General features: G+C 35.7%; 1 protein-coding gene across 1 annotated transcript; it reads left to right on the plus strand.

Moving 5' to 3' along the window:
* Positions 1-18,146: 18,146 nt before the first annotated feature.
* Positions 18,147-113,881, plus strand: LOC149283205 (MAM domain-containing glycosylphosphatidylinositol anchor protein 2-like; the record flags this gene model as incomplete). Its single annotated transcript, XM_089497847.1, has 16 exons — positions 18,147-18,293; positions 26,634-26,808; positions 41,624-41,820; positions 46,861-46,993; positions 53,124-53,393; positions 64,983-65,312; positions 73,284-73,577; positions 86,721-86,990; positions 92,546-92,694; positions 100,376-100,553; positions 101,274-101,294; positions 105,296-105,451; positions 107,027-107,185; positions 110,754-110,884; positions 113,292-113,397; positions 113,793-113,881. Coding segments are annotated over 16 exons (2,805 nt in total), but the record flags the coding sequence as incomplete, so codon positions are not given.
* Positions 113,882-144,179: the final 30,298 nt, after the last annotated feature.

The raw sequence follows: 144,179 nt of genomic DNA on the forward strand, positions 1-144,179 counted from the left end.
TTTGTGGTGGCACCATTTAAAAAATAATATTTTATAGGGTAAAAAAGACTGCTTTCATCTCAAGGAGCCATTCTGTATCCCTCGGAGATAAAATATCGATTTGCTCTTTGTTCTAAGCTGCTGTTTTACACTGCTTGGAGCTCGTCATAGATTTGATGATCATCAACTCTCACTCCCCCTGCTGAGAATGTTGAGAAGGTATCGAGTTAGCTCTCACGATCACCAAACCCATCTCGTATTAATGGATGTTACAATGAAATGGTAGCCTGGGAAGCCATCAACAGCCAGTTTGACATGGTACCAGCAGATAAAGTTATATCATGGCCCTCAGAAATGTCTTTGGTTATTCGACGAAACACCAAACAAGAGTCAACCGCCGTCGTTCCTACATGACTTGTTTAAGCATGATTTAAATTTCAGATATTAACCTGACGTATTACACTTATACGTAGGGAGGGCTGGCAACTTTCCTATCAAGGCACAAATTAAACCCAATAATTTACTAACCCACAGAGAAGGTCAATGCAGTCCAATCCAACACCCCAATGGATCTAGTAATGATGTAAAAGTTACATGTCCATGTCACCTAGCTAGATGGAAAATTTCAAGTAAAAAAAACACACAAAATAAAAAAAATCTTCTGGTAGCGGCACACAATTTTCAGATTAACACAGCTCTTTAGCAATCATCCACTGTTGGCTTGGCCAGCCTTCTTCTTGCCTTCAGGTCATCTTTACTAATATGTATTCTATATATTCAACTACAAGACATTACACTGCACCTTACACATAAAATAACACAACACTAAATACCCAAACGAACCAACAAATGTAAAAAAATTATATTCCGAGCTGTCTTCTGTGTTTTAATTTGTTTAGTTGAGTGTCCCTCCTCATTTTCCGACCTTCGTATGAATCCACAAATTCAGCAAAATCCAAATCTAATCGATACCATGTTATCAGTCTTAAAAGATGGAAGCAAAGACTGTTGATGATGGATTTATAAATATTGTATGAATACCGTCGAGTAGATCATCATAAATTGTCAACAGTTTGCGAGGTGAATAGCTAAATCATACACGAAGAATGTGAACGGTTCGTCTTGCAAGCAGTTTTAATTAGATTCTGAATACACCTGCGCAAATCAGGACCCAGGAGGCTCCAGGTTTAGTTTATCCATTGGGAATGCGGGTTTGGGGAAAATAATCATAAAACATAAAACATTGCATCTATGATGTAAAGAAAAAATCCGATCAGGAAACAAATCACATGCAGTCGGTAAAAGGTAAGCAGAATTTGGGCGACCATCTGCTTTTATAATTACTTCTCTGCAACTGTAAGGTTTTTCAATGGAAGGATTTTTTTTTTGATGAAACAGCATGTTTACAAACTCAACAAAAGGTAGAATCTCGGGCCGGTAAACTATTATTCTACTTTTGTTCGTTGGGCAGCCATTTTTCTTATTAAAGGTGAATGTAAGGAAAAAATTTCTACAACAGGGACAATTAGCTTAATGTTGAATAGTAAAAGACGCGACCTCCGATTTGAATATATTCAACTTTAGTGAATGAATTCTAGTGACCAAGGAACAAGCCAGCTCAATTTTCACTTTAAATTTATGTTGGGGACTATTTTGGGTGGACAAAGCATTTTACTGCATGCAAATAAATATTGGAGTTAAAAAATGAGACTCCTCCCCCAGTGGACCGTTACTGAAAGCAGGAAGCATATCTGTGTACACTTCTTGCACATGCTCAGTAGCACCCCTATTCTAGTCAACAGGAGCTTACCTCCCCTATATACCAGATAGAGTAACAGCAGCCAATCACATTTGTGAAAGCAAGACAATTATGTTTTGTTAGCATACAAGCAATTGGCTGCTGCTTCCATTACTGTAATTTGGAGTGCTACCAACCATGCGCAAGTGGTTTACATACCCATGCTTTCAGGTTTGAGTAGAGACAGATGGGGAAGAATTAAGTCCCACTTTTATTAACTCTATTAATAAGGAATGCAATCATCCACAGAATTTTCTTTTTTATATATAATTTTTATGACGATTTAACAATGACTGGATGAAAAGATGTCGCTTTTAATATATTCCATATAAGACATTGTTATGACATAATGGTGGGCTCCCTACCAATGATGATCTGGAATACCCTTTAAGTGTTTGGGATTTAAGTATAAATATATATATATTTTTTTTTATTATTATTTTTTTGTTTCCCCCCCCCCCATCTGTATTATGAATGTAGGACATCACTAATAGTTAATGACACTTTTCAGGACTGGACTGTTCCTTTAAATGTTCCCTTTTTCTTCAGCCATGGGTCTTAGTATTAGTTCCACTGGGTCAAGTGCCAGTTCAATGAGCTGGTCCAGATTAGGAAATGCTTGGGCTCCCAATGTCTAGGATATAAAGTTTTTTTGGGGGGTGGGGGATGGGCATTGCTACCCCCCCAATTACCAGACCTATAATAAAGCATAGAGAGGCTCACGCTAAAAGATCCACTAAAATACAATTTGTGCCTGTATCCTGTTATCTTGATATTTATAGTGTCAGCTTTTTTTACACAAATCAATAAGTGCAGACAGGTAAGATTTATAGCAGATTAATCATCATATATTTTTTCACTGTCAAACTCTCCACTTAGTAACAATATCTAGCTTTAGTGAAACATATGATTTTGACGTGAGCTATGGAACAATCTGTAATAAAGTTAATTGATCTGCAGTTACTTAATTGAAAACATTAATGTAATAGATAAACTACTAAACACATAAACCAATTAAGAAAAATGTCCTTAATGGACAAAATTTAATTTTGATTTCTACCTAAAGCCATTTAAATTCTTTTAGAAGTGAAAAGATTCAAAAAAAAATAATTAACCTTGAACCAAAGCTAATAAAGGGGCAAATATTAAGTTAGACAGTAACACAGTAATTTGGTAAGTCCATCAAGTTAATAATTTAAATGTAATAATATAAATATCAATATGAAATATGATATAAAATAAATTTGAAATGTAAATGATTTGTAAATATAGATCTATTGATTAACAAAAAAGAGATCCTGTAGAAATTATTATATCTATTTGTTTAATTGATTTTCTACTTCTTTTTAACTCTGCATTGTAAAAGAAAGACAGATTCTATCCAGCCATTTATTGAATCCCTGTAAAGGTGAAACTTATTATGTTTTTTTACAAATACAGGGGAGGGCAGATACTTTCACGTTTTTACGATGTGTTTTGTCCGTGCATTGATCCTAGAATTACACAAATTTAAAATACTTAAACAAGTAAAAAAAAAAATTGATTGTTTTCCAGGAAGGGGAGGAGTCTATGGCCATGCCCAATCCCCGCCAACTTTCCCTCCCACAAAAGGTGGCACATGAATAGCCCTGCCCCTTCACCAAGCCACTCCTCCCGAAGAAGGAGAGGTCCAGGTAACCTACACAGGGAAGTTCCCTGGAATGGTTATAGGACTGCCACATTTTTCTCGATATTGTCATTGAAATAAATAGAATAGAGATATTTTATATAAAAAATCTATTTTAAGCATCAGCTTTGGAAAGGTATATGCAGCGTAGGTGTCTAGAAAGGTCACGCTAAAATCCATAGTATCACAATGTTATCCAGATATGTATAGGTCCATAAATCCACATTATTACAATAATTACAATTCCCTCTTTATTGTCACAACGTTCAATTTCATAGAAAAGGGAATTATTTTATGTATTGCTGTTGTTTTAAGGATAGACCTTCATAATGCTTATTTGATTTTGAATTAAACGCAAAGGGCTTCTATCTGAAATAAAATTGGGGGGGGGGGAATCTACTTTATTACATCGTATTTTATGTTTTAAAACTCATCCAAAGTGAAACACTTAATTTCCACCATTGTAAAACTGAGGCTTTTATTAGCGTTGACTTAATAAAATTATGAGATTCCAGGAAAACATTTAAGAAGACTGCACTGCATTTTTTGGCTCGGAACTCTGCTCGATTGTCTTAGTAGGATTTTGGAAGATAACAAGTCTCCAAACACAATAAATGAACATATTAAGTCATTAATCCAGACATTGCCCTGTCTAGATTACCAGCGTGGAGGACATGTCTAGATTACCACGTTTTCAGGGACAGTACAGGAGAGAAATGCAACCTTTTAGCGTATTTCACCACGTTTGGCACCTCTGGCCTACGGTTAGAGGTTGGAGAAAGCTTTCGCCCATTATCACAAAATGGTGGACAGTAGCAATTTCCTCCCCACAGAACCTAAAAAAGTTATTCCGCGGCCAGTGACATCATGTTCACGTTATATGATGCATGTGACATTTGAGGACTTAAATAGAACAATCACATGAAATAAGCCAAGTGGGTGTTTAATAAGTTTCCACCAGCTTTCGTAGACATCAACATTCCAACAGTCGATAAACCTAAGCCTAGTCGTTCCTTACATGGATAACCCTTCACTTATTTCTAGGGAGATCATTCCATAGTAATTGTAATACTTTGAATATAAAGCCCGGTTCAATGAGTGATCCTACATAACCCGCTTACCCACTGCATTCATTGTCCTGTTCATGCAATCAAGAGATCTCTTTGAAACCTAGTCAATATTCTGTATTATTATGAGTTTATCTTGAAAGTTCCGGCACGTTCCGCGGTACTTTACAATGGGCAGGTGGGGACATTAGTACGGAGACAGGAAGAAAAGCTATGGGCGGCTTTGATCCAATGAATTAAGTGAATGTGCAATAATATGACATGTTCCAGCCAAATGGCCACCATCGTAATACGAATCCATGTTATTTATATGTAATCGAAAAATACCTCTCGCCGATGAACAAAGCTCCCTTTGCTTTAACTCTTTAAGAGCCAGAAGGCTACTGCTTAAGTAGTTAAAAAAAAAAAAAAAAAACACTTTGGAATTAAAAGTGTTTTATGGTCTCAGAGGCATTTTGGCCATGCGGGCCATTGCAAGAAATCATTTGCAGATGTATATTTGCTATGCAGATCGTTCTAAGCCCTGGAACGGCATTGATATTTTGTAACTGGCAGGGACCCAAGCTTTTTTTTTCAACACGCAAAGCATTCTCATCAAAGATTCCAGGAATGCGAAACGCATATAATTCAACTGTAAATCATCACTTTTTACCAATATTGAGATTCACATTTCTTTCTGTGAATTTTGCAATTTGCCGCACTAACATTAATCTGTGATGGGGGGGGGGGCAGCTGCAAAGTGCATGCGGGTTTGATGATTAAGCCAGAAATGAGAAGGCTTTCTTATTTGCTTCTGATCAATTTCCCTTTGATAAAATTGTTCTATAGCCGCTTTCCGTGCTTCCTACAAGCAATAAAATTCTACCCAGATCTCTCTGCTTGCACAGTCAGAAATAACAGTATTTTCGCCGCTTATACTGGCAGGAGACACTCCCCACATGATTACTGAGGGTTGGGGCGAAGATAGAACATTTTTTTTTAGGTTGCGGCAAAAGCCAAAAAAAACCTCTGAATATTTTTATACAATTTAATGCAATTTTCAGCATTTCATATTTTAAGATTGTATAGTTATAATACTTGCCGATATCATGCACATTAAACTGGAATTATAAAAGAATAATTTTTTTGCACATAATTACGGTATAAGAATAAAATGTGTGATGTTTTCAGCCATGTTTTTTTTTTATGTCCACAGTTGGATACGGAATGGCCATTTGCCACACAGTGCAATTGCCCCATTGGATCAATGGCACCACACACTCACCCGAGTTGGTGCTGCAGTGAGTGGCCAGCATGATACCTTTAGCATAAAAACACAGTGTGCGGCAGAGCAAATCCAGCTGTCGGTCACACTAATGTTATTGGGCGACCGCTGGCCTTAAAGCGCCAAGACCACCTTGTCATTGCCGGTCCGGCCCTGGATGCTGCGATATGTATGTAAAATCCTCACGATTATGTTAATCAGTGCCAGCAAACTACATGAAAACTCGAGTTTTAAATGACAAGCTAGAAAGTTTGAATTGGGAGGCAGATAGGAGCTATTTGGCCCATCTAGTTGTGCCAAAACTAGAACTGACAGCCTAAGACCCCAGCTTACAATCTAGAGGATGTATTAATATGCTTTGTGTGACATATTTTATAATGCATGCGTGGGATATTATCTCAATAAAACTACATTCGAAAATCATAAATTCATGATATAATAGCCATCTAACCGCCATATAAATACCTTAATCAGTATCTTCTGCTGGGTTCTCCTATGTTTGCATGGTCAGTTTCCGTTATGAATTTGTTGGCTAATCCTATTGTGCTACCACCATATCATTGCATTAACCCTAGAACCAGTTGCATTAACCCTAAAAAAAAAAGACCAAGTTTGGTTAATTCTTCTGGAACCCGACTCTAGAGTAATGCACAACCATATTCCACCTGAAATGGGTACAAATCATATTTTCTCTTGTTCAAAAATCCTAGTGTTTCCATATTTTAGAAGCGATAGGAAAACCAGTTACTATATGGGTCAAATGATAATTGAACCATACACGGGCATCGATGAATTGCTGACTCCCGTCCACTGAATATAAAGTCCTCCATGAATGTACAGTCATTATTATGACTATTTGTTAGCTCAATATTGATTACGCATGTTCTTTAATATCCCAGGAGAGAGAAGATGTGACCTGGAAGGGTCATATTTTTAGCATATCCCTGATTTTAATGCCTCATTCAATACCACAGTCCATTAACTATGACCTTGTTTGGGAACAGTTGTTTGGAGATATCCGTCTTGGGTTTAAAATGAACCAACTGGCCAAATTTACAAAATGTTTCTAATCGACGATGAATCGACTGATTCACTTTGTAAATTTGTATTAGCAAGAAGTATGCTGCCCTGGGTTGGCTACCAAAAGGTCCATCGAATTGATGTTAAGAATGAGAGAATCGATTTGATTCTAGAATGCTCCGGTTAACCAGTGTGCACTAACTAGGCCAGTGAACATTCAGTACATGTTAACGTGATGGCTCGGGAGGCTCGTTGCCTTCTGTTTAAGCGAATGGGTTACAGATGGTGATACCGTACATTTCCTAAGAAATTAGAAAAAAATAAACTTTTGAAGGTTTTATAAAAAAAAAAATCTTTTATGTTTTGTTTGTGGGAACGAGAGTCTTCTTTCACGTTGAGTTTTCCTTTATGTAAAGGCACATAAGGTGTTAAATTTCCATTCTATATGCCCAGAACATTCTATAAAGATATCTGCCAGGTTTTGTTTTATTGTATTATTATTATGAAATATATCAAAATGAATAACACTTATAATTCTTACTTGTCGCTCGTAGAATAATCCTGTTTGCCATTGTACTTCCCAGGATGCACATGTTGAAATAGAAATCTTCACTCATTAAATGACTTGTCTGTTCAATGAATGATATGCCCCATAAAATGTCAAGGTTGGACCTAATACTTCTCTTGGTGTATTGCATTGTTTTGTAACTGGGTATATAAACACTTATGTAAAGGTCTGATTACAAATGTAACCCTTACTTCTGTAAAATGAATACTGTTTTGTAGGAAATAATGACTTTGCTGAAAGAATGGTGGATACTTGGAATAGCTTTCCAGTGTTAGAGGTTAATTTGAGGAAGGAATTTAAAAGCACGTGGTTTACGTGTAAAGCTGGGCTCCTAAATATAAGATAAAACCAAGGATTGGGTAAAAAAAGGAACAGCACATGGACCAAGTGGCCCTTACTTTGCAACAAATTCTCCAGCATTTACCAGACTTGTAAAGTGTAAAGCATAGTCATAGTTTTTAAAAAATATTTCTCGTATTCTATATAATTGACAGATATTATAATGTTACATAATTGATGCTCAGAGTGTTAAGTTGTATGTATCATTATAGGATATATGACTGTTCACTGAATTAACAAACCCCCGACTCTGAAGGTGTCAGACTTATGCTCATATCCCAGAGCTACATTGAGCTAAAAAAAAATCCTCCTAAAACTATCAGCCTAGTGCAGTTCATTAAGTAGACGTGACTGCACAATCATTCCATCTCAGCTGGTTCTAATGACCCCGAAGCATTTGGTAACTTTCATTATAAATAATCACAGCATTGAAAATAGTTCCATCATACTTTTTTTGTGTGTATATACTTTAAAAATGAAACATTTCATCAACATTGTGGCAAAGCCACCTTCATAAACAGGGCCGTAGGAAGGGAAGGCAAGAGAGGCATAGCTGCGAGGGGGCGCACAGCGTTCTAGGGGCCCAGTGGTGAATCACATTGATTCACCACGAAGACCCTAAAATAAACAGTAGTGTATCTATAGGGGAGGGGCGAGCAGAGATGGGGTGTAAGGGCTGTGTATATGTGTGTGTTTGTAAGCTGGTGTGTGTATGTGCAGTGTGTGTGTGTGTGTGTTTGTATGGGCTGTGTTTGTGTATAGGCTGTGTTTGTGTACGGGCAGTGTAGGCATTTGTGTGTTTGTAAGCTGGTGTATGTGTATATGTATGTGTAAAGGCAGGGGAGTGTGAGGGGAGTGTATGTGTATATATGTTTGTATAGACAAGCTTGTGTAGGTGTGAAAATGGTCAGGTGTGTGTAAAGGGAGTGTTTAAGGGCAGTCGTGTGTAAGGGCAGTGTATGTGTATATATGTGTGTGTGGTTTTTTAAGCTGGTGTGTGTTTGGGCAGTGTATGTGTATGGGCAGTGTGTGTGTAAGGGCAGTGTTGGTATTTGTATGTTTGTAAGCTGGTGTGTTTATATGTGTGTGTAAAGGTAGGGTTGTGTAAGGGCAGTGTATGTGTATATGCGAGTTAATGGGGAGGTGTGTGTAAAGGCAGTGTGTAAGGGCAGCCGTGTGTAAGGGCAGTGTGTGTTTATGTATTTAGTTTGGATGTGGGAAAAAAGGCAAATTATTATCTGTGAGGAATCGTTTTGATGGTTGGGGGAAAGTTTATTCTTGTTATGCCTTTCTAAGCTGCTTGCATTTCTTTATTTTTAATGATCAAAAACGTATAGCTTCTGTAGATTACAGAGTTAATTAGGAAGTAATTAAAAAGAAGTGCAAAATTGCACCAAGACAATTAATGGTTCTTTCTGTAACGAAAACTAGCATTTTGTAAGGATTGGAGGACTAAAGTAATTCAAATGAACTAAAAAAGTAACTACACACTACATCAACTTTATAAAACTTTGTAAACCAAAAGATTCACAGGTCATCTTTTTAGATCGATATTAATATTTCATACTGTTTTAGCTCTTGTTTGGGAAAATATGGATTTTAGAAACTTAAAACAAGTAATGTAACAGAAATTCCAAAACAGATATTTACATTAGATTTTTATATAATACTTTTATTTTATACATACAGTGTATCCCAGATGCATGAATCTATAAAAGATACAACATTGTCCATAGTGTTAATATTTTTTTAAAAACATTTTTTAAGCGTAACCATGGACAACCATTCTTTTTTAATATAAATAATACAATAACATTTTTAATATAAATAAATTAAGCATTAAGATCTAGAAATTGTATAATTTGATAAGAACCATTTGGCCTATCTAGTCTACCCATAAAATGTATTTTTTATTAATATAAATACAATTTTCCCTAATGGTGTCATTGATTAAAAAAACAAAAACATTTTCTTTATTTATTTCTAGTTATTACATAGTGAGGCATCTCTTAGAGATGTTTGCTTGCTGTTGTTCATTTTAATGGGTATTCTCAATCATACCAGGGACAGGGTTTATAGTTAGATTTTATATTATGACTTCCACAGTATATTTTATCATATATGAAGACGGGTTCATGGAGAACGAGAAGCGTTTCTGCACTTCTCTTTCTCCGCAAATCTATTTGCAAATTAAATGGGCCAATTGGACAATATAGATTTATTGCAAAATATATGCCTTTATAGCATTAAAAAATAAATATATATATATATATATATCTATATATCTATAGATATATATATATATATATATATATATATAGATATAGATATATATATATATATATCTATATATATATATATATATATATATATATATTTAACCTTATAGGCATGCCTGGGAACATGTAACCAATTAAAATGAGTGATCATTGTGGTGTACATCAAGGGGTATAATAAAAGTTAAATATTTACTATGTTTTGGATAATTTTACAATATTCTGGGCATATTCACTAGTGTGCCTGTGCCCTCTCGTTGCACTTCTGCAAAAGGGTGGAGCCACAGGGACAACCTCTCCCCTTCCACCAATCAAGAGAGAGGGTTTCCCCCGGAGGCTCCGGCCTTTTTCAGAAGTGCTCCGGGAGCCCTAGTTCACGGAGAAGCGGACAAATCGGAATACACAAGTCTACTAATAGATAAGAGAACTGCGTTTTAAGAATAATAGAGATGGCATTGCTTCTGAAAATCTTTACACAAGGATAAAGCATAAAGTTTAAATATATCTATTGAAGTTAATGAGAACAGTGTATACCCTTTAGCAAAAAAAATAAAATAGGCAAAAGGACGTCTACTACCACTAGGTATTCAAATCATTAAAATATTCTGCATGAAAGTCAAGTAATATATTTTCGACCTGCGGGGCTTGAGAAGTAAAAAGACATTAAACCAAGGAATAAAAACAGCAAATGATACAAAGTGATTTGCCAAATAATCTAAGAATAGCAAATGACACATTTTAGGGATACTATAAACATTCTTTCAAGGGGAAAAGAACAATGGAATAAAAAAGCTGAATTCCTGCCTGAAATGCCAAGTTTTTCGAAATAACTGATAAACAAAATTAGCTTTGTAACATTTAATTTACGCGTAGCTTAAACCGATATTGTGATAATGATGAGAAAAAGACTTTATTAGGCATTTAGCATGGTTTGAAGCCATGCCTAGGAACCGTCGTCTACTTTTGTCTGTGTGACTTTTTACGCATAATGACTGGATATTGTTTGTTTTCTCACCTTGTTGGTGATTTGTTCGGCATTCGATGAATTCATTAAAGAGATGGAACAGAAAACTGAAATTCAGCTATTTTTTTATAGTAACATCTGTTTTGTTTTAGGTGATGATTTTGATCACTGAATATTATGTTTGGGAAACTTTTAATTGCATATTAATGGTAATGTTTTAGAAAGTCATTGCTCAGCAAAAGTGTCACTATGTAACACTAACACAATATTACGCACGTAGGTTCCACATACACAGTTACTAGAACCTTAGGTCCTGCCCTAGGCCTGGCCCAGTGCATCCCAGCCACCGGTCCATGACTGCCCTCCTCACCGAGGAGAGCCAGGATATGACATCATTTCCTGTTGCTCCTTAAAATCACTCTTTTTAAAGCAGTGTAAATTGGACAATTGGAGAGATCAGATCACTTGTAACGAGCCTACTGAGAAACAGCAAACCGGGGAGGCCTTATTGCCCAAGAGGGAGATCTGTGCCCAGTATTTTTGTGGCAGAGGAAAGCCAACCCTATGCCACAATATGCCCCTGATTACTAGCTTACAAATCCTATGTAATGTTACATAGTAACATAGTTACGTACGCTAAAAAAAGACATGCGTCCATCTCCACATCTCCACATCTGCTAATTGCTGTTGCTGTTGATCCAAAAGAAGGCAAAAAAAAATCCAGTTTGTTGCTCTTTCCAATTTTGGAACTAGGAAAAAAAACATAGAATTTGACCCCTTTGGCTCATCTTGCCCACTTGTTCTTTTCTTGCCGTAAAGACTCAGAACTTAGTCAGTCTCGTGTTAGATTCTGGAGCCGTATGTCTGTCCTATACTTATATTTCATCTAAGCCTCTGACCATCTAGTGTTAAATTATGGCCTCTTGTTCTTATAGTGGTCCTTCTCTCCTCTCCTGTACTTTGTTAAATCCTTAAGTATTTAAATGTTTTTATCCCATCCCCCTCTTTCTCTCTCTCCCTCTCTCTTCTGTTCTCTCCTCTCATGCTGTCCTGCATTGAGTTATCAAATGAGAGTTATGATGTCATGATTCACAGCATTCTTCTTCTTAACTGCCGTGTGCATATACTGTATAATGGTTCAAAGTATCCAGATTGTTTTCAAGATAAGTTCTTGTTAAAATCAGATATTCAGCAACGTTCGCTCTCATGTCCATCAAAATACCGCCAGGATTCCCTCCTCACATATCTGACTTCTCGAGATTATTGTCTGAATCTTTAAACTGACTTAAGCTTCTTGCAGCTTACAAAGATACTGTGATTGATGGTAAAACATTAAAATCTCTGGAGCGACAATATCATATGTTTGTGTTTCCTTGCATTGTGTTAAGTTGACTCCTATAAACTCCAGGGTCTTACTGGCAACACTTTTTTATCCTGGTCAAAATAGCAATCAGTAGCCCTAACACGGCTTTTGTATATGTAATTGTTTGATACAACTAAAGTACTAGTATTAGTATTGTTAACCTTTTAACCCTCCACAATTGTATTGCCCTTTAAAATTATAGCATATTCTAAAACACCATAAAATGTTTTTTTAAGATCATTACAGATGTCAGGTCTCTTTTAAATGTAATTATATTTGCAAATGTCATATGCTTTTTATCATTTTTATCTTTGTTGAAAAAGCTCTTGTTAATTAACCGTCTTAATTGCTGTCAACACTTAGAAGCAGGGATAGTTTTCAGCAGAAGTAAACCATGAATGGGATGTGGTTGAATATGGAGGAACATATACTGTACAAATTATTATTATTATTATTATTAATAACAGAGAGAAACATGTACAGAATATTATTATTATTATTATTATTATTAATAACAGAGAGGAACATATACAGATTATTATTATTATTATTATTATTTTTATTTTATTTTTTTAACAGAGAGGAACATATACAGATTATTATTATTATTATTATTATTATTTTTAACAGAGAGGAACATATACAGATTATTATTATTATTATTATTGTTGTTATTATTATTATTATTATTGTTGTTGTTATTATTTATTATTTTTTTATATATATTAGCATGTTTTACTTATATAGCACAATGTACATACGGTTTATATATTTAACCAGTCTGACAAAACTAGAATTCACGGACTTAGTGAATACATTAGGCAAGGAGTTGCAATCTTATATATCACATACATGCGTAGGTAGAACAGACTTGTATATTAAAACAAAAACAATACTTTTATAATGCTCTACTAATCGACTGTATGCTATTAAATATTTACAAGTATGAAAGAAAGGATGTATTATAATTTTTCTTTTAACTTGTAGTTGCCTAAAAAAATATTTGTAGCCTCTTCCTGTGCTCTCCATTTGAGAAATTATTCCAGAACTATTCTGTAACTGTATTGAATTAATGTTGTAATGAACAACAGGGGGTTATGTTTAACAGTTTTTCATGTGTTTCTTAAAAATAAGAAGGCAAATATATATATTTTGCTTTTTTACATACATTAGGCAGTTACTTTGTGTCATGTCAAGTGAGGATAAAATGATATATTGTTAAAAACAATTTAAAGGGAATAATGCATATTACTATATTGAGTTTTATACTTTGTTAAAAAACATTCTTTGGTAGATTATAAAAGTACTAACTTAACCTTAAGGAGAAGCTGCAGCAGAACACCTTCTTCGTCGTGTGTTGTTTCACTCTACTGATTGGGTGCTTCCATCAGCCAATCGGTGGCAGGAAACAATTTAAATACCTCTCCCCTCGTGTACAATGTCCGCCAAGCCAGAGCTGGAGCTGACCGTCAGTAAATATGTTATGTGTCAGGAAAATAGCTGGAGGTGTGAGTAAATGGGGCAAATAAATATGGGGCGATTCTGCAGAATCCTCCATGCAATTGCAAAGGGGGCATCACATAAAGGGACCTCTCGGCTTTGAAATGCATTAATCTAGGTTCTTCACACTCATTGATCACCTGTTTGATGGCGATGGAATTGTATGCAATGCGGCGAAACCACTACTGTATCCAGAGCTGCGATAACTGTGATTGTAAAATCACAGGGGTGAAAAAAAACATTGTAGTAAATGTGGGAGATGGATTAAGTGTCTTGCTGCACACTGTATTTGTAAGATACCTGTACATGCGCAATTGTGATTTCCTAGTACCTGAACAAGATATATACATTGATTGCACCCTGTGTTTTAGATATAGATTTGTGTTGTCCTGCTGCACAGCTGTAGACCGGTATCTCTTTACATGAGAAGTGTTAACAATGGGCAGACAGTACTGATCATAGAGCCGAGCGGAACTCATAAAGAATATTAGGTTCCTTGGGTCAAAGGTGCTTTCTGGAAATCCAAAATCTAGCAATTCTAAGAGACGAAAACATATATTAGAAATAGTGTAAAAAAAACCTATTAATCTGGTGGGAGTGTATAGAGAATATCTGCAGAGAGTATGGCCCTCTCTACAATATAGGCAAATTAGGGGTCTTCCAAGTGCATGGCTATGAAGCTCTTCCTTGTGTTAGCAAGTAAATCTATGGAGGTCATAGTTTGCCAAGGACATCTAGAATCCCAGGGCATCTAAGAATCCTAGGGCATCTAGAACCCTAGAGCTAGACCTTGCTTGGCTACTGAGAATAGAATGGAAATATGTAGAGCTCCAGCCATCCATAGGTCTGTATGCTGTTTACTATAAGTATACTATAAATCATTTATACCATAAATATATTATAAGTATTCTTGGATTATCCCAGCACCGGCAACTCTAGATCACAGCTTTCTGTAAAAAATAATAAACTTAGGCACATCGATGAGGACATTTTAGCACTTCTTGAACTGAATTATGAAGACACCAGAAAGCCAAGGAGTAGGTGGGCCATTCGTCAAGTATCTACTGATCACTTGCTAGTTTATTTGTTTTAATCAGATTCCAAAGCGTCACATTAAATAAAAATTAGATTTACTGCCAATTTTCCAACATAGCCTTGAAAAATAATTAAAATTTGAGAAATTTGTACACATTTTTATTTCAAATTCTAAATAGTTCCTTGTGTTTTGTTTTTTTGGTTACTAAGGCTTATTCAGTATTTCCCAAAAGGTAGCTGAGCTTCCATGTTCAAAAACATTATTATTTTTTTTTTTTTTAAGAGAACTGAAAATAAACATTTCTGATTCTTAGGCGAAACACATATTTTCATGTGACACGCAAACTGCAGATGATCAATGATTTCCACCGGGGTTTATACACACAATTCTTCCTATACTAAAGAATGATTATACCTCTTGAGGCAAACATATTGTTTTATAGGGAAAAAATATAGAGACTATGAATCCAATGAGTCTCTAGAGAGCATTATGGTGTCTAGATTAATAACAACCCTAACCCCATCTTTGCGCTGTTTTTTTATGAAGTGTGCGTGGCTTTATGCATATATATCTCGGGTTTAATGGAATTTCCACAACTCCCTTGGTGAATATTATATGATGAATTTTCCACGGACTCTCGTGCTACGAGCAACAGCTCCGTGCGGTAAACAAATTGCTACTCCTGCTTTTGATAAAGTAATCTAACCTGCCGGCAGAAAATGGTTTATAAAACCGAGCTACTAACATGATATTGAGATGAGAAAATACAAAAAAGGTTAGATTAGAGTCAACACCTTTCATTTAGAAAAGAAAAAAAAAAAATTGTTTTGGTAAATTTCCCGGCTTATTTCTTTTGTTTGATACTTTATTAGGCTAGAATTATAACAAGAGCAATACAATTATATTAGAATTTAGTTCCATATGCTTAATTCCTTTTCATACAAGTCGGGGCCTCTGATTAGACCTTGTGGAAATGTTGAAACATTGTTACTCCATACAATGATGTATTAAATGTTGTATGTGTCATGATGTCATAACATGAATGATCGTGTGATGTAAAGGGCATGACTTTTGTAACACAAAAGAGTGGAAACAAACCCCGATTGCTTGTGCTGATCAAGATTAGATCAGACTCTAGAACACTGTTGGCTGTAATAATGCTGTGTGCTAGACGTCCTCTAATGGCTTGTTGGATCAGAGCCTAGAACGTTTCTGGGTTGCAGACTAGTGGTTGGAATAATACTTTGGCCTAGACATGTCCATGAACTTATGTGTGTCAGAATAATAGTAAATTTAGTGATGTGTGCCACCGGAACCTGGGCCATTGATGTGTTCCAGAACAGTACTTGGACCAACGTTGTGGCCTGCCAAAAAGTCCATGAAGAATTTTATTACCCAGAATTTCAATGATCGTTTCTTCCTCCCTGCTCGAATATAATGGATATATTCATTTATTTTCATCTGCATTTTAGAAAAACACCCTTGAAAAAAATGAAATAACAAAGATAAAATAACGCGCCATATTGTTTTATTCCTCCATTCTAAAAAAAAATAGTTCTATGGAATATATACATTAGATAAAAACGAGAATACTTACATACATATTGCGTATTGTGTTTATACTACTAATAAGATACATTTATAGGTTGGTGATGAAGAACAGGAACATTCTGTCAGCGAGAAATTGTAACTATAAAGTCATTTTACGGCTGAGTTTGTTTTGCAATATAACACTGCGGGTACTAGTAATATATAGACGCGGTACTATAATGAAAGACTAGTGACATGACATCAATAGAACACATTTACTGCTGTATAAACCTGTGTACATTTTATTTGTATGATTACAGTTGTTTATAGTATCTGAAAACATAGAAGAACATTTTATGGTGGTAGAAAAAAAAAACAACCATTTAGTTACAAGATGGAGACTGAGCAGACAAATTAGAAGTGATAAGAGTTTATTTTGAGTGTTTCGGGGCAGGAAAGGGTTGTAAAACTCTTAAAATGTAACCTCATCCATCTCGTTCTGGGAACAGTGGCTTTTATCTTCATCATACCCACGCTTCAACCACAGATTCTTTAAAATTAGGTTTTTTTTGGGTGGATGGGTTAATTTGTGCATAAATCCATCTGGTGTATACATTGTTTTCTGTATAATTATTATTGTACATGTTCTAAGGTCTGTTGAACCAGTTGACTCCATATTCTTCCAGTTTTATTAGAAGCCAATCTCCTTTCCATTACCAATAGAATGTCCATTCTTCGGAGGACAAGCTTTTACAAGTTAGCCAAGCCCTCTAACTCTCTAGGTTCCCCATTCTGCATGTTGTGATCACATGTTCTAAGGTCTGTTGAACAAGTTGACTCCATGTTCTTCCACTCTTGAGTTTGATTAGAAGCCAATCTCCTTTCCATTAACAATAGAATGTCCATTCTTCAGAGGACAAGCTTTTACAAGTTAGCCAAGCCCTCTAACTCTCTAGGTTCCCCATTCTGGATGTTGTGATCACATGTTCTAAGGTCTATTGAACCAGTTGACTCCATGTTCTTCCATTCTAGAGTTTTGATTATAAGACAAGTTAGCCATCCCTGTATCCAATAAATATTCAAGAATCAGTTCACGTCAAAGGGGAGCGGAGATACTTCTCAACCTGTGTCTTTCATTTTTTTCTTTTAGTATTGTATTTTAGAACTGTTCTTTTATGTTAAGCAAGAACTGAAAACGTCTACCTTTGCTTGACAACTGAATCGAAGGAGATTATGTTTCATGTTTACTGTTTTAACTACTCGTCTTGTATGGAACATGGAATATAAACACATCTGTTGTTTGCAGTGCCTTTATGGTACATTAGCTAGATTGTTTACACGTATATGATTCTAATCTACTTTCCTCAGTGTAAATATGGTTGTAGCCACAATATTTGCACTAAATCTTTCACCTCATTCAGCATTTTTCAGGGAATGCTTCATTTCTACGTGACACAAAAGCAAGCACTTAGCCTCAATATTTCCCCCACCTAACCTGCTAATATTAACACATTTGCTCTATGCCTAAACCTTTCCTAGAAATAATTATTTAATCATGTAAAATGTAGTCTAATTCTTTCTTTTCGAGAAAAACGTAATTTTCATGTGACACAAAAGAAGTCATAAAAGTCTTTCTATGCTTGACCCGGAACTGCTCTTTATAATACCTGCTTGGTGTATCTTATATACACATTTAATCAAACATCATCCCTTTCTTTTTTTTCCTATAATATTTTATAATCATTTTTTTTTTATAATTTTTCATTATGCTTGATTTTGGCAGCTCCACCCACCGTGCGGATAATTCACTCGGGTCTGGCTTGCAATATCGAAGAAGAACGGTATTCAGAAAGGGTGTACACGATACGGGAAGGAGAGACGCTGGAATTGACTTGCTTGGTGACCGGACATCCAAGACCACAGGTGAGTTCATTTACCCTGTTGACAAAACTACCTTAACAGGTGTATTCACTAACCTGAGAGTTTCCAGGAGAACACACACACGCCTCCCAATGTTTTACGAAGGGCAAACCCAACTGAGTCTTCTTCTACAGTGAGGTCTGAACTGGTCCTGCTGAATCCATAAAGAATTATGTATAATGACTTCTGTGATTACAAATAGGTAAGGAAAGGTCAGCACACCAATACCATATGGTAAATATATCAATAAATATACTCAAATAACATGTCCGCCCAGCATGAGACATATGATGAACACAGATCTTTAAATCCCTTGACAAAAGGAGTTTTCGCCGAAGCATTGGGAAAGGACCTCATGCCTATACTATTGTATTTATCAGATGTCTCGTGTTGGGCTGACATGTTATTTATTAATATATGATTGATATATTTATAATATATTTAACAATCTTTCTTTACTTTTTGCACCGTTTATATTCATTGGTGGGTGAGGAAAAGGGTAAATGCGTATGTGAGAATCCTGCCGTATCCCCTCCCCATGCGTTTTCAAGGGGGGCACTTGGTAAATATAAAGGGACCTTTCAGCTATCCTATGCATTAAACTGTATTTAAAGTTTCAATGTTAAACACCTAGTTGACTGGATACATTTAATTCCATGTTGACTCAAGGATTTATAATTGTTATATTTAATTTTGTGTACCTTTTTTTTTTTCTAAATACCCTAAGCACACATTTGTTATCCGTTAGCTACCTACCTAAACAGATCAATGTTAAATTGAGGCTTTTATTGTATTAGTATTTATAGCACCGGGATTACTTAGAATAATAGCAATCTCGCCATACATAAAATAAAAAGTCAACAATAAACCACACATATATATATATTTTTTTTTTTTTGGCCGAATTCTATATTTTCCAAGAAAAAAAAACAAAGATTGATTTCAAAGTATCTGTTTACACACAATAAAAATTCTAATTGCCTGGCAGTTAATGAGGTTGTTTTTCAGGAGGTGCTATGTATTCACAACACTAGATGCTTTTAAAGAATCCTGAATGTTAATCACATTTGTGACTCTATAGTGGAAGGATGTGTGTCACCATTACTGACCGCAATTATGCCATATAGCCAGAGTCTGTATAAAAGTGATTTACGTCAATGGGGACAGCCCTGGAGTTTCTAGCTCGACAAGTAAATTGCGTCCCATGTCCCTTTCTGCAAACACTTGCCTACTAACATAGGAGATGACCATATGACACTGGCTTATATAGCTTTGCTTGCCTGCTTGCAAGCAAACATTATTGATACATTTGTATCGAGTTGAATCCTCTTCCGTTATGGAAAGGCGGTAATAGTACATGGGAGGCTCTAGACAGTTGCATCATTTTCTTTTATGAAGCTCCTCCCACAAGGTTTGGGGTAAAAAGCTTAAAAAAAAAAACAACAGTAGCAAAAGCCAACCCGGGCGTTTGGCAGATAAGTGGAACAGCTTCCAAGAAGAAGTGGTAGAGGGTAATACAGTGAGGGTATTAAACACGCATGGGATAGGAATACGGCTCCTGAATCTAAGACGAGATGGGCTGAATGGGTCTTATCTACCGTCAAATTCCTTGTTATATTGATTAAAATACAAAAATCACAAGCTATAGGCACTTTAGGGAATTAATTGAATGATGCTAAAAGCCGTGCGGGGGTGGAGGCCCCCCCTCTTAAAAAGGGTTATTTTGTTAATAATGTTGTTATGATTTTTTTTTTCTTTTTTTAAATTTAGTCAACAAAGTAACTTTTCCTCTCTCCGCAACGAGCCTTTTGACTTCTATCCAATTAAGTTACGCGGTTCACTGCTTGCTTCCCGGGAGCAATCAACTTTGATAGTGATAAGGCAATCAGCTTTCTGCCAATGGCAAAGGGCTCGACCCGAGTGACAGCTCTGATTTGGTGAATCGTCCTAGGGGAAAAGAAAGGTGTCGTACATACCGCTACGAGGCCAGTGAGTTATCCTGATACGAATCCTTTAGGTTCCCCTAACAGCAATCCTCCAGATACACGGTCGGTCCACCTCTGCCTGTTCAAATTAAATTTAGCTGACTGCACATACAAAAAGACTTTTTAAATGGATGTGCTTTTTTATTTCTAAAGATTTTAGTGTTTATTCTTCTGCTACATTGTCTACTCCTTTTCTTCGCAAAAAGATTGATTTGTTCAGTGGGTTTACCCGAAAAGTCTTCTATTGCTACGTATTTCATTTTCTTTGAATTTGCGTAATTCTTTTTTAATTTAAATCTGCTAGAGCAGAATGAGATTGACGTGTACAGTTACTACATTTCCATCAAACCACGAAAGCAAAAGAAAACACCTTTTATGCATCATGAGCCTGGTGGGAAATTTTACCTTTAATCTTTTTTTTAAAGTAGAAATAATTAATAATTTGATTAATTGATAGATTATTTTGCGGCGTTCTAGCCAGTTAATTTTTTTATTGGAAATATAATTCCTCTAAAAAAATAAATTGTGTTATTAAACACATTATTGCTTAATAAACATGTTGCTTTCAATTCTTGTACCTGTTATAATCTTTATTAACCCCTTAAGGACAATGGGCGGTCCCTAAACCCATTGAAAACAATGCATTTTGAGCCCGTACATGTACGGCTTTGTCATTAAAGGGTTAAAAAAAAGAAATACACACATCGGGCTTAACATGGTGACCCTTCTACAATCCAGACCTGAAGATTGCACAACAAAATCATTTCCAAAAAACATTTACGAGCCCCTTAAATGCATATAAACATTTGAGGAGCGTATGTCACAAGATCACACTACAAATGTAATATGATTAGATCAAAGGGAAACTTCTAAATAATGTTAGTGCAGGTCATTGCCACAGCAGAAGCTCATTGCAGCTAATGTGGTACAGCCAGTAGTTGTAGCTGATGTTTGTTTACTCCTCTGTTTAACATATTTGTTTTGCTTTTGCAGCTATGTGTACAGTCTGGTTTTGTTATGGTCTAGAATGCCATTGTCACTATTTATTAGCGGTCATAGTCTAGAACCCACGCTCAATATTTGACACTTAATCAAGGTCTGCGTGCTATACTCAACGCCAGTGCTGGCTAACATGAGAGTTCCAAAAGGGTCCAACCAGACCCTCTACGCACAGGTCCAGAAAGTGTTCCCATTGGTTTAAATTGGAGTTCCGTCCTGCCACTCATTAGCTGCTTCTAGCAGCCAAAAGTGGAGTGAAAACTTTACCACAGAAGGGGGTACCCTGCAGCCCTGGAGCTGTAGCTTCTCCCGAAGGTAAGTCCCCTACATGATAAAGTACTTAAAAGAGTTCTTGAATATACAGTCTTCTTTGGTGTGGCTGTCGGGCACATTAGACTGTCCCTTTAAAAACAGCTCTTTTGTGCAGTTTACGAATCTTCGCTTCTAGCAACTCAATCTTTGTAAAGATTGCAATCTGGCGTGTCTGTTCTGGAGCAAAATCCTGTGATACTTTGAGCTTGTGATAACATGTGTAACCACACGCAGACTAAGCTGGTCACGACGAGAGCTGAAATACACCATAGCAACACTAAGATTGCTCAGTGGGCATAACTGTGAAATAGATTAACTTTAACCAGTATGCTGTTTATAAACGTTCCCATCCAACGACCAATTTTTCCTCTAATCCATCGCTCCCATAATAGTATATGCGGCACAGCGTGCCAATACATTTTTTTTTTTGTGAATTTCTTTGTTTAGGAAGATTTTTTTTTATACCTTAGCTGTATCGTCTCTAAATATGTAATTTGCTCTGAAACTTTTTTTTAATCATATGAATTGATGTCACTATTTTTTTTTTTTATGATTTGCAAGATAAACCGAAAAGGCACAATATATAGAGTTATTATTATTATAATATGATGTTAGAGTAATAACTCCAGTTTTGGTAAGTTGTGACATAGATTCCTGCACCATGCATCCGAAGTGTCCGTGTTTAGGGGCAGTCAATCTGCCCCCTTTTGTCCCCGGGGCTCGCTCTTTTCTAGGAGCTCATAAACGTCAGAATATGGGTTTATAAGTAAAAATGCGCATATAAAATCTGTCAGTAGGTCAAACGGGCACATGTGTGATCATTTTACATGTTTCAGAGCACCAGATACCCCTGCGAGATGCCATCTTTACTGGGCATCAGAATATATAACTATACCTGGGAACTTGTGGGCTCTGGCTACACAGAGCTTACCCTTGCGGGACGCGTGAGGTCTGCCCACTGACTTCAGTGGGCTTTCCTTGTCGACATCAGTGGGTGTTCCCGCTGACATCATAGGAAGCACCCCCATTTTGATGAGGAGTGGGGTGTGTAAAGACCCCATGACCTGGAGGAAGCAGCACTTCTCCCGGATTTCTCCGGGTCAAACCCAGAGAATTCCCAGTATGGATATAACATTATATCCTAATGTTACTCTTTTTAATAAACCTTGACATGGGTGGAAGTAAGCAATGGAGGTTTGGCCAACTCAGCGTGGTCCTCCATAGTGTTAATAGTCAGGTTGGGTCTCCCTTTTGACCGGTCCATTGGATAATTGACTCCCTGTTATGCAGCAGAGTTGTTCCCAACCCCCTAGACCTGCCCCCCCAAGACCTACGCTGAGGCATTCTATTTAATAATCTTCAAGGCTAAAAACTGAGAAGTTTGCTGAGTTCTTTAAATATGTTTTCATTTGATCAGTGTACAAATAGCTTGCTCTTCTTGATATACCATTGAGTAAACTGTTCTTGTTCCTTCATGACACTCATGGATACCAGCATTCACTTTGTCTGATGTCTCTCTTTTCTCACCCCTTTATTAATTTTGCCATATTATTACTTTACTTGGATTTTTAGGCATATATGGCATTCTTACGGAATATATCACTTATGCGATTTTATCGAGCATATCTGAGCTTTCCCCTTGGCTATCTCTGTATATGTTTCTTAGCCCACCATGACATCTCAGCGTCTTAGCAGTGAAACCTGAGACTAAGCCGAATGCCTTAAGGGGACGTCCGTGGCATGTTGGAAATTTCCAGTGAAGGTTACTCGGGTGAAAAACCCTGACATAGCTTGCGGAAAAATCATTTGAAGAGATAGAGGCAAATTTTATTAGGTGACACTCTTTTTTTATCCCCAAAAGCACATGGAATTCTCATTTGAGTAACTTTAATTGCATGGGACATTATTTAAAAAAAAATATATATATATAATTATATATATAATTTAGAAATATATTTTCTAGTCATCATATTTGCTAAAGAATGGAATGCAATTTATTGATAAGCAATGGATTAATAATTACCATATTTGCTTGATTATAAGACGACCCCCAGATATTCCTTTTAACCCCCTATATGCCACTCTGCCTCCCTGATATTCCTTTTAACCCCCTATTTGCCACTCTGTCTCCAGAAACCCCCCATATATATGCCACTCTAACCCTCCCCCGACATACCAGTGCTTCCCTAGACTTCTCCCCGTGCTTCAGATTCCTTGGTGTCTAGTGGGGCAGCCGGTGGAGGTCTGTGCAATGCGGCAGACAACCTCCACGGCTGCTGCCAGTACTTCCACTGGGGCTTCTATGAATGAGCACCGGAAGGTCATGTGATGCCGGTGCTCCGTCATAGAAGCCCCGGCGGACGTGCTCGCATCGCACAGACCTCCACAGGCTGCCGGAGAGGAGGATCCGGGTCCCCTGGTCTATTTGAGGTCTGATTAGAAGACGACCTCGAGCATTTGCTCTGAGAAAAAAACCTTGTCGTATAATCGAGCAAATATGGTAATTAATAATAATTATTATTAATAATGATATAAGTATTATTAGTCTTGTGATTTATTTGTCATCTGTAGGATAATTATGAACAGTGTGATCTTCTAAATAAAATATGACATTTAGTACATTTAAATGTTTAATTTTTGTGTGCCACATTCAAATGGGAATATCGTGGATAAATGGAGTGTTTTGTTTAGGGAAGGCCCCCCCTTTTTTTTTTATTAACCTCTGTTTTAATAAAACCCGAGAATTTGGGTCCTTGTCCAGTTTGAAACAGCTGTTCCATTATTAACCGTGTTCTTGTTATGAAAATTGAGAATGATTTAGGGTGACATTATTCAGCTCACTGAAACATTTTACAAATGTTCACTGAGCAACTGACAAAACTCAACTTGACTCATGCCTAAATTAGAATCACGCATTATCTGCCGGACAAAAAAAATGTCTCTGTTCATACATTTTTCACAGTAGAAAGATTTAAATGTATGTGTGAATGGCATTCGCCGGTCTCATTATGCACCAAAATTCTATGATTAAATATGGATGTTTCTTCAAATTCCATAAATTGAAATTGATTTCTTTTTTTGGGGGGGGGGGCAAAAATAAGTTAAAAAATGAAAGCAAAATGAATGTAAAAAAAATTATAAAATTCAAATTTATCAAAATAGGATTTTTTGGGAAACTATGACTATGGCAAAAAAATACTCCTGCGAGGGTTAATGGTTAAATCACTTCCTGACATACATCAGATTTTTTTTTTTTCTGCAAAAAGTATTTTTTTTTAATCAAAGCTTGCCAAAATGTTAAGTGGAAATAGCATGATTTTTGACTAAATCAATTTCAATTTTTTACGGCGTAGTTAAACTAGAGGAATTCTCGGTACTGAATTTTGAAGTCGCAATAGATTTTTTCCTTGTGGAATTCTAACTGCTTTGTCTATAGCCATAGTTTTGTGTGCTTGGAAAATGCAATCAAAGATATCTATTAAAAGGGTGAGATCCAATAGATATCTTATTTTTTTTTTTCTTCAATCTTCCAAAATATGTAATTTGACAATGTTATCCATTTTCAAGAAGTTTCATCAAACCCGTGATATTTCCTGGGTGGATACGCAATCCGTGAAAAAACAGAAGGCGTTAGACAACGAGGCTCTTAAAGCAACCATGGTAATGATGATTATGGGGCACACAGAGATATAGTGTAAAGAAATGCATAAAATCAGTTAAGTTATGCCTTTCTTAAAGATAAATAATGTATTTTTGCTTTTTTTTTTAATATTGCATTGTGACATTTTTTTTTGTTCTTTAACCATTTACGTGGTAACCAATCCATGGCACAGAAAGGGTTATCTTTTTAATCACAAGCTATAAAATTTCAATCAGAGCGTGAAAAATGTGGTGATTCACTCACTATTTGACACATTTAACGAAACCATTGTAATTTTCAAGTCATTTAACGTTCCAAGGATACTTGAGTTTTTGGTGCTTCTCCCATCACAGACTATGACAAACTTTTGCTCATAGGTTAATTTTTTAATAATTTCAACAAATAAAAAATATTAAAAATTAAAAATAATTGATGGATTAGCTAAATGCAGGATAGGAAACAATTCCCAGTACTTTTGAATGCCCAAACCCTCCCCAAAAAATAATAATTTAATAAGGCAAATGTTGTTTTCATAATTTTCTAGGAAACACTAAATTGTCATGTGACACTAAACAGACGCCATTGTAAATAAAAAAGGTTCTTTAAGGCTTTTGTGTGGCTTTTATATTAAAGCAGTAAAAGATATTATAGTTTTGTAATTTTTTTTATTCTAAACTATTGAAATTAAGATAATTAACACATTTGGAAACACAAAGTATATAATTTAATAAACTTTTTTTATGGCTTGGAATAAGATGGTTGGCCATGTTTTGTTGCATTTGGGGTGGTGGGAAAAGGTTTTAAATAACATTAAATAACAGGTCCAGATCTAAGTCAATTTACTTATCACCAGAGTGCTTTAATTCTATTTTAGTTCCTTTAAGTAACGCTTTGATAAATTTTAATGTAATTTGTTAGCATTCTTTGGAATTCCAACTTTATTATTAAATCAGATTGAATTAGATGATGGCTAATGGCCTAAACGTACATGACCACCGGTGGCTCCAAAGTGTGTAGGTGGGATGGTCCTGCTCCTGATGGTGCCCCATTCCGTGGTTGACCATGATGTTCCAACTTGGACACCTTAAATGATGGAGGATATATAGTAAATGGGTTTTTTATTTTTGCTTCAGGTGTACTTGAATATTTTTTTTCCTTAATTCAACAGTTAGGTCAGATTGTTTTTGCAATCATATAAAGGACCTGTATAAGGTTTGGATATAAATATTATTATTATTATTACTATTATTATTATTATTATTACTATTAATATTATTATTAATATTATTGAGACAGAAAAACAAAAATTATACTATGTATTTTGATATTAATTGTAATACCTTTTTTTGTGATACTTGTCCATATTTTATACAAGGAAACTAACAATGTTTTCTGATGCTTGCTCAGATCAGGTGGACCAAAACAGCAGGAAGTGCATCTGATAGATTTCAAGACTCCAGTGTATTCAACGAGACATTGAGGATTACAAATATCCAGAGACACCAAGGGGGCCGATACTACTGTAAAGCAGAGAATGGACTGGGCTCTCCAGCAATAAAGTCCATACGAGTGGACGTGTACTGTAAGTAAACAGCATGATTACAATCTACTTTTACCAGCCATATAGCTTTCCACTAGTGGTGGATGGGATTGAATTGACCAATAATCTGTGCCAGCTCGGTACGAGACATTCGACCAAATATCCCCACATAGCCAAGTAGAGATATTTGAATTCTCTGAAACAGAAGTGAAATATGTGCTTTCATTGTAGGGTCATCAGAAGGCAGTGTAAATTAATCAACCATGTGTAATATGTTTAATGAAATATTGGTCAACAGATGGGCAAACCCATTCCTACATTTAATTTGAATGATCTCCTGGTTTTTACCCCCAAAATATAAAAGAAAATAATTTGGCAGATAGGGGAAAACAATATTTCCGCGTCTTTAAATATAGGGGACACGCATATAGCCATGAGCATTTTAATGAAACATTTCCCAAAAGGTAGTGTGGTTACTTTGTTTATAGTCAAGATAGGAAATGATATTGCGTAAACTATGTAATAAAGTAATTGTTAATGGATAGAGAATTCTCAATTGTTGAAGTTAAAAGTTGTTGGGCAGAAATCTATTATCAATGACCGTTGATGTCACTAGCGTTGACCTAGTCAATACAAGTAGAGTAAGAGGAAGACACACAATTAAGGTTCCATATGGAAGTCTGATGAACAGAAGATTCATAGATGGAGATAGAAGAAGTCAAATGAAAGAAGTGGAGGACTATCCATAGGCAGTTCTCCAAAACAACAAAATTGGGATATGTAACTACCGTATTTGCTCTGAAAAATACCCCTCGTTTTATAATCGGGGTCGTCTTATAATCAGACCTCAAATAGGTCTGACTATGAGACGACTAAGATCCAGATCCCCCGCAGCTGCAGGGGACCTGGATCCTACTGTCTCCCCCCGCCCGCCCCACTTACCGGTACTTCTGAGTCCCCGGTGTGTAGCTGGGGCAGCGTGTAGATGTCTACGCAGAGTTCCCCGCGCTGGTGCCGGTGCCGGTGCCGGTGCCGCACCGGTGCGGGGAACTCTGATCTCTGACAGTTGGGGAAGGCCTGCGCGATGGACGCAGACAACCCCCGCTGCTAGCCACACCTCCTTCCGGCTGCAGCGTAAGTGCGTGGAATCTACACGCTGCCCCGGCTACATGAAGCACCGGTAAGTTTGGGGGGGGAGTGTTAAATGGGGGGCATAAGGCATAAGGCCTCCAGAAATGCCTTTTTAACCCTCTATATGCCACTCTGCCTCCTGTGGGGCAGATGTGCATAACTGGGGGGCAGGTTGGAAAATAGAAGGAAATAAAACCAAAATATTTTTCTCAATCATAGCTTTTATTAAAAAAAAATAGTTTAGATGAATTAACATTTACTGGTAAAACTTTTTTTCTATAGGGTCGTCTTATATTCAGGCTTTTTCTTTTTTTTCCTAAATTAATATTCAGATTTGGGGGGTCGTCTTATAATCAGGGTCGTCTTATAATCGAGCAAATACGGTATTTGTAGATTTATGATATATCCACTTAAAAATCATACGGAAATCAAAAAAGCGAGACCCACGAAATCTTAAGTTTGCCAAAGGTTTGCTAGCCAAAAAGTGTTCACTACTTACCTTGATATTCATTATAAAAAACATGATTTTTTTTTTATTTTAACAATATTTCAACACTATATGCTCTATATGTATTTTTTGAAAAGAGGAAAAATTATTGTAATGATAGTAGTTAGTTTTTCCATTAGTATTTAAATATAAAAAATTTTTAAAAATTAAATGTTATTTACAACCTGCATTTTTCCAAGGATTGCTGCACCTTAACCTTGGAACATACAATATTTTATTTTATTGACAGCAGGAAAAAAGGCAAACTCACTCAAAAAATCTTTCAAAAGTAGAAATATGTCTTTGCTGAAATGTCATTAAATTCACCGGTTCAGAAATATTCTAAGTATTGGCCAACAGGGCAAAAAGAAGTTTAATGTTATGTATTTTGTTGGCTTAATGACCTGAGTATAGAAATCACGCGTGGTTGCCTTAAATTTTGTTGATTGAGCAAACATAAGTGTCAGTGGAATGAGCGAAAGTATAATATAAATGGGGTGAATGATGGGAGTTGGCAGACGAGCGGAATTCAAGAGAGGTAATCTAACGCCTGACATTTTAGTGGAGACCAAGAGCGAAGCCTCATTATTCCTTTCATTTCAGTGCATGGGTTCCTTTCAGCCATTAATTGCAGCCATGTCATTCTCAAAGACTTATAGAAGACTTTCTTTTCTTTTTCACAAATGGAGGTCTTGTGTATTAACTGACAAGTTGACAGAACAGCTTTGTTCAAACATTGAAGTGGAAAGGGAAGAATGTCAAGATTTCCAAGGGTCTTCGATAGAAGAGTTATGTTAGGGCTTGGAAGATCATTCTTTACATGGTTACATGGCGCTAGTCGAGCTGAGGGCAAAGCCTGACGCAGAGGCCAAGTTCATTGAGCCAAGTCTGACCAGCCCCAACATAAAGATGGTCTTCGTGAACATATGTACGGATGCTGATGTGGACCAAAAACGCTCTACAATAAAAATGTGAGCTTTCTTGACTCCCAATCTTAGTCCTTTTCTCTAGTTAAGCAAGGTTGAGCCTAGCGTTGGGCTCAGGCCAACACCAGCTTAAATTCTTTCTACTTCTTTGGCCTGGGATAAACCATTAAAATAGTTTGTATAATAATTAGTCATCTTATTTCCGAGATGGAGATCCCTATAGATTTCAAAATGTCATAGTATACAAATGTTGAACATGTGCATTGCATTCACATTATAACTCATCATTCTCCCTGCAAGGAAAGAGACATTTCTATAGAATTCACATGTATTACTGAAAAATGTAATTTTCATTTGTGCGCAGTTTACCTAATAATTTATATATTCATTTAGATACAATGACTTTTTTGTTTTCAACAAGGCTGCCTAAACCAATCAGCAGCAATCAGCAACTTAACAACAGGGGAGAGATAACTTGTCTATTGTACGTGTATAACAATGTTGCCAATAGACTGTATTATAGAAACTCTTGGTGTCCCCCCTTCTTGAAGACGAATGGAAATGTTTTACTGGCAAATCTCCTTTCCCACGGGAATTCCTTAAAACAATTTCTTTGCCCTTCTTAACACAGTAATAAGATTGTTATGGACTCTTAGCAAATAGCACTTTGAAACTTAGAGCATAACTGCAAATTCCTCTTCCCGATGGAGCGAAGTAGCAAAGCTTGTTTAACGTGGCTTCAGTATATCACTAGTTAGTTTTACTGTACTGAGAGGGTGTTAGGTAAGTGCCGCAGCCTCCCAGCAGAAGTGGTAGAGGTTAATAGAGTGGGGGAAATGAAACATGCATGGAATAGGCATATAGCTTTTATATACACATGCATACACACACCTATACATACACACACCTATACATACACACACCCACATACATACTCACACACGCACACACACATACACATATATGTATTATATATGTATATATATATACTGTACATACACCAGTGAAAGAAATAAGTATTTTTATACTTTAATTTAAAAATTATTAACATTTATGTATAAAAATGCATTTACCTAATGTTTTCAACAAATACATTTAGAGAATAAACGCTTGGTCACGCCCTTTTTGTTTTTTATTTATAAATTAAACTCCGTCGGGCCAATACGAAGAAAACGAACTATACTAAATTTAGAACGGAATCTGATTTTGCTGGATATATATAGGTAATTTTAGGAAGTATTTTGCAACTCTAGCTGAATGAGGCAATCAAGTCTCCTTTCAGCGCCTGAACACACTCATTTTAGGTAGGAGAGAAAAAATAAATTATCGTATAAACATCGCCACAATCTGGCGCAAACATTTTGTGCCATTACGACTGAAAGCATTGCTTAGCAAACAATTTTGGTGATTTCAGCTCATCAGTTTAAAGTTGGCTTCAGGATTTGCCTTTCTATAACGAAAAATGTGATTTGAATCTCAATGTCTTATTTTCTTCTGTTAAAACAGGCAGCAATGTCACATATCATGGGACTCGACAATTTTTATTTTTTTTTAAATCAAACCGAAATGCGTAGCCTTATGTATAAACAGCAATCTTCGTATAAATATTCATCAAGCGATCATCAACAAGTCTTTTTTTTGCTACTAAAAACTCCTGCCAAATAACTATATTTAATGCCGACTGGATCAATTAGGCTTAATTACTCTAAAAAGGCCTGTTTTCTTCTGCCACTGATAATTAATACGCTGCAAAATATACTCATTTTTTATTAGGAAATATGAGGTTCAATGGGGCAGCCGCTCTCTGTTCACCTGCGGCAATCCTTGTTCTTCCTTTTAATAAATTTGAGTATTTTCCTTTCTTACTGAAGTTATTTTGATCATCTATGTTTCCCCAATTTTTCACGTTATTTTCAAGTGTTCTTATTCAAAATAGATTAAAAGGGACGTTTTTGGACATTGTATTTGTTGCCGAACGATTGAGTTGACTTTTGCGGGAGAAGCAACTATGCGGAATCTGTCGGCGTTTTATGAATAAAGTATAATAATAATAATAATAATAATAATAATAATGTAATTAAGGGTTTGTGACTCGCATAGCACATAATGTAATTCCAACAATGGCCATATGGCATACAAGGCAAATGCCCGATGGGCCCGATGCCCGATGGTGGCATACTTTTGCCGCTGTGGCATAGCTGCTTCAGGCTGGGGACGCAAGGCTATACATTGGGAACCTATAAGAATGTAAGAAATGGCAGCTGGCCTTAAAGTGCCAGGGTGGTTTAGTCTTCACCAATCCGGCGCTGAATGTTGGCAGCTTCAGGTACGGATTTACAGTTGTGAGTTCCTCTTTTAGCCCAGGGAAATAAGAAAAACAAGATTAAACCGATGGCCTTGAAACAGGAACAGGTGGCTGTGTCACAAATGTCAATGACAAAGCTAAGACAGATCTGAACAAGAATAGGAAAAATGATTGAGTGCGCTTACCCACACCGCCATAAAAATATATGACCCACCAGTACAGGAATTTCACCCAAATTGGTGAAGGAGGGATCACATCTTAATAATAAGGAACAAACAGAAAGGGACTCCAATAGTGTAATGATGTAGTATAGCTTCAGGATATGTACTGTATAAAGTAATCTTATACAGTACATTACTTATGTTTTCCTGATCAGAACCTGCTCAGTTACATATCTGAAAAATTTGCTATTATAAAAAAGTCCTTACATTCAATATAAAGGTTCCAGCGCCCTGTCCTGCACAAGAACCTCATGGCGATGGGTCCTAGAAACTCAGCATCCTATTTTCTCCATGTGGTAGAGACAACTAGGCCTAGGGTAGCTGGTCCTCTTGGGCGATTAGGCTCCCTGTTGGACCAGTTGAAAGGGAGATCATATCCCGGTGCTCAGCAGTAATGATGGCGCTTGTGACGCTGCCCTGGTTTAGGCTTCGGGCAGCACCACTGGATAAAGTGATATCTTAAGGCAAAGTGAAACGGTAAAAACAATGGTATTAGGTCATTGCCAAATGCCTTGTTGGCTAACCCAGTACTGGTGGAAGTTTGGCCTGTACAGCCGGCTACATCTTATTTTATATCTTCCTCGTTGTTTAGCTTAGTTTTTGGTTCAAAGAAAACTTTCATAATAGTAAACCTGCTTGCCTTGTTAATACTGGTGGTAAAAATTGGGAATTATTGCGTGCAAAATAGCAAAACAGTCATTTCTAAGTAAAATTCACAGATCCCATTTCCTAAACGTCATACATCAGACTCTGAGTGTCAATCAAAGTGTTTGAGAGCATCTGTTGCCACGCTTCCATCATTCGCAGCTCCTTCTGTAGTTGCCAAAATGCTTTTTGACATTGAGTGCATCACCAACGTACAAGCCTTTTTCTTTAACAGACTTTTTTATTAAAATCCTGTCGATATTACAGTATGATGGTTACATTTTATTTTAATTTGTCAAGCAATAACCGTAGATGATGTGCAAACATCTATCCAGAGGAGTATTCCTGTTGACCTTATCACTGGAACGTCAAACATCAAATGCCCTTTTGTTGCAAAAATAGTCATGTTTAATAACATTTCACTTAGCTTAATTTAATCACTGTGACTGTTTACATTTCAAGGTTCTTTGAGACACATTTTTAAATGGTAATAAGGTTATTCCAGGCAGGGCAAGACAAAATAGCTAAAATATTTAAGCAGACGGCCTAACTCAGGGTAGCACCACCAGCCGCCCTCGCCGTGTTACCTTCATTACGGTTGAGAATGGGGATATGACATCATATCTTGGCTCTCCAGTTTTTATAGAATGGGTCAAGGGGGCGACGTTGTGGCACCCGCTTCCCCATTTAGTGGCAGAGGGGCTGCCGTTTAGTGGCCTATGGCTGGATATGTCACTGTATGTAGGTTATCTAAGCAAATGGTGAAAGAAATGCTCCTCCAGAAGTTATCACACTCTTTCATGGGAGCGTTGAGAAGTGTGAATAAAGCTGGAGAACCTATGATGTTCCCTGAAACCTTGCGTGTGCTGGAAAATCATGAGCGATCACATCACATATACGTCACATCGTTCATTACTTGGTTTCCACAAGTGGTACTTATGCTATCATGCTAAGTGTCAGGAGCTCCAGGGATTTTTCTAGTTTTGTTTCTAGGCATCGACGGAGAAAATCGTTTCCCCGCTCACCTGTTCTTGAAAACATAATATATGTCGAATAATTTGATGTTACTATAAAAGTCTCACAATTTGCAAGAAAAAATATTAGAATGAAAAAAAAAAGTCTTATAGATAAAAAAAAATACCCTGTGTCTGCTATAATAAGCCAAATACACTTTTGATATTAAATATTGAAGGAAAAAAATTATATAATATTAAAAATATTAAAAAAATATGTAAATAAAATAACAATATTTAGATATTTTTTATATTAATATTCACTGCACAATGCAAGGTACAGAGGCTGACAATTCCACACCATGCTAAAATTTTCTTTGGTTGTATTTGCCAGCTGTTTAATTGTTTCACACTGTCATTATCTACAAAGCAATTATACATACATAAAGACTTCTGAATTAGCTGTCAAGGAAATATTGACCACTGGAACATTTAATTAACGTACACTCTGGCAATCTCTTTTAAATCAAGAAGATGAACATCAGGCAACAGACAGCCGCTTAACAACAGTTATATACTTCTGCTGTAAAACTCTATATAAAACTAATTTTTCTAGTTTTTAAATATCAACGTCTACATTCTGTAGTGTTACATACAAGTAGTGGGCGGCATCGGATGTTAAGACGAAGAAGTCTCTTGCATGTTCTCAAAGTCTAAGGAAAGAAGACAATGGAAATATTAACGCCCCTTATTCCGTCCCCTATTCTCTGGGGTACAATAGTCATCTATGGTCATTGCCATTGGCCTTCATATGCATTTAAATTACGATAGGGAAGGATCCAGGGATTTTTCTGACGGCCGTTGGACCCATGAAAGCTTTTCTTTTCTCAAAAAAAAGAAGTCATCCCAAGAACAGAATTTGTTGGCCTTCATCTATCTTAATGCAATTCTGAGCATTTTAGAACAGCTGAAGTCAATGGATTTGGGTCTTTATTGGGTCTGATTATGCAATTTATATGTGACTTCCTATAAATTTATAGAAAACTATTTTTCCTGGTCAACTAGTCAGAGATTAGGAAGATTTTGTTTCTATGAACATAGATCTACCTTCTCCTACCCCTCGGGTGCAACTATTGGTAAGGTCACCAGTTCCTCAAATCAAAATATATTACCCTATCAATATGGTGACCAGTACGGAGCTAGAGAAGATGAGACTGAAAGAGACACTGGACATGGGACACAACAACATTGGGAATGAACTACAATATTTAGGGTCAATTGATCAAAAGAAGAGGAGAACAAAATATTTGGAAATGAGACCCCTGACCCGTAGGTGCATTACATAGTAACATAGTTCATAAGGTTGAAAAAAGACCAAAGTCCATCAAGTTCAACCTATATACATATTGTGTCCCTACTGTGTTGATCCAGAGGAAGGCAAAAAAACCCTTATGAAGCAGATGCCAATTGCCCCATACCAGGGGGAAAATTCCTTCCCGACTCCAAATATGGCAATCAGAATAAATCCCTGGATCAACGTTCTGTCCCTATTAATCTAATATCCATAACTTGTAATATTATTGCTTTCAAGAAACACGTCCAGGCTCCTTTTGAACTCTTTTATTGAGTTTACCATAACCACTTCCTCTGGCAGAGAGTTCCATAATCTCACCGCTCTTACTGTAAAGAACCCCCGTCTGTGGTGGTGTAGAAACCTTCTTTCCTCCAGCCGTAGAGGATGTCCCCTTGTTATAGATACAGTCCTGGGTATAAATAGGTCCTGGGAGTGATCTCTGTACTGCCCCCTTATATATTTATACATAGTTATTAAATCCCCCCTAAACCGTCTTTTTTCCAAACTAAATAACCCTAATTCTGATCATCTTTCTGGGTACTGTAGTCCTCCCATTCCCCTTATTACTCTGGTTGCCCGTCTTTGAACCCTCTCCAGCTCCACTATATCTTTCTTGTACACTGGTGCCCAGTACTGTACACAGTATTCCACAGTATTACGAGCCTGTTATCTTGAGTGTTGCCCTGCCACCTTCGAGACATTGTCATTGGTATAGTAAAAATGGAAAAAAATGCTATGAGTAAAAAAAGAAAGCAAAATGTTTGGTTAAGTAAAATATTGGACAACAGTTCAGGGGTTTATCACAATTAAAGAGATGGATAAATCCATTATGCCAATTTTACCAACACATTCTCAAAAAAAGTATTTTTTGAGAATACTTGGGAATTATCCAAATTTTTTAAATTCCCTTGCATTATAGAGAAACATTATTTATACATCATTTTATTGCTTGTTACATTAAAATTACTTAATATGACAGTATAAGTCAACTTTTTTTTAATCAACAATTTGTGAAAAGGGATAATAAAAAAAACACACGAAATACATGAACACACTTTAATCCAAACACAGTATCTACAAATATATTTTTACTATGTTAAAAAATGTAATGTTTTGCTTTTTTTGCAGAGTTCACAAAAAACACACGGACAGAATTTAATGGCTGCCATAACCTAGAAGTCATCTCGGTTCAGCACATAGTTTAAAAACACACTTTAAGCTTTCAGCAGGTTAAAAAAAAAAGTTTTTCCTCTTCAACAACTTTGATAATGTTATGTTCTTGGAAAAATTACTTTAAGGTTTGACAACAGCACAACCCTTGCTTTTAGATGGTGGGTATATAGCTGATAAAACGGAATGGAGATGACTTAGCTCATGCTTTTGTGAAAATTGTCTTCTAAGCCTTCGATACAGAACGCTGACGACACCTTAAAAAATGTTCTTTTGGAGATATTTAGTTTAAAAACCCACGTCATGAAACTGTGACTTGAGATTATTATTTTTTATGAATGAAGACAAATATAAGAAACTTCTGTTTTACAGAGAGAGTGGTGGATCTCAGCTGATCGCCATACCTAGAAACTTTCCAGGGTGAGCCACCTGGAGTGCTTCCTCTGTGAGGGGCGTGGTTTTGCATGAAGGCAGGGCTATCTCTGTAAGGGGTGGGGCTGGCTGCACAAGGGGCTGTGCAGAGGCGGAGCTAGGACCATAATGGAATGCAACACATTTTTTTTTCAATTAATTAAATAGCGATATTCCCATATATTGCAATGAAATTAAAGGAAAAAAAGACACAGATATCATGACCTAGTCATTTATAAACCGGGTTAAAATGTGTCACTGCTTTTATCTGTGTTTTTTTTTTTCATTGCAATATATGGGAATATTGCTATTTAATTACTTGTGATTGGCAAATGAAACAGGCTCCCAGCAGAAGTGGTAGAGGGTAATACAGCGAGAGAATGTAAACATGCATGGGATAGACATACGGCTCCTGAATCTAAGACGAGACCAACGACTGATTAAAGTTTGAGTCTTTACAGCAGGAGAAACTGGCAGACTAGACGGGGGGCCAGATGGGTCTGATCTGCCGGTAAATTCTATGTTTCTTTGTTTTATCTTTTTTGTTTTCTTATTGCAATTTGTATTATAATTGCTATTTAATTATCAATTATCTATGATACATTTATCGTTGAATCCAATTCAATTTCTTTGAAACATGCATGTTTTCAAGATCATTACGAACAATGTTATATATAGGATTAGTTGTATTAAAAACAAATTAACATATTGTCATTGATCCCATCAGCTAAAAGAGAAAAAAATGCTTCTTTTTAATGGAATATTATTTTTTTTCACCACGTAATAGAATTATTGAAAGACCCATGGGGCGATACTGGTAAAGTGGTTCATTTTATATAATTTGCATAGACAGAGAAATAATACATTTCTTGTTCCTCTTTTTTTTATCTTTCTGTATTACATAATAACATTTTCATACTCTTTTATAAAATATTTTTAGATAAGGAACTTAACCTTCACCGATACAGCTACTGTTATACTAGACATTCATCTTCCTATGTCTCCTTTTGCAACCTGGGAATGCTATAACCGTGTTACCTTGGAAACTGCAAAAAGTAATTGATAAAAAAGTATTGCTATGCTATTGGTGCAACCCTGACTACCACCTTCTACAATTATTTCCCCGTTATATTTTATAAAGCTAAAAAAAGACACAAAAGAGAAATAATAATAACAATACAAATAATAATAATAATAATAATACAGAAACAAAGTGTTTTTTTTCTTGACGGCCATCCATATTTAATTCGATTTTTCATTTTCGCAAAAAACTTTTGTTTTCATAAAATTGATCTGTAGTTTTTTTTTTACAGTAAAATCCGGATTGACAAATGAAATAGCTGAAAAAAAGCACAGCTTTAGAAAATTGAGAATGTTCTGCATTGCATAATATAGGCAGAGGCTCTTTGGACCTTTGCTTTAAGTGGGCTCGTTGTCGATTACATTAAGATTGTATTTATATATAGTATGCAAAAGAAAAATATTGACTATGGAAACTAATGAATTTCCTGATTTCCATTTATGGGTAGAAAATACAACACACTTCACATTTATTCTCCTATCTTTCTCTGGAAATATGTGTATCTATATAAGATTACTAATGGATCATCTATTACACCAAAAAACGACAAATGTATTGTTTCATTTTTTGGTCCATTTGTTTTCGAATTTCGTTTCCTGATCTTTAGGTTCAGATGAAATTCGGAAGACTTTTTTATTTGGATATAAAAAATGTTGTCACTCACACTCTCTCAAACACTCTCACTTTCCCACACTCTCATCCACTGTCTCTCTCACATTTTCATTCATTCTCTCACGTTCTCGGTCTCCGCCAACTGATTCCATGTTCCTGTCTCCTTTTCCTCAGCTCTGCTATTCCTCTTGCCTCTTAATGCTACAGAAAAACAAGAAAAGGCAAGAAAAGAAGCAGAGCTTTGGAAAAGGAGATGGGGACACTGAAGCAGTGAACGGAGAAAGCGCAAGAGTGTGCGTAAGAGTGAGTGAGAGTGCTTATTTTTTTGTTGAGGTCCCTTCTCTAATTGACAAAATTGGCAAATTTCTTTAAAATTACATTTCATATGAATCCAAATGCTCAAGTCTAGCGTTTATGGTCTGGGCGGCTATTGTAGTGTGTTGGAGATTGAAGGGCAATATATTATTGCCCTGGAGGATCAGGGTCAACAGCTGAATACCAGTCCTCTGGGGCAACCCTTTATATATGAATGGGGGTATAGCATTTGGTTTACCCAACCCACTGCCTAATCTGCCCAGTGTCTGCCCCCTTCTATCTTAATAAGGAGCAGTCAAATCTATGCACAGCTATCTCTATCTTCATACTCAAGTTCCACCTCCCATATGTAATTTGGGCAAATATAAAAAACTACTGTTTTATAGAAAGGTGGTGGATCTTGGCTTTTTCTCCCCACAGCACAAGAACTTTAAACAAACACTTTAAATAAAATGGAAACAAGATGAATTCCTATATTAGCCAACTTTCTTACTACTCATCTATTCCAGTTTCCAAATGAAGTAAGAACTTAAGGTCAGCCATCTTTGAAGGCCTATGACATGGTGCTAAATGACGGACCTCTCGAACACATAAGTCAACAATAACAATCCTGGTTTTGTCTTTTCTAGTTTTACATATATTTTATGACACCCAGGGTAATCTCTAATACTTCTCAATATTTAATAAAATATAATGTGTATTTTATACATTCTTTATAGACCAGATGCATTGGCAGCACGTGAAGGTAGTTTTAATGCTGCAGCTGTCAGTTCTGTCTGCCAGCAAACAAGGATTTGCAAACATTCATAACCTTTTTTTTTTTGTAAACCACAAAATCCCACCTGAGTGTTTTATTGATATTATATGAATATTATCACCATAATAAAATAAATACTAATAAATCGAGTAAACAAAAAAAACACAACATTCATATAACTGATTTCTTATATTATATTGCCTAGTTTGAAAATATATTTATCCATTTAATATATCATGTAATAAGACTAAAATGTTGGGTTGGAAGATGTTGTGTGATGGAATGTGATGGCTTTTATTGTCATTTTTATACAATATGGAATAGAGTTAATCATGAAAAAAAATATTATTTTCCATCATTTTCTGCCAACAAATTAACATAACATATCTAATAAATATTACTTTTTCAAGTTATCTTTTCTTCCTTCTTCTTCACTTACGGGGATGTATGACGTATTAGAGACGTCTCAACGATATTCCTAGAAGCAAATAGTCTGTGTATATTTAAATAAGAAAAATAAATAACTTTATATTATTTGTTAATCTTAAGCAAAATAAATATGGTGTCAGAAGAACTAAAATGTTAGTGAACAGTGTAATTCCACATTTTGTTGTGTGCTCGGAAGCCTACTTGTCACTAGTATTTGCCATATTTTGGAACATAATTGTGAGACAAAGCATGAAAGGTGTAAGGCTTAAACATTGTTAAATGTATTTATTTAGCCTTGCAGAAAGACGACTTGCTATGAGGCATACACAGTACAGCATGATGGGGGTTTTTTTTCTCATTTCTCCCTTTTAGCGTACTCTTTAATATAAAAGAATAAACAAAATAATAAATAAAATAATTGAAAGGGATATCTACAATGAAGCTCGTATATATTTAAATATTTTTATCTTTAATATAGTCCAGTATCGCCAACATCTACGTAAAAAAAATAAAAAATAAAGCCTTAAATTTATTTATTTTCTTTTCCATTTATTATTTGAATTTAAAATTATTTTTTTTTACAAATTTGAAGTTTTCTGTTATTTTTACAGAGAAGGTTTCCTTCAGTTCCCTTTACATGCTTCTTGTATTATATGTATTAGGTGGTGCAATCAGGCATTAGTTTGAAAAGGTCATCCACAATGACTTGAAGATTCAAAAGATTCAGCTGATGTTTATTAACATGGGTTTCGGAGGATTATATTGGGAGGACCGGATTCAGGGGGCAGAAAGGGTATACCCCGGTGATGGTAGGTTTAGCATATATACCCCAAACCCTTAGAGGATAGAGAGGTATAGCCGTTCCTCCGAATACCCTGTAATTGTGCCAGACGAGAGCGAGAAATGATCCATGTAGCCTCAGCCTTCACAGATCGCTATGCTGTGTTCACTCTCGTCTCTGTAGGACCTCCTTGAGCAAAGCAGTAATGACTGCAGACTCAGTCAGGCTAACAGAATGAATCCTAAAAAGACCATGAACAAATTTAACCTTGAACTGTATAGTTTATAAATGTATAACAGTATATAGAATGTATATATATATAGTAAATTGTATTGGAAATACATGAGATAAAACAGAGATATTATGGCCCAGATAAATGACTTAGACTTATCTCCTTACATTTCTTTGAAATTTTCACTATCCGGTTCCGTCCGAGACACATTTACCCAAAGAAAATAAACCTATGGTAAGAGCACAGAAAGGAGCTGGTCAGGGACAGAATGGGGATTAAAATAAGTCCTGGTACTTTAAGGCCAGCAGCCGATGAATGACAAATGTGAGGCCATGTCTGCACTCTGGAGGACCGATCCACACAAGGGGCAATAAAGGCAAGTGAGGGGCGGCACTGGGCATTGGCCAATGGGCATTTCCCCAGTACTGGACCAGTCATCGTGTATCTGTTCAGGTTGTGGCATTATATCTTCATTTGCAAGCAGACCAGGGTGGAAGTTTACCCCTGCCTACCTCCCCTGGGTACATAGGTTCAACAGCTGAAATACTCTTTGAAACTTCGATACAAGACTTTTCTCAAAATACCTGCCATGAGCATCCCACGGCTTTCTCTAGTCTCAGTCATGTTCCGAAGGCTCCTTTACATATAAACAGCCACCACATGGTTACTTGTAGTTGAGTTCTATAAACTTTAAAAACCTATTGTATTTGACTTTGTTTATGTTTTTTTTAGCCGTTTCCACTGATAACAAAGTGCGTTCAAATCACTTCTGAGCCAATGCATTCTTTTGTAGTTTTACAAAGAAGCCCCGGTGAGGGAGTTAGTTCCTTAGAACCGTATACATAAAATGATAGAAATGTCCCTAAGTTCTACTTTTCTTCCACAAAATTCTGCTATGGATACATTTCTAGTCTGACTGCATTTCCTTAAGGAATATGGATGCTGTATGTCAGACTGGCAGCATTCAGATAGCGGACAGGGATCGTGCTAACAGATTCATTTGTTGCATTTTGTAGAATTCTTTTTTGAAACTGGTTCTTTTTTCAGATTTGGATGATCCCATTGTGACCGTACATCAAAGTATTGGTGAAGCAAAGGAACAATTTTACTATGAGAGAACCGTTTTCTTACGATGCATTGCTAACTCAAATCCACCAGTGCGTTATACCTGGAAACGTGGGGAAGAGATCCTGTTGCAAGGGTCCGATAAAGGAGTAGAAATCTACGAGCCATTCTTCACCCAGGTAGGAATTAAGGTATCAATCTCCTTTCTGATATTATCTTCTTCCATGTTGTGGTTATTTGATGCTAAATCTGTCTAAATCCATGTGTCCCACTTTCATCAAAACTTGAATGGCATGATTTGCATGATATGTAGGTAAAGAGTCACATAGTGCCCAGAGGACCTTCTGTCATCTCCCAACATGTCTACAATGGGGCAAATCTCCCTTAAAATGGATGTTTGGTCCAATGAATAGGGTTAGATTTGATATGGCATTATTATTGACCCACAAAAATTAGCAGCATTAAATAATTCCGTTCTAGCAGAAGGACGGGTCTTTGTGCTCTCCTCAACTAGACCACCAAGGTTTGGGAAAAGATCCCACCGACTGCTAGAGAAGATAAAAATGGTCCCAAAACAGTTTCAGCTTGGAGCCCTAAGTCATTGTTCTATACATCTGTCTTCCTCAAACCTTCTTGAAGTAGAACGTTTCTTCTTTATAATGGAGATCGAAGTCAAGGTGTTGAAATGTCCAACTCTCCTTCAACCTCCTGGGTTCTTTAACCCCTTGATGACAAAATGCATTGTTTTCAATGGGTTTATTGAAAACATTAAGGCCCATTGTCCTTAAGTGGTTAATACACAATCTATAGTACAGGATTGTTTTTTAATGATTTAATTTTTGTGGTAGCATGTGTCTGGGATCAGGGATACTGTTTGCTTTATTGGGGTTTATTCACCAACTTGGGATTTCAATTACTTGACTCTACTATGATGATCCAACCCCATAAGAACTTGGCTGTCCCTGCATAATGTGTAGTTAAACCAGAGTGATTTCTTTAAAGTTTCCTCCCCGTTGATTTTTGCATTATACAAACAAGGAATCATAAATCTAGTTCTGTGATTTGCATACATAGTTATATTATCAATGTCAACATGACTATTGGATTATATTTGTTCTGTTTATATTTAGAATACTCTCACCTTTCAAAAGTTATTCTGATTTAAAAAAAATGTGAGAGAGGAGATGTGATCTGTTGAAATATTAATTATCTGCATTCATAAAAATTAATTTCCACCCAAAGCCCCGTACAATCTGTTGAGTTGCTATGGTAACGTTAGAAAACTTAAGAAAATCATTTGTTTTGTAATAGTGGGAAATGCTTGTGGGACAAGTTATTTGAAGAAAAAATCAAGGACATCTCATCCGATATAAGTCATTTATGCACTTTCATTTTTCTTTAGGCTCCAAAATATATTTCATTCACATGATAAAATAAAATATAACCACAAAAAATATATTAAAATAAAATGATAAAAAAAACTAAACATTAACTTTCACAAAATGTTTAAATATTCTTCAATTATTTAAGTCACCAATTAAACAACTTCAACCTATTAAACATATAATAATGTATTAGCAAAATGTTAACTTTTAAAAAAAAATATTTTATACTGAAAAATTATGAATATAAAAACTATCACATTCAAATATCTACAGTGACCTAAAAACCGAAACTTGCATGTACAAACCATGAGCATAACATATCTTTAGTACATAGCAATAATGACATGAAGCGAAAACAGGACAACATCTCTCTTTACCTAGAAATACACATAGGTACATATATATTGGCTAAAATAGCTTGTCTTTATCATTGATGCCCATGGCCATCATCTGCCTTTTCAAAGCCTATAGACTGTGTTAGATGTAAACTAGTCATAGCCAGATCATCTTTTCGTTTAACAGCCTCTGTACCTCTCCCCAATCTCCCCAATCCTACCTCAATACAGCCTTACCTCCACCCCATTGCCTACCTTTGTTGGCTCAGTAGAGGAGTTTCCTGGTGGGAGGAAAATGTTAGTGACCCAATAATAGGGTAAATTAATTTCCGTGCTCCCCCCATGCCCCCCCCGGACACCCATGCCTAAGAAGAACCCAACTTAACAAAAGGGTATAAGGAAAATCTAAGATGGGGGTACAGGAGATAAAGAGATGAGAGATTTGTAAAACATTTTAGGGTTTTATGGCCCATAAGCAAAGGCCTATCCATGGTTCCATCCACACAAAAGATTACCATGGGCAGCATGGAGGTTGTAGCCCTTGGATAGGTGAAGTTGAGTCATTCTTGCCATTTTAGATTATTCTGATTCTATTCACACACCTATCCTGTGAAATGATTTGACTTCTGCATTGTTACCTCAACCAACGTGTGACAATATGCTCAGCTATTAAAAGCTGAAGCTAAAAAAATGTATTTCTTTCATCTCGTTAAGCGTATTATAGAAAAAAAGAAAGCTATAAATGTTTTATTAGTCACTTTCTGAACTGATGACTAACTTGAAAGGAGTTTGTACACACAGATGGAACGGCAAAAACTCAATTGCCTTTTGTACAATGATTTTTTTTACAAGAGACAGCGTGACACATATGTTGAAATATTCAGAATGTTACGATGTCTGGAGTATCCAAAATCTGTTTTGAGTCGCCGTCAATTTAGTTTAGAAGGACAATGTTAACCATAAACAGATATACATCAGTCAATGGCAGGTTTCTTTACTCCTTTAAAAAAAATCCCTGAGGCAGAGACAGAACAGGCAGAATACAAACCAACGGGTCAGAGAGACGAGGTGAGCCGTAACAGCAACATGATGGCAGATGGTATCTATTTATTTATGAAGCATAGTAGAGGGGTCAAGGTAAAACCTTGGTTATTCTGCAGAATGATGAATATCGTCCTGCTAACATGACTCATTCCAGATCAATTACAAGACAATGCAACGGAGATCTGCTGAAGTCCTCTTCGATATTTATTTATCCAGGAAGGATTTAAGGATTCTATTCCCAGACCAGTGATAGAGCAATCAAAATAACTGATCTCATCATTTACCCGCCTAGGCTTGGCTAGGGTTACCCTTACAATCTGATGTTATGATGCGTAAACGTTTTAAGCTTTAAAAATAATTTGTTGTATGATACATACCTCCGGGAGAGAATGAAGGAAAACATCATAGTGTAGCTACATTTTTATCTTAGGGCAATAACAATGGAAAGTGACATACACTAAAAGCATAGACTGGGAATAAATAAGTCACTTTGTTTAGGATATAATAAGATGGACCGCAAGAAGGTTGCGCGGGGGCGGGGGAACTATAGAGGTCTGCCCCAGCAGAACACAGACCTCAGTAGTGTGAATGGGATGGTTTTAAGGGAGATCAAACAATCTCATATTGATCTGTGACCCATCAGGCACCATTATCACCCAATAGGGCCAGCACCATTCAGCCAAGAAGACTAGACGGGATAGGGTGAGGACATGACACAACCAGCCATCACTCTCGTGACCTGAGGAACGAGAGACTTGGATCCTCATGGGGCAAATCAAGGATGTCCCCAGGTCACACATTGCTTTGGTAGTTGTACTTGTACAACTCAAAACATATGAGATTGGAGAATTGCTAAATTACTGAAATGTTTCTTCTACTGGTTCACCACAGAAGATGGTCAATAGCCATAGCTTTTTTTTGTTTGTATACCTTGCAGCAGAAAATGTTCTAAGAATGTTTTCTTTCTGCCAGTTTAATTGTTTAAATAATAAAACCATGTAAAAATGTGCTTCTGGTACAAAGTTATTAGAAATCACACATGCTCAAGAAGAAAGTCATGGTTGACTGGTCTTCTGAAAATGGGCTATTGTACGATTTGATTATATATAATTTTGCCGAAAGCCATCAACATCTAACTCAACATAATTTAACAGTTGGTGCTTAACTACATTAAAAGAATATCATTCTGTTGCATTCGCAATACCACAATTGATTGTAGCACTTTATTAAAGAAAATCATTAGTGTATTCTGCTTACCGCACTATCCTGATTGTTTTCGTTATCCTATTTACCATTAAACATAGCCATGCGCGTTAGGAAATCATTTTTGAATCGATGGAGACATCAATAAACATGTTGATTCCGGTTTCATCATGGATTGCTTGTATTCAACGCTGGTCTACATTTTGTTCAAGTTTAGAAAATCCATTAAAATTATATTTTCTATGTTCTGGAATCTATGTGGACACATCTCTGCGACACGGTATTCTCTTGTCTTTAACAGCTTCTGGGAAAAAGCTCTAAGGAAGCTCTACCATATTTTTTAAATATATATTTTTAAAAATACAAATAAATAAATACATTTGGAGTCTAAAAATTGGGTGCCTCTTATACAGTGGTGGTAGATTTTTTTTTACTAGAAAGGGGACCTGCTGTTTTGCTCAGCAGCGTCTCTTGATCTGTCGCAGCGACACAGGAACCCAGTGGAGTCACATGAATGCACATCGCATCACATGTGTGTGTCTGTGTGTTATTATGGATCTGTGTGTAGGGGGCACAGGGAGGCTGAAAGTGATGTGCATGTACTGGCTGCCTGAGCATGATAGGAGTGTGATTGCTAACAATTGCTAGCAGCTAACATCAGTCACACTCATATCATGCCCAGGCAGACAGTACAATAACTTTATGTAATATATATTTTTTTTTATTTCAGCCCCCAAAATGAAGGGAGCGTTTTATACTTAGGGAAATATGGTAGTATTTAAATAATATTAAAATGTGGACTGGATGTGAACTGGATGGGGAACAGGAGAAAGTGGGCAGGGAATAGGTAGGGACTCCCTTCCTAGAGAAAGAAGAAACTGACCTGGAGACTAGGAGAAGCATGGCTTCACCCGGAGACTCCAGGTTAAACCCGGAGAGAGTTCCCAGGTATAGTAATTACGTATGACATATTTGCTGCTATCCCTGGCACATTTCTCCAGGGCTCATATTATTACAGGTTAAACCAAACAATGTACTTATATCACCCATGCCATCCGTATTCACCTGTTTTATCTTTTTGGATCAATTCCATGTTTGATTGCTTTCTTTTTGGGTTTTGTTTCTTCTGTATTTCTCCTGTTTGTGTTTTCTAAACTGTGACTAAAGCAAAAAAAAGATAAATGACGTGTATTTGCTTGTTTTTCTTCTTTTTTTTTATTATTTCCTCCAATGTTTGTTCTTGACTGCGCAGGGAGAAACAAAAATTTTGAAGTTGAAAAATCTTCGACCTCAGGATTATGCCAATTACAGCTGTATCGCTTCCGTACGAAATGTCTGCAACATTCCGGACAAGATGGTATCGTTCAAACTTTCCAATAGGACAGGTATAAAATTGCATATGGATTTTTCTTTTCTCTGCATTTCATTTAGTATTCATTGATCTTTGTCAAATCAATACCATTTATGTTCGGTGACTGATAAACACGGTCCAAGGCAAATTGTACTATCTGCATAAATCGGAAAGAACAGAATTTATTGCAAGCCGGATAATATTATTGCCTCCGGCTTGACTGAATGTAGATAGCATTGTTATATTTACTTGTTATACATATATATTTTATTAGCACACCTAGCTATTAATCTCTTGGGATTTATTAAACAGGTACTCATTGATAACGTGAAGGTATGGAAAACAAAAACGTCGAGGTTGGCCCTTCTCCCATGAGACGTTCACTGGGGTTGACCTTAGAAGGATTAAATTTAAAAATGCAGATACTCTCCTATCACTCGCTGGTTAGTGAATGATCCAGAGAGGTCAACAATATAGTTCATAGCTTTTGAATGGGTTTTACTTTAACTATGGTGAAGGCGTGGTAGATAAGTGGAACAGCCTCCCAAGTCCTCCCCAACAAATGGTGAATCGTCTAAATTAAATTCACATAACCACATAAGTCACAAATGATCAGAGATATTTTAACCACATTTAAAGTCTTAACCATATAACTATATCGGCCAACAAAGAACCGTCTTTATTTATATGGCCGATTATAAAATGCCACCAGTTGTGAAGGCGCAAGTACATAATAGGTTTAGTTATAAAGTTACGAGTTGTGATACATATAAATATAAAAAGAAAACTTTTAGGAAATGAACTGATTTTATGCTTTTAAGCAAAATTATTTATCCATAATTTTCATACATAGAACATACTGCAACATAGTAATTAAATATTATTTGTAGCTCATTAAAATCAACAGCAAAAGCGCCAGTCAGAGGTCACGTGGTTATAAATGGTTTAAGTTGTGCATGAACAGTAATGCAAAATACATTTCTCAGTTTACAAATTTCATTTCAACAATCTCCTTATTAAAGCCTCCCTGATTAAAATATAATTTGAAAGAATAAAGTGACGAATTTGCAAGATTTACCAAAAACTCGTCTGCTAAATGTAAAACTTTTTATAACTAAATGCAGTATTTAGAACCATTATTCTTAGAAACAATGAATGCCCAAACCCTTGAATATAATCTAGTCTCATACATAATTTTCAGGGAATACTTAATTGTCATGTGACACAAAATCTGGCACCCATAGGTTGTTGCCATACGGGCTGAAAATTCTTTAAAATTTTGGTGTGAATTTTATGAGATGAAAACTTCAGATGCAAAGATCAAATAACGGATCTTCAAGAATTATTAATTACTCGTCTTACTCTTCTAAATGTTAAACTTTTATAACTATGTTCAGTTTTAGAAACTTAAAACTGCTGAATGGATTTATGTCCAGAAACAATTCCAACATTTTTTTTTGTTGAATTTTTTGTCCATTTGTTTTAGGGCAACACATGTTTATAACGATATTCAGTATCTGATATGTTATTCTTAGCCCAAACCCAAAAAAATAAATTTCCTACAGTTTCGGTTTGGTCTAAATTTGGTGGGCTTTTTACATTTGGAAAATACATTTGTTGTCTCTCACCCTCATTCACTCTCTCTTGCTCTCACGTTCTCACACTCTCTCACACTCTCATTCACATTCTCTTATTCATACTCTATCTGAAGCTCTTCCTATGTATCATTTTTATGTCCCTGTTTCCTTGCCCTGCAGCTCCACTTCTTCTCTTGCATCTTCTTGTTTTTCTGTCTTCTTTTATCTATCTTCTTTCCTTGTCTGCTCCTCCCAATATCTTCTTTCTTTATCTGCTCCTCCCAATATCTTCTTTCTTTGTCCACTTCTCCCTAAACCTGACCTCTCAATGAGCTTCCTCTCCCCCTGATTGGTGGAATGGATGATAGGCTGTCCCCATGGCTCCACCCTTCAGTGGAAGTGCACAGGGAGGCCAGAGTAATAAAGATAGATTCATGGAGAAAGAGAGGTGCAGAAATACTTCTGTTTTTCCACGAAACTTTCCTCATTATTTTGGCCTCCCGGTAAACGTCGGCAAAGGAGCGGCGCTTCTGGGCACAACCTCTCCCCATTCCTCCAATCGGGTATACTTGCCTGAGGTGAATGACTGGCCATGACTACAATAACGCCTATATGTGTTTGTTATAGGTAATTTTAGCCTTATTTTGATGGGAAGTTTACTGTCAAGAACATTTTCCAGAACCAACCTGCGCTGTTGGGAATATTTTCTCTGAAAACTTCTTCAATAGTGACGCATCTGTCTCGTGCTGATTAAGAGTTAATTCAACACTTATTAGGGTGTCTACTTTGCACTTTTGATCTCTGATTAAAGTCTATAATCACATTACAGTTCTGACATGTTTAGGTAATTATAGCTCTGTAGACAGCAGTTATGTCAATGAAAAGGTTAGTTCTGACATGCTGGGATAGCAATATCTGCAACGGGATTATGACCGGAATTCATGAATCATTAAAACTCTATAGGACATTTTCAAGAACACACATTTTTAGCTTGTTTTTAAATTTCTCGTCCTAACAAATTAGTTGCAAAAAAACCCCTGTTCTTCGGAAAGAATGTTCCTTCGATACAAACAGAGGGACTATTCTTACCTTCAGAGGATCTGTAAAGATATGTTTAGCTTTTTAAAATATAATTGTGACTTTTTTCACCTAGATCCACTAGGAAGGTTGATCCAATTACCCATTAAAACCTAACTGAAGATAAAGGTGAATGAAAACGCATGATTTGTGATTTAGCTCCCCGGTTAATTAACTTCAATGGATACATTTTTTAATACATTCCATATTTCTATGTTGCTAAATACAGTATACAGTGTATCTAAGAAAATGTAATATGATAGACAAAGTTAAAAAACAAACACCCTGCATATGTGTAGACAAACACTCAAAAATATACCTGTGACAATGTAACCCTTTTGGTGCAAACAAGTGGTCTTTAGCGTAAAAGAGAAATTAATAGGATACAAGCAACTGGATTGCAGAATTACATAGATTGATTTATTAATAAATTACATTCACAGGCACTTCAACATTCAGTCAATATTATGTTAATATATATATATATATATATATACTAATATATATATATACTAATAAAAATTATTAGCAACAAAAGCTATATATACTGGCAGTACAACATTTGCTGCAATGAGCTTCTGCTGTGGCAATAAATAAGTGACCTAACGTCAATTAGATTTTTTCTTTACTCTTGTTAGATGCACCACATAGGATGTCGTTATACGTAATGAGCCACAGGTTAAGCTTCTCTCATTCCTTCTCCCTATACGTGAATATGAGGTGGAACTCCGCTTCCTTGTCCATGGTCTTGTGGAGAGGTCCGTACCGTCATTTACACAGACCTCCCGGCTTTGGTGGTTTTTAAGAAGACAGTTGGAATGAAATAATGTATTAAATCACATGAATTGTTTTAATTTATTTACAAATGAATAAAACTGACATAAAAAAGCTGCCAACGAACTTTTGATAATGATATAAACGTAAAATAACATTCCAGGTTCAAGTTAGTTGTTGTGTTTTACCAAACTATATAAATAGATTACTGCTCATTCAATTATTTTAATCCAAGAAAATAAATACAACTTTTAGGGTATTATACACTTAATACTTTAGCTCAATATTAGTACGTTAGATATGATAGCAGATTTTGCTACAAGGACACAATAATCTAATTAACATTAAACGCATATTTAGCAAGATTATTGTCAAACCAGCATTGAACTTGTTCACAGCCGGGACAAGCTTCTTTGCTTTATTCTACTTTGATTGCTAAGTATATTAGAGAATATTTTGTTTAAGTTGATGTACCCAAACAAGAAATGCACACATAAAAACCGCCATATGTGCCATAAAGGGTGGTTCTTCCAACTAAGGCTGCCCAGTGCTGTAGTTACCCTTGGGGCAACGCCAAGATCCATCACCCCAAGACCACCCATGTTGCGAGGGTGAGGGGCCTAATTACCCTATCTATGGGCAGCTCGCCATGCTTTGCTTTGGTGTTATGTTCTGTAAGTGATATGTTCATTGCCCACCACATATAAATGCGTCAACTGCACATGTATCATATGGCAAGGCCCAGGATGCCCATACCTCATGACTCAGAATGTTTGCCGGGTATGAGGGTATCACAGGTTTCTACAGTCATTTAGGTCAAAGTGTTTTTAGTCCCTAGCTATACCTCTATCCATCACTCAAGAATATAATTAACTTTAGAATTGGGTGCTTACCAATAGGGATGGGGGTATAGGTCTAAAAAAGACGATAAGACTTGGAAATATCATTTTAGTTACCGTCACAGACCAATCAAATACAGAGTTTGCCAGCTCAAATCAGGCCAAGTTTGTTCTTCACAGGCACCCATACACCAACATTTTTCTTTCCCCATTTCTAAATGATAGCTTCTAGCTGTTTCAAAAATATTGGCTATATTGCGGATATTCACGGTTATTTATTGATTTAACGTATTGGCTTGAATATAGGCCGCTTCCGATTATAGGCCGCACCCTTATAGTTTGGTACTATGGTAGGAGGCTCCCACCCTCCTTACCTAAACTTTCATTTTGCAACCTTGATGTGGATGCAGCAGACGTGACCTCCACTTCCTGCACCAGTCTGCCTCATCTACATCAACGTTGGGAATAAAAAATCTCGTGTTGCCGGGGGACCGCATTTTCGCCAGACCGCACTACAGAAAATGCTCTGCAGTCTTCTGACCCGGTTTTCCAGACACCCTGGAGAAGGTAAATATGCTAAACCCCGATTATAGGCCGCACCCCCACTTTAAAGATTTACATTTTGGGGGGAAAGTGCGGGCCTATATTCGGGCCAATGTGGTATATTATCATATTCTACAGCTCTGCACAATAGGCTAGTCAGTTTAATGGAAACGCATGAAACTTGGAATAACATTTATGAAATTATTTATTAGTTATAGGAATTTACTTACAATTTAATTATTACTTAATCTTCATGGAGGATCCCAAGCCCTCCTTCTTATTCTTCGCTCCGGTGTATTTATTTATTTATTTGGTTAATGAAAAAGAAGAATTAGGAAAAGATTAGCAGAGATTATAATCTTATCAAATAAGGGTCATGGAAACAGGGGCTTGACGTCTAATGTGTGACCAACAATAAAACATTTTTGTTGCAATCTGTGCTTCTATTTTAACGGAACTTTCTCATCCGTTATATAAATCAGCGCTTTCAAAATAAACAAGACAGATGGAAGGGAATGAAGGATTTTATTAGAAACATTAAGCTCATTTTAATTCCAGGCAAATAGAAAACACATAATTAAACTTTAGCACTTCTTCATGAATCATACTAAATCCATCAACCTCTAAATTCTTCAAAAATATGAAGACATAAACTAACAATATTGTTAACTCTATAAAAATAACTTCTGTAAACAGTTACCAACTTAAGTAGAAGAATGACTTGGAAATTAGTTATTTGGTAAACCTCCAAAAGCCCTCTCCTGTTCCATTTTAGGATGTTGAACGGGTTCCGTAGAAGAGACAAAAAGACGATGGTATCTTTCAAAAGGTGCTTCTCCGTTGGGCAAAATAATAAATTTTATTCTTTAGTATATCCAGCATATAAACATTAGCAGATATGGCAGCTAATTATTTCCTCTAAGGGTTTAATCATTTTCTTAGGAACCCCCTTCAGTTTCTATGGCAACGTCACAGTGCTTGTTTTTTGGTTTTTTTCTTCACATGACGATTAAGCATTCCCTAAAAAATAATGTGAATAAGACAATTTGACAGTATTAAAATAATATTGCTAGGATGTGTTTTAACAGTAATATTCATTATATTTTCATATATATATATATATATATATAATAATTTTTTTTTTTTGTTATAAAAGTGGTAAATTCCACAGAATAGGTAGAACAGCATTGTTTATTTCACTCAATTATTTTACCTACTTCTGGTGGGTTAAAGTCTTTATTTTAGAGCTTGGTAAATATAATCTTTAATTAAATGTTAATTCTAATATAGTAAAACCAAATAATGACTGTTGAGATAAAGCACTGAAATATTTTATATTTTATATTTTTTTTAGCTTCTCCATCCATTAAGCTCCTGGTGGATGACCCCATAGTGGTTAATCCTGGTGAAACCCTTACCTTAGTATGTGTCACAACTGGTGGAGAACCTGCGCCAACGCTTACTTGGGTGAGGTCCATTGGTATGCTCCCCGACAAGAGCATTCTGAATGGTGGAACATTAACCATACCAGCAATAACATCAGAAGATGCTGGAACTTACAGCTGCGTGGCCAATAATAACGTTGGGAATCCGGCAAAGAAATCTACAAGCATAATTGTGAGAGGTAAGATAATACCGATCAGATCAATCTGTGTTGATTTATCCATTCACATTCATCTTTGCACAAAATTATGACTGGGAAGTAGACTGGATTCGTACAAATTAAAATTTTACCAAATTTTGCCAATTTTGTCAATTTATACAAATTTTCATTTCAATTTCATTGGTTTTTTTGTTACTCTGACTAACTCTTACTCACGCTCTCACACTCTCATTCACTCTCACACTTACTATCTCACATTCTCTAATGCTCTCTCTCACACTCTCTCATGCTCTCTCAATGTCTCTCCACCTTCTCTGCCGACCGCTTCCGTGTCCCTGTCGCCTTTCCCGCAGCTCTACTCTTCTCTTGAAGAAGTAGACCATCCTTGATTGTTCTCCATTGGATTCATGGAAATAGATAATCATACAAATAAAATTATAGACTATCAGGTACAATAATTAGTACACATATATGAATAACATATATATATAATAAGAACAGAATCTAAGTTTGAGTTGACTGCTGGTGTCTGTGAATGGTACCCAAGTCAAACCAGATAACCACATAGATCTAAAAATATAACCTTTACTCAATACTGTTTAGACTAACAAGGGACGCCAATCATGTCACTCAATTATTTCTGGTTATTACTGATATTTTATATTGGTATGGGAGAGAACAGGTTGATATGTCTCAAAGCTTTCGTTAAAAAGTATTCAGACCCTGAAATACTGAGACTCTTGAACTATTAATTAAATAGCCCGTCATGAAGATCTTATGTAGTTACTCACCAAATGTATTACCCAAATAGCTCTAATACCTAGAAACCTTGACTTGTCAGTATTTCAAGGTACATTTAATTGGCTCACCTGCATTTAAACAGTGATATCAACCATAAAATTATATTTAGGAGTCTTAGAATATATATATATATATATATATATATATATATATATTCTAATTGTTAAAATAATCAATAAATCCAATTATATAGGTTGATTGATTTAGTATATTAAACCGTAGATTTCGAAAAGCAATCAGTCTACCTTGGAAGGGAAGAAATATTTTCTTCCTTGGGCATAACTCCCAGCGCTGTATACAGAATTGTTGGTCAGTGACAAAAAACCTGGTTTAATTTTATTTTGTTCTGATAAAATCCCTTTATCTGCAGACCTGGAGGCAGCCATTGTTGTCAGTCATGTGATAATTTGGGTGACTTTCCTGGCTCAAACACCACAATGAGCTGATGCTTTCCGGCAATGCTAATAAAGTCCGTTTCTCCATAGACTTTCAATATTTTGGAAGTCTGGCTGGGTGATTAAGACTGAGCCACTCTATTGTTTCCCCACAGGCAGTATGATAAGGAGTCGGAGTGTTTGTCTAGTAGATTGGGCTCACATAAAAGAGCGAGAACAAATGACCGATATGCAGCTGCCTGAAAAGAATATATTGTGCAAAAACTACAAGTGTTTTGAAAAACAGAACAGCACAATATTTTGAAAATGTATTTTTAGCCTGATTTAAACAAATTCATGAGCTCTATGGCTCATACATGAGACCATCACTCAGAATGTGTTTGTTTAGAGTGTCCACAATGCCCCCAAAATAGCATTATAATGCATGTGAAAATACTCAAATAGTTAACGAGTCAGAGGAATCCATAACAATCAAAAACAAATTTGTTAATGCTATCAATCACTTAAGACAGGTGTGTGAGAGAAGGGGAAATTATTAAGTAGAAAAAAAAAAGCTCTGGATGTTTCTGAAGATAATTAAGTCGGCTAGAAAAAAAAAAAAGGAGCCAGAGAGAATAGCTGGGAATAAACAAAGCTGATTTAGTCACAAAGTTATTCCACAAGAACAGAGGGTCAATGTCTTTTTCCCAGGAATTGTATATGCATAGTGTGAAGGTAGGGTTTAAAATTCAAACAGTAATGATATCTAAATTGTATGAATACTAACAATGCAAGTTCAGATTCTGCATGCTGCAAAATAAATATATAACATTACTGAGAAACGTATAAATCACAGAAATACATAATTCATCGGAACGAAGATGAAGAAAATATCCTTTGTCTCTACCGTGCAATCGATTCCCATACATAGAAATAAGGATTGTGTCGTTTCGGATATTTTGGACGGGTGGTAGTGCTACTCCCCCCCCCTTTAAAGACAAAATGACTCTAAATGCATAAATGGGGTTCCCACACTGGTTTAAAAATCTTACTTGAATACTGGTGACTCATTAAATGTATCTTTAAATAATGAACAGTTAAGATTTCCATTAAGACTACAATTATAGCCATTTGGTTAACACATTTGATGAGTAAGCTATGTAGGATCTGCATCTGCTATTAAGGGGTTAATATTTAAAAAACCTCAGGGTTGGCTCATTCAGAAAGTTCCCAGGTATGGCCATAAGAATATACGACCAATAAAATAAAATCTATAAAATAATAATAGAACATCTGTTTCCATAAAGAGATAAACAGGACAATCAATGGCTGCTTTAAAAGTGTTGGGGTTCTTCAACATTAAAATTACAATGGACTTAGTCTACTCCATTCCACAAGGTTGCGTAAGTATGCAAATAAATATTTCTCTTAATAACCTTGGAAATAATGAACGATGTGTCTTTCAGAGCTAACATACCATGGATAAAAAATATATATTTTTATAAGTCTTCTCTTGTGTGCCGTTGGCACTTTTTTTTCCATAAACCGTTTCGATACCGCGTTTTTGGCTTTGTGGGCGGTGGGAAGGTCACAGTCATGTTGTATTGGTGAGGCTGGGTATTTACGAGGGCTAAGCTACCCCCAGTAGGCTGGGGACAGGGGGGAGGTAGAATTAGAGGAAGGAATAAACTGAACAAAAAGCATTCCACACAACTGGAGTTCAGAAGCTGCCCCGAGGATCCGATAATCAGCTTAAGTTCCCAGAGCCTCCGGGACAAACCTAGAAAATCCCTAATTATGATAAAAGATTAATTCTGATTATCTTTAGATGTATGTCCTTTATGTATTGAGCTGCCTTGTCTTTTACTGTGTCTTTTGCTTTGTTTTTTTTTTCCTTTTCTCTTGTTGTCTGCAGTTTTTACTTTAATATACTTTTTATGATGTGTTATATATGGATAAAACACAACATAATTATTGAAAAAATATATATATATATTACATTTGGTTACATTTTTTTGTTATCAATGTGAACAAATGCTGCACCGATTTTAGCTTCTTTTTTTTGGAAACTATCACTTTTCTTTAAGTGTGTACTATTACACATTTAATATTTTTCTGACGCAAACCCAATAATTTGTCATGCGGGTATCTGCAGATGAGCTTTCACACTAGCGATGGTGTACAACCAGCATATTATTATTAAGAACAAACTACATTTTTCTCAGGCTTCCGACTTCCTCCATTTTCGTCGTTCCTTACACAGTCAAATTATGTTTACAAGAGTCCTTTCCGAGATAACGAAATTGTTTCAAGCGCTATAATACCTCTTTCTTAAGAGGCAACGGTATGAAGCAATATCAGTCATTGTGTTGCATCGCTCAAGAAGAGGATTCACAAGAGGGCAATAAATGACTTGTCAAATTGTATTTTTATGTCATGGCATTTAAGGCTAAGACGGTCGTCTGTTCCATTTGCCTAGTAAATATCCCCTTAAGTACTTTCAACGAGAATATATTTTATAAACCCAGATGTTACTTTAACAATTTTTTTTGCTATTTAAATAAAATGTCCCCAACCCAAGAAATTTAAATGCAAAATTCTACTAAAATGTTATGCTTCCAGTGGAAACGGGAGTTTGTTAAAATACAATTTAATAGACATGATAGAATATAAATGTGAATCCATCATTATGCACAAAATGAAGGAAAAAAAAGGAAAAAATTAAATAATTATTATTATCACAGTATCGATAATATACTTGCAGGGTGTTAGTAGTTGGTGTGCTTGGAATATCATTCCTAGATTATAATACTATTTTTGGGTTAATGCAGTGACATCTATCATATTCTCCAACCATTAATGTTTTAGAAAGAAATATAAAATATAGTAACAATTCATTCCGATCCAATTCTTATAATAAAATAATTCATTATTATTAATTCTTTAATTCTTTTAAAATAATTATTTTTTCAGATATTCTGTTTGGTAGGTCTGCAAAATATTTAGAAACCTAATACTGGGGTTCTGATTATTGATAAAATCTGGAAATGTTATGTTGGAAAAGTATCCATTTGTCACGCACAGCGTACAATAGAACCTGTAGTCAGGTAGAACAGCACGTGCACAGTCCAATAGACAGATATCAAAGGTCGAATAGAATAGTCGAAAAACAAGCCAAGGTCAGGAAGCCGGAAGTCAGGATCGTCGTGGGATAAGCCGAGGTCAGGAAGCCAGAAGTCAGGATCATCGTGGAGGAAGCCAGAGTCAAACGCCAGGAAAACAGGAACAGGAACAAGCCGAGTCGGTAACAGGAATCAAACAGGAAACGCTTACTGAGGAATAGACACTATCAAGATAGGTACGACCATCAGAAGGCAAAGCTGGAAGGTTTCTGAGTCCCTTAAATAGGAGAATCAAATTGGCGCCAAAATAGAGTCTCCCGCCAATTTTCAACAAGTCCGTTACGTCATCTTGTGATTGGCGAGATCGCAAATTCCTAAAAGAAGATCGTGTGCACGCGGCAAGACTGGACCTGATCCCAGTAGGCGGCAGCTGCCGCGTAGAGGTGCGGGGTCTTCCCCGCCCTCGCGACGGCGGAAGCTGTCTCGTGGAGGCGGGAGGTCTCCTTCTTCTCCGTGGTGGCTGAGGCTGCTGTGCCGAGGCAGGGGGTCTCCCCCTTCGCGGCGGCTGAGGCTGCTGTGACGAGGCAGGGGGTCTCCCCCTTCTCCGCAGCGGTTGAGGCTGCCGAGACGAGGCGCGGGGTCTCCCCCTTCTCCGCGGCGGCTGCCGATCCGAGGACCCGGAGGGACCAGCAGCCAGGTACGTAACACCATTCTATTATTTATTAACAAGCTTCCATTTCTCAAACTTAAATTATTATTGTAATGGTTTCCCTTAAAAGTTATATTTTTAAATACCTTAAAATTTATATTCATTTTTTTTATTGGATGCAAGACAAGATAAAGATTTATATTTTAATGAAAATTTATAATTTAAATGAATAATTCTCAAAATGTATACACTATTTCCTTATTTAAACATATTATGGAATTAGGTATTAATACAGTATATAAGTATGGATCACTTTGGGCATTTGCCCAATGAGCCAGATGGCCACTCAGAGCCTGACATGAACCACAAAACCTAAAACAAACATGTCCAGCACTTTGTTAATTGACACTTGTGTTAATTTTAAGTTTTCTTATTTTAATATATCCAGAGTTTGTCTATAGAGTACATTTTTTATTCTATTCTATTATTATTTCTTTTAAAAAATGAAATGTATTAATAGAACACTTAATTGAAGAAAAATATAATTTTTATTGCAGTTTGAAATACTTCACCGAGCCTTTATTTTGTTGTTTGGTTTATAAATTCTGCTGAGACTTTCCAGATAAATAAAAGGATTTGTTTTATCTCAAAGTACATAAAACCAAATGGAAAAAAAGAATCATAAAATAAAATGTATGTCTATGCATAACATCTGATTATGATATACTCTCAGGAGCATTGTTATCGTAAAAAAAATCCCCTCGTAAAGAAATTCTGTTATGTTGGATGCATACTGAATCGTTTTATAAACAATGCATTTTAAATACAGACTCACCCCCTTGTTTTGTTTAAATAAAATGTAATTAGTTTTCATAATGTTTAAGGTTTTTCTGGCCCTTTTGGTTTATCCCTAATGACCTTCTCGGACAACCATAAAGGACAAAGTGGATTACGAGTGTTTTAACCTCATCATGTGGTTCATTTGTAAAATACTAAAATTAGTATTTTTTCTTATTTTTTTTGATGGAAACAAACAGATTATTAACAAATAATACCATGCAAGTGTAGCTTCATCAATTTTAGTCTCTCATAGTACATATATTTTAAAATACTGTGTAAAATTAATGTGTTTAATGAAGAATTAAAGCACTATTCTGTATAAGTAGATTTTTTACTTAACCAGAGGGATAATTCTTACCTGTCCTTGACAGCCATAGTTGAGCCTCATTTTAGAATGATCTTTGGATTTTTTTCTTGATTTTAGTCTGGTCTTTATATTTCCTCCTATGTAAGCACTAAAGCACAAACTGCTAGAACTTGGTTCATTGGGGCATGCATGCCCACCTTTTTCAACTTGTAGCCTATAAACCTATCATATACTGTGCATTTTACGTAAGTAGGTCTCTCTAACCTGCAGTTAGTGGCACAGGGAGAGTAGAGATCTTCTGATCAGGTCACTGATCCAGAATTTCCTGGATGCTGGATCAATCTGCATGAAGGGAGAGAGACACAGGCAAGCTGTCTGAGGGCTAATATGGCACAGGCAGGCTGTTTGGGGGTTAAGATGGCACAGACAGGCTGTTTTGGGGCTAAGGCGACACAGAAAAGCTGTCTGGTGCTAAAATGGCACATAGCATGGTTTGGGGATCAAGGTTACACTAACAAGCTGTTTGAGGACAAAGGTGGCAGTGTTGGACATGCTCTTGGTGAAGTCAGGTGACCCGTGGTTCCTGATTTCTCAAAAATTTCCATTACTTTTCTTGTAGGCAAGCATTCGTCAATACCGATCTCTCTGCTATTTTTAACCATTTCCCATTACTTTTTAGCTTCAATACTTTCTATTCCACCTTTCATTGCTTCTGTCCAACTTATTCTACATTACAATGGTTTTGGGCCATTAAACATATTTGCATTGTATAAAATACATCCTAATTATAACCCATATTATTAAGATTGAAAAAAGTTTTATTTTGCCTTCATATACCATATGACATACATGACCATTATATCAACAAAACATCTATTAATTTACTGTGAAAAGTAACATTTTAACATGAACATTTGAAACAAAAAAAAAGTTATTTTGTGTATTTGTACTTTTTCTGCAGCAACAAACCAAAATCGAGAGTGCTGTAAGGAAACCATTAAAAATATTTGCATTTAAATTGAAAATGTGAATGCATGAGCTCTCATAACCAAAAATAATTACTTGATATTGAAATGTTTGCATATATCGTGGTTGAATATACATTCGCAATCTAATTATTATGATGTGTTTAAGAGATATGACTTTTAAGGTTGACTTTCATTAGCTGCATTTCATTGACATTACATTATAACCGCGTGTTGTGCGTGTGGTATGACAAGAAAGGTCTCCCTTGTTCCATCCGCTGGTGTACTAAACATAACTAGAAACGTAATTGATGTTGACAGAGATGTAGACAATCTGAATGCAGAATTTGTGTTTTGAAGTGTAGGTTAAGTGTTTTATTGTTTATGTGCTTTACACTTTTGGGGGGCTATTAATGTGGGTTCTCTGGCAACAAAGTAACAAGAGAAGCTCTGAGAGTAGGACCAGTCAATTACAATTATTCTATCTGAACAAAGATAACATGCGCTTGGATGTAACTTCATGGGCATGCTACTGAGCATGTGCAAGAAGCATACAGCAGTATGCATCCTGCTTTCATTAGAGGCAGGTGGGGGCAGAGTTAAGATCGAAGTCTAATTTTATAGCTAAACAATGCATATTGGAGCAATTTGCATGCATTAAAATTAATTAGAGTCCAGATTGGACAAACTAGACTACAACATGCTTCCAAAAGTAAAAATACCATTTTGAGGGCTAGGCTCTTCCTTTGAGGACACCATAAATGTCACAAGACTTCAATGAATAGTTCTGAAGCTGCTTGTGATTAGCCTGTGATCTGCCATAACCCCACTATAATTCCCAAAATACTCTATGTCTGAAGGTACACATATATATCCATTCTTGTGTAACTAACCCCTTCAAATGAAATAAAATTAACATGCGAGAAAATAGATTAATTAAATTCATTAAATCCTTAATCCGTAAATTCCATTATTTCAACTAGGTTTTTGAAGTCGCTCTCAATATTTTTCATTAGTCATAAATAACTCCCATTTACTAAACTATTGGAGACTGTGTTACAAGAACGTGGGCTATGAACATTCCACCCGGAGATTTTAGCTTTGGTAGGATAAATGAAGCTACAAACTACAGAATGTTTTTTTTTTATTAATCAAATTATTTCACAATTTCATTCAGGCAAATAATTGTCAGAATTAATAAAATGAATTTCCTATATATAAGTTTTTCGGAATATTTCCTTTATTTTTTGGGTTTATTTTAAAGGATTTTAGGAGTACATATTTAACTACCTGGCTGACTCTATACATGACGTCTTGAACCCAAAGACAGGCCGAGATTGACAGCAGCAGGCGGCAGATAACGGAATGGCATTTTATTCAGTTATCAGTAATTTAAAACTCAACAGTTTTTAATAACAATGAAAGGCCACTCCAGGGGTACAGTTACCATCTGCTAATCCAGCATCGAAGGCCATAAGGCCCTGAGCAGAAGATTATGCCTCATTAAGCCTAAAAATGTATATTACCGCATGTACAAGAACTACTAGTTGTTATTAAATAATATTAGTGTTGAATATTTTGTAGTAACTTGTAAAAGTAAAACTGTTAAATTAGGTTTCAAAATCCCAGTTTTACTTTGATCCAAATATATTTATTTGTAAAAGATCAGTTATATTTCCAAATTCCTTCCTAAATTCTTTTCTTTGTTGACTCGTAATTTAGAACCCTAAAATTAAGTTGTAAATATAAACACAATACTCAGAATTTTTTTTTTGTTTATCATAGTAAACAAAATATATGTGTATGTATTGGCCCAAGAGATGATGGCAATATATTATATTGAGCCAAATAAGACAAATATTTAGCCAAGTAAGTCTTTGGGACCTCAGTGTTCTTTTCTTTATTCTGAAGAGACCTCTGTGATCCTACAAGAGTATTTGCCTACACATTATTTGCCACATTAGCCTATATTTTGTTTATCACAGTAAAAACAAAAGCGTCTCATGGAAGTTATCATGAAACATAAAAAAACATAGTAGGAGGGGAAGTTGGCATGGAGTGTGTGTGGTCAAACTCCCTTCTCCTTCCCAGAAAAAAAGAGAACTGGCCTGGAGACCCAGAGAAGTAGAGCTTCACCCGGAGGCTCCTGGTCAACCTTGGAGAGTTCCCAGGTATGAACCGAGGATAGCTTCATACTTAACATGGGACCCATTTTAGGAAGGGCTGTTCTCCAAATCCCTCTTAGCCCTTACAATTTCCACTTTTAAGAATGTTTACTGTGTATGAGTTTATCACAACACTCTACATTTCTATAAATCACAACAAATGGGAATGTAAAACTATGAGTTAACCATCGCTGTCCTACTGTCAATAATATTTAAGCAATCTGTACGTGATGATAGACATGATAGAAATGTAAAACAAACATTAAACCTTATTTATCAAAAGAATATAGATACATGTAGGTGTCCCTCTATTCCATTCTATTTATTAGGATGTATATTTCAATCCTTTAGGAACATTTTGTTGCCCCCATAGGTAATAGAACTATACTCTTATATGATAATATATATATATATATATATATATATATATATATATATATATTTCTATGATATGCACACAATATATATATATTTTAAAGCAGTTATTTTGTTACCTTTCAGTATATAATGCTGAGTAAATGTAGTGTTTGGGTTTAAATACTTCAGATGGCCCAGGTAGCAGTGACTTCTATGGTTATTTTTGGCTAAATGAATGCTTCTCAATAAATGCAGCTCCAAAGAAGCGTGCAGAGAGGCACGTGTATGTGTTGATGAAATATAATGTCACGCTCTATTGGTTACATGCATCTGAATATGAACAGACCAGGAAAAAGGAAAACTGAAACTTGTTCTCAATTTCACCCCAGACTGGTCAGTGCATATAACAATATCTGAGACAAGAGTTTGTGAGCCGATGATGAATTCTGATACAAAGTAGAATAGAAATGAGCCCATAGAAAAAATAATAATAAAAAATTGAGATTGGCTCCCAGTTTTTGTATATCATAGACCACTAGCTATTTTTTTCTCTTTTTTTTTTTTTTTTCTATATAATTTGCAGAACATATGATAATATGCTATATATTTAGCAAACATAATAATAAGAAAGGAAACATTTATATACATATAGTATACATATATTAACTAATATATATATATACACATATATATTTCTATAATATGTATATATATATATACATATATATATATGTATATATATATATATATATATATATATATACATATTATAGAAATATGTATTATATATATATTGTATATATATATATATATATATATATATATATATATATATATATATATATATATATATATATATATATATATATATATAGTAAAAGAACCAGGCATACTTAAATGTTAAATATTGGCGTCCATTTTGCATTTACTCCAATACATTTAACTACATACAAATTGGTGCAGTTTTTAGTTATGTGAGTTAGAAAATTTTACTTTTATCTCATTTAACTCCTCCCCAGCTGCCTCTAGTAAAGCAGGAAGTATCTGAATGTATACTTCCTGCACATGGTCAGTAGAATTCCATGCTAGTCAAAATGGATCTGAGCTCCCGTCCAATGTATGCTTAGATGTTTTGCTAGCAACAATGCGATTGGCTGCTGCTACTCTCCCTTATTTCAATCGGAATGTGCCGGAAGTTTACTTCCTGTATACACTTCCTGTTTTTAGTAGGTGCAGATGAAATTTAGAGACTGGGCAGTTCATTTAATTTGGTATATTTATTTTATTTTTCATGAATGAAGGGGTATAAAAAGTGAATGGTGTGGTCTTAAAATCTAAAAATACTATTTTATCTAGAAATTTTAAATTTACCATCAAAAATAGTTAAATTATAATACTGAGGATTGGATTGAAGGGGAAGTTTAGAAAATATTAGGAGTAGATATTTGTATACATGATAATATAGGTGGTAAAATAGTTTCGCAGCGGGATACGTTCAAGATACATATGTGATCTGTGAGTGAGGTGAGTGGAATGAAGAAAAGTGATTTATGGGGTTAATGGTATTGCTATAATTAGTACTACTATAATATAATTATATTATACTATAATATAATATAATTAGTACTACTATAATATAATTATATTATACTATAATATAATATACTATAATATAATTAGTACTACTATAGCATAATCATGTGTTAATAATGTATCCACGACCATGGGATTAAGTAAATATTTAGAATTATTAGAAAAAAATATATTGCTTTTTCTTGTAAGTGATTCTCATTGACACAGAGCATTTAATAAAAATGGCCATTATAGCTTCATGAGATTAATTCTTATTTAAGCAATTAAGTTTCCACACAATTCAGTACTTAAAAGAACATCTACTTAAAAGATGGGTTTGTAAAATATCAAACATCCACCAGGGTTGAGGTACTGAAAGCATCTAATTGTGTTTAAAATAAGAATGTCATTATAACATTGCATAACTTCATAAAAATACTCTTTTTGTCTAATTTTAGCTTTAAAAAAAGGCCGTTTCTGGATTACGCCGGACCCGTATCACAAAGATGACAATATCCAGATAGGACGAGAAGTAAAGATTTCCTGCCAAGTCGAAGCCGTCCCGTCAGAAGAACTTACCTTCAGTTGGTTTAAGAATGGGCGGCCGCTAAGAAGTTCCGAAAGAATGGTCATCACCCAGACGGACCCCGACGTTTCTCCGGGAACCACCAACCTTGATATCATCGATTTAAAATTCACAGATTTTGGGACATATACATGTGTGGCATCTCTAAAAGGAGGAGGCATTTCCGATATCAGCATTGATGTGAACATATCCAGCAGTACAGGTAACAAATGACTTTTAATATCAAATAATACAAAATATATATATTAAAAAAAAACAACAAAAAAGGCTCACTCAGTTGAATTCTAAGGGAAAATGCCTGCCGTTACATTAATTTTAATTTCCGTGTATTCCTCTGGTTCTGAAAGCTATCACTTTAGCGTTATTGTGGTTAAAACTCGAGCTGCATCTTGTAAATCATATCTCTGTTTTCATTAAAGATCATATGGCTGGAGGGATATTTATCTGGCTTTTTCCGTAGCTGTGAAACAGTTCAATCAGTAGTATCAAATTAAAGAAACGGATTCCATCAGAACCGAGGATTGCTTCTCTCTTACAAAGTATTTTCACGTCTCCTCCACTTTACAGATTAACTGTGTTTACTTCTCTAAGGTAGTAAATACTAATAAAAAAAAAAAAAAACAGAAAAAAATATTATATGCTGATTGTAGCTACATAATAATAATAATAAAAAAATAATAATAATAATAAATTATGTTTACAATCAGTATACGTGGGAACTCTTTGGGTTTGGCCTGGAGACTCCAGATGAAGCTTCATTTCTCGGGGTCCCCCGAGTTATGGCACTAAATCTCTGGGTCATGTGAGCCGCGTTTATTAATGATAATAATAAATGTAGAAATGTTTTAAATAATACAAAATAATATAACTAATTGACAAACAACCGAAGAGATATCTAGGGCTGATATGAACTCCATTGTTACTTTACAAGTGAGCAGGAACAATTTGAGTGATAAAACAAGTTTTTATTGAAATTAGTAAAATCAATAGAACAAGCTTTTTTTCAATGAGAGTCTATGAGCCGAGTACTAGGGAAATAAAGCTTTATGACTTTTACAGCAAAATGTATTCTTAGTCATCAAGTTTTTCAGAAGCCAGCGAATGTGCCCACGCGTAACTCAGTAACCGGTGTCTTATAAAAGATTGGTCATTAACATACATGGGAACTTTGTAAATTAGTTAACCCTGGGACTCTTGAAATATTATCCCTTTAATCGGCCATAATGAAGACTCTATGTAGTCACTCTTCAAATGACTCTAATACCTCTGAGTCATCATTATTTAAAGATACACTTAATTAATATCAGCCATAACACATTGGTAGCAAAAGCACCAGTTGGGAGATTTAGATATAATCCCATGAGGGTAGAATAGGAAGAGGTTGGCTCTAGGGTGCTTGGCACCGAGAATTTGCCCCTTCACCCTGAGACCCTGAGTTTGGGGCAAACACCCTGAGACTCAGGGTCGAACTCTCAGGTGTGGCCTTCAACAAAGCTTTTGGGTAACATAATATTTTGGTTAAAATGTCTTATAGCTTGTGTTTTTCCCAGAATGATTTAGTTTAAAGGTGTGGGCTATTTCACTTCATTAAAGCTGAGTTGAAAAACTAAAATCTAGCAACTACTTCGATTTCTATTCTCTCCCTTGACTTGAACAATCTTCGAAAGGTTACCATTACTAGTTAGGTTCCACCAAACTTTGCTCCCTACTAATTATTCCTTTCCTTTGGTGGAGATTCATAGAGAAGTGTAATCAGGGGCTTGAGGACAGAACATGGCTACTCTCACATTGGTGTCAAGCTCCTTTCCGGCCTTGATGTAAAGCCATCACATTCATTGTTTCCTATGGAATTCAACTAAGCAAGGAATCCGTCCACAACCGGCAACTACATACTGAAAGTGCTATTCAAATACCCCAAGCATAAATATGGGGGTTCCGTCACACTTCATGGCCAATAGGCCATATGTTGTGCTGAAAATTCATATAACCTCAGCTCTGAGCACCATACAAATTAAACTAAAGGAACAAACAGAATCAAAGACTGTAAGCCCTTCAGGGCGGTTAACCTTGTGTACGGCTTAGCAATGTGCTAGTAAATATTATTGTGGACTCTGTGTAAGCAACCCACGAGTATTCAAGTTCAGCAACCCCGTTTCATATGAAATGTATTGGATTTACAAGCTTCATTTATGAATGCAGCAATTCTGCGTTAAACTATTCATGATTTAGAGCTCCCTGTCAATAATGATTCATGTAAACCTCGCATAAATCAAATTCTGTTAGGAAAATGAAATTGTTGAAGAAAGATTGAACCACATTATACAGTATATGTTTTGTAAACAATCTGATTTCTCTAAATGTAATATACAATATGGTTTGGACTTCAGGTTTGTAAAAATAAAATGTGCATATTGGAGTAAAATTCTCCATATGTGTTTGGTGAGAAAAATTCAAAAGGGTCTACGTATGGCCAGGTAAAGAGCTGACCGATTCATATTCCCTTCCACCATGCCAACCACAGAGAAATTAAGCCGTTTAAGAATGGTTGAGTAGATCCTACACAATTCATATTTAAACTGGTGGGGTTTCTTTGAAAGTCATCTCCATACTTGGAAACTCTCCAGGTTTGACCCAGAGTCTCCAGGGGAAGCCCTACTTTCCAGGGTCTCCAGGTCAGCTTCTTCTTTCTCTGGGTGGAGGAGCAGCATGTAGCAACACCCACTCCTCCTCCTCCAATATCCTGTCTAGTCCCTCCCACTTTCCCTTGGTCCCCACCCAATTCCTTCCCACTAAAGGCTCTCGGGGGCCCCACATGAACCCAGTTTTATTTCAGTTTAGTGTAAACATGCTTAAAAAAGAAAATAAACATATGTTGCCAAAGGTTACTTGATTGACCACTCCCGACGTAGCCATCTTTCACAGCAACCTGTCTTTCTCTAAAAAGGTAATCTGCTGTTGAGTTGAGTCTTCATCTCAGGTTCAGCTTGGCTGCTGTTGAGTAGTTGTCGAGTTGATCTTGACTACCGTCAGGTTGGTAGCTGACTCTGTCCGTCAAATTAAGCACAGTTTTATGTTGTGATGATATTTGTGAAAATGCATTTTGGCGATTTTGTCTAACTCATGCAAATTTTGAGTCAACCGGAATCTTAACTTTTTCAGAATAGACCTCAAAAACCACATAAGAACGTGTTACAAACATAAGCAAACAAAGAAAAGAGCAGAGACACTTATGTAGTGTCAATAACTGGAGTGATGTCATATGGAGTAACCCCCACAATATAGAGAATCTGGTAAACACACAATAAGGTGCACAAAGAATACGAATACATTTACAGCTGTTCTTCAGAATTCTAGTAAACTGTTTACAAACATTTGTTTTTATTTTTTTATTGCTATATCACACAAAAAACACTAGTCTGACACAGATGGCATGTTTCAAAATGCTCAACTTATGTTTTACACCATTTACTTAATTATCTCTCTTTATTTATTTTCGGTGAGATTACCGTTTGAAACATAGTAGATGATTTAATTTATTTTTAATTTTTTTTATTATTTTTTTCACTACAAAACTCTTCACTCACTCTGTGTGGCGACCCTCATGAGCAAGTCATAACAACTCCTCATTCTAATTATTTATTAATTATTATATGAATTATATTAATAATATTTTAATGGCGGTAGTCTTGGGCCCTAGTTATTATCTATATGTGGTCTATACGCCAAATATGATGCCTGAATCGGCAGATACTAAGAGGGTCATCAGGCATTCAGGACTTTATTCCTCAGCCTCTGGGGGCTATGAGACCAAAAACCTGCTGCATTTATGAATTCAAGTAGAACAATATGATTTTTGTTAATTTACCATTTATACATCAAGTTTGTCCGCATTTTACATGCGTGAAAGACACCTTTTTTCGGTATGTTTACTGCATTTTATTATATTTATTGTTAATGACTAATTTATATTTAGTTAGAATTCTAGGGTAATAATTCATGATTTACCACCCATATGATCACGCTTTAGAAACTCCACAAACCTACCAAAAAAAAAAAAAAGACAAAAGTACAAAATACAGGCCAGTGATTTGTAATGTGTAATTGATATCCGTTTAAAATTCTTTTTTTATTATTATTATTATTATTAAAAAAGTATGGAATAGTAAGTCCCGTATTTTAAATATTTATTTCAGGGAAAAGTCATGTTTTTATGTGTGCATTGATTACAGCTGAGTGACGCTGTGTTTACTATTTTTTTTAATACTAAAGCTCATTTTTATTTCACGGACATAAAGACCACATCCATCATGCGAGCTTTAAAATGTGCCATGGGACCAACAATGCCTTAAAACCATGAAACGTGATTCATATTCAGTCTGGCAACTTTGCAGTGAGTGCTTAGTCGTGATTTTAAACAAGTTTATATCAGCTCCTCAGTCATCTCTCTATCCCATTTGACGGAATGGCAAAATCTAAGTCAAATCTAAGGCTTGGAATCAACAAAGACACCCCCCTCCAAAAAAAAAAAAAAAGATGTGATGTCATAACCATCATAATCCAAGTTTTATTGCTCTAACTTGTTACAAGTGAAAATTTCCGTTTATTCAACAAAACTATAGGTTTGGAAATCAACCATAAATTGGAGATAGATTGTAAGATCACAATAGTTGGGTCTTCTACTGCTTTTATACTAAGATGGTTAATGTCGTCAGTTTCGTGTAATGTACCATTGTCCGTTTTAATGTGATTACTAATTTTCATAGCGTGTAGCGCCACAATCTGCCGGCGTTTATATGTAGAAATTAAGTTGAGTTAATTAATTGAGTTTTTAGCCAATGTCTTTTCCCCATCGTATGAGCTTTACCCTCAAAACTACAGAGTCCGGGCAGTGTTCTTTGCATACTGCCAATGTGTTGACCATCCACCTATTGAAGCATTATTATATTTACATAATTTCTCTGTTTTCTCTCCTTTTTCCCATCAAATCAGATAAAAAAATATATATATTTATTTAATCTGCACAACAAGTGCTATTAGGTGCACTAGTGTCACCAAATGTACACATACAACATATGCACCAATTTTTGGGGGCAAAAGCCTATTTCTCAATGCATCTGTCCAAACTAAAGCAAACTCTATAGATGAAATGCAACGTTTCAATGTTTCGGGAAGTAGAGACACATTTTTTCCCCCTAAACTATAAAATACTGTAAAATAATATAATAGTTTACTTGAGAAGAAAGTTTGTTTGCACATTATGCACATATTATATACTTCTCTTTTGTATACATAAACTGCATACACATTTATCAATAGAAAACATTTCTATGTCCCCATTATAAGATAATTAAATTTATAAATAATACCATTTTATATTACTAATAGTTAAAGTTGGTAAAATTCGTTATACTCCATCAGAATTTCAAGTTCGTTCTTCGAAGACTAAGTGCATCGATGTAATTTATTGATAGAGGGCTTCTGCGATTGCTTTCCATTCAAATCATTTCACTTAGTTGGAAAATTACTTTTTTTCAGGGATTTTAAAGCTTTTAAACTAATACAAGTATGTTGATTACGCGAGACCTCAGGCTTCAAAGAGAAGAACCTAATCACAGCTGATGAATACTATCATTCTGGTTCGGTTTTCGGGTTCTCTAATCGCATATTGATATATTCAACTGTACAAATCTCCATAGTACATGCTTGGCTTTTTTTTATTTTGTGTCTGGCGGATACTCATAGACTCATAGACATATGTATGGACATATAGGTTTTTATATCCAGCCTAGATGGCCTAAGACAGGTGCATGGCACGCAGGCAGTCCAATATCAGAGGGGCTCATTGGGGGCACTGAGGTGGTAGCAGCAGTTCACATGGAAAGATAATGGCTCTGCGCAGGGTAAGAGAGAAGGAAAGACAGCTGTGAGAACGATACTAAGGGTTAAGGCTGTATGTGCAAGGTAAGAGGAGGGAGAGCTGTGCTAGCTGCACTGGAGATAGGACAGAGGAGAACAGAAGTAGAGGAGGGGAGAGATCAGGAGAGGGGAAGATGGATAGAGGTAGGGAAAGAGGGAGAGGGTGAAACAAAGTGTGTGTATGCCTATGTATGTGTAAATGCATATAGTTTGAATGCATATGTGTTAGTGTGCGATGTTAGTGTGAGTGCACGAATGTATGGTGTTACATTGGTGTTATTTGTGAGCATATGGTGTTAGCATGTTTGTGTGAATGTATGGTAATAATGTGGGACCACATGGTGTTAGTGTGTGTTTTAGTGTATGGTGTCATTGTGAGTATGTGTGTGTCAGGGTGAGCTTGTTTGTGTGTAATTTTTTACAGGGGGGCACCAAAGAAATACGGCACAGAGGTGCTACTAACCCCAAGCTTTCCCTTGAAGCAGACCCAGGCCTGCCATATAATGATTCTTATTTCTAGATATTTTTTTTTTGTGAGGATAATTTTAATTTAGATTTTGATATGCTAATCACGGCTTTGGTTTCATGTTAAAGGTGGCAGTTAGAGTTTTACATTTTTATGTGTTTCTCACATATTCTGTACAATTTTTCCCTAAACATATCAGGGCGTCTTTTCGCAATACAACACAGAGAATACAAATTTCAGAACCGTTATATTCCTATTTCATATGAGGTCCAGTTATATTAAAAGATGACAGTACTTTAAATGAGAGACAGTACTTTATGCGATAGCTTAGCCGAATCCTTGCTGTTTGCTGATAACATCGCAGAAGGGACACTAACAGAGGACATTTTATTTCGCTCTTTTTTGCTGGTTTTACATTATAACAATAGTTGTAAGGGAATCATGAATTTTTGATCAGCTCTCACCAACAGACAGTTTTATGGACATTTTCTACGCTCTATTTAGCTGTTATTCTATTAAACGATCAGAAAACACCAGAAGAAAGCAGACGTGTAAAAGAAAACCTAAAATATAACTAACAAAAAAATGTTTTAATGGACCGTATATCTCCTAGGCGGCAGATTAACTTCTAGTTCTAAGATATCCTAACATTTATTACAGCAGGAAACACGTTTATTGGTTGGAACCTCTTTACATAAAAGTAGAAGATTATGTATAATTAATTATACTTGTCATCAAAATAAAAATATTCATTAATCAATTGAACATAAAAGTCATAGAAACATTGACAACAGATAAGACCCATTGGGTCCATCTAGTCTGTTGTTTTCCCAATGTTTTATATATATATATATATATATATATATATATTTAATTTTTTTTTAATTATTATTTTTTATTATTATTATTATTTTTTTTAAATATTATATTTATATATATATATTTTATATATATATATATATATATATATATAAATATTATATATATATATATATCATAATAAATCTCTTAAAGTAATATAAAAATGCACTAATTCCATCATTCATGTTCAATTAAAACATCATTAGCTTTTCTTTAAAAAGTAACAATATGGTCGTGGGTGACCCCTGACATGTCATACATCATCCTTGTAATTTATTTTTTCCTACTGGTTTGATGATTATGCTATTTTTTTCCTATCCTGCGTCTCCGTGTATGATAATCCTTAAGCAGCAGCAGCACCTGCTGGAAGAATAATGATGGAGCACTACGTAGAGTGGTAGCCATATTACTGTACATAGTGCTGATGAGATAGACGGAAATTCCTCGGCGCAGGACCATCTGCTTGTACTTCAGTCAATGACATTCTCTTTTGTTTGCTGGAATTTGCTAAAGGCATTATTCTTATAATAAACCCATTGTTTTTTTTCTCACGCCACAGCCTGACTTATCTTTTTGCTTTTTTGATTTCCGTGCTGTGGCATGTCTTGCATCATTAATGCTTCCACTTACAAATGATCATTTGATGAGTATTGCCTAGAAAACACACATGATGAGGCCATCTAGAACGAGGTAGAAGCCATCACTCTGGAATATCATAGTCAATATTGGGTATGTTCCTCAATGAGATTCTTCAATTATTAAGTTATCAATAGTTCATAACATAGATTCTATTGTATTCACTTATGGTGGAAACCAAACTGTTCCAGTGATAGTCCTTATGAAAATGTTTAATGAAGATGATATGGAAATATGTTTCAGCTCTCTTGATAATATAATTTGTTGTTAATATTAGGTTCTATTTTATTTCAGTTCCACCAAACCTTACCGTTCCTAAAGGGAAATCTCCAATGGTTGCCCGGGAAGGAGACACCATAGAGTTACAATGCCAAGTTTCTGGCAAACCCAAGCCAATAATCATGTGGTCGAGAGCCGATAAAGAAGTTCCAATGCCTGACGGATCGATGCAAATGGAAAGTTATGATGGGATATTGAGAATTGTGAATGTGTCTCGAGAAATGACAGGAACGTACAGATGTCAAACGAGTCAATACAATGGATTTAATGTTAAGCCAAGAGAGGCGCTCGTTCAGCTGATTGTGCAATGTGAGTACGAAGGGTCGCGGCCCTTATGTTTTTTATTGCATTTCCAATGTTGTAAAATACATTTGTCTTCTTGTAACCTTTTTGGACGAAGAAAAGATTGATGTCTTAAAATAAATATTGGTTCGCGGCTGATTTTATGGAGCAATGTCTTAAAATCATATGTCAATGGTTAATTATTAAAGAAATGTTGATTATTGAAAGATAACATGAATAAAATAAACCTTTATCCTCTAAAAGAACATTTTGTGGAATGTTTTGATAAACATGGGATCATTTCTATAGCCCCAAAAGTAGATATGTTTTTAGACCTTTAAAATAACCTTTTTCAGGGTTATTTTAAGTCTTGGTGACCACAATTGACATGAAGCAACAGCATTTTCTTATTTTTTCTTTGTTTCTTTTCAGTACCAATCACCAATTTATTCCAGTTGGCAATGGAACATTTTATCTTATGAATGCTAAAATTCACCCTACCATATATTAGTTTTTGAGATATTTTTTTATATAATATATATAGCAAAATAGGAAATGATGTGTTTTTAAATCATTGAATCAATCCTTATCCATAGTAGCGTTCCATAAGTCTCTCTAAGAATTGTGCCTTCTCCTTAAAAATATGTGCTTCTTGCAGTTGTCTTTTATCATAAAATGAATGCATGGGAAAAAAAAATCTTCATACTATATGGAAAATGTTTTATTCATATCTCTGATTCTCTCAACACAGAGAATAAGAAGTCTTTTAGGGGAAGGTTAGCTCATGATTTCTTGTTTTTGTGAAACAGCTATTAATGATCCTTAAATGTAGGCTCACACTGGCCATCTAGCAAACAGGGTAACTTAATACCCAGTGGGCCGGTACCAGATAGCACTAGTCGCTTACATTACTGCTGTTTGTAGTTGCTATGTGTATCCAGCAGGTGGCCTCGTGTACATCATTTATCGGCTGCTGGCCTTAAAGTGCCAGGGAGAATTTTATCTTCAGACTGACCCTGCTTAAACATGGTATAGCCTACAAATAAATATGAAATAAGATTATACAGTTTTTTCTCTGGCTTTAGTAGTAAAGGAGTGCACACGCACTCCCAGGATACTTCCCAATTTTACATGAATTACAGATTAACACAAGACGATTCAATAGTATTAATTAAAAGCCAGCCGCGGCTAGATGATTGTAGTCTAAGAACAGGAGTAATACCAATACTTAACCAGCCTCTACTTACTATCTACATACTATCTGTACGTATACAAATAAAGTATTTGTAATTAAAGCAATATGTAACATTGACTATATATATATATATATATATATATATATATATATGTAGTTTGTTTTCTAAAGAAAACCAAGCCGTATACGCAGGATCCATTGTGATTTCAGCCCACTGGCGTTTATCTTGTTAGAAACCTTGCCACGTTTGAGCTATAATCAAAACCCATGCTGATGTACTGGAATTGTTTTTACAGACTCTGTGATACGTTGTAATGTTGTTTCTCGGTTGTTTTTGTGTTCGCAGCTCCTTGTAGGCTTTGTGCGATGTTGAAGTGTTAAGTTACACAAAGCACACAAAAAGCTACTCTTCTATACGTAACAAAACGCGTTATGTGATTGATATAAGCTTCAAGCATATTTGCTTTCGGAGCAGTGATGCTAGCAGACATTATAAGGTTAATAAACCGAGAGGTAGACCTACATAGTGAAGTCGTCATTTTTTGACCCTCATTCCTTTCTTAAGGATAAGATCAAAAGGTTACCGTCTGTAGGCGAAAAGAGTATGAAATAAAGTCTATGGGGTCTATTTACAAGTGAGAATGGCTTATTATTCATTATGAATGGCTACCACTGGCTAGTTTCTCCAGTAAAAAACGCTGAGCTAGCCCTGCATAATGTATAACTTAATGGACACACATGATATAAGCACCATGGATGCCTACTTTTAGATGGCTCTAAATGGCAACACAACACAGTGTTGGTCTAAGAGCGGGGGACGGCACCAAAAGGGTGACCTCTAGGTCAACAGGAATAAAAATCTATTGATAGTGATAATACCAGAAAAAAAATGCTTGTTTCTAGTGCTATATAAAACAATGCTATATTATGATTTTAATATTTCTACATATATGGGAAACCTCGGAGCAGGTTTCCCACTTCCTCCACCAGCATTCAAAAGGGTTAAATCGCTGTGTTTACGGTACCTGCGTCGTAGCCAATTAGCAACAAGAGAATAGATTAACAAAAAGAAGCAACGTGCGTAAAAAGTATATGCTACATCAGCAACCTCATCCGCAGAACAAATTTAGATAAAATGTAAAGTGTCTTTTTTTTTCCGGTCCGAATGGATTTATAATGAGCCAATATTTTCCCTTGTACCTTGAGGAGTCATTAAAGAGTACATGGTTATCCGGGGTTATATAAAGCATATCTTTAGCATCTGCTCAAATTCTATAACCAAATGACTCATTAGCAATTGTAATGCAATATTTTTGAGATACTGCCGTGTATTTTATTTAGGCTAGCGGTTTCTGAATACTGCAGAGTGTGTAGTAACTACAGCATTCTAATCGTACCTGCTACAATCTGTGTATCAACAGCCATATATTCCATAAACCTTTTTTGTCGTTTATAAGATTTAAAATATATTTTAATAAAATTAGAAAATTTCTCTTGATAGTTTTTTACATTGTTAAAATTTTTACTTTTTTATACTTTTACTATATAAGTCATACAGGCAGTGACGTATATTTCTTTTGGCCGCTGGTCTCGGACTAACCCTCCAGACACCCCTTCCATGCTGCCATCTTTCTTTTGTATGTTGGGATTTGATGTCATATCCCAGCGTTTCACTTTTAAGGATGCATGGAACCGTCCCATTTATTAGTGGCAGCTACAGGCAGCCTGATCACCCAATTAGTTGGTTGCCCCCCATTTAGACCTGCCACCCCAAGCCCAGTTGGTTTAGGCCAAAACACGCTACTTCAGACATATTAACCAAAGTATTGAAATTACCGTTCCCTATCTTGCACTTGGTAAATACAGTGATGGATCAAGCCTTTCCTGCAGCAGAAGCTAATTGGGGTTGGAACTTCATAATGTAGAGTCAAGGAGCTGAAACGCAGCTCTCCTTCAAGCTCTCCTTCAAACTCTCCTGCCGACTCACCCTTTAGTGTATAGTCCTTCTATGTTACCTCTAAAAACTTCCACCTTTCCTCAGAAATACCTCTGAGATGAAGTTTTTTTAGCCCCGATCTCTCCTTGAACCATCTACTTGTTTACACAAATAATATACTGCGTTTTCACCTTATTTACACGGTTTAGAACTGAACATTTAGCTTTACATGACATGCATTTGAAAAGGTAAATCAGTTGTACAAAAACATATGCATTGTATACATTGTACTAAACAGAAAAAAGGGACGAGAAGTAAATGTGCCGGGGGCTTGATGGAAAACAAAATAGTGTCCTTGGTTGCCATAGTACCATCTCCTAAAGTCCGTATGCAGCATTCCATATCGAGTTAGAAATACATAATGCCATTCAACAGAAGGGTGGTGTGTTATTCTACAGGAAAGCGAAATACAACAATGCGGTAATAGCGGGTTGGCAATTCATAACTGATCGTATTGTAGTATATTATAAGTATTTATCAAGTGGCTGCTGCATACCCATCACAAAGCTATACTAAATGTCACTTAATAGATGGCAAATGGGTACCAGTCGGCAAGAGATCCATATATTCTTCTCTAATAAAAAGTCCTTAGCGCCGTGCCTAAATGCAGCCGAAAGCCATATTTCATGTGCCAACTTGGTATTCGGACAAAATTGATCCTTTTTCTCTTTTAAAATGCACCCTCAGGACAAAGAGAGTCGTTGATGCTGTGACAAATTAGGTGAAATCCCAAGAATAGCAATATGACTTTATTGATTTTTTTTAAGCTAGGTATCGTCTGAGAACACAACACGTCTTGCAACTGTTACTTAATGCCCCAATTCCTAAACCGTACACGGTAATAACATGAGGGAGAATGAAGAGTTAATGAAGCTATCAGAGAAAAAAATTATATCGAGCTGGTTTTTTATTTCGTCTCAAAGACCGGTGGCAGCCTGTGGCAGAGTCTGCATTATCTAATCAATTTTTTATTCAGAAATTCTCTTCCTTCCCCCTCCAAAGAGTTTATTCAAAACATTATGATTTTTTTTTTTAACGTAAATCCAAAGCCTTGAAAATGGAATGTAACGGGTTTGAAATATTAATGTAGATGTTTTATTTACTCAATTTTACTTATTTACAGCGTGACATTTCACTTCTACATATTTTTCTCTTGTTGGATTAAATATTCATGAGAAAAGAAAAATATTTATCCCTTTGCCATGTTTTTTAGGGTTAAAGTTTCCATGTTTGAATCAGAAATTCGTTGTTTTCAGTTTAATTTCTAACCCCAAAAAATAATAATTTAACTTAGAAACAGTCATCTACATATAAGTGAAGAAATGTAAACTACAGGCAAAAGGTAAAGGTAACTTTAAACATTTTCATATATCACCAATAAAACTCTGTTGGAACTGAAAAATATGATATCATTTATTTTTTCATTTTAATGAATTGTGCTTATAACAGGCGTTCATATTAAATCACTAAAGTCATAAATGTGCCGCAATGCATATTTTTGTCTCTGCATTTCTTCTGTATTTTGGGTCTATGTACTAAAACGGTGTATGGTCAGTTGAGTTAAGAGTCAATGTTAATTGTGGAATAATCATGCAGAAGTTAGGATGATTGTATTAATTTTATACGCATAAAGTAGTTTTGTAATAGATATAGATTGCTTAATTTATTCTGTAAGGTTTATTTAGTGTATAGATCTATAAAGTGACTCGAATGACTCCACATGCCCTCGCCTGCAAACACATTGCATCCTCCATTGACTTGAAAGGAATTAAAAGAAAAGGCACTGGATTATATATATATATATATATATATATATATACATATATATATATATACATTGGTTCAATTGAGCATGCCCCCCTGAGTGTAGTATTATCTATAATAGAGGACCAAGCAGGCACAGTATTCATTATAGGCATTGAATGGGCTTCATACCTCGTAAAAGATTTAATGTTACTTTAACTTACTCATCGCAATCAGCAGATGATGTTGGCTGATGCCGTTATGCCCTGAGGGTATTTCTATAATATATAAGCCCTCATCATGCCACTAGGCATGGAACATAGGGTGAGAAAAAAGGCATTGGATGAGTTTATATTATACTACTATACTATACTTACCTTACCATACACATACCCCTCTTTTGGGGGGAGGCAGAAAGGAGCCTGGGATGTGGGATGTGAGCCTGGCTTCAGCCCTGTGGATGGATTTCATTGACGGTAATTGGGTTAACAGAATGTAAAGTGGGTGGAAGTCGCTAAACATCAGTAATAATCATCGAGTGTATCTGTGTTTTCATTAGCGATGACAGATCTTGGTGAGGTCTGCATATGATGGAAATGGAGAACGCGGATCTAATTATGACACCAAAGCATCCACTATGTGAAGATGAGGATATTGTACGGCAGATAATGATGATGAAGTACTTCTCGGTAATAGATACTGGAGAGGGAAAATGTGTTTCATACAAGTCAATTTATCAGAAAGTCTTTGATTTCATTGGTGGATTATTTTTTCATATATGATGCTTCCCCATCCTTCACATCTTTCTATTTCACATTTTATCCTGTCACTTTTACTTAACGCACATCCGTGTTATATACTTAACTCAATATACTGATAGTATTCTCAAAAACATTCATAGTACAGCGACTTTTTGTGGTATTTATGTTGCTTGTCAAGATATGCTCATTAATAATTGGATCATTAACTGAACCTTTTGCCGTGTACCCAAACAAAAAATGCCATATTAATATTGCGCCCACCATTGATAAACCATCAATTCAACCAAATTTGTTTATTTTTACCCTTTCTATTTTACCATTTGTCACTCTTTCAGTTCTTATTTCCTATACTTCCTTTCCCATAATCATCCCTGGTTGCTTTTTATATCTCCAAGTCTTCCTGCTGGTTAGTTGGGATGAATTCTGGGGGCAACGGGTTAGTTTTGGCTGTGGAAGCCCCCTGTGGGATGAGCAGTAGTGAACACTGTCTTGATGAGTACCTGTAAGTAATAACAGCCAAGTATCTAAGTAAAATATTGTCTGAAGCTATAAATTTGCCACAAACTCTTCAAGCCTCACTTAAAATTCACGCCATGATTTTCGCTCAGACCGTAGACACTTTCACATAACTCTTTTCCTTTTTGTCAATATCAACTGATATTTAAGTGATTAAGTTCAGTCAAGGCATATCAGCGTATCATTAATCAACAGCGTGTATGTCTCACAAATTATCAGGAACAATCCATTTGAGCTATTTATATGTCTCGGCTCTTTTTTTTTCCCCCCCAGCAAGTCTGGCTTGCATTTTAATTTTGATATCATATCGTCTAGTGTCGCGCCATTAACATATCGAAAATTAACCCATTACTATATGAGATACTGCAATACATATCTAGGTGTTTTTTTAGAACTGTCAGTGTCTGGTTAGAATGAGTGTGTGTGTAAAGGAATGAAAATTGTTGTAATATTCACAACATTTACCTTCCACCCTTGGGCTTGTTTGGGATTTCAACCCAAGACTTCTAATCACCCTACGCATGTACGCGCAACCCATCCATACACCAAACATCCAGTAGGTGAATATTATGCAGTGTATAACATATATTATAACCCGTTAGCTGGGATACCCCATGCTGATATATTGGTTTGGTGGAAAATTTAGAACAGTTCGCTTAATTCTTCACTACTGGAAGGTTGCTCCAAATTTAGACCCAAGGAGTCACCCAGCTGTGTCTTGATAAACAAATCCATAAAAAATCTGAAACACACGCAGACAAAACTTAATTAAGCCAATGAAAAATAGTCTCTCCGATTTCCTTATTTTAAAGAATGCAGCTAAAACGTGCCAAATTCTATTTGTTTATCTGTTACTGGAAAGCAAATATTATTCAGTTTTATTGCATGTTAGAAAGGTGAAAAAATTAAACATATTTTTGACAACATTGCCAAACAAACTCTGAATAATTATGATATTTATTTACAATGAACTATGAAATAAAAACAGCCGTTTGGTAAAACACAGGCAATTACTTGACGATTGAATGTCTCCAGAGGTGACTTGTGTAAAGGTTATACAATGTATTACATTTTCCAATATAATACAGATGAAGTTTACATTAATTTAGTGGCTTTATTTGTTGAAAACATAAAATAGCATTAATAGTGACAACTTAATAAGTTACAATTTGGTAATCCATTTGTTTGCGTTCTCGCTCTGTTATCTGACTCCCAATCTACTAGACAAACACCCCGACTCCTTCTCATACTGCCTGTGGGAAACAATAGAATGACTCGGTCTTAATCACCAGACTTGTGCATTCGTCTTTGGGCGAACATGAAAACTAACACGAAGAGTGCGTTTTCGTGTTCGTTCCGAAGACACGCCGAAGAGAAGACGGCGGAGGTAAAACGTAGGCGAAGACGAAGACACACACCACGAAGATCTTCGTGATTGTCTTCGTCTTCGTCTACCATTCTTCCCCCCCTTCTAACTTACCTTGTCTTCACGGCATCGCGGCAGTTCCCGGAAGTGGAAATCTGCAGGTTCGACATCACGGGTTACAGGGCAGTGCGAATGAGCCTATTGGTCACCTGCAGGGACCTCCTCTGGCATCAACCTGCACCCTGCAGGTGACCAATAGGCTCACTCGCACGGTCTTTGTAAGTTAACCCCTGACAGCGAACCTATGGATTTCCAGTGGCATCTGCAGGGTAAGTTGCTGCATTGGGGTTTTAAAACCCCAATGCTGCAACTTACCTGGCACATTCCACTGGTCTCCCTCCCTGTTCAATTAGTTAAATGTCCGTACGAGCGACTTTATTGGTCGCTCGTACAGACATTTAACCTGGCACAGACTAACTAATTGAACAGGGAGGGAGACCAGTGGGATGTGCCGGGTAAGTTGCAGCATTGAGGTTTTAAAACCCCAATGCTGCAACTTACCCTGTAGATGCCACTGGTCTCCCTTCCTGTTCAATTAGTTAAATGTCCGTACGAGCGACTTTATTGGTCGCTCGTACGGACATTTAACACGGCACAGACTAACTAATTGAACAGGGAGGGAGACCAGTGGGATGTGCCGGGTAAGTTGCAGCATTGGGGTTTTAAAACCCCAATGCTGCAACTTACCCTGCAGATGCCACTGGTCTTTAACTAATTGAACAGGGAGGGAGACCAGTGGCATCTGCAGGGTAAGTTGCAGCATTGGCGTTTTAAAACCCCAATGCTGCAACTTACCCGGCACATCCCACTGGTCTCCCTGTTCTATCAGTTAAATGTCCGTACGAACGACTTTATTGGTTGCTCGTACGGACATTTAACTGATAGAACAGGGAGACCAGTGGGATGTGCCGGGTAAGTTACAGCACCAGGAGCCTAAAAGTCTGTACGAGCGACCAACAGAGCTGCAACTTACCCGGCAGATCCCACTGGTCTCCCTGTTCTATCAGTTAATAAATGCTAGAACAGGGAGACCAGTGGGATCTGCCGGACAAGTTACGGCACCAGGAGTTTAGCAGTCTGTATGAGCGACCCTATTGGTCGCCAGCCCCCTGCTGACGACCAATAGAGTTGCTCATACGGACATTTAAACTCCTGGCGCCAGAGCGGCTTTAACCCCGTAATAATCCCTTAACCGGGGAAAACAAGGAAAAAACGAACACGAAGAATGTCCACGAATATTCGCCCGAAGAGAAGACAGGACCAGACGAATATTCGCGGAATACAACGTTTTTTTCCCCCCGAAGACGAGCACGAAGACGAACACGAAGAGCCCCCTGGTGCCCAAGTCTATTAATCACCCAGCTGGACACTTTGACTAATAACAGTCTATAGAGAAACAGACCCCATTAGCCTTGCCATAAAGCATGAACTCAGTGTGGTGAATGAGCCTGGAAAGTCACCCAAAACATCACATTCATCAAAGAAGAACTATTGTTAGTACAGAGTTTCCTTTGAAATCTAATGAACCTTTTTCTATAACGCAGAAGAGATGTTTCTCTATTTTTGAACACTTACAGAATTTCCCTGAAATATATTTATCGAGAGGTTAAATAAAAAATCTTCGCTGAGAGACGTAAAATATAATGCTCACAAGGGAGATTTGAAGACATAATGACAGCGACAAAGACCTCTGAACCATTACTACGGTCTATTTTTCTTGTCAATGTCAGAATGGTCTGCTAAACATTGCTTTAGTATACCATTATTCTACCTTCAATTGTGTGTTTCCGCTGACAAGAAATATATTATGTGCACTATATATATATATATATATATATATCGAATTGAATTAGATTGCAAGCTTTTGAGACTAGTTGGGTCTCTTCTTCAGGTATAAAAGAAAGCTAGGTAGTCTCAAAAATGTGCTAATGCGACTCATTCAGTAGTTTCTCTGATTTTACTGTTATGATGTCATATCTTGCCGCTCTGCCTTTTAGGCATGCAACGCATCTGGTTGTAACTTGCCATTGAGCAGCAAGGCACCGGAGGGCCTGAGCACCACCAATATGGAGATCCACCACTAGCTTTGGGGTAAAGGGGCTACCGCCCCATGGACCTGTCGACCTAGAAGGTCTAGGCCAGAATACACTGCTGGCTCTATACATATATTGAAATGGAGATTATATTTTCTTTGCAAAGCTTGACATCAGATCTATCCATACAATAAATGCTAAGTTTATATTATAGACATACATTCAACTTATTAATTAGTTTCTATATAAAGAAGGTGCATCGTCCTAAACCATGAATGCACCATGATGCAGACCAGTCGTTAACGATATAATCATGCAGACCCTAAGAACAGCATCTTAAAGTGGATGCCCCCATAGTATACACATTAGGTGGGCTTTCATTTATTTTAATGGGTCTCTTGCACTTGAAGACAAAGAGCCTTTTTGGCCACAAAAAAAAAAACTATATGACAAAACATATCACTTAAATATTAGTCCATAAAAAGCATTCACTACCCACTTAATGCTTTAACACGTGTTGAAAACCAACACATACATACATATGTTTTATATATACCCATACTTATTAACGAATAAGCTCACTCATGATTTCAATATTAAGTTATTTAACTTAGCGAGAAGCGAACATTTCTTTAAAAAGTGTTATTACTGTGTTACCTTAAATACTCTAGTACAGTATAATTACCGAACGAACAAAATCCAATCTACTTTGAACAAACAAATCAAAGAAAAGTGCAAATAATGTAGCAATCACCTGCCTACCACTTAGCGCCTGTCAATTGATGTAAAAATATAAAAACATAGCTTGTAGCTATTAGGCTACAATCATCGGTAGCTGCGTTTTAAGTAAGAAACTCGTATTTTGAGCACTTTCCAAAAAATACTTTGTGTGGTCTGTATTCTTTGACTTGATTTGATCAAGATTGTGAATTAAATTTCATTGAAAAAAAAAATCTATTCCTTTCATCCAACGAATAAATGATGGTTTCCCCATTACCTTCTGGGTTCCATTATGCTGATAATTTAATCCGCAGTTGCTTCTGTCGCTTGGAATTAAGTTGATTGAGTCTAAATAGAAACTTTTCAAGTTAAATTAAATCAATAATCATAAATAAATGGAAGGGTTAGTTCAGTGGGGATTTAATTTTTGGAAATTACCCTCATTTCTCTTTTTCATAATTATATTCCTACTGTTTGTCTGAATCTCCTTGGCTTTATGAAACAGGTTGGATGGTGACGGTATGTAGGAAAGTCATGTCGACTCTAGCCTCTAGGGTCTGACTGTAACTTGCTTCCAATGAAAGGATCACAATGTGTAAAATTGGATCTTCTTAGAGGTTTCTTAAAGTTCCCATGCAGGTCCCAGACCTGCCCTAGCCTGGTTTAATTGAAGAGTGATGGGTCTGCCATGGTGTAGTCAAAACAGATGCTGGAAAGCCATCGTAATTTAAGATCAAATTGCTCAAAGCTTTGGACTTTAACCCAAAATGGCTGACCAGTTCAGGATTTGGGCCCCATTAAGAAGTGTATGAGAGCAAAAAAGATTTGTAGAGTTCAATAGAATGTCATGCTTAGAGTTCAATAGAACCTTGTGCTGGATCTTTCAAAGTTCATGTTTTTTCTTTGACAATGGAATGTAGCATATTTTACTACATAATTACTTTATCTCCTGGCTTGGAGACCATCATGCAATCTTTGGGTGACACTTGACTTTCCCAAAACATGAATTTCTTACAAAGCCTTTTTTGTATTTGAAGATCTTCTCAGAGTATAAAAATGTACTGTTGTTTCCCATAATGTCTACGACAAATACATATTAGTTTCATGACTGATTTAAGTGTAGAACTTTGCATACTAATTTTATAAAGCAAGCAAAAACATCATGTTTCATGAGTCTTTAGTTAATATGAAATGAATGGCACCTGAACTTAATAATTTCTCATTTACCTTGTTTTGGACCAACATGGGAAAAAATATTAAAATGAGATAACCTTTTGGGACCTCGTCTTCATATCCAACTCTTTTTATAAGTGACTCCACTTTGGGCTACATCAATAATCCAGCTACATTTCTCAGCAATATTTATAAATTATTGATGTACCAATTGTGTTTCACCGAGAAACATGTAGATACGGTGTAATTTATATACTTTCCCTATAAATAAAATGTCCTTATTGACTAATCATCCAATTCCTTTGTCCAAACTATGATTACATTACATTTAATTAACAGAACGCCGGGAGATTCCGTATCACCGATACATAGACCACATATACTTTTTTATCTTCCATTCAAACATTGTAATTTCCCAGACACATTAACCTAGATTTGAACTTATCCATTGACTTTTTGCCTGAGAAAAAAGATAAAGGAAGTTATTTTAAAAACTGTGAATTGTGCTTTTACTCTTCTTAGAGGAGAGCACAATGCCAGGCAGAGATTAATGACCCGCAAAGTCTAAGCTTTATAAATTAATGTTTCTTATTACAAGCGTGGCGCTGAGACAAAGACAAGTCATCGGCTGGGACTCTACCACCCAATAATTAATTTGGGAAGTTTAGTTTGAAAAGTGTTTTAAATATCCTTCAAAACTCAATGCTTTCTGTCTGGTTTGCGTTAATAAATCTTTTAAATGTTTCGGATTCCATTGCCATGGATAAAATTGTAATATATTGTGGCCGAAGGAGTGTTGCTATACTATGTAATATTATTTTCATTCACCGAAAAATATAAAATAAAAATATAAAAAAACATAATTTTATTAAAAGTGAAAAATAATACAATACAGCAGATCTATATAAATATTTGAATGCTTTTAAAAAAACCCTTAAGGACAATGGGCGGTCCCTAAACCCATTGAAAACAATGCATTTTGAGCCCGTACATGTACGGGCTTTGTCATTAAGGGGTTAAACTATGCGAGTAAATAACAAAAATGACTTGGATGTTCTCCTTCAGAAGTTGTAGAAATTATAGTTAATAATTTGCTAATTTAATGATTTATACTGAACTCCATTCCTGCATATATGAAGGGGGCATCTATTTTAACATTTAACCCCTTAAGGACAATGGACGGTCCCTAAACCCATTGAAAACAATGCATTTTGAGCCCGTACATGTACAGGCTTTGTCATTAAGGGGTTAATGTAGGTTGTTTACAAAGATCAAATGTGTTGCAAATCCTAACTGGAGTTTTATTGCTTAGAACATTCCATTGAGTACTATAGTGAAATTTATAATTTTTATATTTTTGTTTTATATGGTGAAAATACCAAAAGGGGAGATATTAATGTCTCTGACACCGCCAGTAAAGAAGAATTAATATTAAAGCACTTTATGAGTATTTTAATATGCATTCTTTAAAAAAAAAAACAGGCAATTACCTAAGATAGAAGCTGCAGCTACAGAGCTGCAACTCCCCTCCTCCGGTCCGACGATTTTTGCTATGAAATGAATGGCACCTGAACTTAATCATTTCTCATTTTCTTATTATTTTACAGATCCGCCTACAGTAGAACCAACATTTCAGGAGATAAGGCTAGGATTGAACAACAGCATCACCATGAATTGCAGAGTGCTGCGTGCGTACCCCACTCGAGTCCTTATGTACGAATGGAGATTTGGGAACAGATTACTGGAAAAAGGACAGTTTGACTCGCAAGACTTTACAGAATTAACAGTTATGATTCGTGCCAAGGACCAATATGGAACTTACAACTGTAGTATCATTAACGAAGCCGGAGCTGGTAGATGCAGTTTCCTGGTAACAGGTAAGTGTTAACACAGAAATATCTTCGGCGACACGTTTACAGGCTTGCATTTCAATTAACAGGATTTATTTTTAATCTGTGTACTTTGTGATGTTATACGAAGACAAATATCAGACTAGACTCAATGTAAGACAATACTCACCGTAATAAACACCTAATTCTTTATGTAAAACAAGTCGGTGGAAATGAAGGGAGGATGCAGCTTATGACTTTCAGATGATATAGTTTGTTTTTAAATTCCAAATCGAACCATGAAGACCAACATTTACAATAATATTAATATGTATTTTAATTGATGTGATGTGATACCCCCATTTAGGATGGAATGAGTTCTGTTCGCCCCCTAAATCTATCCCTGACAACAGTCCGAATCTGAAGGTGTCTCTAGCAGCATGTCCCGTCCATGGCTGACGTCTCTGGATGCGTAAAATAAAAAATTGGGCATCCACGAAAGAAGTGCGGTGACTCCACAGGAAAACATCTTGTGATCGAACCTGGGAACTTTTGGGGTCGGCTACCTGGAGGCTACCCCTGCGAGACGCGGCCAGGACTACCTGCTGACGTGAGTCAGCACTCCTGCTGACGTCGCTGGTGGTCACGCTGATGTCGGTGGGCGTTCCCATTGACATAGTTGGGCGTTCCCATTGACATAGTTGGGCGTTCCCATGGACATCAGTGAGCACCCCGCCCTGACGTAAGTGGGAGTTCCCGCTGAAGTCTCGGTGAAAACCTCCATTTAAAGGGGAAATGGGTGGGGAGTGGGCCATAGTAGGACACCGCAACTTGGATGATTCAGATGTCCACCCGGAGAAACCCGGAGAGTTCCCAGGTATGCTTGTGATGTACCCGTATAACATGGGACGGTGGGACAAGACACGCCATGTATTGTATGGCCAACCATAAACACTAAAGATCTTTGGTGTACACAAACCCATTAGGGCCATCGCCTGACTCCAGCTTCCAAATGCCTTTTTTTCTTGTAGCAGTATACTTATTACTGAATTATGTAAATTGAGATTAAATTACTGAAACCTCTAAATATACTCAATTAGCAGATTTTTTTTATTATTATTTTAATACAGAACCATTAAAAAAATGTAAGCCACAGTTGTTTGCACATGCAATAAAATCCAAATGAGGGAATACGGTGATTGATGATATTGTCAGTCTTAGAAAATGGGAATTTGTTGGATCACTATTAAATGATACTTTACGATATAATATTTGCAGCCATTCATTTCAGTAATTTACAGTCTATCAAGATGAGAGAACATCTAGGAGGAGGTTTAGGATGATAAGCAATAAATTCTGAGCAATTAAATTGATGTTACATGTGGATAACGATAGAAACGGTACAAATTGAGAAGGTCTCTAAAGAAAATTATTTGCATTGTGCTGTAAATTTTAAGTTTTTGGTTAGTTTAATAAATATCTAGAGATATTTCAATTGAGAACTTTGAATTGGTTAAAAAAAAAGATCCTTTGTTTTGGTATAACCAGAAGGGAAAACGAACGCCAATATTAAAACTGGCAATATACTGGCAGAAATCCTGGTATATTAGGAGTGTTGGAGGGCTATTTACACGCTAAAAAAAAAAAATTATAAAAACTAAAACTTAAATTGTAGGTAGGTCATAAGATGGCTAAATCTTTACAAATTTGTGAAAATGTTGCAAAAAATATTGAATATGGTTGCGAATGGTGTCTCATCAGATGGCACTTTTAATTTAGTGTGAACATCTGATGACATCATTGTGGCCATCTACTGGAAATGTGAGGCCGCGCAGTACTGTTTTCTGCTTGCTTTGTGTGCAGCCAAACATATCCAGCCGCTAGCTGCAAGCTGCAGCACCCGATCTGCCACTGGGCGGCCCTGGTACTTAAAATCCGGTGGCCATCTTATGATGTCATTGTGGCCATCAGCCAGATATGTGAGGCCACAGACTGCTGGTTTCTGCTTGTGTTTTTTGCGGACAGGTGTATCCAGCCGCTAGCTGCACGCTGCAGCCCCCAATCTCAGGACGGTTGAGTACAAGGTGATGTTGGCCAGGGGCCGTCAGGCATTTGCCCCACGTGCTAGGTGGCCAGTGTGCAACTTCATTAAGAAGCATGGAGCATTTCTTTATTTCTTGCTCCCATCTAGGCCGGTATCGATGTGGACACACCTTTTGATGAGGTCTACATGGACACCAGCATTGGCATTTCCACTCACCGAAATACTTCATACTCATTATAAGCTTCGCCCCTAATTTTAAGAGTTAAAATCAGGGTGAAAATGTTCCTACAGTCAATATAGTATGGCAAGTAAGTCAAAACATCTACGTTTCAATCTGTACCGTACTTGTAAGAAGTGTAGAATTTCACGCTTTCCATTTAATCGCATTATCATCAATTTAATTTGCTGAAGAAGTCTTGATTGGATTTTCATTGTTTAGAAGAACACTGTGAAATAATGTCCTCTAATCACAAGTTGCATCACACGGTATGATGCAATGTCTGACCCTTTGATGAAAATGAAGCCTGAAAGAGGAATTGTTTGTTTCACGAGCAGCAAACGCTGTACATATTTTAATAGATTTAATTTTTTTTTACATCAAAATGACTTAAACTTCCAGACGTCATCTGGCACAAAGTAACTAAGAAAACAAAATCCGGTGACCTTGAGCAAATAACTTTATCTGTGTAATCCTTGTCACTTTAGGAAAGTCAGTTTACAAAAGCAAAACAATTAGCTGTAGGCCAATGAAGATTTGAAAGGTTCCAAAGTATGCTATATTAAAATGCATTTAAATACAGAATAAAAAGATATAAATAGAGTCTAAATAGAAACAGAGAAACCTTGAATTTCAGGCCCATTCGGCCCCCGTCTAGTCTAGCAGTTTTTCCTTGTATAGACTCAAACCTTAATCGGTCCCTGATCTCGTCTTAGATTCAGAATCCATATGAATAAAAAAATAAAATAATAATAATAATAATAAAATAATAATAATAAAATAAATATAAATATATATATATATCTACATACATGATATAAACCAGCTTTGTTTGTATACTATGGGGATCTGCATGATTATTCCTCCCCGTTAAATTATTTCCAGAGACATTGATTTACAGATAAAAACAGCAAACGTTTCAAGAAATGAATTCAGTCATGATGAAATGCTGGTTTCCTTACAATTTCAAACAACAGCACATAAAGTGTTTTCTTGAATAATTAGATGTCTTGATTGTTGAATTATTGGTTATTCTGGGCCAACTTGGCTCTTCCTGGATGAAAAAGGCCATATTTTTCATCGTATTTCAACTCACCTATAGTTCACTATAGTTTACTCTTTAGCGAATAACCACCCAAAGGTCGTCTTCCATTATGAATGAGTTTGCTAAGTTTTGGGGAACATATGCCGGAAATTTTTTTTTCTTATGATTGGTTTTACCCATTGCTTGGGTCAACACGAGACGTCAGTTTTTAAAATGCCCTTCATGTACAAAAAAAACCTTAAGGAGATGGGTTATGAAGATGTATAGTGAGCAGCAGAGCGCAGAACCGTAATTCCTACTTGTAAGAGTTTCCTTTAGGGACTATATTTAAAGGAGGTCTCCGCCGAGTGACAAGACAGCAGAGAGGATTCCTAAACTCTGCCTTTAGCGTTACGACTTTGCTGCTGATCAAATCGTATATATTTTAGACTCCTTGTCAGGAGTCACACTAATGCCGTATTGCCACAGCGCATTGCTACAGGAATTGTAATTTATCAAATAAGGATATTCTCAAAAGAACATATTTCCTCTTTGATCTTGTATTTAATTCAGATTTTCAGGGTAACGAAAGGTTGAGGAAAGCTAAAAATATACTCTTATTATTTACGGTAAAATTGTTCAGTAACCGAGGAAAGACATTTTATGATAGTTCCTGGCGGTTCAAATTCAATCTTAGTTATTTTAAATCGCTTAGGGATCTGGGTTTCCCTTCCATGCAAAAGTGAATAAATATTAATTTGCAAGTTAGTTGCTAAACAGATAAAAAAGTAACATTAGCATTAACTCCAAAATTAACCAATTGTTTCTCTTCGAGAGTCCATACTTACCAACATTTTAGCAGCTTCTCTCAGGATACCCAACAGATATGACATCATAGACAGGTCATCCCACTTAATATGGACTGTGAAATCCCATAGCGTTGATAGCCATAACATGGGATGTCCTGTCTCTCCCATTGTGTCTGATTTCAGCAATGTACATCTGCTAGCACGCCCAACAATTGGGATATTGTTGGGACATCAATCCAATTGTCATGCAACATGGTTCCGTTGGCAAATATAAGAGGAATAAACCCACGAGCCTCCATGAGAACCTTTAATTTGTATCTGTAATTCCTTATCTAGCCTTAAATCACCTACAAGTTGATGTAACCAGGTCTTCATCCAGCAAGTAAACAGATACTCCATGGGCTTTATACAGAGAACTTTTTGGAGGTGTATATTTGGTGCTTTGCCTTACTTCGGTTCTTTGCGTTCTCTTGTTGTTTTTGCTCCAGCAGAAGTGGTAGAGGGTAATACAGTGAGGGTATTAAACATGCATGGGACAGGCATATGGCTCCTAAGTCTAAGACGAGACAAACGACTGATTAAGGTTTACAGCAGGAAAGACAGCTAGCCTAGACGGGCTAGTTGGGTCTGATATGCTGGCAAATTCTGTGTTTCTAGAGTGCTAGTTTACATAGAATGTTCCAGAGTGTTTTTAAGACTACTTTACCTATAATGTAAAGAACAGTTCTATGCAGACCAGTCAATATAAACCTATGTGCGGGTATCGGCCGATATATGGGCAATTTTTGGAAAAAAAATAACTTTCGTTGTTGCTCTCAAGGATTTACCCTGGAAACCCACCTAGTCCCATTCTATTAGGGTTTTATATCAGTGATGGTTAGGATCTATAGAAAAGGAAAACAATTCAAAAACCTATTTTTGGTACCTTCTCAATGCTAAATGTAGATCTTTGCAGGCTACCATACAAATAATTGGTTCATATCACCTACTTGCCCTAAAATGAAAGCTTAATCATTCAGATAATGTACACTATTTACGCCATTATGGATCTTACAATGTGTTGGCTTAGCGTGTTTTAGTGAAGGTAATAATCTATTGAACAAGCAAACTGCAATTTCAGTACTAAAAATAGATGCAACGCTTATTGATAGAAACCAGTCAAAAATAAAAATCCGTATACATTATTAACCAGAACTATTAATAATATACTATGGATAAAGAACAAATCTTAAAGATTTTATCGCAAAAATAAAATTAAAATGTATAGCAGTGTTTGTAAAAATATATATACAAATATATGTATTACAGATTGTTGAGATATGTATAAATAATAAATATATTTCTACATTTTTATTTAGATTAAAAAGGTACGGGCTTCATATTTTTTTTACAGCGATTCTGCTGATGAATGAATATAAAACTGGCTGTTATTAGCAATGAACTAAAGAATTTGAATTCTTCTCAAAGAAGTTCCTACACTTAATAATCATTGCTGTATTTTGTTTGCAGGGAAAGCCTACCCACCAGAATTCTACTATGACACGTATAACCCTCTTTGGCAAAACAAAGCCCGTATTTATTCTTATAGTTTACAGTGGACACAGATGAACCCAGATGCCGTGGATCGGATATTGGCTTATCGTTTGGGACTGAAACAGGTGATTGTCGTAGTTAGTATTCCAATATGTTGCGTATGGGTCTCATTTGATGACTAAGTAAATCACTGATTCTATGACCGGTACTCCAGAACTCAGGGGCCAGAAACCGGCCAGGAATCCTGTGGCTCTAAGCCCGAAAACAAAGAAATTTAATTAACTTTTAATCAAGATGCCAAAGCTGGCAAAGTCAAAATGGCCTGTTTGTGGCCCTCAATGAATGTTTTTTTACGCCATTGCTTTAGTTGGTGGACAGGAGTTCCAAAAACAGCAAACTCGATGGTCTTTGTGGTCTCTTTTTTTGGTATCCCGATTTGTTTTTGACTCCTATACTCTACCCACTGACACCCTACTCGTTGTCCACGGCCACTCCTATATCTGAAAGTAATACCAGGTTGTTTTCACTTACCCTAAATATTACTCCTCTTCATATTTTACTTTTTAAATATTATAAAATAAATTCTATAGGCAATCTCTCCTCTACATCAGTTTTGACTTGTAACCATGGTCAAATATCCATCCAAAGTGTAGCGAGGCAGGAAGACCCAATGTTTTGAAAAAATAAAATTAATAATACATTTTACAATTGCTAAGGGTTGAGAATTGTTACAAAAAATGATCTTCTAGAAGATTAATTTGATTATGATGACATGAGATATTATGGGGGAAAATGGCAGACTCCAGAATCGCTAAAATGCTGCTGATTCCCGAGCGTTGTATGCTTGTTTATTTACTTTTATATAATTATAATGATATTCTTTTTTTTTTTTTTTAATCAGATCGAGAAATAGGCCCTGATTGTCAACCTGATTGACGTTTGACGATAAATATTTGGTTAAAGATCTTCAAAACGTAAAGCGAGGGTTACATTTCCAGCATCTATGGAAATTTTGGGGCGCCTATTGCCATACTAATTAACTTCACACCTTGCATGAAAATGATTTAATTTTGAAGGTCTGCAAAAAGTTGCAGGTTTCTCCTGTGTTATCGTTCTTTGTTGGTTTGAATTATCACAGATCTTTAAACTATCTCATTTCTTTCATAACTGTCCATTGTGGGTATTTATGTTTGGAGTGACACTACACACTTTACATTCCAGTTCCTACTTGGATTGAATATTTTGAAAATATACTTTAAAACGTATTTCTATCTTTCTTCTCTTTCATAAATGTTCTTTGTGTCCTTATCTTATGTTCTGTTGATTTTCTTTGCCATGCACACACAGGTAGTTCCTGGAACTTGAAAGTAATTTTAACGACGGAAAGTATCTGGTTATGAAGACACAATCTTAGTCAATTAGTCATTCGCTATGTTTTGCTTTATCTATAATATATAACACAATTGGAATCTTGCATTTCACATTTTTTGTAACTGGAATTTGAATGAAATTGTATCGATCAAAGGTGTTTTGATACGTGGGATGTGATATCTACGGCAACTCGATATTATAACCCTTGTCACGTTTTATCAGCAATGCTGTTGGCTTGGTTTCCAGAAGACTCGAGTCATAAATCTTTCCGTAAGGTCTTTTTGCTAAAGTGTGTTAGTTAGTCATTAAAGTGTATGGTAAGAGGAATTGATACAATCTAGCATGCTTTAGAAAGCGGTGGGCTGGACGGCAGGGAGGGTTCGGCAATTCCCCACAGTCAAGTTGGATATTAAACCATTGGGGACCATCTTTACCATAGAGATGATTATTATAAACATGCATAGGGAGGGCCAAATTGTATATCTGATCTTCTCTCCCTACCTACATTTACTCAAACACTTGGTGATGTCAAGGAGTAGGGTCAAAATCAGTAGTGTTATGTATCAGTGGTTTTGTTATGTATAATTAACAGTTCCTTAATACAATCATTTATACTCAGACAGGAAATGTACTGATAAAATGTATTTTATAAAAAACTACATATTTTGAAATAAGCAAATTTGTTCCCGCTTGGAACAACATACCATCCATTCCAATTTATGTTTTGAAGGCCACAAGCTCCATTTGACACCCCGTGATTGATCTATTGATTACAACTATTGACTGCCTGGCAGGAGGGATTAGGCTTTTTTTGCAAGCATGCCAGCTGGCGAATCTGGTAGTAGATCAGATGGCAGCATGCTGGCATTTTAATTTTTTTTATCCTTTGTTACCAAGGTTGCAAGCAACCACATTAGGCTGCTTGCTACATGGACCAAATGCTGTCTAAGGACAGAGACCAGCACTTCATATTTTTTTTGTTTGTTTTATGTAAATTTAAAGACGTTGCAATTACTCCCCGAGAGAGAACTTTAAAGAATGCTTCTACTACCCCCTTTTTTAAGTGGAAGGGTTTTCCATCACCTTTAGCCACTATAACTTATGTTATTGGTATTTCTATTGCTTCCCCAAGCCTCAAGTTTTAAGCCAGTATCCCAACCTCATGCTGACGAGTCCCATGAAGGACTGTCCATGAGTGGTGATCTGGCTATTGCACCTGTACAGCGGACAATTACTTTCAAGGGATCCTTGTATAAAGTGGATACAGAGGCTAAAGGTGATCATTGTTGACCTTATTTGCATAAGCCTACCCAGAATCCCTTGTGGTTGTGGCAGCACCATGATATTTCTGAGGGAAAGAAACAAGCCTTCTGGCTTGTCTGGTGTCTGTAGATGAGTTAATAATACTTCTACTACCCCAAAGGATAACTAAGAAAGTGTATACTGTTACATAGAAGACTTTTGCTAGTGACTATAGTTAGCAGTCAGCTCCGGAGACATTCTGCAACCTCTTCTACATTACAGGAATGTTTTCTCCGCAATCGCTTGTAGGGGACCCCGCAGTTCCAACACGTATGAAATATGTGGTTGACTTCTAGGGCCTGCTTTGCCAATCACAAGTTGGAACCATGCCATATTAATTTATACCTCTTTTTATTCCTCTCCTCTACTTGATTACTATGTAACTGTTTTAATAGTAATATTATTAATGCGTTTTATGTCAGGCTTGAGACGAACAGGGCACGTTCCCCAGGGAGACTGAATGGCTTAAACTAATATTTGTTACTCCTTAATTTAAAAGCCCTTGCAAAACTGAAATGTCAGTTTTAATTAAACGCCAATAATGATTCATTATTCTTAACTGAGTGTCTCGTTTGCCCCAGGTTGACCATTGAATTTTTCTGAAATATTGCCAATTTTTTAAATTGGACTCTTACTGGAGAACTCTTAAGTCTACACGATTGTACAATAGCAAGACCTCGTCTACTGTGCAAATTATTGCTCGTACAGCAATGCAGATTATCTCATTGGTAATAGAAACTATAAATTATTTCAAAATAAATATTTTAAAATGAATAAATTATATTGTACTTTTAGCAAACTGATTATTTTACCCAACACTTCACAGGTGAGCTTATTCACTAAACTGCGAGTAGGCTAAAAATGTGAGCTTGTAGGAGCCAACAGTGCATAGACATAATTGAAATGCCAAAATAAACTTGCATTAATTAAGTGGTATAGATTTATATTATTAGTCATAAATTATTTAAATTTTTTTTAAATAACACTTCTTCATTTAATAGAATTTTGTATGCCATTGTTACTTGAAATTGTGAACTTGAAAACCCTTCAGTCTAGTCTACAACAGACATGTTGTTTTTTTTTATGTCCAGTAGCATGAATTCAAAATGTAATATGTGGAATTTAAGGGTCAATTAAAGAAATACAGAATGGTAATTAATCTATCCAAGGAACTGTCACATTGGAAATAAAACTATAATTGAATCCAGCACAGAAACCATTCATCACCCGTGTCGTTAATATTTTTATTTGGTGTTCCATTTGTAATTTAATGAGAGGTATATTTTTCCAGCTCTGACATCATGTCTGCCTTTCATGTAAAGGTTCCTTCACTTATAAAGACCATTCATCGTAGGTTGCATTGGAATCCTACCATCAATCCAAACAGGAAGTTCTAATGCACTTCCTGTGCACCATGCTTTTTGTAGCGGACCACATATTAGATTTAAGGTCATATAACATTATTTATAATTACTATGAATTAATGTAATCTTCTTGTTTAAGAGGAGAGAGGGGCTTCCATTAGCTTATTCCTCACATAGTATGTAATGGAGAGTAACCCCTTCTTTAAGACACTTGAAATTTATACTTGAAAACCTTAGTTTTGTATCTCTGAATCTGCAATTTGAGTCTAAAAAATGACACACGGATCCGTCCCTATAGATCTCATCACATAATTTGTGAATTTTTTTTTTAATTATCACAGTTGATATTTTTTATATGCTTTCTTTATAGTGCATATTGTTGATCATGTATATATTTTTGTGATATAACTCAAGCTGTGAAGGGAGTTTCTTTGGACAACCTCCGAAAGGGCACACAATCATTTTACGATGTGATACCTTTATTACTTGACGTCTTTTTCATAATTTAACAATGAACAATACACTAATTTTCTTCTTGTATTTTTGTTCACCTTCTCTCTTTGGCAGTTACATTCATAAAACTATTTGGTGCGGCAAAGTATATGAACCCAACACAAATAAACAACACACATATATATATATATATATATATATATATATAATCAATTTTACTGCACTGTATGTTGTTGGCTAAATTATGTGGATAGGCTAACTTTGGCTCAAGTTGGGTTTGAACCCAATGGTTTGGTTGCATGGGCTGGTCAAGAAAACATGAGGACAATCGGGAGCCAGTCTAACTTCCATTCTCATTCCTAGTCATGTCTAATAACTTCTAACAATTTTATTAAATGCATACAAAGCCTCTAAACCATAAAAATATATAGTTTCATTTTTTATATTTTTTTCATACGCAACAGTTATATAGTTTCGGATATTTTAATGAACATGAAGAATTGATATCCAAACAAGAAAAATCAAGATTAGGAAAATATTAAAACTTTGTTTAAAAATTAGCATTTTTTAAATTCCTGGCATGTTCCGTCTCTGAGACCCGGCTACCTCTTAGATTTTGATTGATGATGTATGTACACCATTACAGAGTAGTTTGTTCTGCTTTTTTGGTTTAGAGGGATGTAGGCGAAATGCAAATTCTCCTGAGTCTGCATTTTCTTCCAACGAGTTTGGAATGATTTATAAGAGCTGTAATGTACTTATATTTCAGTTCATTGATATTCTAAATGTTCCTTGGGCTCTAATACTAATATCACAAGAGTCTTGTGTTCCAAAAGTAATGCCTCCTTTCCCTACATGTGTATAATAACTCCTGCCTGGTACATCAGCGTGTACAACTGTGATTTACATATGTCAAATAATGAACATGATAGATGCTCCATTATCCAAATAATACAGAAGAGAGACTAGGAAATAAAATAAAAATTCAATACAGACTTAACGTAATGTTTCCTTGGAAGATATTATTAAATTACTTTCATTCTGTAGATGGATTTATTTGATAATCAGTGTCATAGGCTATATTTGATACTGTTGGAAGTAACGAGATTTGGTTAGGCAGCCGAAAAAAGTCACCATATGTTTTTCAGAACGCTGATAAATTATTGCTTAATTCTAAATGGGAATCACATAAGGAATATATAGTAGAATCACGAGAAGAAGAAATAAAAAACGATATGTTATTCCATCTTCTGTATGGACAGTATGGTTTGCAATTGACTTTTTTTTAAAATAATGTTTGAGGCTTTTTATGGAATATTTTTAACCGTCGACAGATACTGTATTCTAGTATGAAAACCTGCAAGATCTAAATCCTTAGTATGTCTGTGTTTTCAATTTACTTAAAGGGCATACTAATCAATATTCACTAAACAGTATTAGATTTAAATATACTTAAATGGCATTAGCGTTCCAGCTACCTAATAATTCACTTTACAATTAATTATTATTTCATTATAAAACCAGATGGCTTTGTTAAATTAAAAATATTGCCTACAGATGGAGGATATTCAGAAATCTTAATAATTAAATTAAGGTTTTCAATCATTCTCCATCAATCTCGTGCAGAATACTAATTTACGATGCAGAATAAGATGACAAAAAAAAGTCTACAATGCACCTTTTTGGTTCCCCGACGAAGAGCAAATATTTCTAATATTTCAATTAATATCAGTTCCTTTTATAATACTTTCTTGAGCACAAATCCTTATTATTGGGATTTTTCAAACCACAGGCATTAGATTTAGATTTACTGTTAATCTATGTAAATCTTAAAAAGATTTGTAATTAGAACACTGGAGATTAAGGTGAATTTATTAGCGCACAATGTAAAGGTAATACAAGAATCTATAAAAAAAACCTCTAATTTCTCGTGAATTTTTATTCTTTTTTTATAGAGGTTTATTTGGAATTATTTTAAATTATTATTATTTATTATTATTATGTATTGTTTTATATAGCACCATCATATTCCACAGCGCTGTACAATGGCATAACAAGTAGTAAATTACATAACAATTCGATTTACAGAAACAAGCGGTAAGGAGCGCCCTGCTCAAAGAGCTTACAATCAAGAAGTATACCATGGGATAGAAAAAAGACAGAGAAGTCATAATTGTATATTATTTCATTAGAATTAAAAGAAACATTGGTCAGTGGTTTGGTGATATGATGCATTTTGAGTTTAAACTTTTTCCCACCCCAGATATGTTATAATTAAGGTGTAGAAGTTCTCATTATTTGTTATAGCATACGATTTCCATAATGATGTGCTGTAAGAACTGAATTGGTAGAAGAGGTTGAGGGTTGACCTTTACGTATATAATTATCCATACTTTCTGAGTGCTTCCATGGCAGAATAGAGAGGTGTAAGAAAATTACTTGTGTGGGATTCTGAAATGTAGGCATTTTAAATTCATAGCAATTTTAAATCTAGTGATAGTATTAGGGATAGTGTTTTTTCCTCATTGGTATAAGTTTTAAATTAGTCTATTCACCTTCACAATTCAGACTGGATTAGAGCTTAGTAAAAAGGGAAAATATCTGCAAAAAAACTTCTTCCCATGTTTGAGGTTCGACAGATGTAATCATCCCCTCCTCCAGACAGGACAAATGTAATACACTTGCCACTTATTTGGCTTAGTCAATTATTACTTGTAATTCCACTTACAGCCACCAGGGGCGTAGTGTATGATGGGCTGTTCCACCCAGGATAATTCTGTATTGGATTTGGCTGTGCACATTAAGAGTGGTGGGTAAAATAAAAAAATATATTTTTTTTTAGTAGTTGTAGCTTATAATATATTTAAGCTTTACAGTTTCAGACAGAATATGTTACCATTTTTCTGCTCCTCTGTTTTTTTTATGTAGCATGTACTGGTTTAAACAACAGTAGCGAATTTGCTTTTGTTGATTATGTATTGGATGATGGAGACCTGCACCTGGACTTGTTATGTCCTGTTTAAAAATTGTACAGCGCTGCAGAATATGATGGTGCTATATAAAGGAATAAATAATTGCACATCCTATTAGATCAATATTCTAATTTTCAATAATAAATCTTTAACACAAAATGGCAATGCCTTAATGGTCCCAGTAAAGATAGTCCAAGAACTTAGAACAAAGACTAAGATATAGAATGATAAAAGGCTCAATGATTCTCTTTTCCTCTCATTCACTAAACTCTTATAATAGACATGTCACTAGCGTTAGGAATTGTAAGTATTACCTATTAATTTCTATTTCATTTATATAATAGGCAGGGCAGCAACGCTGGTGGGAAACTGAAATTACCGTTGATGGAAACATTAAAAAAGGAGAATTAATTACCAACAATCTTACAGAACTGGTCAAGCCCGAACCGTACGAAATACGATTGACTCCTATCAGTAGGTTTGGTGAAGGAGATTCAGCAATTCGCGTGATAAAGTATAGCGGTGAGTTACATTTTATATCATTGAGCTGTTTGTATACCAATTTCCTCAAGTATTGTTATTGATATAATTGTTATATGATTATTTTTATTAATGCTCCCAGGGAGATATATTATTATAAAATGCATTTGGAATCCAATATAACAAATTAATCACTCAGGAAGCATACAACAGATTTATTATTACATATATTATTACATATATAATGGCACATACATATTCCATGGTTTTTTTGTATATATATATATATATATATACTTAATAATTGGCAAGCCATTGGAAGTCAGTGTGGCTGCTTGCTTAGGGGACTCCTGTTACAATAACTTAAGAATAATTGGGCTTGACAAGCAGAAAAGCAGTTTAAGGAATTTCTCTATAATTAGTAACTTAACATTAAGCTGGGAAGCACTGTTTCTTTGAGTTTTAATTCTCTGTGTGGTTACAGGCATTGTGATAGGAAATAAAATTCAAAAAAACATTTGCATGGTAGTTATGAAATCCGGCTTCTGCACAAAATCCCTCTATTATTTGCCGCGCACTTCATGCCGCAAGGACCATGCACATTAATCTCGTGCACCCTCAATACGTGTCAGGCTTTCTATCAATTTCATTTAATGTCACTAACGAAAGGTCTTCATACTAAAGTTTATAAAGAAAAATAATTATGAATTTTTTTCCATGTATTTTCCCCCATAGTAATATATGTATTTATTTTTTTTACAGCTCCTATCAATCCACATTTAAGTAAGTATTTGAATATGGAAGATCATTAGCTATATCTTGTTACAATGTTTAACAACATATTTTGATATTATTTTGTTTGTCATATGAACAACACATTTTATTTTTTTTATATGTAAAAAAAAACACCACTTGTACCTTCAACTACCCGGGTGGGGGAGGGGCCATAGAAGGGGATTCTGATGAATGTTTCCAGCATTTCCAGTGCATGTTAATTTGAAAGCAACATATGGTGATTGGAGTGTCCCTTTAATAAAACACTCACTCATACTAACCCGTCCCCTACGTTGCCACTTAGACACAAACATTAATATACTGAGGGCTGCTCAATCACACAAATCACTCTCAGCCTAAGGCACACAGCATTCTTAACCAACACACGCTCAAACGTATACAGTACATCTCAGCCATACACACTAAATGTTCATGCCACAGAATAACCTCTTATCACACTTTCTGAATATATACCGATGCCCATCACATTTTCTAAACCTAATGTGTATTTAAGTTAATGCATTTTTTATGCAATTTGCTTATCACGTTAGCAGTATTATTATTTATTGCTTTATATAGCGCCATCAGAATCCGCATCGCAGTATCAAGGGTATATAGCACATAATTAGTATCTAACATAACAAGATGACATACACAAACAATAGGCGAGTAGGACTCTCAATAACGCCTATTAATAATAAAGCCTCGAACCCTTTGGTGACTAAACACATATAAAACATAGATCCAGGCCATGTGAGCTTGCAATCTTTCATTTATAACCATATTTGGAAGCATTCTGATATTAATAATGAACAATTAGAGGGTGAAGGTAGCAATGAATACATTAAATTCACATACACACACACCTACACACACACAAACCTACACTCACATGAAGATGTTTTGCCCTCCAGCATTAAGGGGGTTGCATTAATAACACATAATCCTCCTTCTTGGCAGCGTGCCATTTGACAGCACTCCTCGACCTACACTCCCTCACTCCAGACTTGATGTTGCACAACCTTACATCCCCCCCATCATCGCCAGTCCAGCACTGCTTATTCACATAAATAGTTCTCAATAAGTGCTTTGTTCAGTAAAATGTTTTGGTAGAACTCTACTCTCCTAACCACTCCCATTCCTGATGTTCCAAATTCGAAAATGTTGTGAAAGGCTTAAATATAGTTAAAAACATATCATTTTTGGCTAATTTAGCTTGTTATATAGACTAAATATATAGCCGGATCATTTTTTATTTTGACTTTATATAATACAATTTTTAATTGTTCGATTATTGATATTATACAGCTGATACATCACTTGTTTTTAAAAGTACAAATATTCCCCAAAAAAAATTCTGCATCACAGCGTGACTTACTTAATTTGGGAGTTATTTCATAAGAAGATGTGGTTTTAAGCCTGCGGGGAAATATAGAAGTTTCCTGACCACATATTTTTGAGTCAGAACAAAAGTTCATATGTTGCCCTTTAAGGCTTTTTTATGTATTCCTGTACTTTTGAAATTAACACCATTTATCTTCCAGCTAAAGACCGCTTTTTTTTTCTGAGCGCTTTGCTCTTAAACCTCTCCGTAACCCCAGCTTCAGCGTATTTATTTTTTTTTAGATTTTTTTTTAATTAACGGTTTGTGCATTGGCTTCATCGTTGTCATGACCTGAAAATCCTCATATTCCCCCCCCCCCACAAAATGTCTCCGGTATAATTAGATTTTCTATAAGATCTCCAAGTTTCCAAGATAAGTTTGATCCAAGGTTGTAGTGCATTGCAAAAATGTGAGACGGTAGTTCTGTAAAAGCTAGAATAAAAACTATAGAATTTATCTAAAATGGAAGTAAAACTGGAGATAGTTTAGGACCAAAAATGTAGATAGATACTGTATATATAAAAGAAAAAATAAAATAACATTTTAATACAGATCTGTAATTCTTTGCTACAAGAACTAGATTTGTTAAACAAATTAAGACACTCTAATATTTCACATGTAGACGTAAGCTAACCTTTCATCTATGTCCAAAAGTGGGCAGCAAATATACCTCATTCTACCCCAGGAAAACTAGGACTCCATAGAGACAATCAGGTTTCCGAGGCTGTTTGCATTCCAGTGCCCATGAATTTCCACTTAATTATTTAAAAAAAAGATATATAATATGTAATATAGTTGTAACAGAATGTACATCAAAGTAGCCACGGGGAGCTTCCATTTGGAAACTATACACTTTGCTGCCGGACCTGAGTCTTCTGTCACTTTCTTTTAAGGGTGCCGAGACTCTTTCAGATCCATTCACTAAACAGCAAGTACATAACAACTGACCAAAGCTCAACTCACGTTATTACTCTCAACTTGCAGTGGGACTAATGATTTCCCTCCTCCTCACCCATAGTCATTGGAGCAGGCAGCCACATTTGGCTGCATAACGTTGTGACTAATGCTATGCAGAAAAAAAAGTCTGATCCCTAAACACACTTTGTCTTAAATTTAAGACTAGAGTAGCTTAACTCGAAAAATAAATGATGTATATTTATGTATTCCTGGCGAATATGAAAATGGCTGTTTTTTTTTTAATTATTATTTAAATACACAGGGCAGAATAGAAGGTATCTATGAAACTAGATTCTGGGTACAAAACAGGAATATTGTTCAAATATAAATCCTCGTAGAAATACACCTATTCAAAATGTCCTTAAGCATAAAAGGCTGTTATTAATCTTTCTTTGGTTCACGCGGAGACTCGGATTATTTGCAGTTTATAGGTTCAGAAACCAGCTGAGAGTCTGACCTTTTGTTATCTAGATGTAAAGGAAATCATATGATTCATCTATCATCTCAGTAAAGTACCCAAGGTACACAATAACAAAGCAAATATCCTCATTAAAGACCACCTCTAGCTTTAGCTGCTGGAACTCTCTGTAGGTATCAGAGACCATGTGAAAAGAAGAAAAAAACATAATAAGAATAATAATATTAATAATTACAATAATATTACCTAGAAACATTCTTAACTGTTCATTTTTTTATAATTAGAGTCATTACATAGATTTAATTTCTTTTAATAGAAATGCAGAAAATTGCTTTGTATTCTACTGTTAAAAATTAACAATAGATGGAACATTCAGACAAAGAACAATATTTCTTTAGTAAATCAATATTATGAAAATATGTACATTTTATGATGGTCGATCATGTTTTTATTATATTATATTATATATATTATTAATATATCATTATTATTTAGTGTTTTATGTAGCGCCCGTCAGATTCCGCAGCGCTGTACAAAGGGGGTAGACAGGACATAACAATTAGTATATAACATAACAAAATGACTTACAGAAACAACAGGTTATAACACTTAAACGGGAGCTTGCAGTAGTTGAAATATTTAAGCTTTATGATTTTACAATGCATTATGAAAGCCAACCATGAAAGTCTATTCTGATATAAGGGCAATGTTGGCCCTGCATAATGCCACCACTGCCATGACATTCGAGAACACCCTCTGATGCATCTATGGACTTGGCAACTGCGCAGTGGGCTGGTAGCCCATAGGGTCTTATATCTATGCATAAAAACATAACATGCGTCCTGTTGGGTAGCAGAAGTCTTTTAACTCATCTACAAGCCTCTAGTTATACTATACTAGTAATAGAAGTATTGCTGTTACTACTGTATTTGTTTAGTTTATAGTATGTTTGTGTTTATTTGGTATATGTTTCTCTTGTGCTTCTCTGACACTGGAGATATCAATTGATTCTTCCTTGTAAGCAAAAAAAAAAACTCTCTAGATTCCTTCAATGAGATTTCACATTACATTTTACTTATAGAGCGCTAGCAGATGACGTAGCACTACTATAAAAAGGAAGAATACGACATTACCAAAGACGTTAAAATGTACAATACACGAAACTACACCACTATTCGTATGACCTACTAGAGGATTGATAACAGAAGAGGAGGAAAATTCTAATTTTTCCCCTATATCCATTGTTTTCAGGAGAATTCCATTGTGGGTTTGAAGACAATAACATCTGCTTGTTCACCCAAGACGATACAGATGTCTTCGAATGGACGAAGCAAAGCGCGAGCACAAGAGACACTAGGTATACTCCGAACACAGGACCCACTACGGATGCGGGAGGCTCGAAACATGGTAATGCCTGTTCCATGGTAATGTGTGCTCTCTGGAACATTTTAAATTATTTTTGGAAAGTTGGAAAAATCAGCAAAACATCACAAAAATATATACTTTTTATAACTTTGCTATGTACCGTATTAAGAAATCTTTGTTGTATTTTTTAATTGAATTTATTATGTCGTCATACTAATAATAATGCAAAAACTATAGAAGATGGACTGTTGGAAGGAAAAGCGTAGCCACAAACCATAACTGATCGGTTATTATATAATTTGAAATGGTTTGGATATCCCCAGCTGGTCATACTGGATACAACTGCTGGAGATCTGTAGATGGACCATTGAAGTGATTTTAAAAGCAGTAAAAAGTTCTTGCTGTATTGTGCATGTCCCTTAATGTTTAGGACCAGTGAATCGAAAATTGGCAACTATTTGTATAGTATTGTATAGTACATAATTTAGACTTACTCCCACAGAACCAAATTTTCAGTAGAAAAATAGTTTATTTTCCAGTAAGAAAAGAAATAAATCATTGAAAATCCGAAGAAGAACTTAAGCCTAAAACAGTGTAATTCACAAAAAAATAAGAATAAACTTAATTGACCTTACTAGCTTCACATTTTATTTGAAAACGTGTGTGTTTTTCTTAAATCTTTTTAACATACACTATATGTCTAACGCAAATATTTTTTCAAATATTTAAAGAATAATTTGCCAACATATTCACCCCCAAGTAAACATGTAGAGGTATATAGCGAGGGAATTTAAATATGTGCAGTGTAACTATAAGTCTATCCAGAACATTAGGCAAGATTGATTTGGCATGATATAGCGCAGGCTGGACTGGAGATGACGAGGCAGACCTGGTACTTTAAGGCCGAGGCAAGTGCAGCCAATAGCGGGATATGTTGGTAGCCACACACTAGGTTTTTATGCCATGTAGCGTGTCGCCAGGCATATGTGGGTTTGTGACGCTGATAGCCAGCGGCCCACCATTTGCCTAGCATGCCAAATGGACAGTCTGGGCCTTCTAGAGCGGATGGATACAGGGAATTGAAACATGCATGTGATGGGCATATGGCTACTGACTCTAAATTGAGACCAATGACTGATTAGAGTTTGAGTCTTTAAAAGATGAAACCCGGCAGACTAGACAGGCTGATCTGCCGGCAAAGTCTATGTTTCTATGTATGGCTGCCCCAAAAGATTAATTATAAAGCTACCAGGATTTTCCATCCATTAGAACAACCTCCATGCAAGCTTCAACGGGAATATCTACAGAAAAGCTTATACATCAATATTTGTGTCTAGCGCATCCGGCAGACAGTGTTGGCAAAGTGAGGGTTCGTAGAAGTCTTCATAGCTGAAGTTTGACCTCACTCACTAACTTTGTTATTTATTGCAAACGTCCAACCCTGACAAATGTGTCCCGTAATAAGGGCTAAGCTGACCTTGCGTAATGTATAGTTCACTATCGCCAGTAATAGAATCCATCTCAGTGTTTTAAATCATTATCTTAACTTAAAGTTACTCATTCTGTATGGTTCTGCGCACTATATCAGCTGGTAACTATACTCCTTTTTTGTTTCAGGTTTCTACATGTACATAGAAGCATCTCGTCCACGTATGGAAGGAGATAAGGCACGATTACTCAGCCCGTTATTCAATATAGCCCAAAAAAATCCATATGGATCCAGCAACACAGCGTACTGTTTCAGCTTCTTTTATCACATGTATGGAAGGCATATAGGTAAGTGAATATAAAAGACTATTGTATGTTATCCTTATGAGGACCTTGATAAAGCATTTTTATCTGTTTTATTATGCATCTGAGGTCACCTTCTGGTCTAGTACATCTGATTAAGGTTTGAGTCTTTACAGCAGGATAATCGGGCAGACAAGACGGGGCAAATGGGTCTGATCTGCCGGCAAATTCTATTTTTCTTTCCATTCTACAGTGGCCAAAAAAAGAGAGAGAAAGAGAGAGTGTATGTATGTTTGGTTTGTGTGTAATCATCCGTGTGTCTCAGCAGCAACACATGATAAATTCTTAGCATCCTTACTATTTGACTGATTGCTCCTGACCTGAATCATTGGAATGGATGTTTAGATTCCACATTCTGTCGATATGTTTGTTCCCGATTCTCCGTTCAGTGATTCCGCTTTACCATTATCTTCAGTTTTTCACGCAGACTTTTCAGTAACACACATACAGTAAAGCTGACATAAATTTTCCGAGCTATACCAGGTGATTATTCGTCTATCGATGGGTCTTGTTGATTTACGTCCGGACGTGGAAATGTTCGAAAGATAGCTCCTCGGCTGAATCTATAAAATTCCTTGCATTTCCCTGGCTCTAAACGAGTGTAGATATTTTTATGCTCTCGCTTCTCTATTACATTTAAGATACAACTCTTACACATCTTAGGGGTTACTCTCCATTTGTTAATCTTTTGGATAGCGATTAATTTATTAATTTAATTATTCAGCATACCTTTCTACCATGAACTAGGGCTTTTAGGTCCTCTGAGGGTTACCAGCCTTTCAAGATCAACTTACTGCATGAGGTCAACCCAATGTTTCTTTTAATGGTACATCCGTGCTCACAGGAACATTTGGGTATAGGTCAGAGGAGAGGGTGTATAGCAACGCTCCGCCATTTTTGCGGAAGCGCTCCATGAGCCCTGGACAACGCAGCAGATAGCGGAGAGAAGCAGACCAAAAAAAGACAGGGATTTGACAAGCGGTTGATAAAGAATAAAGGAAAACATTGACAGAGAGCGTGAGAGAGAAATTGTGAGAGATTGTAAGAGAGTGTGAAAGAGAAACAAAACTGTTTAAAAAAAAAATGGACCTTTCTTACTATTGTTTTAAATTTGTTTGTATTTTTTTGTCCATCATTATGGATTTCCTTTCAATTTATGGTTTCCTGTGCGCAATCTAGATTATTATATATCATTATTGGTAGTATCTTTTGAGTGTGGCTAGAAATATGGTTTGACTCTACATCCAAGAAAAACGGGACAGACTAGATGGCGGCCGAATGGTTTTTTTTTTTATCTTCTGTCAAAATTCTATATTTCTATGAGATATGTGTTTTCTTCTGCAATAACAAATACCTTTGACCACGTTTGACATGTTAGGTTTTTATTCCCATTTATACGTAACTCTTATTGGCCATTACTTGTAAAAGAAACGCATCCTTGGAGGAAAGAAACGTTTAACCACCTGTATCAATACTTAGACAAACCGCGACGTTTCGGTGACCAGATTAACCTTTTGACTTGTACTACAAGCTGGTTGTTGCATTTTTTTCCTCCCTTAACAATACCGCTTGATCCTTGCTGAATAGGAGATGCCACTCTCAAATTCCGCACGAGTAGAGAGATCTTTCAGAGACAAAAAGCTTCCCTGTTGAAAGCCAATTAGATTATCGAGGATATTGGGTTTAACTGTAGTAAAACATAATGTGAATTCCGCTCCGCGATAACCTGGAACATAACTTATGACATCAGTGGCCATATTTCTAAATATTTATATTTAACCCCTTAATGACAAAGCCCGTACATGTACAGGCTCAAAATGCATTGTTTTCAATGGGTTTATGAACCTCCCATTGTCCTTAAGGGGTTAGTCGTATTGAACATTCTAATGGTTGCAAAAACTTTGCTTCAGATCGGGTTCTAAGAATGCAGTACAATCTTAAAAAAAAACAAAAAAACAAAGCGTACTCTTTCTATTTTTTTGTTTCATTTGTTTTACCCTTTTCGTGGTGTTCTGGGGGGAAAAAATCTTAACGTTGGTACTTTTGGTACTTTGAGAAAAGAATTTGTTCCTAAACAATTCCTTTTTTCTTCTCAATAATCTGAAGCCATTTTTAAATGACCTCAGACTTAGATATACGCATCTATTTCACAGAATTCTCCGGGTGTCAAGATCTTCCCGACCCCACTGTTCCTAATCTTTTTTTTAATCTCATCCCAGTTCATTATAAAGTGTAATTCATGATCCTCCATGAATAGTCAGATGCTAAAGATTATCCTGTCTTTATTGGGTCCTTTCACATTGTTGTGTTTTATCTCTCTCTTAAGAAAAATGCATATAAAATAATATATATATTCGGCATTACTTGTATTCTCAAAATACATTTTAGTATACCTATTTTTTCCCTGCAATAAATATAAAGACTACAAGTATTGAACTATAATTAATCCAGATAATTAACAATGTGACCTCCTAAATATTAAGAAAATCTAAATTTTTATGCTTTTTATGCATTCAGATTTTTGCCATATTAATCATTGAAACAGTATTTCCCCGCTAGCATATGAATAGTTATGGGAGCCTTTCGCTACAATTTCATTCGTAAACAAAATCATTAAAATATTATTTGGCGAAAAAGGTTCAAGAAACTATGTTAGGTAAGTAAAACGTATCTGCCTCTTTCCCCAAATTCTACACGTTATAGTTCAGAGCACTCAATAAATCCTTTAGAACCCAAGATTGGAATTTGTTTTCTTCTCTGGAATCTGCACTTCAGGGGTCAGTCTGAAAAAAAATCAGTTTAAATTATGTTATTTTATTTTTCTAATATTCATTTTTGACCAAGAGGGGTTTATCTTTATATGAGAAATAAATACAGATATCTGTCTGTTCATTGAATGTTGACTTTTTTTATAGAAGGCTTTGAATGTTGCAGAATAAAAGCTTTTATGGGATTAGATTAGTTTTATTACGTCCCTTAAATGCGTGCCTTTACTTAAATGTTCTCTAGGAGGACATTCCATTATCAAGACTTTAAAACCAAAATAATTTATTTTGCCTACTAGTCTTAACAACACAACTCTAACCTTCGTCAGTCTTTATTTAACAATTAAAATTAAATTCTCCATTTATAGGACATTTTGGTTTATGAATGTGAGGACCAACACATGATAAACACCACCATCTTTTAAGATATCTGTTTTTTCAGGTATATTTTTAGAAACATAAAAACAAAACAAAAAAGGCTAACTATAAGTTAAAATAATATTTTGATCAATGGGGGGTATTAAAATGCTATTTTTAATTTAAAAAATGATCAAAAATCTTTTTTTTTTTTTTTTTTTGCCTCTTGGGAAGATTAAGCTTCTTGTATACGTTAATATGTTGTTTTGCCAAATGAGAAACATATAAAATAACTACATGAATTTTATCACCAGAGGTGCAAACAAAATATAGCATTAAATAGTTGGTACATTTGCTTCCCGATAGAAAATATTACCTGTCAAAGAAAACCTTTCCCGTATTTTAACACAATATTTGCATTATTTTTTTAGGGACATTAAATACTTACCTTCGATTAAAAGGACAAGTTACTTCTGAAGTTGAAGTGTGGTCTGCCAATGGAAATAAAGGAGAGCAATGGAACCAAGCACGTATCAATATACACCCGACCTCTTCATTCCAGGTATGAAACCTAAAAACATTGTATCTGCTGTTATCATAAAGTTCACAGATTGTGAAAATCATTATTTTGTTGGACATTCAGCTTCCTTGACCTTTCCACCAGCGTCACTGTGTACATTTGCAAAAATCTAATCAGAGCTAGGCTCCTCATTAAGGAATTATCTAGAATTCTATGTTTTAAGGGACCATTTTGGGAAGATTTTGCGTCTATGGATCATTGGATGTAAATCTGTCCCTTTGAGTCAGTCTTCTCTATGGTATCATCTCCACGGGTTCTTCAAAAATATGTACAGCCACAACACAGAGAGAAGAGATGAGGGTTTGAGTAAAGGACGTTGACAAACTTTAACTTCCATATATAAAGTGAATTTAACATTTTTCCCCATATTCTATATACTAAATAAGTGCTAAGTATGAGTTTACATATTTAATTAAGCAGTGTATAGGTGGTAGGAGTCCACCTCACACTTGTACCGTAGGGAAAAGTATCTTCATTTATGATTATTCCCCTCGTTAAAGTACTTCTCCTGTGTTTTTTAAATGGCTGGTTGTTGTTGATTGGTCCAGGTAGCCTTTGTAAGGGAAGGGGGGAAGAAAAAGGAGAAATGTGTAGTTGATAAAGGTAAATAACTGGTGACGCAGATCTCTGCCTCCATTTAAACTTTCAAACTAAAGATCTCTGAAAGTAATACACTTATTTACAAACAAAAAGCACAAACAGATGTTTAGTAAAATGGATTTGTAGTGGGAATACTCTCACATAAACAAAAAAAATGGGGATTTATCTTATAATAAAAATTTAAATTATATTTAGTTTGTAAAATGTATAAGGGATTGGACCCAAATAAATATTTGACAATCTAGAGACATTTACTTATGTTCTGAGGATTTTTTGCGACCTTGTTAATCATGGTCATACATAAAACACATAAGTATGTTTCCTCTGGCTTTAAAGACCTGGCAGGACACAGCGCCTAGTTGGCACGCCGGAAGTAATTATTTGTTTATTCTGAGGAAATCATAAGAAATGCATCCAACATAGCTGGACTTTTCGCCAAACAAAAATAAAAGCCACCCCAGGGTTTGAAAGTCAGGACTAATCCATAGAAAAAAATGCAGGATATATAATATCTTTTTTATATATTTAGGCTTTGATTTTGGCTTAGCTTTTCTTCCAAAACAAAGCCCTTTCCACAAAGGAATTGCAAAAAGAAAACATTTTACTATAGACTTAGCACTCACAGTAATATCTTTCTTAATCATGCTTTTTAAACACATATATATATATACCGGTAGTTGTAATGTCCACGATAAATCGGATCATAGTTTTTGCAGAACGATAATAACTGTCCATGCAAGGATGGACACAAACATTTTTTAAAGAAGGGAGTAATGTCTATTTTTACCAGTGGTGTAATTACAGGGGTCGTAACGGGGCCCATCCCTCTAGTGGATCCAGGAGACCCCTGGGACCACTTGTCTCCTCGTGCCAGTTCAAGGGCCCTTTCTAAGCAATTTTGAACTGGCACGGGGAGAGAGGAGAGCTGCAAGGTAGCTGCAGGAGAGCTAAGAAGGTACAGACGGGAGGTAGGGGGTATGTATGTTTGTATTTATGAAAGCATTAATATTTATGTGAGCATGAATGTCTATAAGTGTGTGTGAGCATGGATGTATGTATGTATGTATCAGGGTATGTGAGCATGAATATCTGTGTATAAGTGTATGGGAGCATGAATGTTTATGTATAAGTGTATAAGGGCATGGGTGTCTATAAGTGGATGTGGGCATGGATGTTTATGTATAAGTGTATGCGATCATCGATGCTAAGTATAAGTGTGTGAGCGTGGATGTATGTGTGAGCACAGTTGTTTATATGTACATGTGTGTGAACATGTATGTGTAAGTGTTTGTGTGTGAGCATGTATGTGTAAGTGGTGAGAGGGAGTGTTAGAATAAGTGTGTACAAGTGTGTTAGTAGGTATTTGTAATTATGTATGTTAGCATGTGTAAATTTGTGTAAGTGTGTTCACATATGTGTGCCCCGAGTGTATGTTGGAGGAGGAGGGGACAATGATGGCACAGACAATCTGTTTGGTGGCATAAAATGATACAGATAAGCTGTTTGGGGATTAGGATGGCACTGATAAGCTGCATGGGGCAAAGACGGCACTCACAAGCTGTTTGACAGAAAAGGTGGCGCACACAAGCTGTTTCGGGGAAGAGGTGGCACATGTTGCTTGGTGAATTTGGGGGCCAGGGGGGCAATTTTCACACCAGGGCCCTGGGGTTTGTAGAAGAAAATTGCACATAAAGTATCACAACCACTTACGTAAGATGGTTTGAAATGACCATTTGTTTCCCTCTTTCAAGGTACATCCTAAAATCAATGTTTCTGTTTGCCTTTACAGTTAATATTTGAAGGTGTTCGGGGTAACGGTATAGAAGGAGACATTGCTATAGATGACATCTCTATTGTGGAAGGAGAATGTACAAGAATAGATCAACCTGTGACTAGTATGTTGTATTTTTAATTTTTATGTTAATAATAAAATTCTTCTGATGTTGTGTACATCTTACAATCCCATGCACTTCGTAGAATGTCTGAAAATGACATCTCAAATGGGCATTGTATCAGGCACAAAAATATCCTGAATTTGCTCTTTTTACCTAATCCTGATACTTCTATTGAATCAAATCTATTTTTAGAAATATATTTTTAGATGCTTGTTAGATGTTTTAAGCAATTTGTACAAGAATTTGTAATTCTGTACAAAAGAAAATTTGAATGAAAATATTATATATATTGCAAACCTTGGTTATGGTAGTTAAGCATTGTTTATATCTATGCAATGTGAAACTGATTTTTTTGGAATAATAGTTTTTTTTGTGTTTCTTTGGTTTTTTTTTAGTGGCACCATCTGGTGTTATTGGGACTTTAGTACATATATGGCTGTATCCAGTTTTCCTTTCACTCTCCGTTTTAAGTCATCAAAGGTGACCATGCCCAGGCAGAGGCTACAAAGGATTCAGTAGGCACTCATATGAAGAAACAGTCTTTGTAAATGGACATCTTAAAAACAAACTACCAAAGATTCCACCACTTACGCACCGGGGATTAATGGAACGTAGGAAATACATTATTACAAACTACACGTGACCTACGAATGGAGAAGGCCTCACGGTGCTTCTGTGGTTATCACGAATACAGTATTGTCTGATTTTCCTCTTCAAAATAAAAAGGAGTTCTGAAAATCCTTGTCAAAGCACAAAGTCATGGCTGGTTTTGTTTCAAATGAATAGAGTCTACTCGTCACCATGAACACGTAATGGCCTGTCGACCTAAACCTCACAGTTAACAGGGTACATAAAGATCTGGCATTTATTTTCAATTTAAGAAGGTTTTGGGTATGGAATAAAAAGAACATTTTTTGCCTTGGCTGCCACCATTCTAAACTACCGTAGAAAACAAGAGTCAATTCATCATAGCTTTGCTCAAAGAGAAGGATGCTGTAACTTTTTTTTGCATGCTGTCCTCTCCAAGAAGAAAAGACCAGTCAATAAGCTCTACCAGGTTATCGGATCTTGTTTGTGGCCACATTGAGACCAAGTCACAGAGTCATCTGTTGTAACCAAGAAACCAAACCACCACCTTTTTCAATTGCCAGGAAACTAAGTGCCTTCAATTAAACAAACCTGAAAAAAAAAGTTAGCTAAACAATCTTGCACTGCTGTGAGTGGTTTGTGATAAAAAAAAACTATTTTATAAGCCAACGATCCACAAGTACAAACCATGGGCCAGTTAAAACACCATCTGTTTGAAGAAGATGGCATTAAGTTCCCACAGAAGGTCTTCAAGCGCGATTTCTGTTGTTATACCTTTTAAAACAGCCATGGCCTTCTTGCCTATTATAAGTTTGACAAAAATCGTATATATTAACCTAAAAAAAAAATTGGAAGAAGCAACTTTTCAAGTTACTGAATAGTTAAAGTAGTTTGAAAAGGTTTCCCAGAACTTGCCGACTTTTTTTTTTTCAAGAAAAGTCATTTCATACTCTTATCTACATTTGAAATGAAATCAGTCTGATCTTAAGAAGAAAAAAAAAAAAGGTATGAGAATTCAAGACTGCGGTATGTAAACCCTCGACTGCAACTCGGGGTCTGAATATTAGTCTTCATTTTAAAATTTGAGGGATTTATGCCTCTGCCCACTAATCGGACTATGTGAAGATTGTGACATATTATTTTATTTTGGAAAGTTTGAAAAAAAAATATACAATTTTACATAAAACTGTAAAAAAAATGACTGAACTACCTGATTAAACATCATACTTTAACCAGCCAATTTTTCAATGCATTGTACATGTCCCTTACACCGTTGGCTATGGACATTTAAAGAATTTTTTTTTTCTTTAAATTATCTAAACACTTAACTTCATTTAAAAAAAAATACTTTTATCTACAGAAAATTATTCTTTTATGTTCTCTAAAACACTTGATGGATAAAAACAATGTTATGCAAGAAATTGGGCTAAAATAAAAAAAAAAAAAAAAAAGTCTATAACATTTCAGAAACTCATTTTTTAAAAAAAAAAAAAAAAAGCACAAGGAAATGTATTAAAACGATTAGGCTTGAGTTACTTCATTTTATTTTTACTTCTGTAGAAATGTTTGTGCAGATTCAGTTATTCAACTGAAAAAAAAAATACTTTTACAGCTATGTTCAATAAAGCCTCTTTCCAGGTAAGGTATGATAAGTGGTCTATTTCTTGTTTTTTTGTATAGAGGATTTTATACTGATTTTTTTGCCATATGATCAGATAGCATAGATGGAACTGAATTATTCCTGAGATTTGGAAATCTTATATAGTCACAAGATGATCCCGTTCCCCTGGTACAGTCCCTTGACTGCGACCTCTGTTGCCAGTATCTATTGTTCCCGGAATCGTCAAGTGCTTGAAGTGCCATTAAATGGTTTACCATAGTCAAAAGCTTGATAAAAAAAACCAGAAAGACAATTTGTTTTATAAATTTTTTTATTGAATAGCAGCAGCAGTGATATTAAATGTGAAAAAAATATTTAGGTTATATATACATCACAAAGAAACCAATTTAATAAAAACGATTAAATGAAAAAAGAAAAAAAACTAACAAAAAACCAAGAAACCAAGACTTTTCTGAAGACACTTTATTATTGGAATGTTTCTTCTTGATTCCAACTAATATTTCCTTTGCCTGTAACATGTTGGAATTGTATAAAATAACCATTCAAAATGTCCCCTGATTTATGATTTAAAAACTTGATCTATATTTTTATATATAAATAGAATGCTATACCTACTATTTACTTTTTTATAATATTGTTAGTGGAGGCCCACATAAGAAGAGGTAAGTAACGCAACGGAACAAATGTCCAAAAAAAATGAGTTAAACAAGAATCCCCAACTGGGTGAACTTTTAAATATTCTTATGAAATATTATGAAATTAATGGAAATTTACCAAATTGGCACCAATTACAAACATGCATAAAATTAGTAGAGCTACACATTTTATAGAACAACTAAACACAATTCTGCCTGTAATAGTCCAGTATTACAGCAAAATTATTTTCAATACAAAAAAATTAAGTATCCAACTTGCAATTTTTCCTACACAACCCAAATATCCTATATTAAATATAAAAAATAAGAAGCAAATTAAAAAAATACATAAAAAAGGGTTCACCTTTGAAAAGAGGTATATGCGTTTCTTGCCTACTTTGCAAGCTTTAAATCCTAGATTAAAGAACAGAAATAAAGGCAAAATAGTATGTGTTACACATTTCTAAAGCTTTTGTTTTATTATCAGTTACATCCCTAGGCCGTGTACTAAAAAAAAAGCTAAAAGTTTGAAATTCCATCAAAGTAGTATAACTCTGTTAGCACCAGCCATATGCCATGTGCCATAACCGCAACTGTAAAACTTAATAGAAATTTCAGCTCCAACTATCAGACTATAAAGAATAGCCTCTCCTAACAATTAAATAGTGATTTTAATAAATGTTTAGCTCTCTCGTAAATTGAATACTTTATAGCCGAGGAGCCGTACGGAATTCCCGAGAGTAAATGCAGTTAAATAACACAACTTTGTTTGCAGTTTGGGCAAGGATGACTGCCATGTTGTAAAATCTAAAATTATTTTTTAAGCAATCGTCCAATTACTTTTTGTGCTGAAATGTGCAGAAGCTACTAGAGAAAATCAACTTTGATAGCAAATTCTGTAGAACTTTTTGTATATATATATATATATATATATATATATTTTCTTCTGTAGCTACATACAGAAGTTATAAAAGTAGAATTTTGTATAACATAAATCATAGTATTTGTACACATCAGTCATTTTGTTTTGCTAGGAAAATGTTGATTCCACTTGGCCAAAAAATATTTTCTCCGGCAAGAAAAATATTCAGGTTTCCATGGTGACATTTTCGTGGTAATAACTGCTTAAATAAAGACACCTGTGTAAGCCAACAGAAACTACCCCACTGGTGTTACTTAGCAATTTTGTCTCTGAAATGTCACATTTCATATCAGCAAGTGAAAATCCCACCACTTTTGATGCACATGGTGGCATCTACTCCTCAAGAGTCATATATTACGGCACTTTATTGATATGGGTAAAAGCTTTTGCCCAGGACTAATTCTCATGGCTGAGAATCTTCCCATGGTAGGCTGCCAGGAGCTCGCCCCCATTTGAGTGGTTTTATGAAGGGGTGGAACTTGTCAAATATAGGGCAGGAATAGCCACATCCATGGGGTAGGGCTAGCCCCAAAGAGCTTTTAATGGGTGAAAGAAGGCAGGAAATGTTAATGGAGTAAAGAGGGGCAAACACATGTCCCCTGTCCAGAGGTAGAAGAAACTGACATAGATATCCGAGTAGGCAGGGCTTCACTTGGAGACTCCGAGGTGAACCTGGAGAGCTCACAGCTATATTAATTTCAGTGAACTTTAGATATAATATTACAATAACAAGCATGTGAACGGATGAATTTATTGGAATCAGACCCGGACTGGCCATCTGACACACCGGTGTGCCGCTGCCCTACAGCAGCATAGACTTAACGGCAGATCAGGTGTTCCCAGGCCGCACGCTACTTGAGCATAGGAACAGAACATAATATAAGAATGGCTCCTTATAGCCTGCCGTTGGCTGCACGTGTGACATCAGGCGACGGCTGACCTTAGAGTGCCAGGACCACCTCATGATCACCAGGCCCTGATTGGAATAGGTGACTGGAATCAAACCTAAAAGGACAAGCCTGTTAGTTTTTTCATAATAATAATAATATTCTAGTAAATTACCGTCTTTTTTGAACTATAATTCTTCGAGATTGTATTTATTTCATTTCAATCCTGTCCAATCTGTTTTCCACTTCATTGTTGGATTACATTACACTTGTCTGCAAACTGAGTGGATATGAAATAATAATGTGAAGCCGTATCTGGTGAGGAGTGAAAAGGAGTGAAAATTATAAGAAGTGGGTGATGATACAATTTTCTTACACAAGTGATTATATTTTGTATTGATTGTCCCAACCCTAGAATTCAATTTACACTTACCTTTATTGCTAGAGCTGAAGAGTCCTACTTGTCTCCTAGTGGAGTGGTGAGATTAATGTATTAAGGGCCAGAAAAATATTTTTTTTAAAGCCAATGTTTAAATCTTTGAAAATAAGTATTATATACAATGTGTTATTTTACGTATGCAGGAATCTGCCTTATGTCTTCATGCGTCTGATGCGATATTTGCTTTTCCAAATCTTTTAACAATTGGAAACTGGGCGCCATCAGAAATCTGCCCCTCTCATTAGCTTGCCCCAGGTCCATCCCACTGTCCCACCCATTGTCCCACCTATCACTCTACCTTAAGAACACACTAGCATATTTATTTATACTTACACACACAAGCTACCTTTGTGGGCTCAGGATGGGTTAGGCCTGTGTCAGCTCCTCGGCCCACAGAGCCAGTCTAGCAGTATGTCCTGGGGGCCATCTAGCCATAAACCTCTTGCGACCTGGAGGCCTCCTATAGACCAGAACACTGCAGCGATTACATAACATTCAACATAATCTACTAAACACAAAACACTAAGATAGCCTACCAACCTCAAACTACAATGTGCAGAATTCAATAGTGGAGATAAATTACAAGCAATCCAATACCAAATTCTCACATAGATTGGAATAAAAAGAGATAAAAAAAGATAAATGGTCCAAATTCTATTTTCTTGTCTTTCAATCGCAAAATACCAGCCATTCCTATGCTGTGGCCAGAACATCCTACCTAGTGAACAGTCGACGACTTCAGGGCAGGCCAACCACACGGACTAATTAGGCTTCACAAAAACATTAAACCATGTGAAACCGAATGCAACTGGAAGCTATGAAAATTGAATGCAATATGACTGTTTGTACCGGTTCTGTCCATGTTATCATTAACAAATATTTTTTTAACCCCTTAATGACAAAACCCGTACATGTACGGGCTCAAAATTGTTTTTAATGGGCTTAGGGACCGCTCATTGTCCTTAAGGGGTTAAAAATTATGAAAGCTTTTTTTTCTGTTTTATGATGATATTATACACAGCGATCTATTCTGCCCAGGCCTAGGGTTAACCAAAGATAAATACATCATGAAAAAAAGAATATACCAGTAAAAATGTAACATATTATAGTCCAGGAAACATAGAAATCCAAATCTCATTATTTCTTTTTCTCCTAGGGAACACGACGGACTGAATTTGCCTATTCCTGATTGTAATTGCCGGAATGCCGGGGAGATATGTTTTAGATCATATATAATGTTGTATCAAGCAGGCAACTCTGCTGGTACATGATAATGTCATATAGTATAGATCTGGGAGGTTATTAACATCTGCTCACATTTTTTTCAGTATCTTCAGCTGTCAGGGAAACAAAATTACTGTGAGCTCATTCATTCATCGAATGAGCGTCACAAATGTACATTGATAACCTAAAACATGTAAAGGAATGAAGGTTCCCCGCTGGATGGGAAAACGTATTAGCTCTTAGAAAAACCAATATTTGTTGATGACTCTGCAGTATTAGATTAGATGAAAACACGGTCTGAAATTAAATTTCATTTCCTACAAATACATGCTGCAAGGATAACAAATACCAATTTAATTTCTATGACAGAACTCATTTTAGCTTTTATGCTGATGACGGAATTAACCCTCTTTATATTAGAGTTGCTTTGAACCCTTTAAAAAATGACTACAGTCAATAAACATTAACTTCAGTCTTTCAGTCTATCGACAATCAAAAGGGATATTTGTGGCGATATCGTACGCCTTTCAGACAAAAACGAAGGTTGTGGAGACTACAAAAGCCTCAACGGTATTAAATCCACACCTTGGTTGAAATAAATTGAACGGTAATGGATTCATTTCTACATAACAGAATGATATGATTCGGCACTTGGAATATATTCAGACAGTATTGGTGTTTATTTGACTGTAGGAAGTCATGATATGTTTTTTTATGATGTTTATTTATCGTTCTGTAGGAAATTTTTGATCCTTAAAGAGTCGCAACCATTATGTAAAACAGCCAATCACATCTTATTTATCTTTTATAATGAAAACATTTATAGACGGATACATTTTTTATTTTTGCCGTATGCTTATTAAATATATGCCTAGAGAATATGTCAAGTAAACTCCTAACGCTCAAAAACAAAATCTCTAAATGTGGTGTAGTATTAAGATTTTCTCCTTGTGGAAATTCCTTATCTAAAGAAACACACAGCCACCGACACATGGTGAAAAATAAAAAAGCCAATTTAAGGATTTAAAGATAGAGTAATGGAACTGATTCACTAGAATTGTGCATTTAGACTACTGATGTCCAAAAAATGGAGCCCCAAATGAACGAAAACGGAGAAGAAAGCTCAGAATTTATGTTTTAAATTCATTTTTTTTTTTCTCACGCTCTCTCTCCGTCAACAGCTTCCATGTCTCCCCTTTGCGGATATTTTTCTCTCTTCTTTAGCATTCTTCATAGTACTTCCACAACAGGACGGAGACTTCCCACACACCACGGGGACAACCTCTTCTCCCATTCCTCCAATCACTTAGAATGGAGGAAAAAAATTAAGCAATGCGAGAGACACTGGGAAGGGAGCTGATTGGAGCAACACTGTAGCAGAATGGGGTTGGACCAATAGGGGAGAGCGGATTTTCCAAATACACTATTGTTGACCCTGCTTAAGTTCTTCAAGCCACTACCTGCTGCCTAGCTATTCCCTTCTGTTTCTGGTGCATAAGGCTCCATTAGGTCCAGGTCATCCTGCCTTTCAAAACAGTGTATATTTGGTTAAGTTGAAGTTTTTATATATATAATCTTCTCTTAATGTCTCTTAATTTTACATAAAAAAAGCTAAATTCTGCGAGCACGCTGTGTTTGCAAAGATATATCTTTTTCTTAATTATTGTCCAAATAGAGCGCTTTCTAGACCTAGAAAAAAAAAGCAATTACCCTATATTTCTCAGAATCTTCTCTAGAATCCTGAATAATCCACATCTAATAGCTATCCCGAGGGAGTGTTTGTAGATAGGGTCAAAGGTAATTAGATAATTTGCCAATGCACATTCTAATTAACCAACCATTGGATGTTTCATCGGTTTAAGAAGAAAGGTCAATGAATTCAAAGAAGTAAATGAAAATCAATTAAATTTCACCACACATTATTTTACTATCCTTAGAACGTGTCTATAGATGGTACTATCCAATCATATAAATGGGATATCAACTAACTTGAAACATATTTTAATGGGAAATGCAAAAGATACATTTTTATTATGTTTCTACGAAGACTTATTTATATTCTGAAGATAAGACTCTATTGTGAGGATAGCATGATGTAATCATGATAACTTACAACCTTCAATACCTTCAACCAACATCCCAAAGAACCCATCTGCCATGTCCATTGGCAAGAGTCCTCCATATTGCTCTTTCCTGAATCTACTCATTCTCACAGTATAAAATGGGCAGGATAACTGGATTTTGCTTCTTTACTGACCCCCTTCCCTCTCAACCATCAAATAGATTGTAAGCTCGCAAGAGCAGGGCTTTCTTCTCTTTCTGTATTGGTATGTTTTAATGCGTGTTATGATGTCATTTCAAACTGTCATTTCTTTTCACTTCCTTCTTTCAGTGCTACGGGATGACCACATGCAATCTAAATGGTAATAACTGGTTTAGAGAACTCATGGACTTTGCTTGAACCGTGATGATGTAACAAGCTTGGTCACCTTTTTAGAATCTAAGTAGGAATGGAGCATACATGGGATCAGCGATGATACTGGGTCACTCCGTTTTGGGCTGTCACTCAATATTGCATGGCCTTCTGATCCCTTCTTGGTCACTGGTATACCAAATGCAACAACGCCTGATGCAAAGTGCTGAACTCTTACTAATCTATAGCTAGTTTGCAAGACAGATTTGATAATGTACCAACATTTTAAATAGAAAACCCAAAATGGAAATGGACAAACCAAATCATATCCATTTTCTATGGAAATCCCAGGTGCGATTTGCTTATCTGGGGATGGATTATAAAAATTAGCTGAATAAATCAGTTATTTGTCAGTTTTAATACATTTATCTATGTTAATTAATGACCTGCAAATTGAATACTTTAAAACTTCCCAGTTGTATCTGACTAGTATTGAGCTGTTTTCCGGTGGCTGTATATTAGGCATTTTGTATGAGTTCTCTCCGTCATCTGAGCCTAATCTATAACACCCTGACTCCTTATCACACTGCCTGTTGGAAACAATAAAATGACTCTTATGTACCACTCCAGACTCTTCGGCTATTGGAAGTCTATGGATGAACAGACTTCATTAGCATTGCCATAAAGCATCAGCTCAGTGTGGTGTTTGAGTGGGGAAAGTCGCCCAAAATATCAACAATGGCGGGTTCCAGGTCTGCAAATAAAAGACATTTATTGGACCAAAATTCTATGTTTTTCAATGCTGACCTACTTTACTCTATACAGCACTGGGGTTTATACTCAATATTTTCTCTTTTAAAACCTGTATTGGTATCAAACATCCTTATATTCTAAGGCATTTGTAATTTCATAATTGGCAAACTCATGATCTAGTGAGTGAAGAATTTAATTAAACCACATCTACAACCAAACTGATGGCTTTATGCCGTAACAGCCATTTTATTGTATAGTAGTTAAGAAGTAAATAGTGACTATAACAGCACAGCCGCTTAGGTTCAGTTGTCTTAGCCTTCAATTTATGGTGTGATTTCCGTATACAAACTGTTTAAATCTCAATGTCTAGCAGAGCAGCATTAATTATGCGAGACTTGATTAAAAATGTCCTTACATTTGATGCATGAGTTAAGGTAGTGACATAGAACACTGTGACACATTGCAATTTCTCTTGACACATCCACCATTAGCTTTGAATTACCTTAATTAATTTGTAGCAACCCTACAGGAACAAATTCAGAACCTGATTTCTCTGCGGACAGACTTAGAAAGGCATCTCTGTGCTGCCATCCAAATTTCTTTGACCAGCCCTAATTTTTAGTTGTATTCTTCAGGTATTTAATTCCTTCTCAAACATTCTTACGGCTTGTCTATAATCCTACAGCCATTGGGTTTTTCTTTTAGTGTTAAAATACTTTCAAAGCTTTGTACTTTTTCTGTCCCGTGCATTGACCTTTGGAGCTCATTGACCTTTGGAGTGCCGGACCGTATATATCGAACTGCTGCAATCCTCAATGCCAACATCTTCAGTTTGTTCTTTGACGTACCATCTATGTCGGGAAGCACATTACTATGGGGTGATGCCAAACTTGACATTGGCATGAGAGCAAAATTATTTGAGCAGAACCACCAAAGAAAGAATAAAATAAAGGAATTTTACAGTCACATTCATTCTTTATTTCAATGTACATTCAAATAAGTTGCAGTTGGGAATGAACAGTTCAGCTTGTGCGTTCTGCACAAGAATACACCTTGCCCGACATAGAGCAGCATCCTCAGGCTCCTCCACGATCGGCATCTCTGATGCAACATAAAAGCACTTTGTGCCTTTAAGAAACAAAGCGCCTGGATACGACGTCTATGGAGGCAGTGTATAGCCGGCACAGCGTCCATAGTGTAAATCGGCCTGTTGGGGAGATCAAAGATCTCCCTTGGAACTGGCCCATTGTGCAGTGATCACCCAAGAGGGTTTTGTATCAGAGGGACTCACGTTCCCCTGGACCTGCCACCCTAGGCCTGGGCCTAGTCCACCAGGATACGTCAATGCCTAAGAGTATGACGGTCACTGGGAGTGGAATCAATTAACCTAAAACTGTGATTAGTGATTTCAACAATCACGTGACCTAGGAAGTGTCAATGTAGACTGGAAAGCTGAAATTTCCAATGATGTGCCATGGAGCTTCATGACTTCACAGTATGGTATAAAGCCTTCTGTTCGTCCATATCGACATGGAGGATTAAAAAGATGTAAAATGGTTAATCAAATTTATAAGGAGCATTTTGTTCGTTATTGTATGATTGTCAACTGCCTAGAAGACTATTGTGAAGTTAATTATGCTTGCACCCAAAGGGTCCCCCGTATTGGTGGCAATTCTGATTTTGGTGTGATTTCCCCATTTGACAGTCAACCAGTGCCCGTTATCTTTCTTGTAGTTCCAACTCAGTATAGAAAAAATGACTTAAATAATTTAAATATAAATACTAGTCACGAGTTACACGTATAAATACATATATATATATATATATATATATATATATATTAAAAACAATTGTATCTGAAAACAGATATACTGCAGGATTGTTCCCCTGTTAGAGATTAGAGTGAAGCCTTCATAATCAGAAAGGAAAAGATACTGAGCAAGACATAATAGAGGCAAAGATGAAAGGGTGGCATTTTCTTTTATCAGATAAAATGACAAATAAGAGAGGTTATACATTTTTCTTTCCCTGTTGAAGCCACCTTGAGTTCTAATAGCAGAGTGATACATAATTACTCCGGAAACTTGTCATTTTTCAACCGAGCCTTCCCTTTGTTCAAGTACAGACAACATTGATTCTTAAGCATAAAAGTTTACTTACACTTTACCATATATATATTTTTTTTAAAATATACATGTTTAGCCAACCACAAACTCATGGCTTACCGGCAGCTTCGTGTCAACTTCTTGACATCATCCATACTGGTTGACCAAAGATGACAAAGTGAAACGCTACTTCTTCTCCTAGTTCTGCACGTCGATGGTCAACTTGATAGAAAAGGTTATAGAAAAGCAAATTCGTATTCTATTTGTGTTAAACTGGCGTTCGTTGTGAATTCAATTATTTTTAAGTGACATAAAGTGCTGATCTATAACTTATCTTAACCAATGGGAACCGTAGCATCGTTTTCCTCCCATTCCAGAAAATTGAGGGCTATGTCGTTTCTAAAAGTACATGCTAGGAATGGCGTTTTTTTACTTTTGCGAGTCTTTCTTAATTAAAGAGAAGTTTATACGACCATGGTAGATTCTAAAATGTGGACGTATATCATACCGCTTCAGGACAACATGTTCCCCAACTCTCTGTACTCGATGTAATAGCTCAGCTGTTCCTTCGAACTTCAGAACTAGCTGCAATCACACATTTTTACTTTAAATCTTTGCATCGCCAATTTATTCACGAAAACATATTTACAGGCCTTCGCACACAATAGAAATTCTTGCTAAGACTTTTTCCCTGAGTTGTTTTGAAGAACTATCAAATGTAATTTAATCAGCGTGATAGACCTGGATGAATGGGACTCCTCACAAAGAGAAAGCTATCTGCAGAGTAGAATCCTGTACTTTTATTTTTATATATAAAAAAAGGACTATATGTGTAATTTAATTAGCTCTGCATGGTCTGTGAAAAAAGCCACATAAGTGTTTTTTGGTAGGTTACAGCGTATTCAGTAAATGCAAATAGAACACCTGGGCTGAAATCTTTTATATTGTCCAGCATGCTTTCTAATAATTTTACAGAAAATAACCTTAATTAAAGAATTGCTCAAAGGCGTCATTGTGGCACAATGAAACAGTGGCGTCTAATGTGAGGTTATCTTGTTCACGACAAAGAAAATTGGTTATAAGCTTTTTCATTGATAATATTGCGCCGACTGGTTTCGGGGAACATGCAACAGAGGATCTGACAGCAGATTAGGACCTTTTGGCCCGTCTACTCTGCACGTTTTTTTTTTCTGCTACCGAAGCTTCAAATCTTCTTGGCAATGGGACTTTTACGTTCCAGATTATATCACGCAGGGACAGACTGGGATGATGGGATGGTTCTGGCCCTTTAAGGCCAGTGGCCGTCTGATGTCATAAGTGTGGCAGACGGCTGGATATCTAGGTTTGTATAATCATGTACCATGTGACCGGGCATATCCAGCCTATCAGGAAGAAGCCCTTGACCCATTCTCCATGGTCTTGTGAACAGTAAGCTCCTGGGTACAGCTAATAAATTCAATACTAGATTTAATCCAAAGAAACAATAAATAATAGGATGCAACAGAGCTCAGATCAATAGGAAAAGGGGGAGATGGAGGAAGCTATTTTTTTTTAACATGATAGATGTCAGAATTGCAAATGCGACATCATTACAATCCAATTACATGGACAGAATTTCTTTTCATGCTTTTCACTCACAAAATAACACAACTTAGATATTTTTAGAGGACGTATGACAAAGACATTAAAAAAGATATGTCTTTTACTTCCGATGTGAAAATGTCCTATTTGATCAACAAAAACTATGAGTGGAAACGAAGGATATTGGTGCTGGGGATTTTGCTGCTGGCGAAACGGAGGTCTTATTTCCATCTCTAGTCATTAGTCTATGATACTGTAATTCCTCTGATACCTACGAGGCACAAAATAGGGGAAAAGATAGAGATTTTTGATGCAGATCATACATAAGGTACCGAGGCTTCTTCTTCTTCATGTCTGTTTCATGAATGGAGTAAAATGATCCAAAATAAATATTTTAAGTCAACGATAAAGTATATATACTCTAGGGGGGGGGGGCAAGTGTATGTCCCAATATTAGCCAAACTCACAATATTACACTGTAACACAAATTTAAATGTATTAAAATAATTTATTGAAATGTATTATAGACATTAGTTGTTACATTGACCTTGTTACTGGATTTAGAAAGGAGTACAAGAAATACATTTTGATTCCATATTGAATTTCAAAAATACAATCAAATTTTCAAGAACTTTTCCGGCCAGTGGCTCCCAACATCTATTACTTATTTTATGAATAAAAGACAGATAATTAAAAATATATGGTGAAATGTCTTTAAATAAAAAAAAAAAAACATTAATATTCCAAAACAAGTCCATTACATTCTTTATAATTTTAATTTCCGCAATGCTGAGCGATACAAATCTCTTTGTTTACGAGGCGTTAACTGACTTTGTCCAATGTTTACAGCTTGTGTACATGACATTGACGGGAAAAGTTACCGACTAGACAGATTTGTCATGTCTGAGCATCTGGAATAAACATATGTGAACGCTTGCTTACAGCCGTCAACAATGAATAGGGTGACCTCTTCTAGTTGTTGTTTTCCCATCTCTTAACTAGACAGGCAAAGGAAGAGTTTTTGTCATTTAGAGGAATACAGGAAGCGTACAACTTTAGTTTGAGCTACAACCTTATTTTCATTGTTTTATTGTGTTTCTACGGATGAAATTAAAGGTGGTAATAAAGCTATTTACTACAAAATGTGTAATTGCATTATTACAGAGAGCTTCTTGGTTGACCAAGGATTCAATGCATTATGGTCCAGTACCATATCAAGCTGAGTCGAATTCACTGTTGAGTTGTCCATCACAAGTGATAAATGTCAACTCCTTGGGAGGGGGTCGTTTACCCAAAACTGATGACGATCAAGAACACAGATGTGAACGATGAACTTGAATGATAAACTGACCGCTTACTCTAATGACCAAGTTGAGAGGGTGGACAATAAAGGGAAACTCAAGAATGGTAAGGTTGGTCTTCAAGCAATGTCCAACGCAACAAGACTTAAATCAAGTTGCTGTTTGAGTTGGGTTAATGCTGTTGAATGTTTAAGAGTAAAGACAGTCAAGTTACCTCCATACTTTGATTGTGAATAGACCCAGAACACTAGTACTTTAATGTCCTATTTTAACTTCTTTCTTTCATACTTGTTGTCTTACCATAGTCTTCTATGTTTTCGTTTAAATTGTTATATATATATATATATATATTTTTTTTTTTTTTATTATTATTTTTAAATAACAAACAGGAGACATCTCCATAAATCGGGTTAAGACATAACTTTTTCAATGTTTAGAGTTTTAATATTAGAAATATTATTTGACTCTGTGTAGTCCATTGGTTCCAACCTCTTATGAAAGTATTTGGTGATTACCAGAGATTTCAAATTGTACTTTTAGTTATTGGATAGAATGGTAAAATATTAAGTAGCACAATTTAAAAATCACTCTATCTATATTAAGGAAAGGTATCATTGAACACATGCTTTTGGAACTTGTTAGTTCCCAGGCTTGTTAAACAACTATTCTTCTGTGTATTACGCCAGCTGTTTATTTACACATGAAGGATATTCATATTTCCGTTGGCTGTCACAACACCATATGCAAAATGAAGGGCGTCGGAAAATATTTATGTAAACCTGGCCCCTTCATTTAAGTTATGGAAAGAAGATTCAAGTGAGGCCTAAAATAAATAAAGATTTGAGTTACATGGTGGCAACGTTAATCTAGGCGAGTGGGGAGTTATTATTTCAGACGCATTAAACAACACTTTAAAAAATCAATAGAAATGAGCTTGGTTGTCTGATACAAAGATCACAAACGTATATTTAAATATATATCTAAAAAAAAGACAGCGCTCAAAAAGATGTAAATATAAAAATATATATGTATTATAAATAACGAAAAAAATGCGCTTTTGGCGCAAGCCTGGCCAGGCATAACTTGCCCTATAGTGAGTTTTATATTTTACTTTTCTTTGAATTGAACGTTTTCATTTTAACCATTTATTCTTTGGGTTTATTAACCCTAATATATATATACATTTTTTTGTCTATTATTGTATGTTCTTATTGTTTTTTTGTTTTGTATGTACTTTTAATATATGTTTGTTTCCTTTATTTATAATACATTAATAAATTATATATATTTTTATATTTATATCTTTTTGAGCGCTGTCTTTTTTTAGTTAATCTTTTGTCACTATAGGTTTTCCTTCCCTGTTAAGGGGAACTCCATACTTTTTCAGGACTAGCTGCTCAGTCTATAAATATTTACATATTTAACTACACTCTTTTCACAGTCATAAAATTTGTAAATTTCACTTTTAATAGAATTGTTTTTTTTAATAGAAGGGAGGGTCCTCTTCCGAGTTTGCATATTCACTGCACACACATTATTCACGCAATATATATTTATTTATTTATTCTCTATATATATAAACAATAACAGGGCTGTATTTTTTCTTTTTTCTTTTCTATAAATATATATCTATTATAAAAATATATTTAATTAAAGAAAATTAAGTGTATATATGTTTTATTTACTGTAAGTTGAGCAATAGAAAAATACTGTTATAACCCACTATAATAAAACAATAACAACAACAGACACACAACAATAGCCAGCTGATATCAGGGAACCTAAGTTTCCATGCATGAAGGATTTAATACCATACTGGAGTAGTTAATGCCATAGCCCTGGTGATATGTGGCAGTTTTATGGGAACACACTATTATGTCTTCTGACAGTATGACGGCAGGAGATCATGATGAGTTCCATAAAATAGAGTTCAAACACCAAGGCCACGTAACTGATGGCCCTGACTCATGATGACACAAGTGCGGCCAATGGTTGGACAGTCGCGGACGCACCTTATATTTTCCACGTAGCTTGAGACTGGGCATATCCAGCTGCTGGCCGCCAGCTGCAGCACCTGATCTTTAAGGCCAGTGGCCTCCTGATGACACGAGTTCACCAAGGGATGGTCACAGTTTCATTAAGTCATAGGGAATCGTTGTGGTGACCTTATAAACCTCACTAAACTAACATGCATTTCAGAGATGAGTCCATGCCTGGAAACATTGAGATCTTCCATGACACCTTTCCTTACAACCTTAGTTCCTTACAAACTTTTAGTTTGACCTTTCGTTTGTGCATATGTTACTATGATAGAACTTTTGTGCAATCTGTAGAAGATTCTCCGATGGGAAATCTTTAAGTATTATACAGGGTTAAATTCCTTCAGAGAAGACATGGAAATAAATCATGATAAGCCGCCAAGGCTAATTGCTTAATGCACTCTAGTTATGCCAATGTAATCATATTTCATTGGAAGTGATTATTTAAGACCATGCCATAAAATGGTAAGCTGCAGGTGGTAACATCTACGAAAAAATTATGCAATAGCCTCTTTGGAAAATATAATTAATTGCTCAGTAAAAAAGTCTGCCCGTAGAGCATGTAATCATTTGTGTTTATCCTCAATTTTACTTGAAATCTATGCTGGGCCATCCTATGTAGCCCTGATACATATGTCCCCTGGTTTCTTGTAGGGTTATGGCCTTGGATCTTTCTCGTTAATGTTGGTTCTACTCTCCTGTCGCAGTTTGTTTTCAACACTTGAAGTACAACCTGTGCTAAACTCATGTGTTATGTATGGGGTATTTTTATCTCTAGACTTAAAATGGTGAGTCCATACATGTACCACCTTGCTCCCTTGGGCCAATGGGGATACCAACTGCACCCCACGGATAAGGCTTATGAAGGCCTAAAATATATGTCTGAAGTTGTTAGTTCCTTCAAGTAGAGAGAATATGCTTCTCGTTCTTGTTCTGGGCTGTCTTGTAGGCATGGTCATGGTCAGATTGATATTTTGATGGAGAGTTTTTATAATGGCACAAGAGAGCTAAAACTTGAGATGCTCCTGAGCTTGGAGACTCTGTAGAGCAGAGCAGCTGCCCATCCTCAGTTGAGTTAGTCTCCTTGAGGAAACATAAATTGTCATGAGTAAATATTACAGACAAATCTCTATATCTAGATATAACAAAAAGGAAACATACTAGAATATTAATGAACTGTATTGTTTCTTGGATTCTACAAATCTTAATGTGAAATAAAAAGTGTTCTTTTTAGAAAAAAAAAAGTATGTATTTCAGAATCCTCTGACAATTTTCTTGGAGTAATAATGGTATATTTTGATACTTTTTGTACTGTTCTGTTGTTCCAATTAGCGTTAAAAATATTCAACTGTTCTACCAAATGTCTTTACTGGATAATCTAAAACATCTTCAAATCTGTGTTGAGCCAAACTTGACTTTGATAAGCACACATGTTTTAATAACATTATTAGGAAGCAACATTTCCATTGAGAAACTTTTAATTCCTTCTCGAATGTTGCACACAAGAGCTGATGGGTGTCTATCTAAAATAAAAAGAGAATTGAAAAATCAATGATATGGGGATTGAAACAGAGAGGAATCTAATGTTGTCCTCTTCTGAGTCCCGCAAAAACTGCTCATCTCCCTTCTGATTGGTGTTGAGGAAATGTGGGTCCATCACAAGAAGTGGACAGGGCCAATCCTGGAATTGGGCAGCTACCCGGAACGGTGGGCCAATAAATGAGAATCAGGACTGTCCTGCGAAAAACCTAGACTGTTGGGAAATATGCACCATGAAACTCTATTGCTCATAAGAGCGATGTCCAATACAAAGCCACAAAAAAAGATAGACGGACGTATACATAGACGGATATACACTGTATAAGAAAGCTCTATTTTCTTATGGTGTCTATGATTTCATATTATTTTGTTTAACCTTTAGCACAGCAATACATACTATAAATGTGTAACTCAAACTATAATAAGGCTCATATCACTATTCAGCTAAATTTGTATTTATCTATTTACAACATCCATCAGGGAACCTCATAAAATTATATGTTCTTTTCTTTTGTGCTTCATATATTATTAGACATATTTTAATTTTATTGTAATGGATTCTCATTCTGGCGCCATAAATTAAAGATTAACGATCAGCGCATGCACCCTAAAAAATTCTTGTTGCAAAGATATATATATTTTTTTCCATGCAATGAAGTCTTTTGAATAATTGCGTCTCGGCTTGGAGCTGAATTTTAATAGCGGCCTTTAAAGTTTCTCGACAATTTATATAAGCCAACCAATCTTGCATTTGAAATGCGTTAAAATATTTCAGTGTGCCTGTTTTTTTTTTGTTTTTTTTTGTTGAGCTAATGAAATGATACATAGAATGATCTAAAATGGAATGATATAGAGATAAAATATAAAAAGATGAATTTAATTAGCACACAGAGTATATACAGGTTGTTCTAATGAAATACTTTTACAAATGCAAGTATACAAGACCTACACGAGCTTCGATTGTATTGTCAATTAATTAAGGTCTCTACAAAGCAGCTACTACAGAAGATGTTGGAAATTATTGTAACAGATCATAATAATTATGGCAGATGCTAGGGTTTAATTATATTACCTGTTACACATGTATTGCTGGTTTTACCTAATGCTTTCCCATAGATCATTGGCAAGATCCAATTACACTTTTAACACAGGTTATATCTCGTAGCTGGCGATAAGAGGAACATGAAACGATGCGTCTATATATATGCTTATCGCTTGAAAAATGATACAAGGATATGAGAAGGACTCTCAAGTGATAGCGTGTTTAGGAGTATAAGCATGGTGGTCTCTTATAGGTCCCGCATGTCTTATATAAATGTTGGTTTCATTATTCTGAAGGCAAAGAAGAAAATAGATTAAATATAATGCGCCTATATATCTATATATATGTATCCATAAGTTCAAGTTCAAAGAGGTATGAAAACAACACAATTGGGAACCGACAGCAACCACACGTAAGTAGTCTACCCAAATTGTGCATCTTCACAGAGGAGCATCTCAAGTTTTAGTTGTCGTGTCTCATTACAAAGGAAAAAAGTCTGGAACTGAAAAGTAAGACAAACGCCCCCGACTCAAAAGAACTAGAAAGCCTAGATATAGGATTTAGCCACCAAGGTCCTCACCTGTGCGGTGAGGACAGTATCCCAGAAGGCACATGAGTATGTCTTGACTCACCTTTACACTTGGGGTGAATCTCAAGAGATTCCCAAAGGTAGAAACTGCATTCAAAGAGGTTTGAGAACAACGTGATAGAGAACGGCCAGAAACCTAACAGTTTTTTATCCAACTTTTGTTCTCATATTTCTTGGATGCACTTTCAGTGATCTCTTGGTTTAAAGTAGTGTAAAGTGGAGTCTAGACATGGACCTTATTGATCACTTATACATAAAGAGATACCAAATGTTCCACGCTGATGAGGCCTATTAAGGCTGAAATGTATGTCTGATGTTGGTGGTGCTCTCACAGAGAGTAAATTTGCCTTGCTTTTCAGTTCTGACCTGCCCCTGTGAGCAAGTTTAGACTAATATGCATATAAAGATGTTTCCCTTGTACTAGCTATTGCTGTCTGGTTACGTTGTTCTCATATTTCTTTGCGTGTTGTATACCTGGACATAGAACCATAGAAGTCCATCAAGTTCAACCCTTCTACCTAACCTTCCTACTCTTGATTTAAAATATCGAGACCCCTTTTGAAGGCATCTAATGTATTTGATAACACCACCTTCCTTGGCAGTGAATTCCATACCTTTATTGTCCTTACTGTAAATGCTACAATTAAAAAAATATATATAAAAAGCACAATATTTTTATTTTCATTCTGACACTAGTAAGAATATTGTTGGGTTTCCCCCTTTAAATCTACTTCTAAATCTACTACTAAATATATATATATATATATATTTAAGTTATATCCTTTTAAGATCACTTAAAAGAAGAAAAATAGAAAAAAATGTAACATGTTATAAATAGATTCTTGGGTAATCCATCTAAAATTAAACGTTTTCCCCATTTAAAGAAAAAAAAAGAATGTTTATATACACAAACGGAATTTCTGCAAATTCTTCTTTCATCTTTTTCCGCAACAGTTGCTGAACTGAAACTTAGAAAATGTCAGTGAAGTTTTCTTGGTTCTGACCCATGACATTGTCACTTTGAATGTCCAGAAATAACTTGTGTGTGTCAAAAAGGATAATGTCACAGGAGTAACTGGAGAAGGGCAATGTGACAGCTCAAGGAAAAAAATCGTCTATCCGCATCGCAACAGGGAGATGTAAAACAGTGCCATTTATTCAAAACTTTCAGAAAACCATGTCAAATTAGAATGTTAATTGGATAGTCTATTTTAATTGCTTCTCCTGATTATGTACAACTCAGTCAACTTCCATGAATAAATACACACGCACAGCATATAAAAAAGGCTTTTGTAAAAGAAACCGATTATGGAATCCAAATGCTTAATTAGATTTTTGACCTTATATTTCTTCCCTTATTGTAACGGAACCAACAAGGTCAAATTGTGACTAAAAATGGGTGCTAACATTTCTAGCGTTATTAAATGCCGAGATGACAAACGTATCTGCTGTCAGAGAAATATGTGTCCTATTATATGCTGTTCCAAGAGTCTACAACTCAATAAGGCTTTTCTTGTGTGCTTTAGGTGTGAGACCCAAACAAAAGGGCCACATATAGTATTTTAGGACCCTTCACTGCGTCTAGGTTATCAAGAGTGGGCTAAACATCATGCACACCTTATCCACAATTGGCTGGAGGGCAACCAATGAGTGGTTGCCGACAGTTCAGGTCCTCCAACAGCCTGTCTACTACCAGTAGGCTTGCTAATTTTTTACTGGGCCCAACAGTGAAGTATTTCTACTAAGAGCTACCGTGGGCCTTACAACAACCCCTACATACACACTCACACCATTTACCTCTGTGGCGACCACCTCTATGCTGAATGTTAGGACAGGACCCCATGCGTTGCATTGTAAGGATACTGGTGAGACACAGTGCTCCATAATGTTTGTGGTTTAGTTATATGGGAGATCTGGAGGGTATGAGACTGGACTCGAGTCGGGTCAGTTGAGTTAGCCCTTGACTCAACCGGCCTATTTACGATATGGACCACTGTGCTGGCTCAGCATCGCCTGTTTTTAAAATAATATCCAAGTAAATATGCATTTACAAAACAAAAATGCTTATCAATTTAAATAAGCAGAACAGTAAAGCTTTTTTCATTTTCATGCATAAAAATCTGTAGTTTTCCCTCAAATTAGTTTTCTTAAAGTGTATTAGAATTTGAAATCTGAATTGTTGGAAAACTAAAGCTCTCATTTCAAATATTAAAGATTCTGGTTTTTAGGGCGCGTCTGTTGCTGTGCTGAATAACACTAAAATCTACTACATATCCATATAACGTGTATAGAAAAATATAAGGAAATCTAGTGCTGGCATTAGAGGCTGCTGAATATAGCCACAGGGCCAGGAATACACATTTAGAAAGTAATGCATTTTTTCCATATTATTTCTTCCTTGGGGCATTACTTTGACAGCTCTGAGTGTATTTCCCTGAAGATGGCATAGAGACAAACTACTTTGGTTTTAAACTTTCACTTAAGTAGAGAATTTACAGGATTCCTTGTCTACGTAAAGGACATCGTAATCATAACTCATCACAAAATACAGTTGACTTAGTACATCACCATAAATCAAATTAAGATCTGTGAAACACATCAGCAGAGCCAAAATCCCATTTATTGTGGCATAAAAATAATATCTTAAATTGTATATTTCACTTACAGAACATTCTATAAAATGCTTTGGACTGAAATGATCCAGATACTTTTTTTTTCTGTCCACCCACTAACTAAACATTAAAAGTATACTTTTTCAGAATAAGAAAAAAAAACAATTTTTTAAAATCAATTTTCTTAATATCCAGTGATGGTTTGAATGCTATAGATATTTATGAACAAATTCTGAATATCAGGATGATTTTTTTATCTGCATATTACATTATATTATTTTTTTTAGTATTGTTTCTATTGTTATTATAATTCTAATAATAATAGTAATTATTATGATTGTTTGAAAATATTAGATTTCTATTAGGTTATTTTTTATTGTTTTTAACAACATAATTAACTTTATATTACCATCTATTATCTCTGTAATAATGTTTGTTACATGATGAGATCTTAATAGTAACAAATAATTAAGGAGTGTTGGAAAAAGTCATTTCACTCTTTAAACATTGTAATGGTACCAGACCTTTGCCAGATACCAGAATTTACAGATGGTTGAGTGGTTAGCCACACGGTGTTGGAAGGTGTTATAAAATTGTAATGGGTTCATCTGTTGCATGTTTGACTGTACTTTTATTACAGTATACTATGCTTGCAATGTTCTTTTAAAATGTTTCTATATAATTGGAATAATATAATGGATAACAATAATAGATAATGAAAAATGGAATGTCCAAATTAAGTCATTTAAACATTAGTAGGTTTAGTAGATTAGAAAATTAGTAGATGAATGAGAGTTCCATCAGACATTCTTATTCACTCTCTCACACTCTAATTCTCTCTTATACATTTATTTACTCTCAATGGTGACTGTCCCGTTTCCTTCCCAGCAGCTCCACGTATTATCTTACATCTTCTGTCTTCTTTCTTCATCTGCTGCTCCTTCTGTCTTCTTTCTTCGTCCGTTTCTCCGTGGACCCGGGCCTCCCACTGAAGTTCTGCAAATGGGCGGAGCCTCTGGGCACACCCTCTCCCTGATTGGCAGATTATGGGAGGGGCTGTCCCCATGGCTCCATCCTTTTGTTGAAGTGCACAGAGAGGCCAGAATAATACAGATAGAATCGAGGAAAAAGAGATTTTGTGTTTGTATTACGATTTAATTTCTGTAAATTCAACCATATTTAATTCACAAACAAATACAATGCATTGATTATCTTGGAGCTAAATGACCCCTGAAAATGTCTAAATTTATGAATTTAAACAAATGTATATCCTCTGGAAACTTTCATTAACCTGTAAAACTATTTTGCCATCTTCACATCTTTAGAAATGCCACCCTCTTTGTATTTAAAGACAATATGTAACAGTACAGGTCATCAAATGTGTCATTTTCATTATTTTGTTTTTACTATTTAATTGTGAGCATTGTTAGAAAAGAACATACTTCAAAAAAGACAGAAATCACAGTATTATTCCAAGTAAAACATTTTTTAAATAACAATTTCAAGATAAAGAAAATATTATAGGTTTGTGGCATTCTCAAGAACTGATAATGTCTCGAACAAAATCATTGATGCAAATGTTCCCATAAATATCATTATTGAGTGTACAGAATTAAGACATTTAAATCCACATTATGTCCTTTATATTGTTTTCATAATTACCTATTAGCTCAATTCCTTATAGTTAGAATTTTTTTTTTTATGTAGATTTTTGGGGGGAGGGATTTTTCTTATTCCATTCTTTAATACAGAATTACAAGGTTCAAATGATTCCAACTTTTTAGCTATAATTTATAAGTGGAACATAAAATGAAATTCCACAAGGGAAAATAAAAAAAATATATATGTTATTTCCAATTTTCAACATACCATAGAAAATGCTATTTGTTAGTGTTTTTATTATTATTATTACATTATTATTCTAGTGTTTTTATTATTTTTATTATTGCTCATTAGCTAAAGACATTCAATTGTAATCAGTTACTCTGCGGAAAGTCACAATGGGAGTAACGCATAGAGTTTATCCATTATAAACTCTGTCCCGGGACAGCGATTGTATCATTAGGCTGCTTATACCATAATTTAAGAAAGTATTGATCTCTGATTGTTTCACTCAATTTAAAAGAAAAATAGATTTGAACATTTCCCTGCACCCAGCGGCTTTACAAAAGGTGCCGGTCTGATGAAACTAAAATAGTGCACTGCAGGGATTCCCCTAAAAACATTTTGTTTCTAGTAAGCACAAAGAAAATAATGAAATAAACCCAAAGGTATTACATAATATTTCTCATTAGGACATAAAGCCTTTCAACAACGACAAAAAAAGTCATCAAATTTATAAGATACTACTTAAAATCTAGTTTGATGAAATTTTTTTTTTTTTTATTTAGTCCAAATATACCTACAAAAGTAAAAACAAATCTAAATGTACTCATACTTAACTTTGCATATTTTTGACTGTTCTTTGCTACAGTGAAGCTAGTAAACCTTCATAGTCTACTGATCTCAGAACCCTAGGGCTTGCCAAGTGTCGAAAACTAAATATTCACTCTTTTCGTTTATTTTTTTCTGTTATAATATCGTTTTTTGACGTGATGGTATTGTGTTAGCAAGTAGAAAAAAAACATGTAAAGAGTAAAGATGGTTTTGATTTTAACGTCCAACTAAGAGGACACTTTTTAACAGACATTTTCAGGATACTGAGGCCCCTTCTTCAAGCATAGTAAAGCAAATGAGACTTTAAACAACATAAATACATATATATATATTATATGATAAAAGGGAAAATGGGCAATCACTAAAGAAAAGGATGAATCTTCACCATCTCACAATTAACAATAAGATGACAGACCAGTAGGCCACAACAAGGATAGGGGATAATCAGAAATGCAACTGTTACATTTAAAGAATATTAAATTTATTAACACTGATCAAAACAAGGCTATGCATTTGGTGATTAACAATAAGTATGGGCATGTTCTGCAAATGCATTTTATAAAGTAAAACAAGGTATAAGACTGCCTGTTAATGATCGCGCTAAATCAACTGTTATAAGTACTATGAAAACAGTAGCAAATGTGTGCACCAATAAAAATAAGTTTGGCCATAGAGTTTAATTTCAGAGGAACTTCCTACGGTGCATTTTAACCATACCTGGGAGCTTCTAGTCTCCTGCTACCTGGAGCTGTCCCTCTTCAGGTAGACTGATGCCATCAGTGGGTTGGGCTGATGTCATTGGTGGGTGGGGCCAATGACATTAGTGGTTCGGAGCAATGATGATGATGATGCGTGTGAGGTTAGTCCCAAACCCTTTCCATTTGTATGGAGGTGGGAGGTGGAAAAGGCCATGAATTCATCATAATACACCATAACTCAGAAAGACTATGATTTTTGATCATTGGCTCAAAACGTATTTAAATATACTGTTAGGTTTTAATTTATGACCTCAACAGTCACATTCTTTATACGATAAACATTAATGCTTTTTTTATTTTGTGTGTTGCTTTACATGACCTTCACTAATGCATACATAAGCAATGGCATAAAAAAAGAAAATGCAGAATATTCTAGAAAAAAAAATCAATATCTAAGCAAAAATCTATGCCTTATGTCAATAGGGTTTCAAACTGGGAATCCAAAGGATGTTAGGTTTGATTTGTATCCTGAAAAATAATTGTATTAGAATAAACCAACTGATATAGGACTGATGAATATTAACATTCTAGAGTTGGAATAGATTGAACGTTTTCTATTAGAACTTTATCCCATTCTATATTGTTTAGAAAACTGGGTCCGCATTCTAATTTCAATGTTTATTTATATTTTGTGATATTCTAGTGCATTAACCAATGTAGCGCCTTCATTTAATTAAAAATGAGTTATTTTTGTGCCTTAAAACCCTAACTTTTAGCTATAATTGAAACACTTTATATAGTTTATTCTGAATGTGTATTTATTCCGGTTCCTGAAATAGGATCAGGCTGAGAACATTTAAGGTTCTAAGGATATAGCCAAAAGGTGTCTGGAGAACTGAAGATTTATTACCATACCTGGGAACTTCCTAAGGTAAGGACCCCAGATCTCTCCCCTTTTCTGAAGGTATGGCTTTGCGTTGAGGTGGAGCTAACCATGTCATGAGGGCAGGGCTAGCCATAAGTGGGGAGTGGTTACCTGCATGAGTGACAGGACTAGCTCCAGGCAGCATTACAAGGCTAGGAGAGGAATTGGGGGGGGGCAAAATAGAAGAGTCACCCGGAGACCCGGAGAAGCCATATTTCACCTTGAAACTCTGTGTCAAACCCAAAGACCTCCCGAGAATGTATACTACAAATAAATGTGACCCGGTATACACATCTTTGAAAGTGGGGCTTAAATAGGAAAAAAAATATAATTCTTATCTGACCGATATCTTGGCTCGGTGCCACTCTAGGCCTGACTTACTTTCTACCTCCTCAGCTGCTGTTTATCATGCTGAGCGCCGGGATATGACATCATATCCAGGCTTTGCCAGTTAGGCACAGTACTCCATAGTGTATTTGGGTCAGTAACAAGGTGCTAACGCATCCCTGGACCTGTCACCCCAGGCCTAGTCGTCCCAGTCGAAAGAAACACTGTAGACAACGGAACATTTTTTCAGTACGTCTACTAACTGACATGGCTAGCAAAAAATGTATGTATCCTCCTTCTATGGCAAGTTCCCACTTTTTAAACTTTTATGACCATGGAAGGGAATGTTAGCTGAGAATTTTTATATGGGGTGAAAATAACTCAAGTTTGCAAATTGGCCATTGGGGGAAATGTCATCACTTTGATTACGTTAAAATATAGATTTTTCAATATGTCAATTATCATCATCGATAGTTTGACAGAGCATGGTTCAATCATCAAGCCTTTAAATAATGAATAATCCATCTAATGTACCCATTTTGCGAAATTTAGACCATTTAATTTCTCTAGTGAACATATAAAACACATACTCTCTAAAACAAAAATTATCTTATTAAAAAGTTTGAACACATTATATCCATAAAATTAAGCTGATCATTTTTTCGCAATTATTTTACTGAAGTTTTGTTTTGTTTTTTTTGCCTTCTCTTGAATAAATTGAATTAATATCTCGGGAACAGTTCTGTTTTTATTGGCTGTGAAATTCTATCTGCATTTATTGACAGAATATTATACGCTCGGCATCCAAATCCATTTGTCATAAACACCAAACCATTATTCCAGCAGCGAAAAAACCCAGTAGCTTGGTCGTAAATCAGTACAGATATAAAAACAAACGGAAATACATACTAATACGGATGTTAGATCATCTGCACTATAGTATCTGCATATTCAATTTTAACTATTTCTATTTTTTTAGTACCCTACAAACAGTAAGAGTAAGAATGCCATTCTAAGAAAAATAAAATGTTTATATTCTCATAATATCGGTTATTGGACCAAAATGCATAGGCTATGGATGAGCTTGGAGATAGATCATTTGAAGCCACACGCTCGTACATTGTCCCTAAAAACATTACCCCCCTTCTCTTTGTAGAATTCTGGTTTGTCTTTTTTATTATGACACCATATTATCAAGTTATTCAAGTGAGAGTTGTGTTATTGGGACTATGCATCATGTGTGCATGTAAGTTGAGTAAATTATGGTTTTTAATTTAGAAGGAGTAAAAATGTATCAATGGAAAGCCAATAGGTAGTGTAGAAGTTGCTACTGACCTTTATCTCCCATAGTCCTGTCCTATCAACAAGAAAGATGGTAGACTCCATCTATAGGGAGGAAAATAACCATTTGCTAGGAATTCCAAGAAAAATGGAATGAATGGTCTCCAAATGTAGTGAACATTTTTTATTGTCAGTCACGCATCTTCAACTTTTGAGCCATCTACTTATGAGAAATGAATGCTGCATCAGCCTCCATTACCTCTCTATATGTATTGGCACAAATCCCATGCACCTTTGTTCTCCATTGTCGTAGACCAAACTCTGCAACACAAAAACACATAAGTCTATATTTTTAAAGTATATATAATGGAATTTTCCGCATCGTTCATCATCAAGGCTATAGCACTCTTACCAAATGGTTATTTCCCATCCTGTAGTGTAATGCCACAATTCAAAATGTTGTCTTAATTAATTGGAGGAGTAGGGAAAGAAGATGTCCCCATGGTGTGTGTGGAGGCTGCTTCTTGTTCTGATAGTACCCTGAAGATGAAAGAAAGCTGCAGATGGAGAAGCGAAGAGGGGCAAGAGGAGACGAAGAAGCAGAGGCAAGGGAGCGTTTGTCAGGGAAGGTAGGGAGCGACTGAGAGAGAGTGATGGGAAAAAAACCCCAAGTTTCTTCATTTTCAGCCATTCATACAAACAAATTTTACATAATTAGTTACAATTAAAATTTGCACAAATCTGAATGCGAAAGTCTAACCTTTACCACTTTAGCTGGAAGGCTGTTCTCTCTCGGAACATTTACATTTACGCTACACTTTATTGATAGAGCACCAGCCAATTCCATATAAATATTACAAAAATGGAGAGTGGAAATCACAGTTTAAATTAGTATGGATGAAATACGTCTTTAGCTTAGAACCTTTTACTCAAACAGTATGCAACCACTTGATGTATAAAATATTTCAAGCAAATCTACAGCGTAGTTAGAGGGAAGATGGCTCAGAATTAATTGGCTGTATTTTACCCGCTACATGATGCCCTCATTTACATATGGGGCCCTACTGTGGCGTCTCGAATAAAGACGAGCCAATAAAAAATTAAAACACTCTGGGATTTTAATTCTTAAATAGTTTTTAGGATTGGAAAAAAAGGTGAATTCATCCTTCCTGCGTTATTTCTGATCACATTTGGTACAGGTTACCCTTGGAAGGCGAATCATTTTTAATCTCTTTGAAATATACGTGCAAAGATGTCTTCTCCAAAAGAACCTCGTTAGGTACTTGAATTTAAGGTCAACTAAGGTCACTTTGTGGGATTGGAAAGAAATGTCAGTGTTCACCTACGCCCCTGCAACCTACATCAAATATAATTAAAAATGTATATTATTATTATTGTATTTGGATGCATAAAAAAAAACAATTAGGAAGGCAGAAAATATGACGTCTTAAAATTTATTGACTTTGAGCATAATTAAATCCCAGAAGACCTTCTGGACACACTTATGAAATTAACGGCCATAAACAGACATTTTAACGTCTTTATGGTAGAGGGGAATTCTTTAGAACAGAGAATGTCAATGCTAGATATTATATATGCAAAAGTCTTCACATCGGTGACCTTTACTTTTATGGCCGTCATGAATCAGTGCAAACGATGCTTTTAGACTATGCATATTGCAATTGATCGATTTTTTATTCTTCATTAATGGAGATTGAGTTTAAGTCCTGGTGGAAACACGGCCTTTGCACCGTGTCACTTTTAAACGACATTATTTTAATATTCTTCTTTTTGTACATTTATAAAGTAAAAGACCGATTTGAGGATGGCAAGTGGGGTGAATGCACAGGCCTATTCACAAAGATTCTAATTGGCAGAATTAATGCATCTGAAGGTAACAAGAAGCCACTTGACAGCACTCCACTAAGACAACTGACGTAATAATAACACATCTGTCCAAAAAAGTCAAGTTGCCACAGAGCTGAGTTGGGTGTCTTCGAGTAGGACAAAATTAGTCTCAAGTTCTGTTCTGTTGGGTTGACATTGAGGTGAAATAATTTGATCTCTACTGCTGTTGAGTTGGTTCTGCAGGAAGACAGACATGTCACTTCCACAAGCATCTTTTTAGAGTCAACATAATAGTCCTGTTGCTAGACTTTTATAGAAGGTACCTCATTTCAAATTAAATTTGTTAAAACTCATCTTATCCACTTAACTCTGCATTATATTATATTGGACTATCTCAGACCTTCTTGCAGGAGATGACCAGTGGTGTTAGACTTAGAACATTGTGAAGTCAGGGAATTCAAGTGTTACATTCTGCTGTAAGCTCCCCTAAACTCCTCGGGTGGTGAATACCAGGAACAAAGCCAAAGCCCAAAGGCCAATGGCCGATTAATCAATGAATTAATCAATAATCAGTTAACATTTCTCTTACTCCTTAAATCTTTAAGTGGAAACACATTTGCAAAAATGAAAGAGAGAGCGAGAGAGCATTTTGACCTGTTTTTCAAATAAAATGTAACTGTTCAACTTGATTCAATAAAAGGCAGAAATCATACTGAATAACTAAATTTACTTCAAATTGAAGAAACAATAATTTTTTGCTCAAAAACAGCAATTAGCTTTTTTCATAAGTGAAGCCATATACATTTTCTTTAGTTCTTTTAATTCAATATATTAATCTTTACTCAACAGTGGTATGCAAACACTTATTGTATGTCAAATCACCACCTCCATTGGTGGTGAATTCTATATCTTTACTATTCTTACAGTTTAAAAAAAAAAACACACTGAACGGCATGTAGACTAAAATACAAAGTCCT

Source organism: Sceloporus occidentalis, unplaced genomic scaffold, assembly GCF_023333645.1.
Source record: "Sceloporus occidentalis isolate IW3139 unplaced genomic scaffold, rSceOcc1.0.p SCAF_109, whole genome shotgun sequence".
Lineage (NCBI taxonomy): Eukaryota > Metazoa > Chordata > Lepidosauria > Squamata > Phrynosomatidae > Sceloporus > Sceloporus occidentalis.